The sequence below is a fragment of the Excalfactoria chinensis genome, chromosome 23 (assembly GCF_039878825.1).
Source record: "Excalfactoria chinensis isolate bCotChi1 chromosome 23, bCotChi1.hap2, whole genome shotgun sequence".
Lineage (NCBI taxonomy): Eukaryota > Metazoa > Chordata > Aves > Galliformes > Phasianidae > Excalfactoria > Excalfactoria chinensis.
Window position 1 is genome coordinate 3734626 of NC_092847.1, and position 137395 is coordinate 3872020.

Below are 137395 nucleotides of genomic sequence, written 5' to 3' on the forward strand. Positions count from 1 at the left end.
TCTTCCCCATTCCGACCCATTTGTTGCCCAAGACCCACGGTGTTGCACAACCCTCCCTTGCAGTGCTGCCTGGTCAGTGCCCTGCGTGGCACTTGTCACCTGTTTGTGGCTTCCATGCAAACTTCTGCATGGTCACACAACTGGTTTTTGCTGCACATCAGCTGACTTGTTGCCCACTCCAGTCATGCCCATGTGAGAGCAGCACCAGCAGCTCTGCAGGCTCATCCCCAAGGGCACACACCTGCTGACCTCTCCTCCCTGCTCCCCACGGCCTCATGTGGTTCCAGTGATGGATGCTTCTTCAAGAGCAACCCCAGGAATATCTGAAACCAGATCAGCATTGCTGGCACGATCTGGAAGCCTTTCTGCCTCTCCTTTCTCACACCAGTGTGTGCCATCCAATGGAGAAGCCTGGAGGGTTCTGCTGCAAACTGCTCCAGCCCAGCAGAGCCTGCAGCACAGCCTCCCCTTTCAATAGCTCTTTAGGAGATGGATTACCACGCCAAGCAGCATTTCCTCTGCCTCCAAGCAGGCCATGCAGGCCCTGTTGCCTGGCCCGTGCTCAGCACACAGCAATGAATGAACAACATCTTATCAGAGCAGGGAAATGCGCACTGCGGGCACAGTGCCACCCATGTGCAGCACCAGCAGCGGGACAGACTGCAGCTCCAACCCTGCTGGGACAGGGATGGGGATGCACTGCCCAGTTGGGGTGCTCTGCTGCACCCAGCCCTGCTGTGGGACACTGGGATGTCACGGGGGGGAGGGACACAACAAAGACCTGGCACAGCCCCGTCCTGCCCAGCCTCCATTTCCCCCTGTAAAGTTTCATGTAAAATGGCTGATCTGAGGTTCTTCCCTCCTGCTCGGCTCTTTGAGACAAGTCGGTGCCAAGCAGCCTAATTACAGTCTTTGTTGAGATACACACACTTCACTGCTGAAGGAGAGGCTGGGTTATAGCAGGCATGGGGCCAGGGCTGGCTGAACCTGGCCAGGCCACCACCTCCCTGTGCTCTGCTCCATCCCACCGAGGGATGGGGGACAGGCAGACCCTGCTCCCTTACAGCGGAGGCACACTGAGCAGTGGAGCATGCAGGCAGCCCTGCAGGGCTGGAAGGAAGTGTGCTGTGAGCATGATCACACAGCCACACTGGTGGCACAGCTCCAGGTGGAGGGCGATGCTCAGAGCTGTGCCTCTATCCCAGCACATGGGGACATGGGTGTTCAATGGGGTGATGTCCCATACGTGTCGCCCAAAAGTTCCATGCTCATCAGCACGGGAACAGCAGACATGAGCACTCATGAGGAGCAAGGATCTGCTGTGCCTCAAGTGCTGCATACAGCCAGAGCCAACCCATCCCTGGGCAGCAGAAACCCCGCAGCAATTGGTGTGCTGGGAGCAGAAGCATCCCCAGATTGTCCAGCACACCAGTTACCATCCCAGGCAGCAGAATGCGTTTTTGCCTTTGTTCCAGGGATACATCCCCAGGTACACCCAAGCTGGGATGCAAATCTGGGAGCAGAGAGCAGCTGTGTGGAGCGGTGCTGCACCCACGAGCACCTTGCACAGGCTGCAGCTCAGGGTCTGTTCTCAGACCACCTGCACAGAGGCAGGCCCCATTGCTGCATCCCCTGCAGCCCCATAGGAAATGCCCCCACCAGCTTTCAAGGCACCCCACCCACTGCTGCAGTCAGAGGGCTCGGGGTGGGTTCTGTCTCCCCACACCCAGAGGTTGCTGAACCAAAGAAGTTCTCAGCTTCCTCCTGCCCCGAGCTCGCTCAGCAAACAGGGAGGTTCAGGTGTGCTGTAATAGTGCCCTATTGGGCACATTTCCACTCTCACTCCCAAATCCATCTCGTCACACTGGGGTGGGTCCAAAAGAGTCCAGAAGCAGCTTCCACCAGCGCCGGGCAGTGCACTGAACAAAGACCCGCCACCCCTGTTTGCAGAAGGGAAGAGTTAGTCACGCTGTGCTGAGCGCTGCTGAGTCACTGCAGGCTGTGGGATATGGGATGGGAGAGGGTGGGAGCGGCTGTTTGCTGCCTCTCCATGTGAATCAACTGGGGCTGCAAAGCAAGACAGCGGCGAGCTGAGAGGGAAGAGGAATAGCTGGCAATGGTTTATAGCTGCTAACGAAAAGAAAAGGGAACCCATAGAGGTGTTTTATTTTGCAAGACCGGAGCTGGCTTTAAAAATTATAGGTAACATTATACTGGGTTTTATATAGCACCGAGAGTCCCAAAAGCTATTTCACATGCTGCAGCAATGCAGCTCCTGCCTGCCTGGCTCGGAGCAGCAGCTGGGCTGGGATTTGGGGGAGCATCGACCCCTCAGTGGGGCTCACAGTGGGCACAGAGCGCTTGGGGAGCTGCTGGCTCCAAACATGCTGCCCCAGGAGCAGGGCTGGCTCCGTGTGAATCACTGCAGGCCCATTCAGAGGGCAGGACACAATTGCCTCGTTGGACTTTCAGACTGGAACACACCGTGTGTTTGTGTTGGTAAAGCAGAGTGTTATTTATTGCGGATCAAGAGCACTTCCCGTCTGGCATTTCGTTTTAACACCAAATGTTTGGCTCGTCAGTGATGAACGTTTCCTCTGATCCACATCACGGCTCTCAGTGAGCAAAATGCTCCCATGTGCTGGGATGGAGGGCACCCAGCAGCACAGCCGTGCATTCCTCTGGTGGGGCCACTTCTTGTTCCTTATCCCAGCCAGGAGCATCTCCAGCTCAGCTTTCCATATTGGGACATCCCCAGTTCATGCATCCCATTGCACAAAGCCAATGTGTCCCTATGGGAGGGCTGTGAATGGGGCAAGCAGGGATAGATTCCCTGCCACCCCATGTTTGCAAAGGGATTCATTGCTGCGTGTAAAGCAGCAATTATATCTGCACATAACAGTGGGCATTGCTCCGTGCTGGAGGGGGGGGGGAGCACTCAGCCCATGAGAAATTCCTGCCCACGGGCGCTCAGCCCCAGGCCTTGAATCGCTTCTCTCATCTGACGCACAAGATGGACGATGTCCTTGGAAATGGGCTCTTTGTTTCTCCAGCATTTCTCCCATCTGGGCTGGGACTCTGAGCCCTCTTTGTTGGTTAAAGGACAATCGCTTTCACAGCCATTCCAGTGGCTGAGAGGGGACTTTTGAGGCTCATCTGAACGGGCTCAGCAGATGCCCCGTGCAGAGGAAGCGCTGTGCGCTCTGGAGCAGCTTTGTTGTTGAAAAATACCAGGCTACATCCTTAGTGGTTTCAGATTTGGGGCACAGATTGTCTACTTGCTCTGCAATTTTAGAGCACCTGAAATAATGGGATCTGAGGCTGGAGGCGATCTCTGGAACCTCTCAGCTGCCATCATCATACAAATGGGTCGTAATAAAAAATAAATTAGTGTGAGTCCACAGCAGCCAGCAGAGCTCCATTCCTTCCTCAGGCTGAGGATCCAGATGAATATTTCATTGAAAATACCCTATTATGTTGGCTCGTATCGTTGGAATATCTGCGCATCTCTCATCCGTAGTTCGACTTTACAACAGCTTTGTGAGACCTGGAAACCTCACACGGAAAGTTATTCCAGGCACAGGGCTGTCTAATGTTGGTGCAGCATCCCATGCAAAGCAGAGCAGGGCTGGGGAATAAGCAGTGAGAGCACACGGCAGGGATGCACCAACACATGGTTAGGAGCAGGAAATTGGATGGAGTGCCAGAGTGCTCCCATGGCACCTCCATGTCTGCAGCAACGATAGCACCGTGGCATTGCAGCAGCTCCCATCAGTGCATGGAAAGCAGCGAGGCTTGCAGAGGCTCCTCCACCCCGTGCAGGTTGCAGCACTTGCTCTATCACCGTGTTGGTGTTTGTAAGCAGCGCTCTTGAAACACACTGTGCAGGATGTGGGAACACCACGTGAGCGTGCAGCTGCTCACAGCGGCAGTGGGCCCAGCTCTGCCCTCATAGAGGAGAGCAGAACACACCCTGCCCTCTCTCACCACCCACCCCAATGCAGTGCCAAGAGTGGCTCTGTGCAGACCCCTTCAGTTCCCACCCTCACGGTGGGAATGGCGCAGGGATGAGGGCTGCGCTACCCAGGGATGCTTCAATGCTGTGGAAATGACTTGGTCAGCTCAGGCAGCCCTCGTTTAGCAGGTGACAGCAGCTGCTTCCCAGTGCAGTGAGTGCAACCCAAGTGACTCAGCTGAGGCAAACCCTTCCTCCTGGCATCTCCGCACCCGGTGCTGCTGTGTGACACACGACCTGGCTGAGGGGCACCGCTAAGAATACCCACATTTTATATAGTGCTTTTCTACAGGAAATCCCACAGGAGTTTATTTGGAGCTCAAGGTTTCTAAGGACACGTCAAGGACGTGGAGTTCTGCTACTCAGAGAGGTGATGTGGGTTGTGTCTATTGACGCAATAGCTCCGCTCAACCCATCTAGCATGAAAGCAACGATGGCCCTGGTTAATTTGCCATCATTAGTGTCCAGAGTGAACAAGACGAGCAGGGAGGGATCCCCCTCTCACCACTGTTGTTTCAGGTAGGCCAGGAGAGGTCAGACGGCACAGCACCATTTTGCAGATGGAGAGCACATGAGCCATGCTGGGAGCAACGCGCTCCAGCCCCGCAGCCAACGCAGGTGGACGTCTGGGGAGGGAACCCATGCTGGGATAACTGCAATAACCCCAAGGCATGCAGGGAACGCCTGGAGAGCCGGTGCGGACACAGCGGGCTTTGTCTGGGGCAGGTCAGCTGGGTGTGTGCTTCCTGGCATACAATTCCCAGATTAGCAGGAGCCGAGTTGCCAGCAGCTCCTCCAGCCCTGCTCGCTTGGTTTCTCCCATGCACTCAAACACAAGATGAGGAGCAGAGTGATGTTTCTCCTCTGCACAGGGTTGGGGTCCTCCAACCCGTCTCCAACACCACATACAAGATTGTCACCTTTAACCAGCAGGGGATCATTGTGGGCTGAAGGATCGCACCTCTCCTTTGCAGCAGAGGCAGATTTGCCTCTTCTAACCCTCAAATTAAGAAATTCATCCATAAACATCTTAGAAACCAAGAGAGTAATGGAGAAGACATGGAAAAAACTGGAAGGCAGAGGGAAAGAAAGAAAGGAGGAAAACGAATTCAGCAGAGAACTGTTTAATGAGGGAACTTGAGAGCACAGAGGGAGAAGCAAGAAGAGCTCATTCACACAGAATGTTCAATTGAAACCAACTCGAATCAAACCTGTCCGCCCCATCCAAGGAGCAGGAAAGGGAGAAAGCAGAAAGGAAACGTGGTGTGCACGTGAATGATGAACACGAGGGAAAGAAGAGGAGGAAGCTGAAGCACGGGGCTCCTGGGCAGGTTGGGCACAGCAGAGGGGAAGCACTGATGTCTCCTGCAGGACAGTGGCAGTGAGGCTCCATGGGGTCACTCCCACCTCTGCAGGTGCTGCATCTGGGGACAGAGGGAGGACACAGCTGAGCGGCTCTGGGCACCTCCAGCATCTCCCCCTGAGAGCCATGGGGTGCTGGAGCTGTGCTGCGATCATCAGCATGAGACCAAGCCTCTTGAAGCCTGCAGCCCTATTTGGGGACACCAGAAGCATCCCAACTGACCTCAGGTCTCCAGGTTTCCCCCCACCTCATCCGCCCATGGACCGTGTTTGTGAATGGGAACCTGTCTGCAGACACAGCTGCCGAGGCCTTTGGGATCAGCCTCACGCCCAGGAGCTCACAGGAGACAGGAGAGGGACAGATTGAACCCGGCACCCCATAAAACTCCAGTTGCCTTCCCACATGCTGGAAACGTGTGTCTGCCCACACACTGCAGCGAGGCGGCTGCAGGCAGAGCTGAGCAAGGAGAGGAAGAAAAAAACAGCACAGCAAACAACTCAATGAAACTCACGGCCCCGCTCGGCATGAGACAAAGAATCCGCCTCCGCACTCAGATCTCCAACAATATTCGGGATTTCCCATCCCCCCATTGTGGCTGATGAGGACAAGGACGGTGCTTTGAGGGGGAGAAGAGAGGGGAGGCTGCTCCCAGAGCTGCACCCAGTGCAGATGGAGTGGAGGAAGCTGTGTTTTCCTCTCTCTCTCCGCCCGTCCCATTGGCACTTGGGTGACAGAAGCAGAAGCAGCTCATGCATCTGAGGTTGGAGCTCTGGTAGTGCCCTGAGCCCTCGTCAGCCCATGTATCAGAGGTAGTTAGGAGCGTGGCATTGCTCCCTGCAGGGCTGCAGGGGGCGGGAGGTGGTATGCAACCCCTTGTGGAGAGGGGAAACTGAGGCAGGGAGTGCAGAGCCAGGCTGCTCAGAGGCACAGCCTTAAAACCAGGCCCATCTCATACAAAACCTCACTGACAGGTGCTGCTGTTTCTACAGGTGTTCTACCAGTGAGCACAGAGCAACACGGTGCTCCCAGCTCTAGGAGGGACGTCCCACCTCAGCGCACCCATCGTGTTTTTCCCTTCCAGACTGACCTCAGCCTTCTCCAGGCATTCCTGCTCCGTTTGCTCCCAGCTCTGCCTGGCTTCTCCCAAAGCCACCGGCGGCTGCTCTGCTTCTGGAGAACCTTGGCAGAAGAAAGGATTGTGTCAGAGGCGGCCGCTGTGCCTGCAAAGCCCTCCTGCTCGGGAGGTGACGGGTTGGCTTTCCTGGGAGATCAGGAAAAAGACAAGAGAGCGCAGTGCGGGATTGCGGGGAACCTCAGCGGGAGCGAGCTCCATTTGGGCTGAATGGTGGGAGGATGAACGGAGCGCCCATACGGCTCCCAGCCGGGCATGGGGACCCGGCGCGGTCCCGCACACTCCCACGCTGTTAGCCCGGCTCGGTTTGAAGTCCGAGAGTGCCACCTGGTGCTGCCACGGATCCCTCCGCACCGCCCTGCGGACCCACAGACCAGGCGGGACAGACCGACGCGACCCCTGGGGATGGGAAGCTCCACGGCAGGGGATGAGCCCACCTGTACACCGGCAGTGCCGCAGCGGGCTCTGCGGGCAGCACGGGGAGCTCAGGGCTCGTGGGTCTGTTCTCAGCTGCCCGCAGGAGCGGCTGCTCCTCGCTTTCCAGCTCCATCGAGCTCCTGGAGGCACGAGCCTGCAGCAAAAGGATCAAATAAAGAAGACATTGGAGTGGACAGAACGGCTCCGTACGGCTGGATTCTGACATAACGCTGTTTCCAGTGGCTGATCTCGACAAAGCGATGCTACATCTGCCCCTCTGCCACCAACCCCATTTGCTACCCATACATCTCAGACTGCTGGTAAAGCCCCGTCCCAGAGTCCAGCTCCGCCACCTGGAACAAAATACCCACCGTTGCACAAGGAGCTGTTTGAGTGCATTGCACCCACTAGCAGAGAGGGGGCCCGATTTGCCTGCTATCTGCGTGGTGTGCTGCTCACATCCCACACCCACGTGTTGCCCATCACAGCCCTGAGGTCTTTGCTTGCTCAGCCAAGGATACAGAGGTAGACAAGAACCTCAGCAACAGCCCTGGAAGCCCACAGCTCTGGTGCATTGGTGCCTTGGCACTGCCAGTGATCACTGTTAGCATCCCTTACACCAATCCATCCCGACAGCTTCTGTCAGGCCTGAGGGCAATGCACAACAGTCCCTCCCTCAGCCCCTCATTCTGCCCTCTCACCAACCTTACGCAAGGTCCACTGGTGCCTGTTCACGCTGATGAACCTGTTCCAAAGGGACAGCTCTGCTTTGGGGGATCCCGCACCCTTATTTGCTGTTTGAAACAAATCCGAAGAAAGCAGTGACTCCCCAGGGCTGCCACCTCCCTCCCTTCGTGCTCTCTGTGGCACAGCAAGCAAATGCCTGACAGAACACAGTGCCAGGTCCAGGTGCTCCAGTGACACCAGGAGGACAAGCACACCTGGCTCTGGGGTTGGTAGGAAACAGTCTGCATTGCCCCATCCCCCCCATTGCCAGATGATTTTCTGTGCTGTCTGCCTTTGGGTACCACCCCAGTGGGCTGTCTGTCTCCCAGGGCAATCCCCAGGTTGATGTTCTCTGACACACAGCCTCAGTGCCAGCATTCAGCCAGCAGCCCCAAGGCTCAGACCCCCAAAAGCAGTATATGGGCAGGAGAGGGGAACCATTGCCTGGGTAATCCCAGCAGCCAGCAGTGAGGGAGAAGGGAGTCCTCTCTCCCTCTGAGCCTCTCACCTTTTAAGAGATGCCCTTTCTCCCATTCAGTGTCGAGATCCATTGGGAACATTGGCTCAGGGCTTGCAGAGCAGGTGTCTTCATCAGCAGCACCCAGATCTTGAAGGAATTCATCCCTGGAGTCAAAGCAATTGGGCACGAATGAAGGTACGCAGGAGCAGAGCTGCTGTCTGTGACCCTGAATCCAACTGCACCCCTTGTAAGCAACATGGAGAGGCCAAGGGCTGCAAAGGGCTGCAGCACAGGTTCCTTGGTGGCAGGTTGCTGCCAGATGCCACAGTCTGCATGGAGTAACCTGGGGAGCTCCAGGTTAACCTGCCAGCTGGGGACAGCTGAAATGCTGCACTGGTTTTGGAAAGCCAGCCACATCCTTATTGGGAATGTTGGGCTCATTTCAATGCTCCCAGGTGAAACGTGCTGCTGGATGTAAGCAGTACCCGAATGGGCTGCCCTCTGCAGTGCACCACCTGTATGGGATCTGATGGAGCTGATGCAACTGAGATCTCACCCCTCAGAGCACCTGTGCCTGAGAGGACATGGCACTGAAATGAGTGTAACCCCATGCCATCCCCCCACTCTTACATCTCCAGAGCTCTGCCAACGACAGCTTCATCTGCAGCCACCTCCTCCTTGCCAGCTGCCCCGCTGCTCTGCAGGGCCACGGTGCCACCAGGAGCCTCCATCCCATCGCCCTCCACCACCGGTTCCATGTCGCTGGTGCTGGTGGTCAGGCAGCTCCTGCTGCTGCCCAGCGATCCCTGCAGGCTGACCTCCCGCAGCTCCCCCAGCAGCAGCTCCGTGCTGTCTCCCTCCTCATCCTCGCAGTGCTCCTGGCACAGGATCCCCCCACGGGTGGGCTCAACCCGCTCTGTTTGCCAGCTGTGGGGCCCTCCAGCAGCACCCTGCTCCTGCTGCTCTGCTTGGGGCTCCTGTGCCCCCATTGAGCTCCGTGGGTACCCAAGGAGGCTCCTGAGGAACCGGAGCAGGGAGGGATGGCTGGAGGGCCGGGCAGCCTGCGGGGCATCCATCAGTGCTGTGAGTGGGGCTGCAGGGCAGCCAGTGGCCCAACGGCTCAAAATGGGTTCAAACTCAACGGTCCCCAACGGCTCAGAGCACAGAGCTGAGCAGGGCCGGGGCTCTGCAGCAGGGGGATGGCAGCCGGCGGGGTGAAACCTGCACACCATGGGCAGGGAGGGGGCCCTCAAAGGGAGGGTTCCCTCAACCCACAGCCACTCATCTCCGCTCTCGTGGACGCAGCGCATCGCTTGGAGGCAAACTGGTAGCAGAGCCAGGTGTAGGGTCTCCCAAACACCACCTGGATGGTTGGAGTAGATGATCTTGTGGGCACTTTCCAACCTCGTGATTCTATGATATCACCACCATTTCTCCAAGTCCACATTTGCCATTGCTATCCAAGGGCTGGAGCTTTCAAGCCAGTTCCCCTCCTCTCCCCAGTATCTGCCCTCTCTTGAACACCCTCCAGCAGCCATTGGTGGACACTCCTCCACCTCTTGTTTCTCACTCAGCCGCCTCTTTGCTGCGGACACGAAGGATCTGTCCTGTCCCCTGCCCCTCCATCACTGCAGGCATCCACTGCTTTGCCCTCCACAGCCCTTCTCTGGTGTCCAGGGCACCCCTGGATCCGGGGCTGAGCCCTTTGCAGTCATTCTGCCAGCAGAGGCCTGGCCAGACACATCCGGGATTCGACAAACCTTCCAGCTCAGCTCCCTGAGCATCCCACAGGGCACGCTGTCCCAGGGCACGGGGCAGACAGCTGAACTGATCACAAGCAGCCAAGCGTTCATACCGGCCCCAGACTTATTCTCTGGCATTGTCATTCCTGGAGGAGGGCAGCCGGGGCAGCTTGGTGCCGAGCCAGTGCCAGCCCTGCTGCGCTGTATCTCATTCTCCAGCATGAATCACTCCCTCTCCTCCTGCAGCCACCCGGGTTTTTCCCCAATCCAGGTGGATTTCGGATCTCCTCAATCACTTGGTGTGAATCACCGCCGCCACCAGCCCTCCTTTACCTGGCTGCTCCACGGGGATGTTCCCCTACGGAAACGCTCGAACGACTCCACGGGGGCACTTTGCAGCCTGGCAGAGCGCAAACCAGCCCCACTCAAAAGCTGCAGCCTTCCCGGACCGAAGCAGCCCCGGACGCCCCACAGAGAGGCAGGGCGGCTCTCAGGGACAGGCGGAATTGGGGCGCAGAGGTTCGTTTCTCTCCCCTCGCCCATCCAGGCTGTGCAGCGCAGCGTGTTCCCGGCTGTCGCGCATCCCGGAGCACCTCGATCCGTCGGACACCCCCCGAGCATCCCACGCTCTCGAGCCGCGACGCGCAGCCCCGGAGCCCCTTTCCCACGCTCGGGTGGTGCAAGGCGCCTCTAGAGGGAGCTGAGCCCCGCCCGGCTCCCTTCGACATCTATGGTCCGGGGTTGGGTTTCTATTTTTTTTTTCCTCCCTTCTTTTCCCTCCTCCTCCCCGGCCCTGCTCGCTTCCTTCCCCCGCGCCGCGCCGGGAGGAGGCAGGAAGGGAGGCGGCGGGGATGGAGCAGCTCCCCGGGGGGATGCAGTAGCTCCCTGGGGCACCCCCCCGCCCCACCTGGTCCCCGCCGGGACGCGGTGAGTAGCGGGGAACCCCCCGGTGCCCCCCGCCCCGAGGTGATGCGCTTTTCCGCGCCGCAGGGCCGGGCCGGGCGGTGCCGGCGCTCCGTGAGCCGGGGGAAGGGGAGGTACGGAGGGGGTGCGGGGGTACAGCGGGATCGGGGGGGGCTGATCCTCATCCGTGCGGGAGGTTACAGCGCACAGAGCGCTGCTGCGAGAGCCGGGCCGAGGCTGGGGGCTGGGGGGTAACGCTCCGCGCTGTTTTGCCCCGAGGAGCAAATATTGCCCTTTTCCGTGATATTTCCTCCAGGTTTGTTGTTGGTCGTTGTTGTTGTTGTCTGTTTTTTCCCCTTCCCTCGTGAGGCCGCAGCGGTGACAGCCCCCGGCCCCCTCCCCCTCAGCCCCCCCCCCCCCGGCATCCCCGCACTGCGCGATTGGGGGCGGGCGGCCCGATGGGAGAAGGGCAGCGCTGGGCTGAGCACCGTGGTCCGTCCGTCCGTCCGTCCCCACGTCTGTCCCCGCTCCGGGCCGTGACCTCCGCGCGGGCATCGCACGTGGGGCTGAGCGCTTCCTGCCCGCAGTGCCGGGACGTCGGGGGGGCGGCGGCGGTGGGAGCTCGAGGGCCGAACCCTGAGGCGGGGGGGGCACAGAGCGGGGCAGACTCATTTGTGTCGCTCGTCTGGGTCAGTCTGGGAGGCTCAGGGCCAGCGCTGACATTTCAGGGCCGGTTGGTGGGGCACGGGGGTGGCGGTGGGGCACGGGGGTCCTGCGGTCCCCTGTTTGCACACTTTGCATCCCCTGCGTGGATCTGTGCGTGGGCTGGGGACCAGCACTGTGAAATGCTTCTCCCAAAGGATGCTCCATGCGTTTCCCAGCACAGGATCTTCCTAGAACATCGGGGCTGGGGGGAAAAGGGGGGGCTGCTGAGCCCCATAACCAGGCCTTGTCACAGGGCCCAGCCCATTAACGCACCCCCCCACCCCATCACCAGGCCCTTCACAACATCTTCCTGGCGCCCAGGAATTCTCCTTAGAAGAGCTGGAAGTGACGAGTATGTCATGGGGGCTCACAGGATGTGTGTCACAGACCTTTAAGCAGAGGGGACGAGGGTAAAATGAGAAACAGTTGAGGCAAAGGTCTTTTTTATGAGGGAAGCCTGCAGGAAGGCTGATTCTTTGCCTGCTACGTGCTTGTTAATAAAGATAAGATTCCCGTGCCACGGCAGAAGGGTTGCTAAATGCACAGCATAGGTGCAGGCTGTGTCTTTTAACCCTTCAAGGCCTCCTTTAAGAGTGAAAGGCCTGGGGTGGAGATTTGTCTTTGAGCAGCTGCTGAGTTACACACTGCTGGATGTGACCTGCAGCTCCCTGCCTCACACTGCTTTCATTTTGGGCAGCCTTGGGTTGTCTTTGAGTATGTGGGTGCCATATCCTCCTATGCACCCCTTCTGGCATGGCATTCCCGTAACAGAAAAGGGAATGGGGGGTCAGGATGCAGGCGGGATGAAGGCTGTGGTGCCTTTGGGCTGAGATGTGAACTTCCATAGGCATTCATAGGCTATGCAGGGGTGAGAGTTTTAGGGATGGGTTGCACTGTGTGCGGTGCCTGGGGGTGCAGCCAGCGGTCCTGGATACGTGCAAAAGGTCCACAGAGCCCCACGGTGCAAGAGAGGAAAGTGCTGCAAGGACCTGTCTTGAGAAGGAAACCGAAAATGAAAGTTCCTGTGAAGTGATGGCCCAGTTGCAGCTTGCCACATTTGCTTCCTAAGGGTTTGGCAGACAGCAAGTTGAGGAATCACATGAGTCAGCTGCTCACAGGCACTGCGTGCTGTGCTCACCAGACCTCCTGCAGGTCGAGCCATCGGAGCAGCCCCAGAAATTCCGTGTTGGGGAATTCCCCACATCGGGCTGGGAGCTGAAACAGCCGGCTGCATCCATAGGCTGTGCTGCAGTGCACTGAGCAGTTGGATGTGTCCGCAACCAGCACTGCGCTCCGTGCAGCCCCGGGCTGTGGCAGTGTGAGGCACAGAAGGAATTCATCCCACTTTGGTTATCCACAAGCTGACAGAACTGCTCCCAGGCTGTTCCTTGGGGCCTTCAGATGGAAGGTGAGCTGTGATTTTAGCCTTGCTGGGCATTGCATCTCCCAGACCTGCCCTGTGCTGCCCTTCCCTGAGCAGGGAGCAGCGGGGGGGGGTCACGGACCCCATTGCTGATCCTCTCAGCTTTGCCTTGGATGGGGATGTTTGAGGTTGGGGAGGAAAAGGGAAATCCTGTCCCTGTTGGCGTGGAGGAAAAAACAGCCCCTCCATCTGTGTGTCAGTCCCTGAATGCAGCACTGTGTGAGAGCTTGCTGGGCCAGTTTGCATTTCCAGGCCCCCATCCTCACCCTGGATGCGCTTCACACTCTGGTTTATGATCTCAATTTGTTGTTATTTTCCTTCCTTATAATCTATATGTGTCAGCTTGGACTGCGTGTTGCACCTCTGACCTTGTTGTAGGTGGTCTTTTTCCTGTAACCAGCACCTGAGTTTTGCCAGGGCTGCTTTGAAGCTGGGTGTCAATGGGTCTCTGGGAATTTCAAGCTGATGCAAAGCAGAAAACCCACCGGCTGGGCCCTGCCTGAGCTCTGCCCCCACAACATGTACTGGCATGCTGAACAAAAGGCGAGCAGCCGCAGGGATCCAGCCCTGACGGAGGCAGGTGGCCCCACTTCCTTCCCTGCAGAAAGCAGGGCTGACGTCAGAGCAGCAGCGGGCAGCAGAGCAGCAGAGCAGCGGTTTGCAGAGCCCTCAGTGCAGGTATAGGGCTGTGCAGGGTCTGCGGGCAGATGGAGCTGCACTCTGTTGGATTTTCTAATAGGAGAGCAGCCGGGAAGGCAGAATGAAATGGGGAGCCGGAGCCTCTGGATATGGGAAGGGAGAGAGCTGGTTTCTTGTAGGAGCTGTGGAAAGGCAGGCAGAGCTGCCTGCAAGGAGCGATGGTTGCAGGCACGGGTTGGTTTGCTGTGGAGGGGCAGAGCTCCACTGCTGAGCTGTGGGTGCCCTGCAGAGCTGCTGCCCTCTGTGCCGGGCTGTGCCTTCATCCCAGCACGATGCCGGCTGCTGCTGTGCCCTCCTCACGTCCTGCCTCTGCCCTTGCAGGTCCCGCTGAGTCCCACAGCATCTCTGCAATGGAAGGGAACGAGGGGGACCCACCCAGGGCCCACGGACGCCGGGGCAGCAATGGGCGCAGGTCATCACGGGAGATCAATTCAGGTACAAAGGGTGATGCGATGTTCAGGGGTGGGAGCACACTGAACTCTTTTTGGCACGTGTTTCTATGTGAAAGGCGGCACTCTGTACCTCCAGGGCTTTTTGTAAGGCTGGGGGTGACCAGTCAGCTTATAAAGCTCTGCAGAATGGAAGGAGATGCTGGATGTCATGGATGAGTGCAGTGAGCAGCCCGGGGGGATCGCAGAGCAAACAGCGTGGGGAGCTGCTGGGAACCAGGCTGTGCTGAACTGAACTGTGCTGAGCTGAGCTGGGAACTCAATGCAGCCACACGAGGTTGGCACGGGGCTCGCTGTGCCACAGGGGCCAGCTGCAATGTGCTTTCCCTTCCGTGAATGCAAGTGAGGGAAAGGTGTCTGAGGGTTTCAGCATGCAGGGGACGTGCTGTGCTGAGCAGTGCCTCCAGCAGCTGCTTTCAGTTGTGTTGCATTGGCTTCATGAGAAATGCTGTAGTGCTGCTGCCCACCAATGGGTGAAACTGGGAGCGGGGCCGAAAGGGACCGGGCACAAAGCTCAGCTCGTTTGGTCCCCTGGTGATAAAATGCCACTGCACAGAGCGCCTTCAGACATGGGTGACTTCTTAACCTGTTCTGCAGGTGGACCTGTAAATAAGTGTGAGTCACCGTGGCTCTGTCAATAGCAGAGATTAAAAGCCCTCCCTGTTTATGTACCCGAGCTCAGACCCGGCTCAGGGCTGCTTTATTGCCCAGTGGGGCTGTTTGTACCCTGGCGTGGCCCTCTCCATCCTTAGAGCTGGATCCCACATGAGCACAGTGCAGGACAGAAAGCCGTCCTTCCCTTACCAAAGTCTATCAGGCATAAAAACAAATACGGAGCTGTTTACGTATGCTGATTTCCTGTTGGAGGCCAATGAGATGCTGTTGTGAAAACCAGTGAGAGGATCGGGCCCTGAACTCTAACCACACTGCTCTGAGCTGTGCTTCCTGTACTGCCTGCTGCCCAACACGGGGCTGCTGGGACCTGCGGTGGGATCCTGCTCAGGCTGGAGCCGATGGGCTGCCATGCTCAGGGGGTGTTAGTCACACAGCTGTGAGTCTTTGTCTCCAAAACCACCTGCAAACAGAGTGGGGGAAGGAGGGTCCATAGAGCAGCTGAAGCCATCTGTGCTTGCCTACCTGCAGTGCCCATCTCCAGTGCCAGTAGATGAAGAGCTGCCCTCTCCCCTCGGGGCCAGCTGATGTTTCCAGGTTGGGGTACCAGTGGTTGTGCAAACAGCCGCACCTCTTGCTGCAGTCACGTATCCAAGGTGTCCTTGCACCACTAAAAATAGTGCCTGGGGTGGTTAGAGCAGGGATTTTTGGGTATGCTTATTTCCTCTTCTGCTCCTGCAGGCTGTTTGCTCTGCCTCTCATGAAACTCTGACTCAGTCGGTTTCGTTTTCTGCTCACTGCTCTGTGCTGCGCTGCTCTGTAAGGTGGGATTCGTTTATGGCCAAACAAAAAGAGCACACAAAGAGAGAGAGATTGAGGCACACCAGCACAAAGTTAGGCTGGAAAAGCCTACGTGGCCTCTTTCCAACCTTGGGAAGGCATCAGCCAAGCTGCCTCCCGACTTCTGTCCCTCTTGCATCTCTCAGAGGACCAGGTGGCCCAGCAGACCGAGGAGGTGTTCCGGAGCTACACCTTCTACCGCTACCAGCAGGAGAGAGAGGAGGGAGGGGAGGAGGTGCCCATGGACCCGGAGATCATGGAGATCCAGCAGGAGCTGGGCAGGTAAAATCTGCATCCCCAGCCCCGACCCGAGCCCGGCTGCTCTGCAGTCTGTGCCCATGACAGCCCGCCTTCCCTCGGCAGCACCGGGAGCCAGGTGGGCAGGCGCCTGGCCATCATCGGGGACGACATCAACAAGCGGTACGACGCGGAGTTCCGCCATATGCTGAAGTCCTTGCAGCCCACCAAGGAGAACGCCTACCAGTACTTCACCACCATAGCCTCCAGGTGAGGCAGTAGGCAGTGCCTCCAGGAGGGAAGGTCGCATTAAAACCTTAAAGCCAGCCTGGAGCAGCTGGCCCCACAACACGTGGGCTGCATCCACAGCTTCATCCTGAGCTCTGACTGAGCTCACCGTTATGGTTCCTGTGTTCTCTGCCTGTCTGCTCTTGTTCCTATTGCACTTTCTTCACACTGTCCCCTTGGCAGCCCTTGCTCGAGCAAGGCAGAAACTTTGGGTGGGGAAGTGTGGCCAAGTGGATGTCCCAGCGACAGTGAGAAGACTGAAGGCAAACACCCAGATGACGTCCTTATTGCACGAGGCAAAGCCTCGGTCTGTGCCCTGGGCTGGTTTGCTCTGCAGCCCTGATGGCATCACTCTGTCCCAGTCGAGGTGCCCACGGAAGCTCCAGTTGTGCTTTGAGGGGCTCAGCTCTCGCCCCTCTCCCTGTATTTTGCCCACAGGGCCACCTGGCTCCCTAAGGGTCCTGCAGAAGACCCCTGGAGGGGTCCCTGGGTCTGGTGCAGCCCCATCCCTGCACCCCTCCGCTCGGTGTGTGTTGTCTAACTGCCTCTCTTCTGTCCTTTTCCTGCTCCCCTCTCCCTGGGAAGCCATGCTGCGCTGTTTGCACCGCTTTGCCACCCTGAGGCGGTGAACGCACCGCAAGCAGGTAAATTAACCTCTGTCCCTTGGTGCTCCCTGTGTCCTCCTGCTCCATCCCAGGCTCCGAGCTCCCTTTCCCTCTGTGACCGGCACAGCCCTGCAGGGACAGCCATGACAGCACCAGGTTACAACGCAGGGCTGCAGCCTCCTCTTACTTTTCTTCTTTTTTCCCTTTTATTTTTCTTTTCTTTTCCTTCTTGCTAACCTTGCTGGAAAACAGGAACTCCCAAATCAGTGTCACACTTGCATGCAGTGATGCAGTTTGTGCGCAGCAGCTGACACTGGGAGCAGGAGCAATAGGCAGAGTGTACTGTGAAGCCCCCAGCCCTTGGGAGCATCGCTGAAGGCGATCAGTCGGTCTTGGAGGGATTAGTGCAGGAAAAGGGGAAGTCCTGCTCTAACACACCTCTGCCCTAGGTCTATATAAACATTCTTGCCTCTGGGTATGGCTGCACCAAGCAAGAGATGCTGTGTGCACGTGGGTTGCAATCCTGATCCTGGCTGCATGTGTAGCAGCATCACATAGCCACAAAACCACCGCCTCCCCTGTGCTGTTGGGATGCTCCTCGAGCAGCACAGCACTGCCAGCTCTGCCCTGCAGCCCATGTGAACTGAGAGCCCCGGGCAGCACAGGGATGGAGCCAAGCAGGGCGTCCTCTCCCAAGGAGTGTTTCTAACCCAACCGTTGGCTTCGTTTCAGCTTGTTTGAGAGCGGCATTAACTGGGGCCGGGTGATTGCACTGCTGGGCTTCGGTTACTGCATGGCCATCCACGTCTACCAGCACGGCATCACGGGCTTCCTGCGCCGCATCGCCCGCTACGTCACCGAGTTCATGCTGTGCAACCGCATCGCGCGGTGGATCGCCCAGCAGGGAGGATGGGTGAGCTGAGGGCACCGTGCCCGGGGGGACGGGAGCAGGAGGGGGTCGGTGGGATCCAGCAGGAGATGGGAGCAGAGCAGAGCGTGGTCCCGGCAGGGCGCAGGCACTTCTAACGCGCTCTGCTCCCTCTGTTTCCCGTCAGGTGGCCGCACTCGATCTGGACAATGTTTACATGAAGTACATGCTGGCGGTGGTGGCCCTGGTGATGGTGGGGCATTTAGTGGTACGACGCTTCTTCAGGCCCTGACCGCCGTGGGGTGGAGGCGGGGGGTCCCACCGAGCTCTCTCTCAAACCTCTGCTCCGCAGTGACACCTCCCAGCAGAGGGGCATCCAAGGGACCTCTGAGAGAGAGCAGCGTGGACCCGTGAGCCTCCCACTGCAGGACACGGGGCCTGTGCCGCCCAGGAGATGCCACCGGGAGCTACTGAGGGAGGCAGCGGGGAGGGGAGGGGTCTGCTCTGCTGTCTGCTCTGCTGTCTGCTTTGTGCCTGGCTGTGCTGCTGAGGGCAGAGCAGCGCTGTGACCTGGTGGCACACAGCAGTGGGGCAGCAGAACGGGATGCTCTGCAGGATCCAACACATCGCCATGGGAGCACACCTACGTGTGCGTGTTGTGTCTGCTCTGTGCTGTTCTTAAGGCACTCCTGGGGTGGGCGCGGAGCTCCCCGTGGCTGATGGCTCCATCCCACTCTGTGCCTGCATTTGAAGTGAAGTTCCAGCCTCAGTTGTGCTGTCTGTAAGTCACTGGAGGGGTGAGCCAGCATTAGAAAGTGTGGGGTTTGCTTTCGTCTTCCCCCTGCTCCTGAGCCCTAGTACTTGAGCCTTCTCTTTCTTCATAACAAGCATCCCTTACCTTTAAGAACCACTCTGACAGTCGGTGGGAACACACAGGCTGCCCGTGCCCAACCCACACTGCAGCTCCCCAGGGCTGGCACAGGTTGCCCACTCCCCAGCCCCACTGTGAGCCCCAGAGCTGTGTGCCAGCAGGCCTGGGGAGCACCAGTGGTTCTCCAAACACTAAGAAGCTGCAGTAGGTGCAGGCAGCCTGTCCTCCTCCCATTCTGCTGGCTGCTTCTGCCCAGCACACTTGCATGCTGCCCCAGTGGGAGCAGTGGGTGTCCTGCACTGCCAGTAGGAGGCACTGGGGTTGCACCTGTAGGAGCTGGGCTGGAGGTGCAGAGAGCCCAGGGGATGTGTGAGCTGGGCATGGCACGCAGCCCTGTGCATGCATGGCTGCTTTGGCGAGTGGCCTGACCTTGTTCCATTCGTGGCTGATGCTTGTAGATGAGCTTTAGGAGGGGGAGGGCAGCCGGCACCGCTCCCCTATCTCAGATCTCTCTGACTTCTGCAGAACAGGGCGAGCATCCCAGCACAAACTGCCTGCCTCAGCTCTGTTTCTTTTACACCAGGCAACTCTTTAAGGTTTGACACTGTGATGGCTTCTCTGAGCCAAACCCACCCCGTTCCAGCATCGCAGGCTCCCGGGGCAGCTCAGCAGTTGGGGCAGCCAGGAGCCTTCAGGGTAGGGGATGAGCAATGGGGCTGCGCTGGGGCTCCTCCTGCTGCTGGGGGATCCCTGTGGGGCAGCCCCCTTACAGACAGCAGCAGCACAGCCCTGAGCAGCCTTTGTGGGAGCCGAGGGGCGAATGGTGGGCCCTGGGCAGCCCTCCTGCTCCCCCAGCAGAGGCATTTCCTAATGGATGCCAGTCTGTCCTGTTTGTAAAACCTTCCACTACCAACTCCCCGCATCGATTCGTACCCTTGTCTCTAGATTTGTCCTCAATGTCTTGGGACTGCTCTGCCCCAGCACAGAGGACACCCGGCAGCCTTGCAGGGCTGGCCATAATTTGACACCCCTGATGTTCCTCAGGTTCCTGTGTTCTAATGAAGCTTTTCAGCCTCTTTCTGTATCAGGGTCTTCCCGTGCACATCGCTCCGACCCCTGCCCATGGCAGAGTGCCCTGAGCTGCACTCCCTGGAAGGACATTAAAATATCTGCTATATTCCTCTTTATCTTCCTGCCTTGGTTGCTTTCCCTGTAATGCTGAGGTGCTGTGTGTCTGCAGCGTGCTGTGCCCAGGCTTTGCAGACATGCAGATGCTCTGTGTCCATTTGTCCCCTTTGCAAGTGCACTTCTTTGCATTTAACCACGCAGCTTCATCTGCCATCGTCTCACAACCTGCACATCCTCATCCCCACCTTCATTTCTGGGTCAGAACACCACCAGATGGAGCTTCTCTGCCGCGCTGAGCAACTGATTGCTGTTTTCCTTTCCTCTTACCGGACCCCATTATCTGCATGCCCTGCTGCTCTCAGCTGGACTTGTTGCAGAGAAGAAAGCGGCACATCGGCTGCTCCTCACCTTGTTCACTACTTTCCAACACACTCTGGGAGCTGTAAGGGAGCACCGTGCTCATACAAACAGCCCGAAGTTGTTCTCATCTTCAAGAGGTGCTTCGCCTTCTGAACCCAATTCAGATGTAAGGCCAGGGGACGTTAAATAAAGGAGACTCCTCAGCTCTGTGGTAGATGACCGAGCCTTGACGCAGTCTGTGATACCAGAACTGAGAAGGGAGTTTTTAACCTCGGTGCTGAACAAAGGGAAACTTCCATTTGTAGCCATTTATTTCATTTCTCAGGGGATTCCAAGGCAGGGCTGCCTCAGGATGTCAGCACGGTGCATCCCTCCGCTCTCACCTCTCCTTCCTCACCCAGCAGAGAAAGGCTTGGACTGGGAGCACTGCTGGGTGCTGGGCTGCAGCAAAGGCACCGCATTTCAGGAAGGAGCAGCTCTGATGCTCAGCACTCAGCAGTGCCAATGCCTGGTTTGCCTGCCCTGCGCTGTGCAGGGGGGAACCCAAGTGCTGCTTCCCCTCCTCAAACAGCCCCTGATCTGTGGGGTGGAACAGCTGCAGTCACTGCAGGGGCTGTGCCCAATGGCTTGCAGTGAGGGGTGCTGAGTCCCTGCATGGGGGGAGTTTCAGGCAGAAAAGGGTCCCTCTGGTGAGGGGTTCTTTGTGCCTGGAAGAGGTGCCAAGGGAGAGCAGTCCTTGGTGCTCAGGGCCGGTTCAGCCTCCTGCAGAGCATGCCACATACTTGAAGCACACGGTGCTGCTCACAGCTCGCTCCCCAGCTCCTTTCCCCATCCCTGCAGACAGCCCTGCTCTCTCCCAGCACAGCAGGGCACAGCATGGAGCCACAAGCACACCTTGCACTGCAGGCATCCCCCCTAGCAGCAGGCGGGGTCCGCAGGGAGGTGGGGAAGGGGCTGCCTGCAGACACAGGGGCTGCGTGGGACACGGCGGGTTTGCTTTTACCACAAGTTCCTTTCCTTTCACAAATATTCTTTTTAAAGTGATGTAATATATATATATATATTTGAAAATAAAATGGTACACACAGTGCAGACTCCTTCCGGTGCCCTTCTTTGCTCCAGGTATTGCTGGGTGCATTACAGCAGTCTTCTCAAAGCCCCCTTTGGATGCACTTGGACGGTTCATAATGCTCAGACCGTTTTGATGGAGAAGCAGCAGTTGCTGAAGTTTTCTGGCTGGAAATGGCACTTCTGTTAACACAGGAGATACTCGGATGCAGCAGCTCCGCCAGTTGGATCCTGGCCTTCAGTGAAAAAAAACCACAAGAAATAAAGCCAATAAATGCAGATTTAGAGGCAGCTCTTCTTCCCAGGTCATGTGGAAGCCTCGGATTAATAAATCAGGATGGAAAATGGCTTCAGCTGAAAATTCCAGGCAGCTGTTGCCTTTCCTCTTCGTGCATAAACACTGACAATAAAGACCCCGCAGGCTGATTAATGCCCCCACGCAGCTCAGCAGACGCTGCCCCCAGGTCGGTGTTTCTGCTTTGTGCCATTCTGCAGCTTTATTCTTGAGGCTGAGCCCTGGGGGTCCTCACCCTGCCCCAGTCCCTCGCACTGCGGTGCTGTCAATGCTGTGCCAAGCAATGGCAGCTCACGGGAGGTGAAGGCGGAATGCTGTGTGTCGTATTGGTGCCGGGCTCGCTCGGTGCCACGTGGTTAATTAACGAGGCTCAGCTCGAGCGCGATAATTTGTTAAGCTGCGTAGCTTAATTGCCTGCAGTTCTGAGCCGATCCCCGCGTTAAGCTCCTCGTTAAAGGGACGGGGGGAGCCGAGCTGTGTTTGCTCTTTTGACTGCCAGGTGCACCTTCTGCAGGCAGATAAGGCAGAGCTGCTCCCCCGGGGTTATCACTGCGGAGCAGCCCCGTCCCGCAGCTCGCTGTTGCTGATGGGGGAGCAGTGCTGAGCCCCCCACCATGGAGAACCAGTGCATGAGCATCATTACCAGCACTGCCTTTAATAGGATATCATTTCAATGTGCAGACCAACACAGAATGGGTTGGGTTGGAAGGAAGGGACCTCGAGCATCACCACGTTCCAACCCCCACGTTTTATCCTGCAGTGCCAAAGCCAGCAGCTCTGAGCTGTTCGGAGCGTGGCAATTGTCACCAATGTCCCTCCCTGTCCCCACAGCAGCTCTCGGTCTCAGCACAACAGACACAGCAGCCCAGCTTTATTGCTGGTGTAAATCAGAGCAGCTCTGCCGACCTGCTGGAGCGCTGCGGATTTATGCCAGGAGCTGACCTGGCATCTCTATTTTCAAAACTAGGGCAGATTGAAATATGCTGTTTTTCGATAATATATTCAGGTTAACGGGGCTTTTATATTGGGGCAATTAATCTTGCATAGAATGGAAACCTCTTGGGACAACGTGCGAAGGTTGCTAAGAAGAGGAAAACAAACGTGGTTGTGTAACTCGGCTCTTTCTGTCCCCTCTCTCATGAAAACATATTGCAGTGATACAACAGTGATCTAAAATCCAATAATAGCATTACTTTGATACACGGGAGCATAGCGAGATGTAATACAGCAATGATCTCACTAAGAGGTAATTTTACAGTAAAACAGGACGAGGTAATGGGACTCAAAGTAGAATTACTGGGACGTAAATCTGGGTGAGAAAGGAGAAACACAGCTGTGCCCAAGGAAGGCTGCCCCGTTCGTGGCCAGGCTTGTTCCTCCTGCAGCACTGTGCACACCTGTGCTGGGCTCTGTGGGTGCCCAGGCTGCATCAGGTTGCCCAAGTGGATGCTCCTTCCCTGCAGGCATTTAAGGCCAGCTGGGCTGGATGTGGCTCTGGTCTGCTGGTTGGCCACCCTGCACACAGCAGGGGGTTGAGACGAGGTGATCCTTGTGGTCCTTTTCAACCCAGGCTGTTCTGTGATTCTATGATCTGAAAGCATCGACCATCAGCTGATTCACTCCACGGCAGGCGCTGTTTAGAAGCCCTTAGCACTGGGGCTGCTCAGTGCTGTGCTGTGGCACAGCTGCCTTGCAGCATGGCAGGAGCTCCCACATACAAGCAGCAGCAGCGTTAGGATGTGCAGCAGACCGCAGCTCGATGAACGCGTGTTGCATCCGTTATTTCGGAGTGGTAATGACTCTGGAATGCAAACACTGCCTCGGTAGCACCGTGTTGATTTATGCTGGATGAAAATCCACCCCCCACCATGTCGGTTGTTGTGGGTTTTTTTCCTTTCTCCTCCTTTAGAGCCCAATAGAAGAGCAGCTCTCAGTGGTTCCAGCAGCAATCCTGCATTCTGCCAGGAACCAGCAATCCTGCCCCTGGCCACGGGATTCAGGTAATGACCCATAACTGAAGTAAATTAGTGTTTAATTCCCCATCCCTCGCAGACAGCTTACTAATGGAAATTGATTTCCAGCTTTCTTCTTTTTCATTCAACACGCTCGTCTCACATCTTTATTTCAGATCCAAGTCCTTCCCGGTGACTTTCAGCCCGAGGGTGACCAGCAATGGCAAAGGCAGAGCTTCCCTGCAGGCACAGCAGCTCCTCCTGCCCGAGCTCTGAGATCCCCAGTTGGAATACATCGGTGCAGCTCATATCCCTGCAACACCCCCAAACTTCCTGCTGCCACAGCCCTGATCCACCCACACCTCTCGAGCAGCTCATTTGCACAACATGCTTTATGCTTCGGTACGGACACTCTGCTCTGCCCCACACACCACCCCGAGCATCACTGCAGTGTCAGCCCTGGGGCCAGGCCATGCATGCAGGGCCCCAGTGTGGGCTGTGTGTAATCAGACCCACCCAGCGATGCGCACACACCCCTTTTCTCAGCTATTTGGGCTAAACTCCACAGCCGTTCCCCTCCTTGCACTGGAGCAGCAGCACTGCAGGCAGAAGCTGGCCTCGGATGTCCGACCCTTCTTTGCACAGCGAAGACGGGCAGTGAGAGACGGTAAGGCTTTATGGTAAGGCTTTATGGTAAGGCTTTATGGCTCAGAGCCTATGGAAGCAAAGCGAGGAATCCTAACAACTCTGTGCTGCCCACAGCCCTCCTGCAGCGTATCGGGGCAGCCCAGCAGCTACCGAGGAGTTGGGAAGTGGTAAAAACCCACCTTTCCCTACACACTTTCTGCAGTACTACGGAGGAAGTGAAGCTCAGCCAGTGCTGGTTTACACTTTAAAAGCAGGAGCGACAGCTTGCTTCTGCCTGCTCGGCTCCCTCCTTCCAGGGACACGTTAATAGTGCTATAAATTGTCTGGTGAAGGAATCGTTTGTGACAGACGGCGTCGGGGGCATTCGTTCCTTATTGACGTACAGACTGGCTGCCGTGAGCTTCTAAAGAGGAAGGCTCTGTATCGTGATGATGACAGCAATAACCCTTAGCACAGGCAATAGCAAAGTGTTAATTGTGAGTTAGGATGCTGCACGGGTGAGATCAAAGCAAGAAAAACTGATGTCCAAACTGACGACCGATGTCTGTTTTTAAGCTGCTACAGGCAAAGCCAAACTTCACGGCACCAAGGGAGCATGTGGGCTTACACCGTGGGCTTCACCGTCCTGCCTCACGTCGGGGGGTTCCTCGGCTGGTTCATCAACAGGAAAGAAACTCCAGTTTGGTACGAGAAGCTGCAGAAGCCCTCATGGTGCCCCCCGCGCAGGATGTTTCCCGTGGCTTGGACCGTCCTGTACACTGGCATGGGGTGAGTTCTGCACAAACCCCCATCCCCGTCATGCTGTTTCTGGTGCAATTGTTCCAAACTCTGCACTCTTACGCACTGTGGGACAGCCAAGCACTAACAAGTTTCCCTCTTTGCAGCTACGCCTCCTACCTGATATGGAATGACCTGGGTGGCTGCAGCAGCAAAGCCGTCATCCCGCTTGGCCTCTATGGGGCTCAGCTGGCCTTGAACTGGGCTTGGCCTCCCTTCTTCTTTGGCGCACGTAACCTGAAGATGGTAATGCATCCTGGAGTCCCTGCTGTGTGTTTTGGGCTTGTTTGGAGGGTTTCTACCTAGAACAGTGCAATTGTAAAGGGAGCTTTTGCTCCCATATAATTCATGCTGCACCTGGCTCTAGACAATGGTATCAGCCCCTTCCACTCCTCACCCTGCTCCTCTGATAGCCAGTCCTACCACAGCAGGGCGGGAGATTCAAAAGTCAATAGCCCAGCTGTTGCATCTCCCCGTTAAGGACTCGGGGTGACAGATAAGCCCTTCTGAGAGACACACCCTGCCCAAGTGAGCAGCCAAGCAGCATCCCTGGGGGGGTTGAGTAGCTGCACTTATCAAGCAGCACAACACAACACAATGTGCACAGCACAACACAATGTGCACAGCAGAGCCTTTTAGGAGGATATGCATGAAGGTATGGCGGCGTGGCAGGGCCGGACACGTGCTACATATTCCAGAAGCACTTACCTGAAATTCTCTCTGCTCTGCAGGCGCTGATTGACATCCTGTGCTTAGACAGCCTGGCCATCGGCACCGTGTGCTCCTGGTACCGCATCAACAAGGTGGCAGCGCTGCTGATGGTGCCCTACCTGGGCTGGTTGGCCATGGCCACCTGCCTCACCATCCGCATCTGGAAGGACAACCCTGAGCAAAAAACAGGAAAGAGCGAATAAGGGCAGGACCGAAACGAAGGTATTTTGTGCAGCTCAACTACACCAAGATCTAATGATTTGGGGGATTCACTTTGGGATCGGCAGAACACACCTCCTCCCACCTTCATCACGGTTGGATGAAGGAGAGGTTTCCACCAGACACCCGTGTGCTCCTGTACAGCAATCCTGCATCTTCTGGAACTTTCTTTCCAGCATTGCTGAGGTTTGGGGGCCACAGCTGTGTGGTGACCCTACTGCTATCGGGTCAAACCGCAGCAGCCAAGTTAGGTCCATCCCTTATTCTGGCTCCTGCATTGAAAGATCTTCATAGATCTGAACCTTAAAAATATGTTCCACAGAAAAATACTATCATTTTTTTTAATCAATAGGAGTAATTTATGGGGGGAAAAGTGGCTGGGAATCTTCTTTCTGTCGGCTGTCTGTAGATTAAGGTGTGTGGGTTTATTTGCAAAGGTCTGGGAATGTAAAATAAATTGTATTTGCTTGCAATAAAATGGAGAATAAATAAATGCAAGTTATGCTTGTTACGCTGGTTTGGCATTAGGTTTGCAAACAGGATCTGAGAAACATAAAGGATCCCTTCTGGAGTCCATGGGCTGTGCATTAGAGCAGGGCATTGAGCAGATGTGATTGTAAGCAAAAGTAGGACTACAAAGCACTGAACACTGCAAGCAGCAGTAGAGAGATCATAAGCCAATTAAAGAAAGAAAGAGACACAAAGCCAACTGTGTATTTCAGGGCTTGATATAACCGCGTGATACCACTCATCTCATTTACAGCACTGCATCCTCCAGAAAGCCACATGCCAAAGGACAGGAGGGCATAAATTATTTCTCTCCAGAAAGAAAGTAATATCTGGGCTGGAGATTCAATTCAGTGGAGTTAGGGATGATTGAGGGCATCTGAACAGCAGTGCGCCTATCCTCTCCTTGTTAGCACAGCACAGCCACGAGGAGCAGAGCAGAGCAGAGCCACCTAGTGCAGCCAGGAGGAATAAGGCAAGTCCTCCCAGCGCTCTGTGCTTCTGAAAAGGGGAAGGATATTACTGAAATACACCTAAGTTGGTAAATGACTCTTCATTTGGTCCAGAACTGCAGTGTTTAATAACATTCCGAATGGGATACCCGGACACCTACCTGAACGTTCTTTACAATCACTCCCTTTTTTCCCTTCTTCCTATTTATTTGTTTGTCCTGTTAAGGAAAAGCAAAACCTTGCATTAAACATTGGAGACTTTTATGAACTTTTCATCCTTGCCTCCCCCATTTTCACAGCTGTGTGACCTGCTGACTTCTTCTCTTTATTTCAGTTCTCCCTTCCAGTCCACCTACACACGCACCAGCAGCTTCTCTGATGCTTTCAGGCTCTTGCAAAGCCAGCAAACGCTCCTATGTGTAACACATGTAATTGCTAGAAATCAACTGACAAACTTCAATTCAGCAAAGCACCCTCTTGTATTAATATTTAAAGCATCATTTAGTGCATCTACCATTTAAACAACTATGCTAAAACCCTTTGCATTAGAATAACGTTCATGGTGTTTCAAAGTCAGCCATCTAGAAAATCTCTGTTGTGCAGCGCAGAGCAAAACCAGCCTGTCCTCGTGGTCTGCTTTTCTATTAGTGCTACCCAATGGGTCTTGTGCTCCTGACCACGCGATGGCAGGAAGAAGCACATGGCAACACAGCATCCCCCTGCAGACCTTCCCCTGGTCACGGTCAAATCAAAGGGAAGAGGAAAGAGAACGCAGAAAGAAATCCAAGCCGTGACTTGGAAGCTGGATTAGCCAAAACTTGTGAAATTTGCCTCTCATTGGGGATTTCACTGGAGGTGGGTTTGCTCAGGGCCCTCCCTGCCATACACTGAGGGGCTTTTTTTCCCCAGGCCATCTGCAAGGAGCATGGAGGAATTCCACTGGAGCCAAAACAAACAAAGGCAGCTGGCAGGCTGGATCTGTATCACCTTAGTGGGTATGGAAGGTGCTCGTCCAGCCCCCTTAAATTAGCCTATGGAATGGATACCATATCCCATCCCAGCGTCAGGGAACGTTCACAACGCACAGCAGGACATGTCATGGTATATGTGGCTCAAGCAGTGACTCAGACAAAGGCCGTGCATTCGTGACAGTTTTCACAGGGTCGTGGCATTTAGAGGAGAGCCACCCCTCAGATCTCCATGTCCAGGGATGATCCCTCTCTCCAGGCTTCGGCCAGTCTGCCCAGAGCGACATATCCAACACGAAACCGACCGCACACTTGATCTAAGCCCGACGGGCACATCCTCTGCCTGCTGGATACACAATATTGGTCCATAAATAAAACCTTTCTGCGCCTTTCCATCCAGCCCCTTTCCCCAACCCTTGTCTCATTCAATAATTTACTAGCTGCTCCAGAAAACACTCAGGCTTCAGCAGTAAAGAACTTAAATTGGCTCGCTGGTGTCTGGAGCTACATTGAAATAGAGAGTGAAATGCTAGAGAGAATGTGCTGCTGTGTGTAAACTTCAGTGAGCCGATGACAGCCCAGCAGCCCTCCCACAGCCCCTCGTTAGCACTGGGTGGATCAGAGCATCGGCTCCAGGGCTCTGAGCACCCACAGCTGGGGCTGGTCCCAGGGAAACCGCACCCAGCAGCAAGGAGGTTGTGCTGCATGGGGTCGGCATTAATTACCAGCTGGGCTTTGCATTAATTGGACAGCCAGCAGCACCTGCCAAAAGAGCACTCCTTCCTGAGAGCAGTAATGGGGGGGTGTGCTGGGGATCGTGGGCCAGGGATGTCCATGGTTCAGCTGTGAAGGAAGGCAAGGAGGTGAGAGCATCTCTCTGCTTTCACCGTGGCTCATTTCAGCTGAGTTATTGCTCTTCTCGCAGCAAACTGATGTCCTGCCCGGAGGGGATGTGGGCACTGCTCACGTTGAGCCCTGTGGGATTCTGCAGCAGCTGATGCCTGAGTCTTCCTGCCCCTTCTCTTAAAACTTGGCAGTTCAGTCCTGCAGTGCAATGAAAGGGACAGGTGAGGGCCTCCAGGGGCTGAAGGAAGCAAAGCTGCCTCCACACATCACTGTCAGCGGGTGTTTATTTATTTATCACGTAACGGTAGTTACAGCCGGAAAAAGCAGGAGGGGGATGGCTGCCAGACAATGTATCTAGGGAGATGTTTTGTTACTGCCACCAGCTGTCCCTTTGGAATAGAGAGCACATCTCAGCCATGACTCACACAGCCAGGGTCTTATTTCACTCTCCCATCTATCCCAAAATGTTCCTCCAGCCCAAGAATGCAATAAAAGCCTCCTTTTCCTGGCAAGGACTTCCACTGCCAGGTCTCTTCCACTGCCCCTTTTGTGATCAGCACAGAGCAGCCATTTTAACTGCAGTAAAGCAGCTCGGGCTGCAATTAGAGCACAAGCAGATAACCTGCCAGGGAGCCAGGTCAAGGGATTACAACACCCTCTTTGTCAGATGCTCATTCAAGATAAGAAAGGAAAAGAAACAAAAACCCATCAGATTGTCTCCAAAATCAGTGGGAAAAGTGCATTTGGAGGGAGCCTCAATCAGATCTCAATACCTGAGACACGAGCAAAGCCAGAGTGCAGCCCCCCAAACAGACCTCAGCCTTCCCTTGCTGGCTGTCCCCTGCCGGCAGCTCAAGTCCCACTGCAGGGTCGGTGTCTTTGAGGTCCTCCTCACTGCTCATGGCTCTGATGGGGCGTTCTGGCCCCATGTCCCAACACAAAAGACAGGGGGACAGGCTGCCAGATGTTGCAGGACACACCTATACAGGAAACCACAGCTTAGGTTTGTGCTGCTGAGAGGAAAGCAGCTGAAGGGCCCATCTAGTTCTGCAGGGCTGAGTCCCTCCGTGCGAGGTTTCCCCACAGCTGTACTATCTGGTGGGGAAAGAACTCCATTACTGGCTCCAGTCATCAGCCCCACGCACGGATGGTCCCGTCCACTTCAGGGGAATCAGGGTCATATAAAAACAACCAAACACAACCGATCAAAGCTTTCATTCCTAAGGCTCTAATGCAAAATGTCAGCTCAACAGCAATGCGGTGGTGTCCCTTTATATTTTTGGCACAGGCAGGCGCTGCAGGGGGGTGGATCGTGACTATTTAGTGCACTGCCCTAGATGGAGCTGTGAAGCAGCTGGGGAAGGGCTGGAGAGAAGTAGAGTCTGGGTGCCACATTCCAGAGATTAGATAGGAGATCAGCCCTGAACTCTGCAGAGGGGCCAGTGAAAGCAAAGGCTGCAGGAAAGATGGGACCTTAACAGTCAAGAGCTTCCAAAAATAAAAGAAAAGTGGATCAGAGCGAAGAAGGGCGCATTTAACATACAGGAGGAAGGCAGAGACAAGCTGTCACTCATCAAGAGAGGATCCCCATCCCCAAAAACACTCCCAAAATGTCAGAGGTGAGAGTAGCTGGGCAGGGGAGTTGGAATTTGAGCGCAGTTACCAGGCAGGAGGAAAAACCCCACACCTGCCCCAAAGGAAAGTATCTTCAGCTTAAAGATAAATAAGGTTTTGCACCAGGAAAATGGCTGTTCCACAGATAGGATGTCTTGGAAGGTCTCAAACCCTTCACTGCGCTGTTGTCACAATACTCTCCATGCCAGCCGTCACATAAACAACCTTCTCATCACTAGCAAACAGAGGAGCGAAGGGGTGGGCAGTGTGCCTTGTCCCCAGAGCACATTTGGGTGATGCTATTAATGAAGAACTACAAAAGGTGCTGGGATTCTCACAGAGCAGAAAGCCAAGCTAGCGAGGGGCTGCAAAAAAGCAGCCAGAAGAGAAAGGCGTGCTTGAGTTTGCATCAGGTTTGGCTCACGTGGGACTGATACAAACTTGAAGTGATTAAATCCCCCCAAACCGAACATACAAACCCCTTTTTAGGGCTGACGTGAAGCCCAGACAAACCTCCAAGTATCCTTCCAAGCCACTGCAGCCCCTTGGAGGGATCTGCTTGATGTACTGCTGAGCAAAGCAAACACCCCGAGCTTGTGTCAATAAAATCTTTATAGTCCGTCTCATTCCTTTTATGAAGGACAGACTCCACACCCACGGCAGTTCAGTGCAATCACAACGAGCACTTTACCATGATGCTCCAAGCACTCTGCCCTTGGCACGCGGCTCACACCGGTCCCACTAAGTGCTGCCTCACCTCCAGGCCTGCACACACACCGTCTGTCATCACAGCTTGTCTGCCTGGCTGCTCCTGTGCAGCCACCCGTCCAACTGCATCCCCTGCAGAAGCAAAGGGGAAAGAAGCAAAGGAAGGATCTCTAAGCCAACTGGCTTTCAAAACCCGCACTCTTATCCAGCAACGTTATCACTGCTGGTGGGAGAAGTATTTTTTAAGTATTCAGTCAAAGAAGAGAAAAAACAGAGAACGATGTGCTCAGTGCATGTGATTGGAACCGTCCTGCACCTGAAATACCCGCTGTGAGTTATCGGCCTGACTTCAGAACATCTGGGATAAAGCTCTGGCTTGAATTCCCACCGACACCACCCGTAACACTCACTTCAACAAGCCCAAACTCGGGATTTCATTCTCCATGTCCCTTCCTGGAAAAGCAGGGGGAAGGAAAGGCAATTTCTTGCTCTGGGCGCTCCAGTGGCCCACGAGGCTGAACCCACCATGGGATTCTCCAGCAAACCAAGTGGGGCTGTTCCTCTCCCCTCGGAGCCAAAGCGGTGGTCCTTCAAGGTCAGCAAAATAATAAACTGGCAAATGGGAGGTAAATGGAGAACCTGCCAGCCCTGCACCTTGCCAGCGACCTGTCACAGCCACGGATAAATAGATACTTAGGCTTCCCGGATTTTCCACCCCTTGCTTAACCCGCCCACCACGAACCGTCACTTAATTTTCAATTGAAAAGGGAGCACTGGGAGCGTTAAAAAGACGTAGCGAGAGCTGGGAAGGAAAGCTGAGAGGCCGGGACACCCAACCCCATCCAGCCTCTATCACTGCTTTGTTCCATATTTAGCCCCCGACAACTGCCCGTGGCGCAGGAACTCCCAGCTCTGTTTTTTCCCTCCCCTGCTCTCCCCGAGCTTTTGAAATCGCCCTTTTTCCCGGTGGCTGTAACTGACCGTCCCTATAGCAGAGATGGCAGAAAAGCAGGAGGAGCCCAGCAACACCCAGAACGGTGAACCCGACAACGCGGAGGAGGGCGAGGGGAAGAAGAAGAAGAAGGTGAAGAGGGAAGACCTGCCGCCGTTTGAAATCGTGACAGGGTAAGGGGGCTCACCGTACAGCGGGTGCAGGAGAATGGCACGGGCATCTTCAGCTCTGATGTTGGGGAATTAAAGGCGGTATCTTGTCAGTGCAATTCTCGGTGTTCTTAAAGGCTTTAAGCATGGCTTTTGTGACCGCGGGACTTGGTTAAGTTTCAACGTGTTTTGGAGCAGACAGATTCACCCTGGGCAGGCAGGCAGCCAAATCCAGCTGCTTTTATGCAAGCAGGGCTGTTTCCATAGAATTCAGCAGTCCTTTTGCACTGCATGGAGCCCTGCTGAGTGCACCGGGATCACTGCCCAATGCAAGGCACGGGCCCTTGATGAACACCGAGCACGGATTTCTTGGTGTAATCAATGGCTCTTGTCTGAAAGTTTCTCTGCCCGTGTATCAGGAAGAACAGCCCTGCTATGGCTGATTTGCATTACGTACCTAACGGACAGAGCTTCCAAGGGCTCCACGCTCACATCTGGAATTGGGCACTCAGAGAAGCCCTGCTCACAGATGGGCACCAAAACAAGAGGAGGTTTTCATACCAGCACGCAGCTCCTTCTGTTGTAGGGAACACGGCCCTTGAAAGAGCAGATAGAACAGGTCTGCTAGGAAGCTGAACTCATCAGACATCACTGACAGCAGCAATAAAAAGTGTAGCCTGCTCTCTCTAAGCACTTAAAAACACTCGTTGCTCTAGCATAGGGATGCCCTACGTAGTTCTTCCCTCTGCTCTCCCCTGAAGTCACCAAGGCAGCGTCCCCAGTGCACAAACCAGACCCGTGATTTGTTCCAGCTGCTGCAATGCAAACCTCAGAGCGGGCTGCAGAACCACAGTAGGAAGGTTCCTGCCTGAGATGTGGCCAGCAGTAAGGGAGATGCTGCAAAGTGCATTTGGATGACACTTCTGAAAGCCAAGCATGAGGTTTCATCTCACACATGGGTTACATCCCTGCACAGGGGTGACAAAAACCTATTTTCTTCTTAAAACGCATATGCTCTGAAAATCACTGAGTGGATTACCTTGGGTAAAGCTTTTGTAGGAATGAGTTGAACTCTATGCTCTGCTGTCTGTGTACATGAAGCTGGTAGCAGCCCATTTTCTTTCTCTGTGCTGATACCAAGTAAGACAAGAGCTGAAATCCTTGAAGCGAAAGTCCTCAGCTATTTGGTGAGGAACACAGAGCTGTCAGGGTGGGTATTTATGCTGTGCTCATTACGACACTGCTTGGAAACTGGTTATTGCTATCTGGGAGAATTCCTGCATCGCTCATCTGGCATCCCCTGATTATTAGTTTAGGACAGATATACTGGGTATTAACGGTGAGAATGGGGAAGCGAAGCAGAAATCCCAGAGGACCCTTAAAGACATACAGAAAAACCCAGCAATCTTTACTCTCATTTTGGAAAGGACCCCATCACTGCAGGCTGTGCCTCAACCTGCTCTCATCACTGTTCTGAACTCCTGGTTACTTACAGTTTTTCAGCCAATAAAGCCAGCTATGCGAGTTATGAGAGAACAACCGCCACTGTGCAAGCACTTCAATTCAATTACACTGCCTACCATTCAAGGATTCCAGTTTTAGCCCTTGGATTAGGGGCATCTTATGACATGTAGCCAAGTGCTCAAGCTGAGGCTTATAGCAGAGCCTGGCATACCCAAAACATGTTGGGAAACTGGTCACTGTTTAAGAACATTAACTTCCCCTCACCTCATTTGTTGTCAGTCTTTGGCTCAGTGCAGCCCTGGAAGCTCCCGCTGTGTGTTTTTCATGACATTTAAGTGGATGTATTTATTTAGACATTACCTAGAGCGTAAATGAGGCTCCTTCCAGCAGGAGGTGATAAACCCTGGGTTTCTGTTACTGCTGATCATTACAGCACCAGCGTTTATTTGTGAACAGTGGGCAAAAAGCAGCAAAAACTTCAGACCTCAAAGGCCCCCCCAGCCCCATCCCCTCCATACACAGAGCTCACACACAGGTCCTAAAAGTTATGCCTGTACTGGAGAGGGAAATGGTGAGAAAACAGCTTCTCTATTTGCAAAACAAAAGCAAGAAGAAAAGCTGTCAGCCTAGTGATCAAAACAGCTGGTATTTGTGTATTTTAACAGAGTTACAGTTATATGCAAGACTACACAAGGTTTCATTTAGCACCTACAGCAAGACAGGGTCTGGGATAAGAAATACAGGAATGGAACTTAACTCCTTGGTGTATTTTGTTGGCATTTTGCTTTCCTAACGTTAGAAAAACAGAACTGGTAAAATAAGGATCATGTTGACATTTTTACATCACCTGCCATTCAATCACGGGAAAACAGGCTTTACAAGAACAGACACAAAGCCAGACCTCCATGTCCAAAGAAGCTGGCTTTGCTTTCATAGCAGATGACAAAGCTTTCTTAGGGACACGGTTTGATTAGCAGTCACTCGTGGAGTGTTTTAATCTACCCAAATAAATCATGACACCTTGCTTTATCTTGGGTCATCTGCCAAGCATGCTGAAACTCAAAGGGCACAGAAAGCAGCAGACAGCATCAAAGCACGCAAGCAGTCCTATGGCACATGTGGGTGCTCTCCCTTGCTGTGGGACTTCCCAGTCACTCAGGGGACCAGAGACACCTTGCCCAAGTCCCAGCAGCTGGGAAGTCACAGCAAGGACACAACTGAGCCTCCTCAGGACTGCTGTTTGCAATTCACACTTGTGCTGAAGTGCCCTCCCTCCTCTGGTTTACATGGGATTAAGGAGATTCTTGCTAACTAGCAAACACAGTCCACTGCTTGCCTCCGTATCCACGATCAGCAAGTTTTCCAAGCTCTCAGCCAATTACATAGACTCGGAAAAAGCCCTTAGCTTTGTTTACATTCTTTATTGGAAACCTATTCATTAAGCCAATGCACATTCCATGCTGCTAGAAGGACAGATTGAGGTGAACATCCCAGATAATCTCAGATGGATGCCAGGATGATGAGCACAGAGATCTGTGTAGAAGGTCTGATTAAACAGTGAGTCAATGCACCCTGGAACAGATCGCTGCTGTTTAAACTGCTCACCAATACATACATGCTTAATTTCATTCCTGATGTCACAACCTTGCGGGCAAGAGAGCTGAATCAGGAACTGATATACACATTTAAACACATGACATTACTTTAAAACAACTTCTTGTGCCCAAACTTGACTTTGACACAAGGCAACACGTGGCTCATTGCACTCAATACAGCTGGACTTTCAAAGAGATCCTGAATTAAAGCATCAATAAAGCATTATGTGAAGAGTCATTTGTAGCTTTTCTGGGTAGTTTAGAACTTGTGCACACCAGTGCAAGCTCTCAGTGCAAACCAGAGCAGCATAAACCAAATCATACCAAGCCAGCATGATTTGTTTGCTCAGTAACCAAAACAAAAGCCTGTATCCACACTCCTGCTGACCATCCCTCATGAACACAACTCCAGCTAAGACAACGCTAGCACAGAAAGTCCCAGACAGGCTTTGCTATTAAATCCCAGCTTGGGTAGACCTTGTCTAAGCAGGACTGAATAACGTGTTTAATAATATAGCTTAGAAAGCAGTAGAAAATCTACTTCTAGTAAAACTTCTGAAGCCAGGCTGGCACTCTAAACATGCATTGTTGTAAATCAATGGCATGCAAGAAGAATTAGGGTACTCTGTGACTGACAGCACCAACAGACATCCCCGGTCTAGCTGCTGTTCTATGCATGATGCTGCTTCAACTCATCCATCTTGCTGCATTTTGAAGAATAACCATCTCCTAACACAAGGCACAACTGTGCCAACCTAACTGTATCAGCTCTCACACCGTTTGGCTCACACAGCACACTGCTGTTCCAAGAGAAGTCACTCATCTGTAAAATCACACTGTTGGGAAACCCAGACCAGAATTGTGAGCTGGAACTCCAGGCCCCTCACTGCAAATGCGCCTTGCAGGACCAACCGAACCCTATGTCAGCACAGGCCAGTCCGAGATTCCCCACTAGCAACCTGACAGTGATTCACTCCCTACCAACTGAACACAGCATACTGAGTTTGAGTCCATTCACTCTTTTCCATGACATTCATTTCTACCATCTCCAGAGGTTTATCTTGTGCCACGTTGCATCACAAATCCTTTCCTCTCAGCAGAACAACATTCTGCCACCTGCTCCTGCAGCCTCCCTGCTCTCCCCAGTTAATACTTCTAGGAGCTTGAGAAGCTGTCCTGACCTTTGCTCATTGTACCCTGTGGAGAGGTCTGACATTATAAGTGTAGACAAGCGATAAGTGAGACACTCAGTGTTTTACAAGGATTCACTATAGCTTCAGTGGGAATAGCAAGGTTACAGGTCCACCTAAAGCTCAGGCGAGAGGAGTACAAAACTCCAGAAGATTTCTAGCATCTAAGAAACAAAATGTGGTGCTGCTTTGTGTTATTTCACTTTGGCTGCTCTGTGCAGCCATCGCTCCCACCCTGAGCAGTATTTAGCAGGTCACAGGGCTCGCTGTCAGCAGTATCCTTCATCTTTCCAACAGTCTTCAAGCACTAATTCTTGTACTACATACTTGTTAGGTGCTACAGGGAGCAACCAGGAAAACCCCGTACTGCCATATATCAAAGTGAAAAGGACCTGTCCACTATCACACAGGAAATAAACCAATGCTCTAACTCTCTATTATCTGCTTTCTGAGCCACTTCTCTCCTCTGCTTTCTACAGGGAACGCCTCCCAGCCATATTTTTCAAGTTCCAGTTCAGGAACGTGGAATACAGCTCAGGCAGGAACAAAACCTTCCTGTGTTATGTCCTAGAGACCCAAGGCAAAGAGTCAACGACTTTGCGGGGTTACCTGGAAGATGAACACGCGGCCTCCCATGCAGAAATCGCTTTCTTTAACACCATTTTGCCCAAGTGCGAGTCAAGCACCCGCTACAACATCACCTGGTACGTCTCCTCCAGCCCCTGCGTGGCCTGCGCCGATCGGATCAGCGAGACCCTAAGGAAGAACAAGAACCTGCGCCTGACCATCATGGTAGGACGCCTCTTCATGTGGGAAGAGCCCGAAATGCAGGCTGCCCTGAAGAAGATGAAGTCTGCTGGCTGCAAGCTGAGGATTATGAAGCCTCAAGACTTTGAGTACGTCTGGCAGAACTTTGTGGAACAGGAAGAAGGAGAGGAAGCAAAAGCTTTCGTGCCGTGGGAGGACATTCAAGAGAACTTCCAGTACTACGAGGAAAAGTTGGCTGAGATTCTGCAGTGAAGCTCACGTGAGTGATGGCTTCTATTTGCTCACCTGGCTCCCTGTATTAGTATCAAACATTTTCTTTGCCTATGTAAGTGGTAAAACATAAAAGCATTTGAAGCTTCTAACACGTTCCTCTCCCTTCCCTCCAGGCCCATCTCAGGAAAGATCTGCACAGAGACACAACAGACTCGGACATCTGGGACATGCCTGCTCCCCACAGCTTTGAATCCAGCAGATGCAGCGCCAACTTCTGGAACGTTAGGCCCCGATGGACTACAACTACATGTACAACAGCTCTTCAGTGTTTGGAATATTTCTTTGTTCCTCTCCACTTTCTCCCTCCCCCCCCCAAAAACAAACCTATGTTGCCACTGCAGACAGGAAAAGTGCTGTGGTTAAAGCCTTGAATGAAATGCATTGCAGTGGAGCCACAGGAAAGAGCGCAGACCTCACATACCAGGATTACTCTGAGATAAAAGACTGTAGAACAAAGCTTCTGATTTGATAAACTCCTTTACAAACGCATGCTTCATCAGTATTAAAAAGAAGATAAATAAAATTCTATTCCTCTGTCCTCCTCAATAACCGCAATTTAGGTTACAGTTGATTTCTTAATTCTACAATTATGGATAGGATAGTCAAAGAGGGGAGGAAGACAATATGCAGTTCTTAAAGACACAAATGGAATTTGCAGATCTCCATCAGCAAAGAAAACGTTCGATACAGATTCACCCATAAAACTCAGAACAGGAAAGTCTCCATACATTTAATAAGCAGCAAGGAGTAACTAGAAACCTTGTTTTACACCAACAACTTCTCAGCTGTCCCATCCATTTGGTTTATTCCATATTTCTGGCATTTCTGTGGGCATTCAGCTTGACACAATAGATTTGGTATTACAGAACAGGGGGGTAAAACCAAACATAAAGGAAATACTCTGTGTTATTCAGCACTGGAACCAAACCTCCCCAGAATCAAGTGTTCAGCAATGGCCTAACAAGCTGCCACTGGCTTTCACATTTGGTGACATCAAACAATGTATACCAGCTGAACTACAAACACAGTAACACAAAACAGTAAACACACAAATCAAAGCTTCCATAGTATTGCTTTTTAAACAGCATGTCAATCGTTCATATGTGAGGATTCTCAGAAAACTGAGAACTGCATATGATACCAATCACATCATACAGAATGCACCCACTAGGTGTCTTTATAAGCCTCCAGCATCACCTTCCCAAACTCTTGCTTTCCTATTGCCTGCAGCCACAACACGTGCAGACGTTGTTTGCAAGGACCATGCTCTGATCCGACAGCAGAGTACTGAAGAACCATTAACTGCACGTTGACAGCACAGTTCCTCTTGTGTACAATTTCATTTTAAAAAAGTGCTTGTGTCCAAAAGATACAAAAACTGATTTTCAATCCTGCAGAGAACAAATATGCTGTATATGAAAACTGCAGATCCTGAAAAGTAAGAACAGACAGGGCTCCACAGGTCATCATTATGAACCAGAACAACAAATATCTAAGCATTATACAGCTCCAATTTCACTGCACAGCAACTGCCAGCTGTAAGAAGCTCCAGTGCAGGTGGAGGACTAGTGACATCTGGTGGCTTGCTGGGACAGTCTGGGAACTCCCTGAGAGTTACAATATCCCTGCTTTCAGCACAGGTTCCCTAAATCCTACATCCCAAATTAGCTGCTCTAAGACTTTCATCTCTTTATTTTCTTTTAAAGCCACAGCCACCACCAACACACGAGTGAACTGTGCTCAGAAGAATGTGCTCAGCATGCAGTTTTCCCCCTCATTGGTTAAGAAGTTGCCACTGCTGAAAGCTAGGGAAACGAGACTCTTCTGCTCAGAGAGTATAAACAGTGATCTTTATATCTGTGTCTTCAAACACTTCCCCAAGTATTGCTGAAACTTTATCCCAATCCAGGCGGTCCAGTCCACACCCAATTCTGGAAAATAAAACATCAAAATAACTATAACAAACTCTTTTGGAGCACGTTATGAATAACAAACCCTTCAGGCACTAACTCAACTCACCATAAATCAATATAATACAGGTAAAATATGGACATAACCAAACCTGAATGTATTTTTATCACTTAAACCAACAAGGGAACACAAACTTCATTTACACAACGGATCAGAAGAGCTACAGCCAAGTAGATACTGAACTCTCAGAGTAGGAGATCATCTCTCAAAAACATCCTCCTACCCAAGAAACACTGAATTATTTACACAGCACTAATTTTCTTACTTGGGCATGGAAACGTCAGTAACTCCATTGTTTAGACAGTGAGTTTTCATAGCTTCTAAACTCTTCCTCATGTCCTCATACGTTGGTTTGTGAGAAACTTTCTTCTTTGTAATCTAAGCATGAAAGTAAAAAATCAGTGACACTTCTGTCATCATCACAGCAAAATCCCCCGCTCCTTCCTCAAACAAACCCCTCCACACCCTGGGTCACTACGCTCAGAGTCACTACCGTAAAGGGAAAAGAGACTTGGAAAAAGAACTGTGTTTCACAGCTTGAAATAGTATAATTTGGCAGCTTGTTCTGTGAATGTAGAAGTATAAATAAACACACAGAGAGCTTGGCTTCTCCTCAATAGGAAGACTTGAATAATACATCTCACTTACTTAGGAGAAAGTACTCAACATTATTAAAGCTGTCATCGTAATACCTAATACAGCCTTGTTACAGGGGAGCACTTGAGTCATTCTCTACTCTTACCAGGTAGTAAATATACCGGTCATCTCTTTGGAGAACTGCCACCTCTCCAGTCTTCTTTTCTAAAGGGAAAAAGGTGCTATTTTAGGAACAGTTACATCCTGCTGTGCAAGTGACCCTGAACCCCTGGTAGCAACCCTCAAAGCTGGAAATCTTAGTCCTTAAAACCCCACGATGGTACAGAATTACTCACGTTGATCTAACAGCTCTTGGACGCCTCCAAACTTTTTCTTAAACAGAACGGCTATGCCTGCGCCCATCCGACAGTCCTCACTGATGCAATGAGCCAACGCGTCCGTTGGGGGGCAGGAAAACAGGTCTCCCTTAACACACTTGATCTAGAAAGCAAGCACAAGTGTGAAAGCTAGGAGTGCTGGCCATGATAACATCCATGTTAAACCATTCTGTACAACGCTATCTATACGGTAGTGCGTTTACGATATAGATTATAAACTCGATATAGTGATAGCATCTTTCCTACAGGATCAGATGCGAGAAGCACATTCTGGCTCACCAGTTTTACACAATCATAACTGATAATGGAAACACACATAACACAGAGTGCCATTAGTGCACACCTACAGCACGCTGTATGCCAGCGCCCCACATTGGCAGACACTTAAACACCAAAGCTCCGCGCCGATGCCAAATAACCGCATTGCAGATATAAGCACTTTATTATCAGCCACTCCTGTCTCAAGAGCTACATGGTACAATCTGCTGCCAGCACCAGGCAGGGCTGTCCCAGCACACACAGCACAGCAATATAAGCCATGGATTACGCACTCGCTCCCCCAGCTCCTGGACGTGGGTGGCCATGGTGACGTGGGCTGTGAAGGCTCCTGTGGCTGGAAAGATGACAGAAAGAACAGAGTTAATGGCAACCACGGGCTGGGAACGAGGCCGCGTGGCTGCAAGGCCGGGCCTGAACCCAGCGGGCTCCTCCAGTCGACAACGCAGCCGATATGGGGGCAAGAACGATAAAGGGAAGCGGCGCCCCGATGCCCCACAGCGACCCGCGGCTCCAGCCCACGAGGTTGGCCCAGCCCGCAGGCCACGCGTTCTCGTCCAGGCCACCCCTGCCCGCTTTAGGACACCCCTCAGCACGGCCCACCCGCGGGCACGACGTGAAGGACGGGCCTCCCAGCCTGGGCCGGCACCGCTGCGAGCCTGGCGAGCCTGCCCAGCACGGCCCACATCGCTCGGCCCGCTCCGTCACCTCCACTACGGCACCGCCGGCGTCACGTCAAAATGGCCGCCAACACCACCCGCTCGCCAGCCAGCCCCTCTAGGCACGCTGGAGGAACGTCTCCTCTATGGTACCCTCTATGGAACATTCCAGAGGCCAACCTGCCGTCGCGAAGGCGCGTGCGCGAGACCCTCAGAGGCGGAACCTACAGAGCACGTGACAGGATGAGGGTGGAGCCGCAGCGGCGCGTGCGCAGTGCAGGCGTTGGCGGCCCCACGAGGTGCGCGCGCTCCCTCGTGCGCAGGCGCAGTGGCCGCAGGCGGGCAGGCCGCGGGTGGGCGGTGCCGGGAGCCGCGACGAGGTGGGCGGGGACATCCGGAGCGAGCGGCACAGTGCGCATGCGCCGCCTGCGCCCGCCCCCTCCCCTGTCTTTGTTCGGGGTTGGGCGCCATTTTGCGCGGCGGCTGAGTGGAGGCGCTGATTGGGTTTCGGGGGCCGGTAGCGGAGCCAATCAGCGCGGGACCCGAACCGGGGGAGCGAGGCACGGTGAGTGCGAGCAGCCAATATGGAGCCCCCGAGCGCCGGCCCCAGTGCCGGGATTGGCGGGGCCGAGTGACCAGTCAGGAGGCCGCTCGCAGGGCCGGGGCCGGCCGGGCGCTGGGGGAGCCGAGGGGACGCGGCCCGGCCTCGCCGCCGGACGGGGACGGTCGGTCCCGGGCCGAGAGAGAGAGAGAGAGAGAGAGAGAGCCCGGCGGGCCGAGGGAGGAGAGCGCTTCAGCGTTGGGGCGCGGCGGGAGGCGCGGGGCCGAGGGCGGCGGCGATGGAGGCGGAGGCGAAGCCGCTGAGGAGAAGCCGCTGGGCCCGGCCTCGGTGGGGACTCGACGCGGGGCTGCGGGGACGGCGGCCGGCAGCGCCCCGCCCTCGAGCGGGGGGAGCGGGGCGGGCGGGCGAACCTCCTGCCGCCTCCACGCCGCCCCGCTGACAGATGGGCCGATGGCTGCGCCGCCCCTCCCCCCGCCGCCGCCGCCCCCCCGCCGGGCCCGGGCAGCGGGGCCAGCACGCACCTGGAGGCCGGATGGCGCCGGCACCGCTACGACAGCGCAGCGCCCGGTGAGCTCCTCTAACGCGTGCCGCTGTCATCGCATCCCGCATGGAGCTCCCGGGGCTGCCCGTGCCCTGCCGGGATTGAACCTCAGGGTGCTTCGCTGCTAAGCGGTTCTCGGTGCAGGTAGCGGTTGCTGGAGGTTCAGTACCCCGAACGCATGCATATGTGAGTGCATGTTAACACCGAGCTCTTAAATCATTCTCGGTGCAGACAGTTGCTGAGCAGGAGCTGACAAGTGAGATGAGCTGTGGGAGGAGCACCCGCTGGAGGAGAAGGCTGCGGTTTAAAATTCAGCTTCGATAGAGTAATGCTGGCGCTGATTTGTTTCAATGAAGGAAATGAAGTCATCCCTTGGAGGGCTGTGATCCTGCACACACGAAGCATTCAGTTCCTAGCCACAACCTGCACACCTGGATTCAGACTGCAGTGCTACCTTATGTTGTAGAGACAGGCAAAATAAACCATTGCTAACTGAGCATGGATGGGGTTGATGCTGCATCAGAGTGCAGGGCCTTCCTTTGCTGCTACTGAGGCTATCACTGACCTCCAGGCTTAGTATCACTGCATCAAAGTTCTGACCCAGAGTCCCGATTCTTACATCATTATATTTTACATTCACACCTTGTTTTCTGTTCTGAAGTCAGGTGATGTTAACGAGGAGGAAGGTCCTCAATTAGACCATGGCCACTAATCTGAGCGTGCTCAAGGCACCACCTCCATGTTAGCAGGTGCTTTGCTTTTAGTTGCTGTAGGACACAACAACCTTCAGATGTTGGGACAATAATCACGTGGGTTTTTTCTCCTTTCTTGCCAGGTACACAGACTGCGCTGTGCCTTGGTCAGCCTTGGAACTGAAGCGGGATGGAGCAGTACACAGCCAACAGCAACAGCTCCACAGAGCAGATCGTTGTGCAGGCGGGGCAGATTCAGCAGCAGGTATGGGCAGTTGCAGTGGGTGAGCTGGTGTTGGTGGGTTACAGACCTTCACAGTCACACAGAGCCAGCAGGACGCTTTGTGATGCCCTCTGAGTTTAGCTGAGTTGTGTCACTACAGCTGCTCAGGGCGAGGAGTGTGTCTTAGTGTGTCGTGTACGTGACTGAGGTGCTGGATCATGTTTTCAATGAGACACACTGCTTTGCCATCAGCCTGCTGGATGGCTGGGAGCAGCTTCTCCCACTGAATTTATTGGAGCTCGATTTTTTTCAGTGAGAATAAGACTGTAATTGGAGTTAGAAGGTGACAAACCAAGAGTTATCAAAAATACCTGATTCCAGCAGGTAACCAAAGATGGATTTGATGTTATTGGTATCTTCAAAGTAATAGAGGTGAACACATTCACTGACCCGTTTCATTTTAGGTACATGCTCCCAAACACGGTGACTTGCTGTGTGTGAAATGTTTTTCTAAGTGATTTTTTGCACTTGAAGCCAGTTGTAAAGCTTTCAGGAGAGAGGCCGCCCTTCGTCTCTCAAAATGCTAACATGGTTAACATTGATTATTTTGGGACTCTTACTAAGGAGGCTAAAGATAGACGAGGCTTTTAGATTTAACTGCTCTTGCAGCATCTCAAGATCATCCTTCAAGGTCAGTGGTGGGAAGACATAGATGGAGGGATGACACAGATGAACTCGTAGTCTGCTGTGCTGCTCTTCCTCGCAGGAGAGAACGTGTGGCACTTGTTGTAGCTAACAAGTAGCTAACAAGAAGTCTGAGCAGTGCAAGGAAACATGATAGGCAGCAGCAGAGAATTTAGTCCCTGCAAAATGACCTCTCCTGTGTTTTGTAACCAACTTGTGTTTGGAATGTTGAAGCTCACCAGCGTGATGTGCAGATTTGCCAGCATTCCGTCCTTAGATTCGTTAACTCACGTTCTGTATGTTCCAAGAGCAGCGTATGTGAATTGTAAAATCCATCCTCTTCAGCAAAGCGTGGTTGTCTCTGGTGTGAGCTGTGCATTTCCGTGTTTCAAGCTCTTCCTGTTCCTGTTCCCAGCAGCAGGGTGGTGTCACTGCTGTCCAGCTGCAGACTGAGGCCCAGGTGGCATCCGCCTCAGGCCAGCAAGTCCAGACCCTCCAGGTAGTGGTGACCTCTCTAATTGTGTTTGTGAGCACTGCATGACTCTCCATCACCACATATCTAATGCTGTGTTTTCTACAGGGTTTGAAATAGGGATGGGAAAATGGTTGGCCGATACCGTGTGCTTGATGTGAGGCTTCCCATGAGGTTATAGCTTTTCATTGGATCACAGGTGCATTCATGAATTCCAGCTGTTGTAATTCAGAAAGCAAATAGTGGATGAAATGGGAGTCAAAAGGGAAGAAACTCACCGAGATAATGAAGTCAAGAGACACAACTTAAAAAGAGATACAGCTTAAAGACTGTCTGAACTTCCAAGATTACATTTCTGATACTAATAGTGAGTTGTTCTGAAGGTTTCTTTCCTACATGAAAGGAGATAGAGAGGTAGGGGGTGACCCACCAGCATGAAGAGAGAAACTTTTTTATCTGCAATTGGGAAAGCTACCTGGGAACAGTATTAGCTCCTGCAGGACTGAGAGAGCTCGTTTCTTGCCTGTATTACATTGCAGGGAAACTAACAGGGAAGAAATGCATGGTCATTTCAAGCCCCGATTTTCTTCAGTGTGAGACACTCTGGGCTGTGCAAACACATTTGTCATCTCATTAGGAAGTTTGTAAAGGAATTGATGAGCCCTGGACAGCCGTAGTTTAGCAGTGCGTTGCTCACTGTTGGTTTGACTTGAGGTTTGATTGGTCTTGCCAGGTGTCAAGTTGAACACAGCATTTTTTATGTTTGGAGTTCAAGTATGAAAAGCTGGCTGACTCGAATGGCTTGGATCACTGTGACCTCCTACTTCTCCCCGCTTCTTCTTTTTTTCCCCCTTTGCTTGCCTTAATGCATTAACAAGAATCCTGGAATGCACATTTTACTTTCTGCCTATTGGATGCAGTACTGCTGCCTGTGCTTCTCTGGCTGACATGAGCATGCTTTTATCTCTTGTAACTCAGAACACACATTGCCCCTTTTGTCAGTGACTTACTGATACCTACAAGGATGAATGGATCGATGTGGCGAGGGGATCAGGTGACCTGTAAGACTACCGTGTTCTATTTAAGGTGTTGATCCCTGGGATACAACTGTGGTTGAGCTCACTGGGGTATTTGAACTATGCAGAGGGAAATTGTTGGGTTTTATAAGTGAAATGTGATGAAAGTCTGTGCTGATACTTAGTGTGGTGTTCTACAGCGAAAGTGCTCGAGGAGTGAATGTTTGGTACTGCCTGCTCTTGAATTTTACTGCTGGAAAGCCCAAGAACTGTGACTTTTTTGTCACGTTGTTCTGGTTTGTAAATGAGTCATTACCTGGTTCAAAAGACTGATATTCCAGCTGTGGAGGTATGGCTTTCTATAGTCCTCTCAAAGATGCGTTTGGGAGAGTTGGGGGACTTAGAAGTTAATTAAGTTTAAATGGAGAGTTTCTCTCCTTGCCTTTTTTCATCAAGCTTTTTCCTAGTGCCCAACTGCAGCGACCTTTATGTGCATGTGGGAATCCGCTAGAAGTTTTTGTCCAATAAATGTCTGCAGCTCATTTTCTGTCACTCTTCCTCACTGAGCTGCATTTTGTGCTATTACTTTAATGATTTCACTTAATAGCCGTGAAAAAGTTCTCTGAGAATATCACATGCTGTGTATTGGTTAGGAAATGGAAATGTTGTAAGCATGGAATTGGAGAGAGCGAAGCTGCTGCAGAATCTCTCTGCCAGAATGGCTTTCTTTGAGCTTTTTCTCATTAGGAGCCTCGGTAGAAGATTAGTAGTGATGTAGTTAATGAAGTTTCTTTTATTACACTTTGCTCTTGGGCTGTGCACGAACATAGTTATTGTGTCTGGAAAACTTGGCCAGCTTTTATGCTGTATTGGTCAGAGTGCAGCAGGAAGAGATAATTTACAAAATCCAGCAGTGCAGCATGGAGAGAGATGTAGAAATTAAAGGTATTAAAGCCCAGCACAGTGACTGGCAGGTCGTTACATTAGGACAGGTGAGCGGTTCGCTGTGTGTCATATCCAGTTCCTGGTTTCATCCCAACAGACTTTTTCATTGTTGTGTTTGTTTTCTCTCCTGTTCCCCAGGTCCAGGGGCAGCCGTTAATGGTGCAGGTGAGCGGAGGACAGCTGATCACATCGACTGGCCAGCCCATCATGGTGCAGGCTGTGCCTGGGGGCCAGGGCCAGACAATCATGCAAGTCCCCGTTTCTGGAACTCAAGGACTGCAGCAGGTGAGATAGCCCTGATTTCATTAGAGATACATTGCAGATAATGAACCGCTGTGTTCTTGCCTTGTCGATTAGAGTGAGTTCGCCTCAGAGCTGTTAGAGCGGCCTGGGCAGTGATGGCTGTGGACCTGCCACAGTGAACTGCATTAAAGAGTGGATCTGAAAAACTCTTTGTATTGGGCTTTTGTATTTTAAGGGATGGTGGAAGCCTTCCAAGTCCGTTAGAATACACTTGAATTCTTTGAAAAAAGAAAACTTGAAAATAATTCTTGTGCTTGAGTTCATCTTCCACGTGATGGCAGGAGGTGGATTTAAACATTTCCGTTGCAAATGAAGTAATATTGTGGAAGGATTTGTGATGGTTTGATTGGAAGCAATTGCTTCGGATTATTTAAAAGCCAGTTCACAAATGTCAGCAGGTGCTCAAAGCTCGTTCCTCAAAACTAAGGGAAGAACTGCTAACAGCAGCACGTTGGAAGTGTTGTAGTGATTAGAGAATGAGATTTGGGAGTGACGTTCTGCACGGTGCAGGGAGGCACGTGGTGGTGGTGGTGTCCTGACAGGCTTATTTAGTTACTGAATTGAAACTCCTTGGCTGAAAGACAATATTTTCTGTGTTAGGTTCTTTATGCTGTGGTTGTTGGGGAAGGTCTGTAGCTGGGCTCTAAAGCAGGAGCTGCAGACCACATCCCAGTTTCTTTTATCTCAAAATAAATAAATAAATAAAATGCTCGTGGAAGGATTTCACAAAGCTGACAACATTTTATTTGTGTCCCGAGTTCCTCATGTGCTGGATGATCGACGCTCTGCAGATACCTTCAATCTCACTCCTTCTTTGACCTGAGCAGTATTTCTAGTTTTGTGTGAATTTATTTCTTCTGACTGTTTCACTGTGTGAGCAGCTGAGAGCTGCTGGAACGTGACGGCACTGGCACGTTCCGTGTTGAGTTTCCTCTATTCTGTACGTTCTGCTGTTCTGTCAGTGACTGCTGTGTCACGGGGAAGAGCAATTTAAAACTCTTCATTTTAAACTAGAAAAAGAGAAGTATCGGTGCTTTTTTGTTGTTGTTTTCTTTGCAGCTATAAATCATCCTCAGATGATCTGGTAATGCTGAGGCCAAGGAGGGAGAAATAAGAGGCATAGTTAATGTTCCTTTCTGACTCTTTCTTCCACAGATTCAGTTGGTCCAGCCAGGTCAGATTCAGATTCAAGGTGGGCAGGCTGTACAGGTACAGGGGCAGCAGGGCCAGACCCAGCAGATCATTATACAGCAGCCACAGACTGCAGTTACTGCTGGCCAGACACAGGTAACTGCACCAGCATGAAAGGGTTTTCTTGAGAGGAACAGGAAGAGAAACTTGGCAAATGACTTTCGATGCGGTTAAGTAAAAAGGGAAAAAAAAAATTAATGTGGAGGAGAACTTGAGAATAAAATTAATATCTTTGTAGTGTTTCATACGTAACCCTGGGACAGAATGAATAGACTGCATGTTCTTACCCATCGTGTTTCTGTATATTGGTTCATGGCTGTTTTTGTCTCTTTGTTGCAATTTCAAAACATAAGTATTGCTAATGTCATACTTGCGCCATTTTGTGCAGTAGTCCAGTCATACCTGGGTTTTCTGCTGTTTCTTTTGGTTAGGACCAGAATTTAATGTACTGATAATGAGACAGGAAACCCGGAACTTGTTTCTCTGAATGTTAAATACGAAAAGTTTATTATACGTGCTTCAGGTACTTTACCTTCAACTCAGTTGGTTTGTACTCCATCCTATTTCTTTATGCTAGTAATAAAGCAAAAGAAATAACGTGCCTGAAGCGCCATAAGCACTGTGTATTAATTGAGGAACTGTGGGATTTGAGAAAGAAGCAATGTTTGAAGTTCCTGTGTTCTTTGTTTTGTTTAGACTCAGCAACAAATAGCAGTTCAAGGACAACAAGTAGCACAAACGGCTGAAGGGCAGACCATAGTCTATCAGCCCGTTAACGCTGATGGAACCATTCTCCAACAAGGTATGAGCTCTGGTGCAAAAAGTCAGGACTTCACAAAGTCCACTTTGTAGGCTTTCATTGCCTTGTAGTGGCTGTCAGTGCACACAGTGAGGTGCAGTGGTGGTTGGCAGTGCTGTGACTGTTGTGAGGTGGTGGCACAGCGAATGGAAGAAGAGAGGTTTGTATTGTTGGACAGGAGTTCGGCAGGTGGATCTTTCTGCAGAAAACTGAACAATCCTTTGTTTCTTTGGCAAGAGCTGTTAGAATGGGAATGCTCATTTGCTTCTGCGCTTCCAAATACCTGCTGTCTTACCTGAGGCTGGGATCACAGTGCAGATACAAATAATACCAAGTATGCTTTGCTTGATACCTTGTAATGCATTTCTAGGTCTTATGGAAGGGTGAATGAGTGGAAAACAGAAGCGGGACTAATGGTGTTCCCTTCTTTCTGTGTGCGTGTTTTCCTTTGTTTTCTTTTCTTTTGTGTTTTATTTTCTTAAAGTTACAGTCCCTGTTACAGGCATGATCACCATTCCAGCAGCCAGTTTGGCTGGAGCACAGATTGTACAAGCAGGAGCCAACACCAATACCACCAGCAGCGGACAAGGGACTGTCACAGTGACACTGCCAGTTGCTGGGAACGTTGTCAATTCAGGTGGAATGGTCATGGTATGTATTTAACTCTCCATTTAACTTGAAGGTACAGCTATACAGTGTCCTGTTGTGCTCTGTGTATTCTGTGCTGCTTTCAGCTACAGCAGGTTGAGTTAAAAAGAAATCAGGGAGCTGGATTTCGAAATGAGCTGTTAGCTGATAAAGCAGACATTTGGAAAGATGGAATCGACTGTTGCATTTCTTGAGGATTCCTTAGTAGTTGTTTTTCTGATTCTTAGGATTTTTTCTGCCTGTTCTTACATCTCTGCACTTCGATGCCTTTCAACTTGAACTTTAGTGTTCATCCCCGCTAGATGTCAGCAGCTCTATGAGTAATAATTGCTTAAGAAATGCTCTGAAATTATCATATAAATTAAATAAGTCATAGCCTAAAAGAAGGGGAAGCGATGTGCGTGTCCTGCATGCAAATTAGACAAGAGGCAGTAGAGTAGTCATAGGATTGTGTATTGTGTTGAAATTTTACCGTTATCGGGAGGAGAAGGAAGTACAAATGGTGTGTCATTGAGTTATTTAAATTTGTCCTGCAGTTTGAGAGTGACTTTATTACTCCTTTTAGTTTAAACTGGTGCATTAACTGGAGAAAAAACAAGCCCATTCCATCATAAAGACTTCTCAAAGTGTATTTCTGCATCCCCTTTTAATTCTGAGCTGAAAGTTCTGAAACCATTCTTCTCTGTGCAGATGGTACCTGGAGCTGGATCAGTACCAGCCATCCAGCGGATACCTTTGCCTGGAGCAGAGATGCTTGAAGAAGAGCCCCTCTATGTAAACGCCAAGCAGTATCATCGAATCCTGAAGAGGAGGCAGGCACGAGCAAAGCTTGAAGCAGAGGGGAAGATTCCCAAAGAAAGAAGGGTGAGAATATAACACAGAGCTAATGCAGGGCTGCTGTATGAGGAAGGCACGGAAAAGCCAGAAAAATGAGGACTGGAATCTGAGTATTTTTTCCATTTGTTTTCTTGTTCATAAACTACATCGGAGTAATCGCTGAGTCCCTTGGTGGCAGTAAGTGCTTCCTTTCCATATGTTTAATAGCTCATCTAATGTCACTGTATTGCAAACAGGCCTTTACTGTAAGCATTTTATTTCAGGGGCGGGTGGGAATAACAGAATCTGCATTGGCTTTTTCTGCTGTGTTCTCAATTACTGTAAGTGCTGAACTGAGGAGGAGTGGGCTGCTCTCATTGCTCTTCTCCTCCATGTTGTGACAGAAATACTTGCATGAATCTCGGCATCGTCACGCCATGGCCAGAAAGCGAGGAGAAGGAGGACGTTTCTTCTCACCAAAGGAAAAAGACAGTCCCCATATGCAGGTAAGGAGAATTTTGCCTATTCTTTGGGCAGCTCACGCTTTGAGTCATTCAGGTTACATTTTAGAGGAGCATTTCTCCTGTTCTTTGTTCTTCTGGGTTAGACTGCTGACCTTTGTTTCTCTCTGCCTTTAGATTTCTGGTTCAAGCTTTGTAAAGAAATCCTCCCTTTTGCTTTGTTTAGGGTGCAAGCACCTACTTATTTTGAGTAATTAATTCATAGTAATGTTGATAGGAATGCATTCACTTTGTTTTACAAATAGAGAGTGCATGCATTTATTGTTCTAAGGAACATGATCTGTGCAGCTGTTGTGACTGCATACCAGGAGTTTCCTTACCAGGACATGTCTTAAGGGACGTGCCTTTATCTCACACGTGTTGGAAAATTCAGAACTGTTAGCCTGATTCTTAATTGCCTACTTAGATACACAAATAAAATGCAAGTGAGATTTTCAGAGGAGGGAATGTCATAGGGTGGGAGTAGCAAATTCTGTTGTTGACCAGAGCTTTAAAGTAATCCTGTGACTTTAGTGGAAGAACATTTACCACTCTAAAATGGAATGCTTTCCAAACACTAGACCCAGACCTTCCATCAGTAGGTCTTCCCAGATACCAGGAACAATACGTTGTTAGGAATTACTAATATATATGTATCATAGTGATCTTACAGTGGCTCATATAATCCAGTAGAAATGCAACATGTTTGAAGACAGAGGGGTGTGCAGGAGTACCTTGATACAGGCAGTTGTATGTGACTCTCTGATGTTATGGAAAATGTTGGGAATTACAACATGACGTTTATTTTCTATCTTTAGGATCCATCTCAGGCCAATGAAGAAGCAATGACACAGATGATCAGAGTCTCCTAATCACTGCTAACATAAAAATGTAACTGAATTCCTGTTCCTTCTGCAAGTCTGTCCTACCTTACCAGTGTATCAAGCAAGTCTTTCAATGGGACAATCACCACATCGCAGCCTCTCCTTTTCTACAGAACAAACGCCACTTTTTCAGTGTGTGGTAAAGATTTTAACTGCAGTTGACTCAACTAATAGAAACTTAATGACTTTCTTGGTATACTCTTCTGATTCAGCGCAGGGATTTCAGTCTGACAGCACATGCCTTTATTTTTTTTTCCTTTATAACATCTCTTGCATTAAGATTGGCCATGGTGAGTGTACTGCTGACTGACCAGCAATAACTGGCGTGCTGAAGGAGGGCCAGCAAAGACGTCATGGAGTTATGACCCTTCTGCACAGCGACATAACCCAGTTCATAGCAACCAGCACTGATGTGGCTGTACCACGGTACTTTGTTTTCCCAGTAGAGAATTGTTACTTACATCCACTACTTACATCTTTGGATTTGCTGTCTACTGAACTGTTCTCTACTGTTGCATCTGCACTTGCAAAACTGACAGAAACTGAAGGGGGTTCTCTTAAGCTCCACTCTGTAAAATATGTATTAAACAGCAAGCTTTTCTCTGGGAGAAGTTCAGCCATCCAGTCAAAGTGATTAGAACAGTTCAAGGTTATTACAGGACTTGATTTATTGTGTATCTGTTCCAGGAAGTAAGAGTGGAGAGGGTTAGCGATACAGGGATTTAGTTAGTAAATAGGATTTATTGGTGTTTTTTGGTATGTTTATTGCCAGCAGGTCATGCTTTGGAAGAAGAGTGGATGCCAGTATTAAAGTATTGGAACTTCCAAGTGAGTCTCTTCCAAAGGATTATTTTTTACATCTTTATTTCTAACCTAACCAGTCTGATGCATGGTTCTCCAAAAGAAATACAGTCTGCAGTGTCAGAGTGAAAACACTTGGCCACCTTTTTGGCAGTATTTCTTGCTGTGTGTTGTAAATCAGTTCTACAGTTCTCATTCTGCATAGAGAGAGGAACTGTTGAATGATGGTGGAAGCACAGGGCCGCTCAACCTGGTGCATACTGATGCTTTGGAAGGACTGTTTAATGAAGGCACGTAGTTCAGGCTTCTTACAGACTGTCTGCTTAAAAAAAGAAAGAGTTTTTAAAACGTGGCACTCAAGAAGTAGTTGCATTTAAAAACCAATAACAATATTGTGGGTTTTTTTTCCATTACCTGCAGCTGGTTTCTGTCTGCATACCTGAACAACGCAACGTTTTGTTGTTTGTTACAGATTTTTAAGCTTCCCCCATTCTTACCATGTGAAACGTGATCTGTAATTCATAAACAAGCAACCTGTGAAGCAGAGTGCCTGTCTAGGTAGTAACACGAGCGTTCAGGTCAGCCACGTGAGCCACACAGCCAGCACAAGTACGAAGACGAGGAGCAGGTTTGTCACTGACAGTAAGGCAGCTGGATTTTCTAAGTGAAGTTCAGTGGATTCTTTTCTGAGCTTCCAGCTCTATTCGTGCCCTTATGCAGCTGATGTGGTGAGCTGAAGCAAAGCAAACAGTTCTGCTAGGCAGGCCTGCAGCCACAGGAAGGGGCAAAACCCAGATTCCAAACAGATCTTTGGATTTCATTTGCAAAAGTTATATTAATAATCCAGTATTCTGCTCACCACTTTTACGTGAGGGTTTTTTCTAGCTACTCAAAAGGCATTAATGGCATTTTTGGTGCCTTTGGTTGCTTCTGCCTTAAGATTCTTGGCCAGTTAGAGCGCGGTGCTTCTTTCTTTTTCAGTCAGTAACTGTAAAGTCCTCACCTGGCATCTCTCGTGAGGTCACTCATTTCAGGAAACCCATCGCTCTCATTTAGTGAAGGAACAACAAAACCTTTTCCTTAGTTGGATTTGCCGCACTGTTTGTAAATACTTTTTGAAGCATCTGTACATTTTGTCGATAGGAGATTCACGTGCTGGAGGAACATTTCTGTGCTGGAGTACGACGGCCTCCATAACGTTTCTGCTCTTCAACTGACAGCTAATCTGTGTCCCAGAGAACCCCCTCAGGTAGTTGGGAGTTATGGAAGCAGAGATTGTTGCTCTGACGTGGGTTTTGTTTATTTCTCTTAAACTAGTAATTCTTGTTTTTCTTAAGGAAGTCGTAAACGTCTCCAACACAACTAGAACTCTTTTTTTTTGCCTCCCCCCCCCCCCCCAATGAGCCCTTCATATATAGGTTCTCTGATCTGTTGTTGTAGAACGTGTACTAAGGCCTATGGATTCGTGTTACTTAGGAAGCTTTACTGTTAATACTTCAGATAAGGACGTGGAAGCCGGAGTGCAGCTGTTGGGTTTCTTACCTGCAGCAGGTCAGTTGTGAGGACGGTCCTTGAGTGATGCTGGAGCACTTCAAGGCTTTGCATGTTAAAAACGGGAGAGAGGGAAAGAAACTCTTTGTGACTGGATGTGTGTGTGTGGATGGGGGGGGGAGGGAAGGTACTTGCATCATGTAAGGCAAAGTTTGTATATAGTTTAAAAAGTTTATAATTTTTTTTATATAATGCATTTTTTCAAGTGTATTTTGGTCTTTAATAGATGCAATTGTAAGTACTGTGTACACTATCCAGCTAATAAAAGTTTATAAAGCAAGCAGCGGCTTTGGTTCTGCTTTTAACACTCCTCCTGGAGTTGGAAATGGCCTCTCGGCTGCAGGAGGAAGGAAGGCTGCTCTCACTGGGTCATTTACTCCTTTGTATTGCTGGTTATCTTCCAGAAGGGTGGTTTATTCCTGTCCCTGAACTCCCTCATATCGTGCCATTATCTTTATTTGCTCAAATATGACAGAATGGAGACTGTTAGAGCTTATTTTTTTTGCATTTTGGTACAAAAGGGAAGTTTTCCTCTTAAGAGGATTGGGCAGGCTTTGAAAGGTTTAAGAAATGCTCAGCTTCCATGTCTGCCTGCTAATCCCTCTCAGACATGCTGTTCCTTCCACGCATGCTGCTCAGGATCTCTCAGCAGTGTTGTAACTTCAGCAATGATAACAGCAATACTTTTATCAGGGCTGAGGTCCTGCGCTGGCCTATTGTACCCTGTCGAGTAGTTGCGTGCTGCTGCATTGCTGAAGCAGTTCTTGTGTATGTTCATTGTTTGCAAAGCTCTTTGGGTTAATAGCTGCCGTGTATATATTTATATATAAAGCAAAATACTGTGCTAAGCCTGTTCCTTTGTTCCTCATGCAAGGTGTTGAAAGAACCAGAATCACTGCTAGTTCTTGGGGCTTGGTTCTGCCCTCCATGGTGCAAAAGCAGCTCTTTGCTACCAGAGATGTTCAGCTTACATGAGTGTCACCTGCTGCCGACAAGCAGAACAAAAAGGGCAGCTTTACTGCAAGTCGTGTTTCTGCTGCACAGGATGCCTTAACAGTGCTGTCCACATGAACCCACCTGTGGGCGACGTTTTTATGCTCTCTGTAGAACAGCCTGGACCAGCCGTGAGCTCCAAGTGAAAACTGGTGAGTTCTTCCAGTACCTTCCTGTTAGAGCACAGCTGTATGTACTGCCTGCGTTCAGTACCCACATTAGGGGTGAGGTGGGTTAGGAGTGCCTCCAGCAGGCAGTTCTGATACGAGCTGTAGTCACTGTGTGTCCCTATGGATGCTGGTGGTGCTGCTGTAGTCACTGTGTGTCCCTATGGATGCTGGTGGTGCTGCTGGTCGTGATAAAATGCAGAAAGGCCACAAGTGCGACTGTGGGCAAATAGAGCAGAATAAATCCTCAAGGACATCGCAGCTGAAGATTCATGAATGCAGAAGAGCATGAAGGACAGCGGCCCATGGGAATAAGCAGGCATCATAGACCTGGAGGGAATGCCCACAGCACATAATAGGTTATCTGATTACAAAGCCACTCAGATATCGATTTTCACAGCTTCTGGCTTTATTCTTAATTTGAAATTCTTTTCAGTTCCCTAACAAGAGCAGGACCAGACTAATTGAAAGCAACCCCTCGCTTTGGAGAGAAGTTCCTGTATCTGCTAATCTTGGGCCAGTCACGGTTGCTGGGATCTTGTCCTTTGTTGCTTAGCTTTCTGTTCTGGTAATCAATATTGTGAGTTGCTGGGGACAGGAGAGGAGTAAGGCAGGAAGTTGAGGACAATTGAACAGAACGGGGTAGAATTTTGTACTGCTAATGTGCTAATGTAAGTGTTGAGTTTTCCCTGTTCCTCGTGCAGTAACACCTGATTCCCTGTATTTCAAGGAGCTGGAGACAAACATTTGTTCCCAAAATGCTCTCATGCCCCATTGATTTCCAGAGGAAAAGGGAAGGTGTGGATGAGCCAACTGTATGTCATCCAGCAGGACGCTCCTGGGCTCTGTAATGTTGCTCCCCAGCAATATCATCCAAAATTCAGTGTTCTGTTCTTATAGTCCACTTTAGGCCAGAGTGCTTGTCAGCCATCAGTCATTTGGATATACTTTACTGCCTGCTACAGATGCAAACAGTCCTCTGAGTGCCTTTGCTTTAAGGCTGGCAGTTACTTATCTGTATGTTGTGGCAGAGAACTGATGCAATCAAAGTGCTAAACTGGCAAACAAACCCCGTCAGCTTCATCATGTGATAGTGGCTCATCTTCAGCTTTGCTCAGAAAAGGAAGCGCGTACCAGGAAGCCTCTCTATCATGAATTAGTTGTTTCCAGTGTGTTACTTTTAAGGTCTTCTACTCCGAGAGCCACTGCAGCTAGATGAGAAAGCTGGACAAAGCTTAGCTGCTTTCAGAGAATTCAGACCGGTTAAATAAGAGGTAGGGTTTGTGTGTTGGTGCCTGTTGTGTTAATTAACCCTTCCTGGTGTGCGTAATTGCAGACCTTCATGGCAGGGCTGCACACAAACAAACATGTTTATTGTCTGAAAAGTGATGTTAATCTCAGTCAGTAATCCTTTCCAGTGTGAGCCAGTGCAGCTCTTAAGGAATCACCCCCCCCACACACACATATATATAGTTAGCAGTGATTTTAATGTGCTTTTTTGTTACGTGATTAATTGATGACTGTGCCTGTTCACGTTCCTTTCACGAGAGCCATTTCTGTATCACATTCAGCAGCCGTGGGCCCAACTTCACAATGAAGGTATTTTACATGGGCAAATGCTATGCAGCAAAGCCCTGGATTGGTGAAACACGTTGGGAGCATTGCGTGGAACAACAGCTGTGCTGAAATTCAGCGTGTTCCTCATCACTTTGCTGTTCTGGTCCTCATCAGTGGGCAGTAATTAACATTTCACATACAGATACATAAGTGAGCTGGGAGTCCAAACGGAAGTGCTGTGCTCCCATATCTCACAGCCCAGTGCTGGATCTGCTGCTATCACAGCCAGCCTGTTTCCTGGAGTTGGGCTTATAGTTGCTCACTGCTTAAAAATAGAGCCCTGTGCAGAAAGCGAATGTGCCACAGCCTTCCACAGTGTTTGTTCAGCTGAGTTGTGCTGCTGTGCCATTAGAGGTTGTTTTTCAGGGGAGGTTTGTGCATCCATGTGTCTCATCCTTTCAGCAATCCCGGGTGTGCACAGCTCCAGCAATTGGTTACAAGCGGGTTGTTCCTAAGCTCAGTTCAGCAGCGTTCCGTCAATAAGCTGCAGGCTTTGTGCTGCTTGCTTTCAGTGCACCTGCTTTTCCCTCTTCAGTTTCTGCTTGTGGAGTCGCATCCTTGAAGATTAGCGTAGCATATTCCACAGGCCCCGTGGGATGTGAGCTCCCTGGTGCGTCCTGAAGGAAGAAGACTTTTGGTGAAGGCTGTGTGTTGATGTATAGAACATCTTCAGGTTTGGGTTGAGATTGGTGCCTTATTGCAGCATATATCGTGCTCTCATTTTGCTCCTTGTCTGGCATTCTACTTGCTTTGTCTCTTCCTTCCTTTAAAAACAGAGAGAAGTTAAGAAAGAAACGCAGCACGTTTTTGGTTCTGAATGTTGGTCTCGGTTCAGTCACACTTTGTTCACAAGAATAAGGGCTTTCAGGTGATCTCTTACCTGCAGCACTCCCTTTCTGAACGCAGCATGTCTGTCAAAGTCCATCTCTTTTCCTGCCACAAAAAACAGAATCTCTCCTGAGCGTTAAACTCACACCCCATTTTTTTCCTGTAAGAAATGGCTGCTTCCACTCTCCCTTCCCAAGGTTTAGTGCAGATGTTGTGTATCACTTTCAATTCAGCCGCATTTCCTTCCCAGACGATGATACCTCTGAATAAACCATCTTTACTTTCAGGGTGCTGGGAAACCAGGCTGCAGGGGCAGGGAAAAGACAAGAGGATTGGAGAGCTTTACCTGCCCTCTTCTTCCCAACGTAGCTGGTGATGAGTGTAATGGTAGCAACCAGGGCAGCTGTAGCCAGTAAGGAAATGAGCACCATGACGGCATAGGAAGTCCTGCAAAGGAAAGCATGGTGTCTCCATTCCCATTTCCAGCACCAGAGGTGAGGGGGTTAGTTTGGGAGGAGGTTAGTTTGGGAGGAGGTTTTGTGCACTGCAATTAAATTCAGCATACAACTGTCAGCCCTGTTGTCTCTCAATAGGTGTGATTCTGTGAGGTCGGTGCTGATGTAAAGCCACAGAGGATCCATCCCAGCTGGATTTTCTTTGGTTCTTTACAAGCCTGGGGCATTTTCAGGAGCTTGAAATCTCTTCCTGCACTCAATTACAGTGCTGCTTAGAGTTCAAAGGCATCCCTTATCGGGATGCAGGAGCCCTTCTCATGCTCTGTCTTTGATCGGGATCATTATGGGTTGCTCTTAGGCTGGCGTGCTTGTACAAGAGCAGAATCACTGTAACATTGCATGGGTTGTATACTTGTCCCTTCTTAAGCAGGTAGGAAGGGATAACACAGTGAGACTGAGCATCTTCAGTAGAGTCCTCACCTAGAGCTCCTGAAACTAGTAGGAAACTTGTATGGCTTTAATAGGGCTTGAGCAGGTTGACCCAAACTCTGCAGGGAGAAGCCTGTGTGTGTGTGTGTGTGTGTTTATGTGTGTGCACATTGCAGCTGTTCATCACTGCTCAAATCCTGCAGTGCATCCAGAACGCATTGATTGGAGTCTGGGTGTCTTTGTTTTGTTACCTCTGGTCCTTCTTGCTGTCATCTGTGGGGCCGGCATCTATTTTCCATTTTTCCCCTTGGAACAAAATAAAAAAAGGAGAAGTGAATGGCCGTGGTTGGGGTCGGGTGTTTTTTCATTGTCACTAAATAGCTGAGCCACAAAACGTGGTGTCATTTCAGAGAGCAGCAATGAGGGCTGAGCTGCGTCTGAATGCTGCTAGGAAGGAAGTTTCTTAGAAGACAAATCTTGACATCTTTTCCTTCCCAAAAGGGATCTCGTTATTTACCTCCCCTCCTGCGTTCTTCACTCAGGTCAGGAAGATGGGATGGTTTCTCAGTGCGTTTTGGTTTGCTGCTCTCTGCGCTGGCTGAAAGCAGAAGGGAAATATCACATTCAGAAGTTTACTAACAGTGACAGAGAGGTGAAATTGATGGCAGCGTTCAGATCTCTCCGACTCTGTTCCATCTGCTGATGCGGATGTGAAACGTTGTCAGTCAGTGAAGCCAAGTCAGCCTGCCCCCTCCCAAGAACTGGCAGCAATTTATACCATTAGTACGTATCAGAAAATCGGTTTTAAAAAGGAAATTCGGGAGTTTTCTGCATCTCAGGAGATTTCGAGGCTCAGAAGGGAGCACTTCAACACCGACCTGCAGCCTTTCTTGTCGAGCATTAAGAAACTGCTGACTTTTAGAAGATCATCATTAATTCTTTGATTAACTCACCCCAAACTTTCAGCACGACCCTCTTCAGCAGTTTGTTTCTCCCCTGGAAGTGGCTCTCCAGATGATACTCTCCCGAGTCATTAAGTTGGAGCTTTTTCAGCCACACTCTAATCATTTTCCATCCGAAGTCGTTCATCATTTCAGCCCTCCCTGCTTTAACTGTCCTTTGATCAGCGTTACCTCTGACAACAGGTTGACATCTAATTTGGGACACCATTTTGCACCAAATGAAACGCTGCAGCTCTCCCATGCTGACTGTCACGGAATAGGAGCAGTGGAGGAACAGAGATCTCCCTTTTTCAGCAAACACTGTTACAGGTTCTAAAGAAAATAGAGTGGGTGAATCGTGAGGATGAAAGACAAGAAAGACCAACCCCTGTGGTAGCGTCTGTATCACCCTGCAAAGGAGCAGAGGCCAACAGCAGCACCATCCCAGGGCGATTATGATGTTGAGATGTGCCACGTTTAGCTATGAAACAAAAACATGGAGATGCTGCATCATTCCTGATTCATTTTGGCTGCCTCCCACCCGCTGTGCAGTTGACCACATAGCTCACCCTTTGGTGAAACCGCCACCTGTATTCTTTGCAGCAAAACCTGCTTCATTCCAACCCAAACTCCGCACTGATACGTGCCAGAGTCCTCTTGTCGAAGCGCTGTCATGAGGACAGAAAACCAGCCGCCTCCGGAGTCTTTCAGCTCAGCTGGATGGTTCAGAGCTCGGGTCGGACCGGTCCTTCCTTCTGAAGGGAAGCCCGAGGTTAAGTCTGGACAGTATTTTCCTGCTTGTTCCTTGCACCAGTATTTCTTCTCACGCGAATACTTGTGCACGTCGTATGAGCAGTTGGCTCTGAAGGACTCTCCCTGGACTTGCAGAAACACTTGTGTGTCCTCTCCTGCCACGTGTGATCCTTTGAAAGGAAGAAGAAAATTGATGCCAGAAGTACTCGCAGCTCCCTGTGCCACTTCTTGCATTACCCTGCTGATACCTCTGGGACTGTGAGAAGAGTTATCTGCCTCTGCAGGTTTGCATAGAAAAGCATTCATGCCCAGAGCTGGTGCCACTACCTTTTGTCCATTGTTATTCATATTGTTCCTCTCTGTGCACTCATATTGCTGGCTGTAAGAAAGCAAACAGCAGCTAGCCCGTCTCTCGTTTCTCACTGTACCTCGTCCATCATTGTTTCAGGAGGAAATAACAAACACAGATTTCCCTCCCCATATGCTGGGTGATTTCAGACTGAGAAACTTAAGCTTATGTAAATAAAACAAACAAATTTCAGGCTGAACATCTCCTCTTGCTGACATCTGGCAATGCTATCCTGTGCCTGGCCACAGATGGCCTGAATAAAGAGTGTTCAAGCAAATAACAGCGTGCAGTGCATACAGCAGCACTGAGGGCTCCTCAGAGTGATACGAAGCCTTACCTGGCAGCAGCAGCAGGAGCAGCAGGGCTGGAAAACGGCCCATCCTGCAGTAGAAAGTGGGATATGGCACAGGAAAGAGAATGTACCGCAGGGCTTCGCTACCACTGAGGGATTCTCTGGTTCAGAGGAAGCTAAACTTGCTTTGTCATTTACACTTGTCTGCTGCCTGGAGCGATGGTGGCAGTTTGGAGTTGCTAAGGACATCTTTGAACCACAAGCTGCCTTCTTGGGTGGGAAGACTGCTTCGTGTTGACTGGCTGCTTATTTGCTTTAAACACACTGTTGTGTAGATAGCTATATTTGGCAGATGGGCTGTGGGGCTGCAAAAGAAATAAGAGTTTTCAGACTCTGTATCCCTGTTCAGAAGTGCCCAAGGTGACGGAGGCAGTGAGTGGCCCGACATGAAGTGTCAGGGCTGGAGCCAGGACACAAACCTGGTCTGTGCTACAGATCACAGAACCACAGCAGCATGTTCTGAGTGTCACCTCTTATATCTGGGTGATTTATTGTGAGCCAGTGTGCTCCAACCCTTTATCACGAATCCACACTATGTAAGATAACCAGATTGATTTTATTTAGCTTTGTAGGCAATGCAGGAAGAAGTGTGAATGGCCCTGGGTTGGGTTCTTCTTTGGACAGGTAATTGCAGCTTCCTTTAGGGGAATGATGAACAGCGATCCCCTTGGGAAGGTAGAATCCAGCTCAGAGCTGTGTGCAGATTCCACATCCCTTTCTTATGTTCTGCAGCTCCGTATTCCTTTCCACTCTGACTGTCTGCTAAGGATCTACTCTGTGCAAGGAGATCTTTGGGATCTTAGAAAGAGAATCTGTCCCCTAACAGCACTCTGAGCACACAGCACTGCTAGATCTCACCCGAGGAGGGGATATAAGCACCTGAAATAAGTGCCTGGTAACATGGTGCAGTTACTGACTGTGACTGGAGGTGACAGCAGAGCACTGCACTGCCATTAGTATGGCAGAAACATCAGTATGGACAGGAGCAATGAGAAAAGGTGGTAGATGGTGACATTCCCTCTCCACAGCGATAGGTTTGTCAGTACCTATATTTGGTAGGCAGTGCTTTTCTTACAGCAGGTGGCAAAGCTTTGCTGGATAAAGCTTGATGTTCATCTCCCTGTTGATTCTCTTTTGGCTCTAAGCAGAGCTCTCCCAGGAGGGGCTGATCCCACCATGTGCATGTTCCACGAGGTCACCAGGGAAACGGAGGACCTGCTGTTCATTCAAGCTTGGCTTGTTCTGCTCTGCCTCTCTGTTTTTCCTGCTGTTGCTAATGATAAAGATCAGCACAGCCACCACAAACTTAGTAGCCAGTAATCCAGCAATGGTGTAGAGGACCGTGAAATCAGCTTCGGGAGGGATGCTATGGGGAAACAGAAACACAACAGAATGAGGCTTAGCAAGGGAGAGCGTGGTTCAAACTTTAAATAAACCCTTGTATTTTGACAGGATAAAAGTGCAAAGGTGGGAACAACTCCTGTGTGTGGTACTCCCTGCCTGGGCACAACCTGCGAGGTTAGAACAACTGTAATAGGTTTTAACTGCCAGATCTCACGTATGGATAGATTATGATCTGCAGATTTGGTTTGCCTGGCCCTGAAGCTCTGCTTTCCGTTCAGAAACCGTGCAGCAGCTACAAGAGTTGTCATGCATTAGGAAGGGGCAGAGGATGTGCCTGTGCTGGTATTCTCAGCTTCAAACGGGATTACAGGTGCTAATCTAGTTCAGTCTTAGACGAAGGAATGCTGAGGTTTACCTGGAGATGCTCTGCACAGCACTGGGCTCCTCTGGGATTTGGGTCTCCAGGACAGCTGGTGACAGAAACAGAACAGTTCAGTCTGCAGATGTTCCCATGTGATATTCAGTGGTGTCACAAAACCAGCGCCCCAGGTGGGCACAGACAGACAAAACGAGGCTGGGCACTGGGAGATGTTCTGGGTGGAGGCAGATGGCCTGTGTTGCATGTCCTGCAGCACTCAGTTTGTGTTGCTGTAAATTGGGAAATCAAAACGGACTCGGGACTTCCTTAGAGACAGACACAAGTAAATGTTTACCCACGTGCAGCTTTGCTGCCTGCAGGGATGTGGAACTAAAGTAGGAGCTCGTGAAGCTCGGAGCCGCAGCACCTACCTGTCAGCACATCCACCTGCACCTTCCGCAGGGTGTTTGCTTCCCCCAGGTACTCAGTTCTGCACTGGTACAGCCCGGCGTCCTGCTTCCTCAGTCTCCTCATGGTCACTGTCAGGATCCCGTCCTGGATGTTGTCGCTGATGGACGTGGTGCCATTCCTGTTCTTCAGGAAGGGCAGCCAGAAGCGCCGGGCGCTCACCACGCGTTGGCACTCGCTGCCATCCATCTGCTTGCACCAGCTCTTCTCTCTCCACCGCTGCTGCCGGGGGTTGTAGGTGCAGTTCACAGATATGGTTCCCCCCTCCATTCCATACACCGTAGTGATGTTCTCCGCAGCGCAGGATGCTATAGGAGAGGAGGAGAAGGTGGTGAGCCACAGCTTTCCATCTATCCATCCCTTATTGCTACACCTGTGCTGAACAAATGTTGCTTTCCTCTGCTGCTGCCAGCTGTGGGGCCGGCTCACCTGCTGCCCTGGTGAGAAGAATGCAGTGCACTCAGGTTCAGACTTCCTTGGGATAAAGCCGCAGTGAAGCCATTGGCTGCCATCATTTGGCTCTTGCCAAGCAGCTTTTCCTGTGGGAGTTTGCAGATCTGAAGCTCAGCAAATTGTGCTCCTCATCTTCCCCTTCTGGCCCTGCAGCGGCTGCTTTGCAGTGCAGTCTGGAGCTCGGTGTTGTCACTCTTGCTGTGGTCACTGAGCTCCCGCCCAGCAAAGGGAGCCAGTTTGTCAGCATGATTAGGGGATATAAAGAGGAACTCGCATTTTCCTGCAGTCTGGAGGGGCACAAAGCTGGGTGTTTGCTGTGGTTGGAACGGACCTCTAGAGGTCATTGAGTCCAACCTCCTGCAAAGCAGGCTCCCTACAGCAGGCTGTGCAGGTGGGTGTCCAGGCAGGTCATCCTGACCCAGCAGTCACTCATTGTTTCTCAGCAGCCTCTCATTAGTTTCTCCTTGCTGTAACACCCCTCCTTTGAAGCATGCAGCCTGCCTACTTGCAAACAGCTGCAGCAAGGCAGCTTGCTTCGGGCTTTAGCCTCGAGCTCAACCCTTCCACATACATGTTCAGAGGTGCAGGCTTGGCTCCGATGCGCGCTCTGCTGTGCAGTAAAACCCGTGAAGTTCATTGCAATTTTAGGGCCCTTTATGGAGCCAAAGGAAAGCAAAACAGCCTTGGCAGGTGCCGAAATCAAAGTGAGATACAAACAAGTGTGCAGCTGTTTAGCAGGTTGCTTCTTATTCGCATTCCTGCCTTCTGATTCCGGAGTCTTTGCAGATGGTTTCATCCTGTCCTTTTAATAGCCTATTAATTTTAATCCTGTTGATAACTGGTCTGCACTGCTTGGCTTTTTTTTTTTTGTTCTAGTTCCTTATTTCTGATTTCCATTTCCTCCTTATAGTGGGCAAAGGCAGAAGGGAAAGTCTATTAATACTTAGAAAGAGAAGTGCAGCGTGTTATTTCTGGAAATCTATGTAGATTCTGTGGCAAGATAAATAAGGCTAAAACAGAAGCAGATTAAAACATGGGTTGTTGTGAGGCCTTTGTGTTGGCAGAGCCTTATCATAAAACATCTTACAATAATTGCAGACCTTCTGAGTGCTTTGTGAGCTGGGGAAATAAAAGAGCTGAAGGTCTTTCAGGCTGTGCTGGGGGAAGGCATAAATATGGATCTATGCTCTCTGGTCCTCCAACACCTGCAAACCTCCATCACAGAAGGTTTTACCTCCCTGCTGGGGGCCAAGTGAACATTGTAACTGCCCCTCTTCCTGCAGACCCTTCTCCTCCCTGGTTCAGCTGAGCTTTCAGTTCCGGGAGCAGCCCCAGGTTTTGCTGTTGTGCAGCAGAAATACTGCTGCAAAGCATTGCCTCGATGGTCACGGCATTGGAAGATCTGCTGATGCCCAGCGGAAAACTTTGTGTCATCATCAGTGCAGCCGCTTCTGCTGAAAGGTCAGACCCTGCTTGTGTTCCTCCTGCCTGCTTCGCGACCAAAAAAAGCACAGCGGACTTTTTTCCACATTCAGACTTCAGTCAGAACGGAGGTTCTGTGCTCCCATAGCCTGGATATGGATATGGATATATATATATATGTGCTCTGTTCCAGGAATCTGGCATCTCCAGAATTTGCCTAGGAAGAGCAGCCTGTCAGCTGAGAACACCGGCTGGATCCTGTGCTGTGTTTCCCATTGCTCTCCAAGCTGAAAATGAGCAAAGACTGGGAGTGTTATTCTCTACAGAGATGCTCTCCCTAGTTCACGTATTCCTTTGTGATGCCCAAAGGATGCCTCTCCTCCACTGAGTTTTATTTCCCTCCTGTTGAACCGCAGCTGCTGCAGTTTACGTTCAACCTCCTACGAATGCAAATAGAATTGTGCAGTTTCACTCTGAGAAAGCACACAAGACTTTCGTAAGCAACGTTTCATCTTCTGACTCAAAAGGATCCCAGTGAGGAAAGCCGAGTGTTTGGGTCAGAGAATGGGAGAATCATTTCAGTATCATTATAAGCCGTCTGTTCCAACTCCCCTGCAGTGCACAGGGACACACACGGCTCCATCAGTGCTCACAGCCCCATCCCTGCCCTTGGGGGTCTCCAGGGATGGGGCACCACCGGCCCCTCTGGGCAGCCTGTGCAGCTCCTTGCTGCCCTCATCACAGTGTTTTTCTTGCATCCAATCCTAAATCTTTGCTCTTTTAATTTGAAACCATTTCCCCTTGTCCCGTCACACAGACCCTGCTACAGAGTCTGTCCTCTGCCTCCTTACAGCCCCTTTGTTAAATTAAGGGTACAGAGCAAACTTGGAAGGAAGGGTCTGACATCCCTGCAGTATAACAAGGGAGGAAGAGCAGGGTGCAGAACACTCTGTAAAGCTCCAGGTTCTGCCTGCTTGCACTGCGCTGCACCTTGCAGTGTACAGACAGGTAGTAAATGCTTGTAGTGCTTTATCCAAAGAGCTGCATGCTACAATGAAGGTAACTTTGCTTCCAGAAAAAGCCGCTGCATCTCAAGGCCTGTGCAGTCTTGTTTGTTGTGATCATTATCTCATAGAGGTGATAACGCTTCAGATAGAGACTAAGTTCTTGCATCAGCCCTTCACCCTACCTGTTACCATAACCCAAGGCCACGTATGCTTCCTTACCTGAGAAGAAGACCAAGATGAGGTGCACGAGTTTCTCCATGTCTGTCCAGCAGGGAAGGGGGCAGGAGAGGAGTCCAGACAGAAGTGAAGAGGACTGTTGCCCAAGAGCCGTTTGCTTTTCTCCCCTCCTACCTCTGCCGGAAGGAATGAGCAGAGGAACTTGGCATCTTTTTTGTCCTGCATGTTGAGCAATTTGCCAGGGATGGGCATTGCTCTCACTGGCTGAAAACTGAGGCATCAGCCACAATTTAGTCTAAGCAGCCTGAAGGAGAGCGTCATGTGATGGCCTCCAGGATCGTTAGCGAACTGATGGGCTGCCCTCTTTAATTTGTTGGATTGGTTTACAGGGAGATCTTCCATGCAAATGCTGATAAAACCTCGCTTATCTCATAGAAACAGGCAGATAAACCTGCAGATCTTCCTGTTAATAAATGTGCCTTGTTTGCTTTAATTACTGTTTAAGAAAATGGTACCTAAAAATTCTCTGTGGGGATTCCTAACTTCCGTCTTTGTCATTTCTTGCACCAAGAAGCTCAACTCTGGATTCTCTGTCATGAGAAGCAGCTGTGATCCTGAAAATGCATTTCTTGCACTTTATTATCTCCTACCATTACTCTTCCACTGTTTGACCCAGAGTAACTGACTGTACAAGTAGCAAACAGTGGAGTTACAGGCGGAGTGATCCCTGTCCAGATGCATTTACTTTGTCTTCCTTTCTTTAAGTTAAATGTGTCAACTCTGACAGTCTCAAAGAACAGATCAGCATCTCTACTGCAGCCATAGCAAGAGAGGCCTAACAGAAAGCCCGCATCAGAGCTGCACCAGTGGTTTCTAAATGCATTACGTATCCAACTCACTTGGACATTTATATCTGCAAATAATCCACTCTTGAATTACCAGCATTTCCTTTCTCTTGTATCACCTGATGTTGAAAACAGCTGTCCTGTGCTCGTACTTCTTCCTCTGTTGTCTTTGCAATACTTCCTGAAGCTTTGCTAAGCTTGTCATAGAATCACAGGACAGCTCGGGTTGGAGGGGACCTGTGGGATCATCTACTTCCACCCCACCACCATGGGCAGGATTGCCAGTTTCTTGCTGTCAGATCTTTGCTCTGTGCTGCTGTCTGTATGGACTGTCCTCAGGTGGGCACTGAGCTTTAGCCTGAAAGCCTCTTTCCATCTTATTTCTTACCTAAGCAGACTGATAAACGTAGGGGAAAACTGTATGTGTTGTGGAAGTGCCTCACGGCTGTTTTGTTCTTAGACCTTCTGTGCTCAGATTCTTACAGCAGAACCCTCAGCTTGCACAGCTTGCAGTGCAGCATTCCAGCTTGCTGCAGTACTTCAGGCAGGTGCTGGATCTGCTTTACTCCTTAGAACCCAGTGCTTGCACCCCCCACCCACTACGTGGCAAACGAACCCAATGGCAGCAAGGTGAGAGTTCTCCACACCAGCCTGGATGGGAATCACAGCCTGAAGCTCTGATTAATCAGCTGAGGCGAGTGTTGGGTCAGCAATGGGAGCACAGGTGGGAGTAATTTAGCTGTGCTCCCAGAAGGGATGGAGCTCAACTCCACCTCCTCTAAGACCTCATTTAAGGGCTGACCCCCACTGAGGCAGCATCTCTTGGAGATTGCTCCCAGCTTGAGTTTGTTCCAGCTTGAGTTTGTTCCAGCTTTTCCAGCCAAGGCATTGACATTGGTGAGTTCTCCTTTGCAAATAACCTTTGAATATTTACCATCATCTTTGTTACCATCTTTACATTAGCCACCCTTACGCTGCCTCTCCCAGAGAGGCTGCATTTTAATAGAATCAAAAAAGCAAACATGCAGTTGATCCTGAGTTCCCAAGCACCTCCCTGACCCAAAAGGATCCACACACTTGTGACAAGTTCCTACTAGGAGGGAGGTGTTAAAACACACAGGCAACGTACACGTGGCAGCAAAGCCTTAATTCTTTCCCCAGTGTCCATGTACAGTTCTCCATTCCCACTCGTTATTGTAGTTCTCCCATGTCTGGATTGTTTATGGTTCTGTGCTTCATCCTTTGTCATTCTTCTGTAACTGCTTGAGTGCAATGTTGGCATATTCCACATTTTCATCTCTGGGTTTCCTGGGGTCCTGACTCGGTTCAACGTTACAGTAGAGAGGTTCGTCAGAGCTGGGTTGGGGTTTAAAGTCCAGGGTAATGTAGTTCAGGTCTCTGCTGTCATCTGAGGCTCTTCCCATTCTCTCTGTGCTCTCAAGCTACAAAAAGGAAGGGCAAACAGTAGTTAGGATCCTCCAGTACCAAGGCACAGCTGCTATCAAAGGAAAGAGATTCTTCCAGGAGAAGTGGTGTGAAAAGTCACCTCTGGTCACAGCAGAGGAAGAAATAACAGAAAACCTTTCCTTCCATCTTCTCCCTCCTCACAGCTTCATCTCATTTTTCTTTCTAATCTTTCGGTCATTTCTCAGAGATTAACAGAATTTTCTGCACCTTGAGCTGCTTTTTAGGTGTTTTTTTTTCCAGTGGAATTTTCCTTCTGCTGCCCCCACCTTCCTGTCCGTGGTGATATCAAATACTACTTCCCCTCACACTCAAAACCAAACATGGGTCTTCATCATGTGGCTCAGCCAGCTCCTCACAGCCTATTAGTAATGGATTCAGGTACCAAACGGAAACCAGTCATACTCCTTACCTGTGCTGGGCTCTCTGGTCTGTCATAGATGTCCTCTGCTTGTCTGTTACCTTTGGAAAGAGCTAGAGGTTTTAGAAGCAGAAAAGGCTGTAACAGTGCCTGGGCACTGGCTGCTTTGGGGAGGGCTGTGTGCCAATGGGACCCATCTATCCTCAGTCTGGTAAACGCGTTCCTCCCAGTTTACCTCTCTAAAGTGTTAAGAAGTGTTTTGTGCAGTCTTGGGGAACTTGGGTTTGATTTACTGGGAGGTCACAGCAAGGAGCCTGCCTTGGAGGCTTCCCAGTCTGCGCCTGTGTTATCCTCCCCAGAGAACTGTGAGTTGGGAATAATCTTGTTTGAAGTGGAAAACCGATGGCTAGAAAAGGCCCTAGAACCACAGAACAGGAGTCACCCATTCCCACATACCTCCTGACTTCAGCTTCTTGCGCTGCCTGATGCACAGTGCTGCTGTGACGGCCAGTGCCAGGATGAGCAGGATACACAGAACCACAGAGATTATGATGGTGTTCCTTTGCAGCAAGAGCAAAGAAGTTACCATTGCTAATTGCCAATAGTTATCAGAGCCCGTTACAAAACAGTGACCAAAAGAAGGGGCAGGAATAGCTTTCATACTCTGGGAAGGAGGGGGTTGGAGTTAGCTGACCTTTAAGGCCCTGCATACCCCAGGGAGACGGGCATGAACAGGACATCAGTAACTTGTCTGTGCGCAAACTCAGCAGGTTTCTTAGGCCTTACCGTGGTTGTGAGCTGCTGCCAGAAGAGTTTTTGTGACTCGAGCTTGTAGTAACTGAGAAAGTTGTGGCAGCTGGTACTGCAATCACAAACATGAACAGGAGACCAATTACTGTGCTGTAATGCCATTAGCATCTAACCCTCCCTGCCATTGCTACCACAGATATAAGTCCACACGTGTGCACCAGAATCTGCCAGCAGGTACTCACTCTTGTGCACAAAGAGCCTGACTTCCATCATCCTGGTGATTAGAGGGCGCTGATAGGGGGTGTACCGTGCACACCAGTACACACCAGAGTCCTGTGCCTGCAGCTTGTCCATGGTGATGGTAACAGTCCCTCTCTGGTTATCATCTTGGATTACGATGCTTTTGTTCTGGGCTTTACTGCTGTCCCAGTAATCTATGCTCACTATTAGTGAACATTCAGTCTGACTTCGCAGTCGGCACCAGGCTTTTCTTCCCCAGCTGTAGCCCAGGGCTCCGTACGGGCACTGCACGGAGAGACTGTCCATCTCCCACATGTATAACTCTGCAAAGAGCATATTGGTGGCTGAGCACAAGTGGTGGGCATGAGGGCATCCTGCTCTTGGCCCGAGCTGGCACTGGGGCTGGGACCAGCCATCAACAGGGCAGGGGGCTTTGGGCAGGGCAGGGGGGAGCTGGGTGCCCCCAGGGCAGTGGGCTCAGTGGGGCTCCTTCACAGCATGCACTGTGAGCAGGGCAGGCGGTGGGTGAGGGTGGGAGGCTGAGGGGGTCGATGGAAGGCAGGAGGATGGAGCGGGGCAGCAGCAGAGTTGTCCTCTGACAGGATGAGAGTCTGTGTGGGGCAAAAAGTAGTACTCACCCTTGTAAACATTCAGCAAGATGGTCTTTAGTGGAACGTAGTTGCCGCCATACGCACAGAAATATGTGCCTGAGTCCTCTACCTGGAGGTCAAACATGGTAATGGACACAGTCCTGTTGTGATCCTGTATTGAAACGTAGCCCTGCACGGCTCTGTCTGAGTATCTGTACTCTCTTGAGTCAAGCATCAGCACTATGAGCTCACAGTGTGAGTTTCTCATACGGCACCAGGCTTTCTGTGGCTTGTCAAGATGCCTTGTGTAAGGACACTGGATAGAGAACGTGCTTCCTTCCCGTTGGCTGATCTCATCTTCACGTGTTTGGGCTGGGAGACCTGCAAGTACGGGGTCTGGTGAGGATACAGCTCTGCACCCACAGAACGACTTCAGCTGGGAGCACTGAGGAGCCCAGTGTGGGATGGGGAGAGCTGGGGCTGCTGCCCCTGCCCTGCACTGCCCTCCCCTGCCCTTCCTCAGCACTGCAGGACCGGGAGGGGTGTCCCATGGGAAGCCCCTGGAGCGCCCAGCCCTCGTCTTACCTGGGCAGCAGAGCAGCAACAGGAGGAGGACTCTCAGCTCCATGCCGTCCTCAGGCACAGGGCAGGGGCATTGCTGGGGGCTGCTGGACCTGCTTGTTCCAAAGCGTCTGCCTTGTGAGCCTTCCTTCCTCCCACTGGTGCTGCTGGAGGAAGTGCCTGAGGTCTTGCCTTCCTTCAGAAATCTTTCACCATATTTTGCAACGAAACTGATACCACGATTATTTCAGGGCTCATTTGGGGAAGTGGCTGTGGGCAGAGCTCAGCCCATCCTGAAAGGAGAGGCTCTTTGCTGCACTCGCTCAGCTGTTGTCCCCCCTCTGCTCCCACACTGGTGGCAATGGAGCAGTCTTCTGAGCGTTCCGAGGTGTAGGAGATGAAGCATGGCCTTGGCCCTTGGAATTAAGATGAGTACACCAGTACTCTCATGCATTGCACAGGACCTCAGACAAATGCAGAAGGAACACTGTGCCCGAGACCCCCTCTTCTCTTGCACTGCTGCACTCCTTACCTGAAAAACAGAAGAGCCGAAGCAGGAGGAATCATGAGTGTGCCTGTGCTGGAGCCAAGGGCAGTGCTGAAGGAAGATCAGAGGAACAGCAGGTATCTTCTCTCTGCACCCTTCTGTCCCACACTGGCACTGCTGGAGAAAGTGGCTGAGCTCTGTGGCTACCAACCTGGCTTAGCATCGAAATCCTTCTCTACAGTTTGACACCAGAATTCACACATGAGTGATTAAACTGTCCGTGTCAACAGACTTTGGCCGGTTCAGGAGCCGTGGAGGCATTAGGCAGAATCCAGGGAGCTCCCCTTGAAATTGCTGTGCCTTTCTCTGCCCTTCAGACAGTGACAATAAAGCGGCAGTAAATTCCTCTGCCTTCCCGCTGCCAGCAGATGTACTCACAGCGGTGTCCCCTGGGCCAGTGCCTACCTGCTTTGCTCCACCAGAGCAGAGAAAGTCTGTTCTGACACCCTGGCTGCAAATAATTTCCAATTATATGAATAAGCAGCTTATTAACAATACATCCCAGCTAATCATTCTGTGCTAAGATATCTTCACGTTGTCTTTTCCCCAAATCCCTCTCTCATCAGGCACTTGATGCTGAATAACAAGAAGGGGGAACGCGGTGGTTCTCTTATGAACAAATCCCACGGGTCTGCAATTAGTTCAGTTTCTGCAACTGGTTGCCAACAAACTGAGCGGAGAACTGTGCTGCGGGAAGGGAGGAGGCATCACATCTGTGTTTGCTGTGCCTGTTGGAGGCTGAGTCCTGCAGCCCAGGAGCTCTATGGAGCAGGACGGGTCAGGAAGAGGCATCGTGTAAGGCTCAGTGTGTTGGAGCAGCTGGGAAGTAATGAAGTTGGTCCCCTTGCTGCATCTCTGTCAGAGGATCAATGTGGATTTTAATTATAGCATTGCAGTAAATGAGATGGACGCGATCTCTGGAGATCACTTAGCCCACCCCAGTGACACGCGCAGTAGGATCGACTCCTCCTGTGTCACTTCTGGAGATCAGTGCAACTAGTCGAGGCTGCAGCATCCTGATGGTGACTTATTGCTGTGCTGCACCGTCCTGATTTGAAAGCTCTTCCTGAAGCTCGCTGCTCTTTGAGTGCCTCTCTCCCTTTTGTATCTGCCGAGGACACGGAGAACAGATGATTCCCTTTCTCTTGCTCTGTGTGCGAGGACTCCTGCCTTGCCTCCCCTCCGTCTGTCACTCAGCACTAACCATTTTATTTGCACTCCTGAGCTGTTCCCAACCGGTTGGATCATTTTTGTTCTCTGTACTCTCCCATCGATCCTCCTGGCATCCCTGGGGGTCCTTAACTTCCTCCAGAGCTTTTGCATCCAATCGAGGACTCAGCCTTGTTGTACTTGTTGCCTTCAGCGCAAACTGCCTTCCTGCTCACTCGCTCCCGTTGCGGTGAAACCCACGATGGCCCCGAAGATGCAGCGATGCCGGTGGGGCCGCTAGAGGGCAGAGGGCGATCAGGAATGGGGCACGGGATCCGGGCACTGCCCCGAGCGGAGCTGCCGGCCCGCGGAATGGAAATGAACTGCTCAGCGAGATCCGTGCCGGGCTGGTACAGCGGGCAGGTGCACAAAGAGAGTCTGGGGAGTCACCGAGTTACGGCCTCACAGCTGGAAGAGGCTCGAGGGATCAAAGGGAGCAGAAGAGGGCAGCCAAGGAGTCTCCTTTCCTAACACTGTAAGCAGGCTGCCGTCCCAGGGCTGCTTCTGTGAGACTTGCCAGGCTCTTCCAGGGATGCATCGCCAGCAGGGAAACACAAACGCATCCTTGATCCTCGTCCGAGCCTGACGCTCTGCAGGGATGCAAGGCAGCGGGGATTGATGCTGAATGAAAAGGGATGCTGGGTTAAGGGAGAAGAGAGGCTGCAGGGGGTGACCCAGGGAAACAGGCTGCAGCAACAGCCAGAGCCTGGCTGGGGAGGAGCCGGGCAGAGCCGGGATGGCTGTGTGTGCGGGGCTGCAGGGTGCGGGACGGGCGCTCTGTGTGCAGGACGTTGCAGCTCTGAAGGAGAAGAGGCCCCACAGCAGCAGCTTAGCGAGAGGCTGTTTGGTCTGTTCCACATCAATGGGGCGTCCAGCTGTGGCTGAGGATGAAAGCAAGCGAGAGAGAGAGGATTAAAGGCTCCCAGGGTCTCCTCTAACCCGCCTAAGACTCACTGAGAGGGCAGTGTGCGGCTTCAGGAAGGCTTCTTCATATGGAAAATATTATGTGAGGGAGAGAAAGCGAGGGGGAAGGGAAGAGGGAGAGAGTTCTGTCCAGAGCTCTGGGGGGGAACAGAGCACAAAACTCTTTGGAGCCTCTCTGACCCGGCCTAAGAAAGCAAAGCTCCGCTGCGAGCTCAGAGTGCAGCAGGGTGTGAGTGGTGGGTTTAGGAGACCTGTGGGCAGGAGAGAAGTTTGAATGTGCAGGAAGAGAGAAAAAGGAAAGGATGAAAGAAGAGCGGAAGGGGAGAACAGATAGAGAGAAACTGAGGAGGAAGGAGAGATATGGGGGGGGAGGTGGTGAAAAGTGGGATGAGGGACATGGAGAAGGGAGGCGGTGAAAGGCCGGCGTCTGTTCCTTCGTGTTGTTAAGCAGGTCTCCAGGTGGAAGCCCCGCACTCCTGGTCCTTTTCCTTCCCCCACCGACCTTCTCCCAGGAATGCCTGCGATGGGGAACAAATTGCTAACAGAAGTGAGACGCTTTGCACCAAACGCAAGCGAGTTTCCAGTGCAAGGTTTCCTGTCAGCGGGTTGGGAGTGGAGGGTGTGGAGCGTTTCTGCCTGCTCTGGCACAGGAATCCTGCAAGTTAACACGGAGCGCTGGTTACAGTGCGGGATGAAGGACCTGAGGCTGCGCTTTCCTGCCTTCTGTTTTGGCTGCTGCCATTTGGCTGCTTTCAGCCTCCCTTATTTTCTGCTTCTCCCCTGTGTGGCATTTGCGGCCTCATTAGCTGCTCCTCTACTCCCACCGGCCGCCCCCCCACCGCTGTGATCTCCCAAGAATTCACAGGCTTCCACTCCACTTTCCTCCTTGATTTATACTGTTGAACCCAATGACCTTCGCTGACCTCATTTTCATGACAGTGTGAGCACACACATCAGCGCCCGCGAATGGCAGCAATCCTCCCTCCCTTGCAGTCCTGCCCTCTGAGCTGCAAGGACGCTGGTGCTCCATGTCGCACATGGGGTAGGGTTGCTGTGTGCCTGTGTGCTGCTCAGGTACCTGTTATCTGAATCCGCAGTGCTGTCTTGCATGCTGAAGCCCAGAAACACAGGAGGTGCGAGCTGCAAAACACTGCTCTATGTATCTTTGCTCATATGGGCGATGTTTAGCTGAACTGGTGTGCATGCAAAAGCAGCGTGCAGAAAATTACACCTGTGTATTTTCACTCTCTGTACAGACAACCAGAAGTTTTCCCCCTTCCATTATCTACATGTCAAGGGAGCCCTCCGATATATATGGCATCTCCCTGTGAGAAATGCACACCAATCACGGCTCTCCTTTTTATCTAGGTTGCTGTGTTCTTGGTCATCGCTGCAGTAGCTGAAAAATTGCTAGATGGGCCAGACAACCCAAAACACGGAGCTGAGAGACGAGCATTAACAGCCTGTTCTGGACAAGCTCGCAAGGTGAGGGAACTTCTATTAGTACCAATATTGTGGTGCCTCGTGACTTCTGCTTGAAGAAGTGGATTTGAACTGGAGGGAGATGACTTGTCCTTAGGAGGTAGAGCTGAGTCTCTGCTCCTGGTCCTCACAAAGTTTGCCTACAGTTCCTGAAGGTAAAAAGAGCAGCCAGCTGAGAAGTGCTGCTGGGTGTTGGAGCAGCACTTCAGCTTCAAGCCACTTTGCCATACCCGAGCTGTACAGCACCCAGCTTTCCCTCCACCATCCCAAAGCTGACTGTCTTCCACCCTCTTTCTACATAGCTGGCAAATCAGCCTTACCCCCTTCCCCAGCCCAGCGGTACATAAATCCCTTTGTCCCTTAGCCTGGAAATCTGCCTTCCTGTCCCTCCCTTCCCTGCCTTCCTGGGAAGTCAGCGTGGATATGGTGCTGCTGGCTTGCCTGTCTGAGCTGCTTAGTTAAGAATAATAAACAAACTCCTAAATGGAAGGATATTCTTTAAACCTGCCTTGTGCTGCCTGCCAGGGAATGCAGGCAGCAGAGCCCACCTCCTGTCCCCCTCCAGCCCGAGCTCCAGGCTCTCCTGAAACCTGATCTCCTTTGCTTTGGAGCTGCACCATGGCCTCTGTGTGCACCTTCCCCCCTGACCCTGTCTGGATTCTCCTGTCCTTTTCCTGACACACACCCAACAAGCACACGCTCCTTGCTCAGACACACACATCACTGAAGGGCACACAGTGACGCCACAGCAAAGGTGCACCGTGCCCACAGCACAGATGGGCACGGGCTGGATTTACACACTATTCCGCACGTCCGCTCAATTAGGTTTGCAAAACCACTCTTAAAAGTGAAGCAGACACTTGCTGTCCTACAGCTAGAGGCTGTTCATTGCCTTGGGAAACCCACCTCGGCAATGTACGCTGATCAGAGGCAGGAGGACTCTGGAAAGTGCACAGACGTGCAAGCAGTGCCCCCACATCTCCACGTATGAAAAGCAACGTGACACCAGATGTGCAATGACATGGCAGCCTCAGATCACAACCAGAAACGCAGCAAAGCGTGTCCTACAGCATGTCCTACAGCAGGCATGCTGAGAAAACTGGCCAGCATATGCCCTGATCTCTTCACACTCTCTGTCCTTTATGGAGGTGTTTATTTCCCTATTTTTCCTGCCTATCTTTATGTGCACTCTGCCTTCACTCTTACGCACCCCAGCTTTCCTATAGGCTGCATTCTCCCATTCCCTGGATGTTTTGCTCTTACACGGACGTGGCACCACTACCACACCCTTCCCATATACCTTTCTATATGCCTTGTCCAGTGGGTTTATACACCTCTGTCTCTGCACACCTTTGAAATGCAAACCTGTGCACATCTGTTTCGCTTTGATACCCTCCCTTCTCCAACACAGGTGTGTCTTTCCCCATCTCATGTTGCTCATGTGCCTTGTTTAGGCAGACAGGCATCTTCTGCTGCTTGCTCTCCCACTTGCAGCCCACACAGCTTTCCAGCTTTCCTTCACTGTGGCCCATTTTCCTCATGCCAGCATTCACAGCCAGCAGGAAAAGGACGTCAGTTAGAGGCTAAGCAGTCCCTGGGACCCTCTGGCCCTGCCACACTTTTCAATCCACTTCTAATTTTTCTCCTTCTCATTTATTGTCTCCAGCTCTGCTCCTCCTCAGTGCCCGCTAAAGGAAACTCGACTCCTCTTCTTGTTGTTTTCATCTGGAGAGAAAGGGAAAAAACCTATTTTGCTCCTTCCCCGGCTCCAATTCCCCTTCCACCCCCCACCCCCTCCCACCCCCCTTCCCAGCCCTGAAACCTTTTCCTGATAGTGTTGCTGTAACTGTTCAATTAAACGAGCAATTACAAAATCAATCAAACCAAAACGTGCGCCGTGCGCTGAGGGGGACCCACTGCAGAGCGGGGACGTCGCCTGAGCCCGTCCCAGCCTGAAGGCAGCTCAGCTCACAGCTCGGCTGAAATTGGCTTGTTGGATGGTGAGACGTTGCTCTGAGGACGTGCACTGTGCCTCCATGGAGCCGTGCTCTGCCGGGGGAAGCCAGCACCACCGGCTTCACTACACCGTGTTAGGAAAAATTCCAGCAAAGCTCTTGCTGCTCACCGTGGCCTTTGGTTTCTGTTGGCCTGTAAGGGATGTGCCAGCTGGAAAGTGGGCTTTAGGGCTGTGCAGGTGGGAATGGCTTCTGCAGCAATAGGAAGGAGGGAATTCATGGCAGGAATTCCCTCTGGACACCTGTGTCGCTCTGGGTGCCGTTATCTGCATCAGCCTGACTTTGCCAGGCACAAAGTCACAGATCCTTCCCGAAGGAGCACAAACAAGAAAAGACGAGTTGGAAAACAGGTTGGGTCCAGGGGAAAATGTGCAAAGCAGATGAGTTTGGGTTCATATGTGGACAGAATCGTGGCAGCTTTCCAGTGGCATGAGGAAGCCAGCTTTAGCATACGGGCCTAGAAGGAGATCCTGCTCATGGGTGCACCAGGGACACTCCATCACTCCATCACCATCTCACCCTTTATCAGCTGAGGCAAATTTTCAGAGAATTTGGGAGCAGAGCTCGGTGCAAAGGACTGGGAAGGCTTTATTTTCTTGTGGGCATGAAGGAACACCCTCTGCAAAAGCCCGTTGCCTTCAGTTAGTCCATATGAGCTGTCAGGAGGGCATCTCCATCTTGCTGGTGGCTCCTGGTCCTGCTCTTGGAGGAAGGCCTCCCTCCAGATTTAAGGGAGGTAGGACTGGAGCTCTTTAATGAGGCACTCTTATCCCAGACTCGATTTTGCACAGTCAGAAGAGCAGCATCACAAAGGCTTATCATTCCTTTAAGAGCAGCAATTTGGCGAGTTTCCTAGGGCAGGAGTCCAGTTTGGCTTAATTTTCAGTGAGTAATGCTTAAAGCTTGGTCACCCTGCAGGTCCTATGGAAACACAGGCCTGTATTGACACATTTCCTAATGCAGTCCGCTCCATCAGGTGATACATAAGTCTTAACATTTGCAGTGATGCTTCAGTAAGGTTCCCCGCTCTCATTTCTTTCAGTTGGATCACACCGTGATATTCTGGGATTGAATAGATATTAAAATAAGGAAGATAAGTGCCGGTACGTGTCCCACTCTGCCATCTCTCCCCCTGTGCAGGTGCTCCCGAGCAGGAGCTGCTGCAGCACAAGGCTGCAAGGTGACACACGGTGCTCATGCCAGGCGGTGGCACCGTGCAGAAGCCTTTGGTCCCATCCAGCTGTCTGTTTGCCATCTATATTTGGTCAAAAAATGCTTGCGAGTTGTTTGTTTGTGGCTCCTTGGAAACCCCCCTTAAGAAACGGCTCCTTTTGTTTGGTTACTTGGGGGAAAAAAAATGTTTTCCCCTCCTCCTTTCACTATTTTGAAACACTGGAAAAGCAAAGCAAAGCTTTAAAGAGCCCCGATAGCAGGGCAGGCTGTCGGCTGGCTCACAGCTCCCTTGGCCCTCCTCTCTTGCAGGCACTGCTCCACCTTCGAGTCGATTCTGACAATGAAAACACACCTCGGCGTCCTCAAAGTTTCTCTCCCCATTGAAAAAAGGGGGTTTATTCTCCCTCTTTTTCTTTGTCATCGGAATTAATGTGATTCTAACGTGTTCCTTTTGATCTTCGGGGGATTTTTTTTTTATACTGATGATCCCTAATTTTGAAACGATTTTTTTTTTTCTATATTATTCTTATTTTAATTGTTTTAAAAAGCTGCACTGAAGGGGAATTAAAAAAAACACACACAAAAAAACCCCCCATCCTACATCTTTGGCACATCTTTAACCTTTGAGTTCCTCCAGAAAAAGAAAACCCTCCTTTAAAAGATCTGATACATTTTTAAACAGGCTGCCTTTGACAGGTCAGTTTCAAACCTCTCTCTCTCTTCCCTTGCTCTGTGTTGGAAGAAGACAATTCTGCGGCTTGGATTTTTTTGACAGTTAAATTGCAATGTAGGCAGAGGGAGGAATAGGGATCCTGTCTCTTTAACTCTCTAACTAGACAAAGACTTTTCCCCTTTGAGAGCTGAGCCCGGGATCAGAACTGTCAGATGATCTCGTAGCACTTGGGAGAGTTTGCAAAGTCATAATTATATCTTTTAACCTGTCTTGCTCTTTGCAAAAGAAAGGTCCTATTATATTGAAATGAGATTATTAGCCATCAAATACTTTCTTTCTTGGGATTCTTCTTCCTTAAAAAAAATAAAATAAAAATTCAAATACCTGAACTACTTTGCAATTGAATTTTTATAAGATTTACTTTTCACCAAATCAATGTTCTGTAGCAGCTTTTTTTTTATTATTATTTTAATGTATTTTTAAAGGGTGTTTTCAATATGCAGATGCAAGAGAAAAACCTCCGACTCGGTGTCTGAAATGTCACCTGGGTAATTAAAGGAGGGTAAAGTTTCGGAGCTCGGCGCAGTTTCATCCCCCGGCTGTTGGTGAAGCCGTGCTGCTCCAAAACCCTTCTGATCATTGTCAACCTTCCATTCTCTCTGCTCTGTTTTATTTGCCTGGGTGTCTCCTGTTCCTCAGAATAGGGGCAAAAAAAAAAGATCCTAAATAACTGGAGAGGTTAACAAAAAAAGGCATTAAAATCACGGCAATGCATTAAAACCACGCCAAGGGTGGTGAGTGCATCAAAGCAATGGGCAGCAGCAGGACGGTCCGTAATGTGGTACCATGTTGAAGAAAGAGCTCCCTCATTTGAGAAGCAATTGGCACCACAATTCCTTACGCCCCACTTTGAAAGGGGGGATTGGCTCCAGGTTGCACAAACCATAAACAGCACGTGTTCAGGTATCTGGCTGAGCAAGGGTCCAAATGAATATAAAGGAGCTACATGAGCCTGATCCGCAGAGCTCTGAAGTCAGGGGAGGATCCTTCCAACTGCTACAGCACCTTTGGATGGCACGGCCTTTATTGGGCTCACCCACTGTGAGCAGGGTGATGAGATCGTGTCAGCCTCTCCATTACCAGCCCTTCCAGAGCTGTGTTACCTCTTGGCCACAGCAGTTCATTCTGAGATTAAATTCAGCGTGTTGGGATCTAACAAAGGGTTTGCTGTGTGCACGGGCAGGACTCCACATTAAGCTCAGGATGCCAAGAGGTCGCAACTGGTTTACATTATTAAGGGTTTCAATGCATTGGAATTTATGACAGTGCCCGGTGGGGTGCACAGGACCGGTCCTGCAGCACTCTCACCCATGCCACACTCACTTCACCGTGTGGCTCATTGAAGGCAGTGGGGACTGTTGCAACACATAGAGTTATTCATAGGTGGTTGTGTTTGCCAGCACCACGGTCTGCTATTGGTTCAGTGCAGACCTTCAGGAGCATCCTCAGTTTTGTGCTGTCAGGATGCATGTGCCTTCTCTGTTGACTCTACGCCTCGGTTTCTTATTCCAGAAACTAAGAAGAAAGGCCAGGCCATTATTTAATACACATTTCCTCAACCTTCCAGAAAAGATGGCTGGGTCATAATGAAAACCAGAAGACTGACAGATCAAAAGAACCTCCCTGATGTTAAATAAGGCCCCGATTCGGAGTAAGACCCATCTGGGGAAACTTTCTTGGTGAAGAACCCCAGGACAGGAAGATAAGGAAATTCACTGAGCTGCTCTTTATAGAAACCTAAGCACCTGCTGAATGCTAAGCACGTGTTTTCTGTATCTCCAGGACTCCCCCACGCTCCTGTTGCTTTGGTATTGAAACACCTCCGTCTCCTGCATGTTTTTACTTCTTGCAACACTGTTACAAACTCAAGATGTTTTTTCCTTCCATTTACAGGACAGACCCGGTGCCTTCAAGGGAACCACCTCAGTCCGTACCTGCAAGATCCCCTGTCCATCCAGCTTTCAGCTCCCATATTCACACTAAAGCTCACTGGGAGTGACATCTGAGTTCAAGGTAGGAGCAAATGTTTGGTTTCTACTTCTGTGTTTGCTTCTCTGTGTTCCATCAGGTCGGAGGATGGCCTGCTGGAGGGGAGCTCCTTTAATTGTCCATGGGAGCTGGGGAGCCAGGCAGGTATCCCCAGAGCCAGTTCAACCTGTATGAATTGGCAGTGTCCCCCAGACCCACTGGACCAGCTCCAGTTTACACCACCGAGGATCTGACTTGGAATTTCATAAATATCTCCTCTTTTTCTTGGCAGCGAAATAATCTATAGAGCAGTTCCAAAAAATGAGAAGAAGTTGTTGGCAGATGTGTCTATTAGTTTGAGCTCGAGACTTTTTGGCTTTTCTGAGATCTCAGCTCCAGTCACTGGGTAGCGTGGAGGCTTCCTTACTGTCCACAGTAGCTTTGCCTTTGTTTCCCTTGGTTGATTGCAGAGAGGGGGAGGCTCATAGGAGACACCCTGGAAATACATAATAAGAGCAGTTCTGTTCAGAACTGCCCACTGTCTCACTGACAAACAACCCCGGTGAGGCCAGAAGCAGCTTTCTGAAGTCACGTACTTTGGCTCCAGCTTTTGACAGAGGTGTGTGGCCCGTGGAACACGAGCAGCAGGCGATGTCTCACCGCGTGTTTTGCAACGTGGAAAACAGCGCCTTTCTCAATGGCAGGTTCCGATGGAAAACGTTCCCAGCCTTCTGGGAGCAAAATTCCTCCGCAGGGCAGGAGGTGTTCTGCCTTTGGAAGGCCTGCAAAGTCAGACCTGTCACTGCAATGGAAGGAGATTGGGGTTGGCGCCTCCGTGGGTGTGAGTGTAAACATCCAGCTGGGTGTGCCAACTCGAACGTGCCCTGGCTTTGTTATTCCTCGCGCCCAGCTCCACTTCAGCTTTCTCCTGAGTGATTATTGACGTGCCTGCAGTTCCGGGGGACGTGGAAATGGGTTTGTTTACACAGATTTGGCAGCGGCGAGCTGTCAGCCCTGCGAGGCACCGCAGCACTTCCTTGAAATCAAGAGCTGCAGCTCAGCAGCTTTGCAGAGCCTGTATGCGGGGCAGAAAAACGAGATCTCCATTGGTGGAACTCAGCCGTACTCCGTGCGCTTCTTCCTGCCCATCCTCACATCGCTGCCACCAACCTGTGCCCAAACTCACCATCGGCAGCACCGACCAAAGGGCTGCATTATTCCTGCTGGGAGCTGGAAGTGCCTTGATTTTTTAACTGGGTCCTGGGATTTGTTCAGGAAAAACGTCAAAGCTTCTGCTCCGTTATTTGTGCCGTGCTAAAAATAACGCCGGGGGCCCCACCTTCGGTGAATGCACTCCTTGCAAACAGTCCCAAAGTCCCACGTGCTCCTTCTGTCTGGGTCGCTGGCAGTCAGAAAGAGAAGCCGTCAGAGCCCAGAGAAACCATCAGCCTTTCTGGTGTCCCCGTCTGTGCAGAAAGCGGTGGGAGTCCAAGAAGTGCATTTGCAGCATGTTCTCCCCATCAGGTCTCTATGTTGACCTGGAAGAGGTTTTTGCAGGCAGTCCAGATAACAGCAGAGACAACTGCAGGCAGGATTTCTGCCAGTACCAACTTCCCGGGTTCTGTTAAGTGAATAATTGCTCCTAAAGCAGCTCCAGCTCCCCGTTCTGCTGGGATGGTCCTGTCATCCTCAGACTCTCAGCGGTTTTCACGTTGGATAAATGGCCATTTTTCCAGAAACACGCTGAACTCCCGTAGTCTGCTTTATTATTATTATTCTTTTTAAGCATTTAACCAAACCCCCGGAGATTGAGCAAAAAATAGAATTAAGAAAACAAAAGTTCTCTCGTACTTTCAGTTAAGGGCAGAGAAATGATTTCCCAGCTTGCTCCACTCCCTCACTAGACCCAGGAAGGTTTTATGGGCTGAAAGAGTCTCTCAGGAGGAAAAAGGAGACCACAGCACCATGGCCACGTTTCCATCGGGGTTAAGCCAACAGTGGCACAGCTGGGGATGGCTGAGTGCTGCCCCACGGGCGTGCTGGCTGACCCAGCCTGGGCCAGAGCTCTTACATCAGCATCAGTGAACTGACACCTGGCTCCTCTCCGTGGTGACCGTTCCTGGCGACCGACTACATCTTGATTTCATATTTTGATTTTACAGGCCCTGCACAATAATCACCTCTTAATTCACCCCCCCCCCCCCCCCCCCCTCCCTCCTCTCTTCTCTTTCTGCTGAAGAACAGCAGACGGGAGATTTCATGTGCCATAAATATTTAGATTGTGCCTGTGTGTTTATAACACTTGCCGAGAGTGTAACTGGAGCAGCTCACACTCAGCAGCAACACCTGATGCAAGGAAAGTTTTCCATCACCTCATATGGACCAGGCGGAGCAGAACACGCACAGGGGACCAGTAGCTGCGTTGTCCCCCAGCCACGATGGTGAACAATAAGGACGATAACAATAGGAACGTGCTTTTGTGTCCCTGAGCAGCTGCTGTTCTAAAGGATGCTGGAACAAAAGCTGTGAATTGAGCATTCTTGCAGCACTGCCCTGGCTGTAGAGCTCCAATAGGACCTATAGGTTCTGGGCCACACGTGTTACAGGAGAGCCGTAGTGCCAGTGATGGATCTCAGCCTCTCCTGTATAGCTTGAGTGTCTCGGTTAAGCATGGCACAATGAGTGCAGTCCAGCTGAGCTCCGGGCCCATTTCCACAGCACCTGAGGCAGGCAGTGCTGGCAGCTCTCCTGTGTCAGCCTGCAGAGCAGAGCACTGCTGGGCACACGGCTTTGCTGGCTCACACACAGCGGTCAGCCCTGAGCCTTCCAGCCCTGAGCCTTCCAGCCCTGAGCCTTCCAGCCCTGAGCCTTCCAGAGCAGCGGCTCTCTGAAGCGTTATGGAATTTTCTTGTGCTTTCATAAATGTGTTTTTGCTAATGTTTCTTTAGGAGAAACTATTTTTCTTTTGTTTCTCTGCGTAACCTCTTTAGGACTTTTGGGATAAGTGAAGCCAGCACCACTAGATTTGGCTCCTTTTCTTGCCTGTCCTCTGCTTTTTTTTTTTTTTGCTCTCTCTTTTTTTGGAGAGGAAATAAATCTCTGTTTTTAGTCCCTTCCCTTGTTCCTATTCCACTTACCTGCTGGGTTTTCTCTTCTGTGGCTTTGGAAACAGCAGTAATGACTCACTCACCAACTTAGGAGGGATTTTCCTCTCCAGGCAGGCCATTTGTTGCTTGTCTTCTGTGTGCATTACTCAGAGCTTTTTCCTGCAGGCTTTGATGCTTGCCGTGGCCGCAGGTAACACACTGCAGCCGATGGGTCATCGGTTCTGCCCGGTCCGGTTGGGTTCTTTAGAGACAAAGCTTTACTGGCAGTAGCTAATCTTGAATTTGGTGCTGCAAGGATTGGAATCATGAAGGGAAAACTAGAAAGAGAGAGAGAACCCGTCCTCATCTTGTTTTAGAATCAGCGGATGGAAAGGAAACATAAAGTCAATTTTATGTGGATTATAAGGCACCTATAAAGAGAGTCATATGAACTGAGACTCTTGGCTCTGTTACTCTAATGATACCTATGGAACAATATGTGAAACCTATTACACTATTCTGGATGTATGTGTATATATATATATATTTATATATATGTACGGAGAAAGAGAGAGAGAGAGAGACGAAATATGGGGCCTTTATTTTTATTGGCTTCTGCAAAGAATAAATTACACAGCGAGGGCAAGGTTAAATTATTGTAAATGTCTGTATGAAAGGCATCACTTAATTATTAACAGTCTGCTACAAATAAAAGGTACATATGCTAAAATGGCCTGACCTGCTGGATTGTGGGTTTTTGTTTAAAACTGTTGGTGAGGCCCACAGCTGACTTGTTCTGTGTCAGGCAGGCTGGAAAAAGAGGCAGGGTAAGATTTCATTGCAGAGTGGCTTATATCCCTCTATACCAGATGTCAAGTGAATGGCTAGAAAATGGGCAAGGGGAAGGTGGGGGCTTTGTGAAAGCAGGGAGAAAACACTGAGGATGTGTAAAAACACCTGGATGGATGTGGAAAGAGGGAAAGTCCAAGCACTGAGTGGCATTGCTCTCTCTCTCTGGACTTATCCTTTGGGATATGTCCACAAAGGATACGAGTTCCTTACAGCTCCCATCCGCAGCCCACCTTGATTCAGGTCCAGGAGAACCCTGTCAGATCCAGTCCAAATGCACGAGCAAGGCAGCTTCCTATTTGCAGCCACCAAATTTGCAGAGCTTTTCAATCCCGGCCCCTGGAGGCAACAGACAAAGAGAAAACCATCTCAGGATGGGATTTCCAGAGGGAAACTTGGAGGCTTCAACAGGTTGGGAAAAAAACAACCCAAAGAAAAAACAGAAGTAGAAACCCACCAGCCTATATGAATGAAAAGGACCAAGTGGAAATTTCTCCCTTTCAACTCCCTTGCAAAATTAAAACTGCTTTTGGCAAATAGGAGACGTCTCAGTGATTTCACATTCAGCTTCAAGGCCAGACGGGATCCCTCGGCGCTGGGCTGACCTCCTGCCTGCGGCTGGTCAGGGATTCCCACCCTCTGCTCAGCTCCTGGCTGTCCCTGGTGCAGTTGGGACATCACCTCTCAGCAAGAACCATCCAGTCTGGCCTTAAGGATCCCAACAAGTGGGAATTTGCTGCCTCTTCCCACCTTGGGTAGCAATTCCAAGGGCTAGATGTGCCAACTCCGTTTGCTCATATGGAAAAGCAGGATGACTAAGAAAGCAGCGTGAGCTGAGCCCTGATGGCTTTTAATGCTATTTGGCACCTGAGGAGAAGGGAAGAAAAGGAGGAGCCTAAACCATCACTATCCAATGGTCCCCATCTGTAAGTGCACTGCAAAGCTTCCCTACCCTCGTCTTTAGTTAGCATTTAGATTCACTAAAGCCACGTCTCTAGTTGCTATACTGTGCTGTTTCATCTTCCGTGCCTGTAAGCCATGCTCCCAAAACGCCCATCTCTTCTTCCATATGATTTCCCATCAGCGGCTGCATCTCTGCTGGAGCACACTTGAAGGCTGCCCAGCATCTGCTCTTCTTCTTTCCAGTCTGCTGAGAAGATGTTGGAGAAACTGCTCCAGAAAAGCTGAATTTCTGGTGCACTTTCTCCGCTTCTGCAAGGTTTGCAAACAGAAGCTTTGAGCGCCTTGGGAAAATGCAGCTGTAGATGAGCCTGGCTGGGTGGGATCGGTGACAGGTGAAGTCTGTGTGCTTCGTTAGGTTCTGTCTCTCTGTTTTACCTCGGTGGGAGTCTGATATTGTCCCTGAAAGCCTTTGATGGCAGTGTGAGCATGGAAACACTTAACCCAGTTCTCCTTCTTTTTTTCTTGGTCAAATATGAAAGAGGAGCAGAGCATTTCACTCCAGCTCCAGGCAGGAACAGAAATCCTCACTGAGAAAACCTGGCTCTGCAGGAGGCTTGTCTCAGAACAAGGGGAAAAGCGTGTCGTGGCCATGCAAGCCAACAGTAGCACAGCCTGCTGCAGACCCCATGGGCTGCTGAGAATCTCTATCATTCACATCTTATGAACTGGTTTGGCGCATCTCCAGAGGACATTGGCAGCTGTTCAAGGCCTTGCAAGGTGCTGAACATGCTCAAGTTCCCATTGTCTCCAACACGTGTGTGTGCAGGGATTACCCGATCCGCCTGCAGAGTGGGATTGGGATTTGCTTGGGCTCGTGTCTATGGATGGCAAAGGGTTGGGGAGATGGCTTTTGCACAGCTGCATCTCCAAGTGCAGGGGTCCATGTGGACTCCAGCTGCACCCTGTCACTGTGCGGGGATGGCTGCAGGTAGGGTTAGATAGGACAGGGCAGCAGAACTGGGGTGAGGGGGGGAAGAGGGAGCACAGAGCGGGGTGGGTGCTGCTCCAAACACGTGTATTCGCACACACTGATCTCACAGTCGGTCCTGAAAGGAGCTGCGAGGGGGGATAAAATGTCAGAGCAGCAGCCAGTGGCTGTAAAATCCGGGGTCTAAACGAAAGGGAAAAAGTGACAAGGGGAAAAGCAAGGTCGGCCCCACCTTGCAGGGTCTGCTCTGGAATGTGTTTGCACTCCAGGGTGTGCAGTGCCTGAGAGTGCGTTAGCAGCAGTGTTGAGTTAGTAATATGAACCCTATACAAATACCTCCGGGGCAGACAGGTCCATTTCAGGCTGTGTTTATTTAATAAAGAGCCAGTGAAGTAACTGCAATTTCATTGTCAATTTACTAATGCGTTACAGTTATGTTTCTTAACCTCATTGTTTGGGCTCAGGAGCTTGCAGTGCCTGGCCAAAACTTTCCTTTTTTCTCTCCCTTATCCCCCCCCCCCCAAGTGTAAAACACGTTTTATTATGACTAGAATGTCTTCTATTTATCAAAAGCTGGGATTAAAACCCTCGACTCCCCCCTTCCGTGCTCATATCCAGCTTGGCAGCAGGTTGGTTTATTAACCTCCTAAAAGCCTCGCTCACTCACTCGCCTTTTTTTTTTCCTATTCTGCTTTAAAAGAAGAGAAACAGCCGCTCACACTCACACCTATTCACACACAGATACGTTTAAAGTCCATCTGGGAAGAGCACAATGGAAACTGGCTGGAATGGGGTCGAGCCGTGAGTCTCTGTGGTCTGGGAAGTCTGACTTCGGCCTCCTACTCTTTTGGATGGAAATCTGGGTTTCGAACACGCTCGCACGTTCTCAATAAAATAACACAAATAAAGCAGGCGAGCAGCCCCTCCCCAGGGCTGAACTGGGAAGAGAAATGAGCTTTTGGAGGGAGGTGGGGGAGTGGTTGCTCTTTGGGCTCAAGCTTCAGCAGCTCCTTCTGTAGAAGGGAGATGGGCTGCAGCGGGGGAGGCTCGTGCTCAGCTGGGTTTGGTGGATGCCCCCATCCCATCCAGGCTTATTTCCCCACAGGGGAGGACTTTCCATCTCTCAGAGCTGTTAGGAGAACCTCGGTCTGTCAGGGCTGACTTCAGGGATAAAGAAACTAAACGCTGTTTGTTTTCTTTCCACGGCAGCTCCAATTGCAGCAGGTTTCATGGTGGGGCTGCAGGTGGAAAGGACTGAGGTCGTCAGCTGGAGCTCCATCGCACCTCCAGGTGACTCAGACACGAGATGGCCACCGGTTTGTTGGAGACAGGTGGTTTGTCACCCAGAGATTTAGGCAGTGTCACGCTGGAAAGAAACAGAGGGTTGGACCCCGTGGATGTGGTTGGAGAGCTGGGATGAGCTACAAGAAGCCCCCTTGGTTCTGTCCCAAAGGGACTGCTGCACCTCTGGGCACTTCTCCATCTGCCTGGGGCTTTCAGCTCAGCCCAGAGCTCTGACATTGAGCTCACTGAAGTGAAAGGCTCCCAATGCAGACAGCTCCGTGTCAGCTCCTTGGCTGCCGCCCTTAACCAGGTTTATCTCCTGCTCTCAGGGCAGCATTTTAGAGCGGGGCTTTCCCTCTTTGAACCCCTCGGAAGGCCAAACGCTCTGCAGGCAGCTGGAGCGCCCTGCCCTGCCCTGACCTCTGCCGTGACCTCGCAGAACCGCTCCGTGAAAGGATTTGATTCAGCCCTTCATGCCCGATCAGCAGCCAGGCCCCCACACAACACAGGCTACTGGTCGTGACAAATTACATGGGCTGGCTTCAGGGTGGGGGGGGGGGGCTGAGTGCTGACCCCGCTCCCTGCAGCCCTGAGCTGCGCCCCGGCCCGAGGGGCTCCGCGCCCACCGCCCGCATCCCGCACATCCCGAGCGCGGCGATCGCCGGCCTTGTTCTGCAATTAGAAGGAAGATTTCCGCTAATCTCCCTCTAAATGAGGGTCTAATTCCTCGAGCAGAAACTTGTCAGCTGCTTGTTAACAGCCTCTCGGACCGGCGCTCACGTGGCCTTCATTATTTTTTAAGGAGGGTTTTTCAGTTGTGCCTTTTTACTTTGGAACAGAAGCGTCAACTGCGCCTGGCTGCAGGCTGGGGTCTGTCGGCGCTGGCCGCGCTAATAACACACGGCTTAAATCAGGGCTGGGGGGAGAAACGCGGCTCTGAGGAGGGGGGACATTGAATATTGGATCGGCTTGGGGTTGTTTTTTTTCTTTCTTATTAATGTGGAAACTTTTAGGCACAATCCCGGCCCTGTGTTTAAGTCATTAAAACATCTTTAAGCATTTTCTGGTTTGAGTTTTCTTAGCAGCAGCCCTTTTCCTGGAATGTGTTTTATTTTTCTTTTTAAGTTGGTGAAAAAGGAAAGAAAAAAAAACACAACCCAAACCTTTGCATTTCCAGGCGATTTTTAAAGGGGAGAAGGGAGGGCTCAGGGAGGTGGGGAGATGAGGGAAGTGAGAGAACAGGGCCCTTTCTGTGTTTTATTCCTAATCCGCAGGAATCCATTTTAGCCTTTTATGGCTGTTGCACTTGCTGACAGGATTTACATTCTCCGTATGTTATCTGAAACATCACAATCTGTGGCTGTGGGATTGTTTCATGCCTGGGTTAAAAACACGCCGGCGCTTCTGGGAGGCTGCGGGGAGGCAGACAGGGAGCAGGGCAAGGAGAGAGCACTGCAAAGAGGGAGAGGAGGGGAAAGAAGGGGAAAGAAGGAGCTGCTGCTGGCAGAGATCTCAGCTCTCCTGACCCTGCAGAGCCCCTCTGGGACTGTCTGTGGAGCCAAAGAACAGGGGACACCACCGTGCACCCATCGCAGCCCAGTGGGACGTGGGGCTGTGCCCAGGTGCTGCCTGGATCCAGAAGTTTCCTTCTTCGATTGCTCCTTGAGAATGTCTTCATTATTAAGGGCCCCTTTGGAAGAAACCAAAGATGCTGCCATTAAAATGCTGACCATGTCAGGCTTTGGTTGAGGGAAGAGTGAGCGGTGGGAATACTGGGAGGGGCTGATGGTTGGACTTCATCATCTCGGTGGTCCTTTCCAACTCTATGATTCAATAACATAACGCTGTTTCCCAATGGCTGCGAGTACCCTGGTGCCTATCAGGTGGAACCATGAGAGGACACTGGTTTTGTGTTGCCATCATCCCATATGATGAGCAGAGCCCAAGCTCCCAGAAATCACAGGTCACGCAGTTTTAGTGTCTGGGCTGCTCTCCTTTGGCCATTCTGGGTCTGCAGTTCTCTCTGATATCCCTGCTCAGGCTGTAGACGTGTCTCTGAATGCACAACAAGGTGCCATCCCACATAGTTGGTTTTCTGATCATGACCAGACTTTAAGCTCTTAAGGTAGAGACTTCAGTTTTTTAATAACTCGTGGGAGAACCCAGGGAAAATGTAAGTTTTATGGAGTCTAGAGAATATTTTTAAAGGATTTAGATGTCTGGAAAAAGTGTCTTAGGAGGTTTAACTGCTTTGCAGTGGAAAAAAAAATACATTAACAAATATTCTTGTTTCTTTGTTAGTCCCTTCCGGGGCAGAACAGCAGCCACGTGCTCTGAGGTCTGGGATCAGGAGGCCGTGGGCCATCTCCAAACTGGTGCCAGGCAGCGCAGCACTGCGTGCCTTGCAGGGTGAGTGTTCTGCAGTCACTTGAGATTTGAGGGATTATTATTTTTGGGGTGGCCTCAAACTCCCTGGGCTGTAAAAAGCTCCATGGATAAGAATCAGCGACATTATCTCAGATCCCAACCCAAACAAAGGGGGATTTAGGCTCGCTCGTCTCCCGCTTCCAGCCCCACTGTGCTCCGTGCCATTTCATCCCGTTAGCTGCAGTCAGGTCCTGCAGCCCAGGAGACATCAGTGGCGTTTCATTGCTGTGCATTGACCAGCACACCCTGCAGAAGCACGAGGGGATGCCAGGTTGGTGGTGGTGCACACATTGCAGAGCACGCCTGCTGCATGCTCCATCCACATTGCATGTGCCTGCAGGGCCATGTGCTCGCTGCCCCACACCAGAATAGTGCTTGGGCCATGCTTGCATGCACGTGTGCTGCCGGCATCGTGCAGATCCCTTCCTCAGTGCTTGTTCTGGAGCTCCGCTTCAGTCTCGCTGCCAGCTTGCACCGCTGCATGGAGGGGTGACTGCATCCCCCAGCAGAGCCCCACAGCCCTGCCACACACAGCCCTGCCCCACAGCCCTGCCCCACAGCGGACCCCCACGGCACAGCCTCTGCCCCATCAGCCTCCGTCTCCCTTTGGCCAGAGGGAGTCAGGTTACGCTCCCCATCCCTGCGAGTGAAAGAACCCACCTGTGTCTGCGGGGCCTGTTTGGGATTCCTGGGAAACTTTAACCTCTATTAATACCACTAAATTATTTCTTCATATGGCAAAGTACTTATGTAAACCGATCCCCTCCTGCCTTCCCCTCCTGGCTCGGAGGAGGCAGCGCTGGCTCAGATGGATCTACCTGCTCTCGGGGGGCTTTCAAACCCTCCGCATTCCTCTGCGGAGCTGCTTTTTGTTGCAGGACTGAAGCGAGCACGTGATGGGAAAGGGGGGAGAGAGAGAAGAAGGAAGGGAGGATTGAGATCACCAAAGTAATTGGCTCGGAGGCCGCTGGAGCAGCAGCAGGTTGGGCTGTCCATTTGTCTGTCTCTCCGTCAAGTTGTACCGAGCCCACGTCTGCTTTGGACTTCCCCAGAGCTGGAGTAAATTAGGAGTGGGCTCAGCAGGGTCAAGTGGGCTTAGTTGTCATTGACACCAACACCTCTTTATACATCACACCAGCTTCCAGCGCTGCCAGACTGGTGCGAAGGGACCTTTGTGGCAATGAGAACCAGGCCCTGGAGGCTGTTTGAAGGGCAGCACCCGCTATCCTATGAGCATTCAGACCTTGGAAATAATGCAGATTTAAACCTTCTGTTTGTTTGTTTGTTTGTTGTTTTTGGGGTTTGGGTTTTTTTTTTTTGCTCTCATGGCTTCTGTCCTTGGCTGCAAAGCCTAAAAATGAAGAAATGAATGATAACACGTGTCATGAAATCGTGGGACTCCAGCAGATGGGGCTCAAAGAAAGGAATGCCAAAAAGGCAGCAAACCGACGGTGCTGCTGGGTGCCACTGCGGGCAGGATCACACCTCCCCATGGGCAGGACGTCTCCCTGCATTCTGCCTTTCTCCTGGCTGCCACCTGGGTGACACTTCTTGGTTTCCAGGCATCTACAGCCCGACTGAAGCTGTGCAAAAATGGTCCCTGGCTCCACTGCAGGGCAGCCAGAGTTGGCCTTCAAGCTGGTGGAAGCCCACAGCCACAAGTAGCGCAGTACCCTCACGAAGGGCACGGGCTCCTCAAACCCAAGAGCAGAAAAAGATGGAAAAAAGAGTGAAAACTTTGGCGAGGTTTTAACCCTGTGCTCTCCCCACAGGTGTTTTCTTTGGCTGGGTTTGACGGCCAGACCTAAGATTTGAAATTCCACTCGAACTTGGAAATTCAAACCCCATTTTCCACTTCTGCAGCCGCTCGTTCTGCAGAGCAGAGGAGAAGGGACTTGCAAAACCTTTTGCCTTGAGGTTTGCAGCCTTTGGGCAGCTCACAGTTGGTCCGAGGTGCCCCCATAGTTCAGAGTTCAGAGCTTCTCACTGAATTACCCTTGTGTAAAACATCTGATGCGGTTCGTGTTCGAGTCGTGCCAGAAAGGCTCCTCTTAGCCTCCACAATGTGTGGTCACATGTGGTAATGCAAAATTAGTGCGAGAATATGGGACTGCAGGAAAGCCAGCTGTGTTGGTGGGGCTTGGACTGCTGCTGGTTGGCTTCAGCCCCAAGAAAGAGCTCATTGCCAGCATCTGCAGGCTTGAGGGCGACAGGGAAAGTCTGATCTCCGTGCTGTATTTCAGCCATGCAAAAAGCTGGATGGATGCTTTTGTTTCAGTTTACGTGCCTTATTTCAAGTGGATGGAAAAGGCCGCTCGAAGCAGAGCCTCTCTGCCTCCTGCATGGCTTTTTCCTTAAGTCTAACTGAGCCCGTGTTCCCTTGTAGCTCCACCTCCTACCAACAGCAGCGCGGTCAGCGGAGAGGAAGGATGCTGAAATGATCCCTGCGTTCTCTGGGTGCCAAATCAGTGCATCTCATCACTGAGAGCGGGATGGGGAAAAGGGAGGGATGTCCTACAGGTGGGAAGGAGCACCAGCAGGTCTGAGGGACCGCAGTGCCCCTGCAGCTCCACACGTCTCCATCTGCAGCTGCCCCATGCAATTGGTGAGTGTGGGCTGCAGTGGCCAACCTGGGCACCGTGAGCTGCTTTGGGGCTGCAGGTTTGAGATCAGGGCTTTCTAAAATGGGTATTTACCCAACGCGGGGCATCGGGTAAAGTCTGGACAAATGGAGACACTGGAATTACCGAGTAAAATGTCCCGGCCTGTCTTCTGCAGGAGGTCATCGAGATGATCTGTTTGTCCCTCCTGGCCTTTAAATCTACTGATCTATTTTCCCTTCCAGGAAATATAACTACATTCTGAGAACAACAGCCCCTTAGGAAGAAGAAGAAAAAAATAAGGCAGGAAAGCAGGTCTTTGAAAAACAACAGCAAAGAGAAAAACCCTTCAACTATAAAATAAACTAAGGTACAAGATGCAATTAACAATGCACAAACAGCAGAGCCCGGAATGTAAATTGTATTTAAATAGGGCTGTGAAGAATGTTTCAGTCCCCTAAATGGCTTCTCTCTCCTGCTGCCTTGAACCTCCAATCAAGCCCTGCCTGGGAGTAATTTGGTGCTGGAAATTGTTGCCACACGAACAGCTGAAGGCTGGCAGGGTCACCGGCCCCCCGTGTCACACCCTGTCATTTTAGATTAAGATATGCAAAGGCGACACGGCTGCGAACTTTCCCTTTGCTGCCGTGGCTGCGTCCATCCCCTCGACTGTAATGAGAGGAAGGCGTAATTGGAGTCAACTGCTTGATTATGATAATTGCTACTGTCTGGGGGAAGAAACATTCGAGTCCCGGAGCTTGATCCATGCTGCACCTTTGGGGTGATTGCTGTCTGTTTGCCGGCAGATGGGCTCTGCACAGAGCATCCCTCGGCCCCATGCCGGCCCCTGACCCCAACCCCACCACTTGTTGGCTCCCGATCCCGCGGGGTCATGGGCTGCTCTCTGCCTCCCAGCAGGGCATCCCTCCTGAAGGATTTATCCCCTCGGAGGGAAAGGGCCGGCTGGACATTTATCCCAGCTCTTCACAGCAGCACAAGTGGGAGATGAGGCGCAGTGTGTTTGCCGCTGGGATATTTATTGCTGTCATTGTACATCCCAGCAATGGGGATGTGGGAAACGCCTCCTGGGAGCTGAGTGGTCCGTCCTTTGGCAGGGATGGTCCTGGGCTCGGGGCAGAGGGGTGGCAGCGAGGGGACGAGAGCCCAGCACAGCTCAGTGCCACCTCCCAGAGCCCTGTCCGTGTACATAACCTGCCCTGCAATGGTGTACAATAACCTGCCCTGCAGTGCTGTGAGCACAGAGGCACGTAAAGCCCACGTATGTAATTAAGGTGGCAAAAGGCGTTTCGTTAATTAACGGCTGTTATTTGTTAATATCGAGCCTTAAGTGCAAAGCTCAACTCTAGCTGTGAAGCAATAAGCGCAGCCTGAGCAACAACAGTAACTGGCCAGCAAACTAATTGGGTCGTTATTTCCACGATATCTTAAAAGTTTAACGAGATTTTCTTGTTTCAAACATTCACATTCCGGAGCGTGGAGGGGAAAGCAGTGCCTGCACCGAGGGGACGCTGTGAAAATCACTGACAGCACAGCAGGGCTGCAGGTGAAAGGCTGGGATTTCTGCTGAGCCAGGTGTGCAGGTCGGGGCTGCAGCGTGCAGTGCTGGTTGTGCACAGGGGTGGTGAGTGGGGGAGGTGTGGGCAGCCAGCTCTTGCTCTGCTACCTTTAGAAAGCGAGCTGGTTTGAATGAGGGTGATTGTCCTTTTGTTACTAACGAGGTGCCTTTCTGCAGGGTCCAGGTGGGCTCCGTGTTAGCAGAGGGATCCTGCTGAGCACCAGGAGGGTGTCCCGGCACCAGTGTCAGGCAGGGATGGATCCCCATGTGGTTTGATAAGAGAGGAAGATGTTCAATCTGCTTCCCAGGGTAGATTAAGAGCCCCCGTAGACCGTAGCTATGCAACAGCGTGCATCTGACAGTGCAGAGCTGGGAGCAAAGGTGTAGCTGTTGTGATAAAACAACTGCCTGCATTTCATTAACAAAACAGTGTGCCAAAGTGTCATTAAGCGACCGAGGGCTGCAAATAACCCTGTGACTGCTTGCTGTGAGTCAGGAGGAGATCACTGCAGCTGTGTACCCACATACCACAGGGCAGAGAGAATCCAGAGGGGTCTCACACCCACCTGAAGGGCCGGACCTGCAGCTCAGGCCACTTATTGTCATGAGAAGTAATCAGGCCACTTTGCAAGCAGGTGTGTTAGCTTAAATCTGCAGGAGAGGAGCATTTGCTGTGAACACAGCTCGTATCTGTGCAGATAGCGCTGGCAGGAGCTCTGCATGGCTGCCCGCCTGGCTGGAGGCTTGTGTGTACCTAGGAAATGGCTTGCCAGCTCGAACCTATTCATTCAAAGTCAGCCTTCAGTTAGAGCTCACACCCTTTCCTCCAGAAAAGATTCATGTGCTGTTACTCATTTACTACTATGGCCTGGTTTTGGCATCGCCCTGGAAGCCGGGACAGCCGGCTGGGGGGGCAGGCAGCCCCAGCTGCTGAGGGAGGTGCCCCCGTGGCACTCAGTGCAATGAGTTGGGACCCTGCAGCTCGGGTCCGTGACACTATTGACTCTATTAATTTATGGGATAACTCGTCCTTTGGGAGAGTTCCTTCCTAATCTCCATGAGTTGGAGATCGCTTTATCCTTTGCAGCAAGGAATCTCCATCCGTTTACTCTGTAAGCTTCCTTCAGGTTTATCCCTGTGATTCTGGATATCGTTTATTTCAATCTCTGTTCCCAACCCGTTGCACCTCAGCCTCAGGAATGTCCTGGGGACTAAGCAGAGCCGGGGCTGCAGGTGAATTCTCCCTGCACCTATAAATACAGATTCTTTTGACAGTTTTGTTTTATTCCACTGCAAATTGCCAAAGTACACTCCGAGCTGTTCTCTCACTGTTTTCTTTTGACATAGGAAATGCCGAAGGCGGCTGACAAAAAAACTTCTCGTATAATTGCAGCTTTATTTTGCCAAATTCGGAGCCGTCGTTTGCTGCCAGCAGACCCACCTCTTTCATCCAGGAGCTGGTGACAGTGATGGAGCTGCAGGTGTGGGGCTGGGGTTGGGGTTACGGCGTTATGAATGGGTTTGGGCTTAGGAGTAGGGTTATGGTCGGGGCTGGGGTTGGGTTTGGGATAGGGGTCAGGGTGGGGGTTGAGGTTAGGGTGTTATGGTTGGGGTTGGGGTTGGAGTTCGGGTTATCTTTAGGGTTAGGGTCGGGTCAGGGTTGGGGTTAGAATTGGGGATGGATGCAGAAATCCATCATTTCTCCCAGAGAATGGGAGGCTGAAAAATGTCACCTGAGACATAGGAAAGGTTTTACTTTTCCTGAACCTGCCAAAGGAAACCTTGGGTTTCGGTGCTTCCTTTTCTTCCCATTTGAGAAGAGCTCAGCTCCCCTGGGGCTCTGCAGCCCTACCACGTCCCGTGAGCCCCCAGAGCAGCACAGCCTCCATCTCCCTGGTGCCCAGCAGAAGGGGACGGTGCTGGGGGTCATTTGTCTTCTGAGAATCAGATAAAAAAAAAGACTTGGGAGGAGGATGCGTTTGGAAAGGGGGGAAAAAAAAGGGAGAGGAAAAAAAGCCAACAAAAACCAACAGTAAACGCATCAAATAATAATAAAAACCCACCCTTTTCTTTGAGCCTGAATGTATGCTGGTGCAGTGCTTAGGGGATTAATCTCTTAAAAAATAAGTGCCATGTGAGTAGACAGGCAGTGATTAAGGTTTTAACTGATCAGTCTGCGTCTGACAGTGAACCAGCTATTATCTTAACGGAATCAAACGAACATTCAGAGCCTCCGCTCAGCCCCAAACATGAAAGGAGATGTCATCTGCTGGCAGTTGGCAAGCCGCAGGGGAAGGGAGAGGGAAAGAAGGAGGGAAGGAAAGTGAAATGGGTGAGAAAAGGAGGAGAGGGAAAGGCAGAGCGCGGAGCGGAGGGGACGGAGGAGAGGGGAAGGGTGGGGGTCAATAAAGGGAAGCGATGGGGAGAAGAAGTAGAAGGGAGAAGAGCGGAGGCCCGGAGCAATGCTAATCCCACTCTGCTCTCCCATTTCTCCCCTCCCCACTCCTGCACACATCGGAAGCTGCTCCCTGGATGAGGTGGGCTGCCTGCAGCCCTCGCCACGCTCTTCCCACCCCGCTGCTGCCCGCCCTGAGGTCTGCTCCAGCACAGGGAGGTCTGGCACTCTTGAACCTGAGGTCAAAAACAAGAGGGAGGAAAAGAATGGCCTTCAGGCCAGAGGAAGAAACCAGGGCAACCAGGCTCTTAACGTGATAAAAGGGCTTTATCTCAAAGCACTTAAACAAAACACACAAGCCTGAGAGAAGAGGCTCTGTCAAGTATCCGCCGGGGATAGGGGGAAATTGCAAATCCCCACAGGACAGAGGGGCTCTTTCTTCACAGTGTGCAGGGCTGGGGCTGGGCAGGTGATGGGTGCTGGGGAAGGGGTGGGTGGGCACGGATCAGACTGTGAGCAGCTGTTAGAGAACAGACCAAGGGCACGGCGAGCAGCAGTGCTGGAGAGGAGCAGGAGAGAATGGGAGATGGGAGATGCAGCAGCAGGTGGGCACGGTCCCATCCCCTGTATTGGGGAGTCAGTGTAAATCAGTGCCACCTCCGCGCTTGGGGGTGGATGGGTGCAGTTTGCAGGAGCTGGAGGGAAGGTTTGGTGCGTGCTGGCATCTTACAGAGTGATACAGGGAGGATTGTGCCGTGGAGAGGAGAGGTCTCTGGGTTGTTCCCAGGTACATGGGCAGGGAGCTGCACAACCCACCCCGGGGTCTCTTCAGCCTTTGTTTGGGGCACGTCCTCATCCTGTGGGTGCCCATGGTGTCCTTTCCCCCCCGTGGCTCAGTGAGGGCCGTGCAGAGCTCCCAGCCATGAATTTCCCCACGCTGCTGCCAGGCTGTTATTGCTGTGCGCTCCCTCCTGACTCCATCTGTCTGCATGGTGCTACCGCTCTGTGCCAGGAGGGCTCCGGGACCGCTGGGGTCACGGCTGCCCCATTACGGGGCGAGATTTATCATTGGCAGGTGTGCTGCGGGATGGTATATTATCCAGGATTATGAACTGTAACAGGATAATCTCTCTAATGTAATTCAAGCTCTCGACATGGCTTATGGCTCCTTAATGTACCTCAGACTGAAGAATTACAAGAACATTTTCCCCCCTCCCTACCTTGTCAGCTCCTAAATGATTTAGGCAATCGCCTGAAGCCAGATCTTGGCCTCCAGTCATAACTCAGAGCAGTTCAGTAAATATGATGGGGAAGGAGTTTTCCTGCCTTGGCTCTCTCTTCCTTCCGCCCCGCTCAGCCCTTATGGTGCTGCTGCTCTGCTCCCTGCGGAGCATTCGGGATGGACCCAAAGCTGGGCTGGTGGGCATAGGGATGCTCTGCGGGGGGATCTGCCTTGGCTGCAGCCCATGGGGTTGTGCCCATTTCAGCATCACCTCCTTTTCTGAGTAACACAGCAATTAGTGGTTTGGCCCCCGTGAGCCCAGTGACAAATAAACCTGTGGGAGAAGGAAAAGAGGGAGAAAAGCAGAGATTAAGAACAGGAACTGCAGGGATGCTGCTTCCACCCAGTGACTGACTTAAAATAAACATCAGATATGCAGAGCAGGGCTGGGAGCCTGCCACGGCATGGGGGAAAATGAATGCAGGGAAATGCGTGTGTCCTTTAGCATGGCCGGTTATGGGCCTGGTTACCTGGTGCTAATGTGAGCGTGGCAGGTGTGACGTGCAGAGTGGTGTCTGCAGGAGGAAAAGGGGAATGTGCAGGAATGAGGAAGGGTGATGGGGACTGTGGAGCAGCCGGGAGAGCTCATCCTTGCCCCAACCCCAGCTCTGCAGGGATGGAAAGCAGAGGGATGGAAAAGAGAAGGGCTCAGGGGGCACCCGGCTGTGGTGGGCACGGAGACCCCGGAGCTGCAGGTGCTCCAGCAGAGCCCACAGCAGAGGCAGCAGCAGAGCATCCCCATCGCCTGGAAGCGCAGCACAGAGCGGAGCTGGAGCGTGACGGCTGCCCATGGCAGGGCTCCGGCCGGCCCCAGGCAGCTGTATTTACTGTTGCTATTTGTTGTCGCCCTGGCAGCCTCCGCAATGTGAATTTTCTGTGTCACTGGCTGAGAGGATTCCAGGCAGGTTTTTGATAATGTGGGGTTGGTTTTGTAAAGCAGAGGGAGAGGGGAAAGGAGCCACGGGCTACAAACTGCTCGGCCCCAAGCTTTTAACTCTTTCACCACTGAGTGTTCCTGGCTGCTGCGGTCTGAGCAGCAGAGCTGTGCCGGATGTCCCTTCCCCACCACTGCTCAGGACCCCTCACTGACCCCGCCGTGCCTCAGTTTCCCTTCCTGCAAAAAGAGAGGAACGTGTGTGCGTGGTGCGGTGCCCGCAGTGCCACATCCATGGGGCAGCTGAAGTGCCCACCTGGCAGTGCCCCACGCTCAGCTTCCTGCACCTGGGAGCTGCAGGGTTTGATCTCTCCATAAGCAAACCCCGGATCCACACGCAGTCGAGGTCTCTCCTTTTGTTTTCGGAGCAGCAGTGTTGTCTGTCCCCTCCCTGCACTGCTGGGAGCACCAACACCACGATCTGCTGTTTCTTCCTTCCTCTCTTTCTTCTTTCCTTTCTGTCTGGCTGTGCGCTTTGGGTAATTATTGTATCATGGAGAGATGGTGTGGTGGGACAGGAAGGAAAAGCTGTTTGCACAGTGCAGTGACTGGCAGAGCATCTTCAGACCTGTCTGTGCTTCCCAGGTGGCACCTCCGGCTTAACCGCTTCCTTGCTGTGACATGATGGTGGGGGGGGATCTGCCAACCTCATCTCCTCCTCACATTAACCCTTCCCTCACCCCCCAGAGGAGGAACAGGGATTTCCCTCCTGATAGCTGATAGCTGAACGCACATTGCCCGAGGAACAAAGAATTAAGCCTTAAATCCATGTTGCTGGGCACACACAGGGCTCTGCAGCCTGGTGGGATTGGTGCTGCAGCCGGCAGTGCTCCTCGGGTCAGCCGTGCTGGTGGGGACACCGAGGCACACAGCACCCATCCCCGCCGGCCCTGAGCACCACACAGCGCCGCTCACCCACCGCAGCCCCCGCAGTGAAGCTTCTGGCACCCGGGCAGCAGCCGACCTGATTGACACATGATTGACAGAGCCAATTAGCCAAACGGAGCCAGCTGCACTCAGCCCGGTCCTACAGAGGGCTGTGGGAGGAGGGGGGGCAGCGAGGGGAGCCCAGGATCCCATGCTCTCCCATCAGACGTGATTGCTGGTTTTGTTTCATTCTCAGCCTTTGTACAGATACCCTCCTGGCGCTCACCATCCCCCGTGGGGCTGTCAGTGAGGGGCTGCCAGCAGCCGGGCTGCTCTTCCCCAGCTCTGGGGTTTCCTGTGTGCACGGGGAGCTCCATGCGCTGTGACATGGCAGGGTCACTGCCGGAGGACGCAGGGATGGCAGTGGGGTGGGCAGGGTGGGAGCGCAGCCGCACAGGGACGGGTGCTGAGCGGCGTCGGTCCCTCCGGAGATCTGTGTTTCTTCTTTCTCAATGTTTTTTGACTCATTTCCTCAGCCTGCAGTCAGATATTTACTTAACCTCGCGACTGCGCTGCGCTGGGAGCGCCAAGTTTGGGGGCTGCAGTAGTTCTGCTGCTGCCGTGTTGACATGTGGGACTGCACACTGTTGCACACCCACTTGCACACTTGGCACACATGTTTGTGCACAGCGACCTGGAGGGGACGGCTCCTGCTTCCACCTCTCGGGGTTGTCTGTGCCAAGGAGGTGCATTTTGTGTGTGCTTCTGCTCCTGTGCCCCAATCCTTGTACAGCCACCAGGTGCTCTGTGCATGCAGTGACTGCCCGCAGTTCTGCCCAACACGGAGTACCCCGTGCATGGATTCATCTCAACTCCTCAGTGCCCTGCAGGGTCCCTCTCCTGCCAGCAGCCATACTGGGGTGGGCTGGGCAGCCTGTGGCCTCATTCCCCAACCCTCTTCCTCCCCAGATGTTTTTCCCAGCCCTCTCAGATGCTGCCCTGCTCCCTGAAAGGCTGCCTTGTGCCGAGCATGCAGACCCAAAGCCTCTTTTATGGGTGGGGAGTCCGCCCTGGGTGACCACCGCCAGGGTCTGGATGTGTCCCAAAGCCTTTACCAATTGTGACCACCGCTGAAAGGGTTCATTTCTTCCCCCTAACGAGATGCATCCCTTGCTGGGGGCATGCAGCATCTCTCTGACAGCTCATAGCAGGCAGGCACAGCAATGGGGCTCTCCCTGCAGCAGTGCTCTGCCCAATAGCAGCACCCAGAGACCCATGAGAGCAGCCTGGCGCCTGCTGTGGGTCTGCCAGGAGCGGTCTGGGCTGAGTGGGATGGGTGGAAAGAATCTGTCTGACTTGGTGCACTCAGAATCCATCCCGGAGCTGTTAGGAAGTGACTATCAAACCCTGAAGAGAGGCGAAACCCTACCCAGGTGTTAAAGATCCCAGCAGAGGGAAGGAATTTTTCTTCCCCTTGGCCCTGGAACAACAACAACAGTGCTTTTTTTTTCCCTCCAGCCTATTCCTGCACAAGGCAGGCGGCCCGTTGCTGTCACCATCCCGTTATCTGCAGCGGTCACTTTGCCCAGGGATGGCACCTTCAGGGCTGCACAGCACCGGGACCTCGGGGATGTGGGGGGGATGAAGCTGGCAGAGGGTCTGGAAACGGACATTTCTTTGTGCCCCATGCTTGAAAATCAAACATCTCTATGACCAGTGAATGAAATAATGTTGTCCTGCCCCCTGAAGGGGTAGGATCCATGGCAGCGCCGCGGTGACGCACGCAGCGCCCGGCCCTGCTGGCAGTGCCCCTTGGGCCAGCACAGCTTCCCCAGCTCCGGTCCCGTAACGATGCTGCGGCTCTGGGAGGGCTCCGGCACCGCGCTGCTGTGTGCGGGTCCTTCCCGGAACCCGCCTTCCTGCTCGGGCGTTTCTGGGAACGAGGTCCCGGGGCTGTTGGTTTGGGGCGGCTGCCAGCCGGGGGGGTTTGGGGGAGCGCGTGGGGCCCCGCGTAGGTTAACCCTTTCCACGCTGGTGGCAGGTTCTGAAGGCGACGGCACCGAGCGCTCATTGCGCTCCGTTTCTCGGCTCTGTGTCTGCCCGGGGTCCGGCGGAAAGAGGGAGGGGAGAAGTTTCCAGCAGGCTGAGCCAAGCGGAGCCTCGCGCGCCTCCGGCCCATTGCGCACGGGTTAAGCGAGCCGAGGGCTGCGCGCTAAGGTCAACACGGGCTGCACCTGCCCACGGGCTCCTGTGCGCGGCAGCACAATTGATGGCTTGTTCCTTTCATAAGTGCCGTTGGAGCGCGGTGCCCAGGCTGCGAGCCAGCCCACTGATCACATAAAATATTATTTGTGTTTAAAAATTCCAGTAATTGACTATGCGCCGTTTTTTTCCGAACCTTTTGCCAAGGGCAGTAAAAAATCAAGATCCGTCCCGGGTTATTTTCATCATGCAAATTCCCATTTCTGTAAACAGGAGCGCAGCGGCAGAACCGCTCTGCCTGCAGCCGCCAGCACGGGGCCGGTGAGCGCGGGGAGGGGACGGGGCTGTGGCTGCAACGACCCTGCGAGGTGCTGCCCCGAATGGAGCTGGCTGGGGGTGCTGCTCACTGCTGCACGCAGGGATACAGACCCAACCCCGGCCGCCAGCCCGAAACCCTTGGAGGGTGGGTTGAGGTTGGGGCGATCAGCACAAGGATTTGTTCCATTCACACTCATTGTGGCAACCAGTGGTAGTGGTGCCTCATCCCTGGAGACCCCCAAGGGTGGGGGATGGGGCTGTGAGCACTGATGGAGCTGTGGGTGTCCCTGTGCACTGCAGGGAGCGGGACCTGATTGCCTTTTGAGGTCCCTTCCAACTCCAGCTCAATGATTATGTGTCCACTTTGTGCCCATTTTGGAGATGTGGGGACATCTGGGGCTGGGTGGGACGTCGTGCCGCAGCCCCTGACCTGTGAGGATGCGACAGCTTTGGGCTCAGTGGGGTCTGGTTTTGCATCATCAGCAAAGATGACATTGTGTCCTCAGCAAGGAGAGGGGCAAAGGGCTCACATCTGTTTTGGAAACCATTCAGCACAGGAAAACGACCCACATGCAGATGTAATGTGGTTTTGATTGTACTGCACTCTATAGAAAGTAGTGCACACATATTAAACTATATTAGACAGTATAATAATAGCTTGCAGTTTGTCTGCCTTTCATCTGGACGTGCCTTACGGACGTCACGTGGATGCAGAGCCCTCTTTCACTGCTGCTGAGATGCAGCAGCCCCGTGCATCCCTGCCGTGGTGCAGCACAGCGCATCCCAGAGGTGCTGACCAGGATGCAGGATGCTCTGGGACCCAAAGATCCCCATCCTGCTGTGCCCCAGATCTGAAGTGTAAGGAGCAGGAAAACCTAAATAAAAGTGGCGCAATGAGGAGTGCAGGAGGCACCGGCACAATGCGTGATTTTAAGGTGATCCCTGCAGCCTGACTCTTGGCTAATTACTTCGGCTCCATCTTAAATGTTGCATGATTAATAGATATGGGTGTGTGTTTAACTAAAACCTGCTGCGTTTGAAGGGAATCATAACAATAATACGTTTTTCCATCCATTGAGATCCAGACCGCTTATGATAATTAAAACTGCACGACGCTACCGGGGAGGGTCCTGAGCTCCTTTCCAGTTACCCACTAATCCTGCTCTGCCTCCTGCTATGGCTCCGGGGATCTGCAGTGGATGCTGGCTCTGCTTTTACTCTCTGCTTTCCTCCCGAGCTGCCGTAGTGCTGCATTCAGAGCGGTTGCGATGCATTGGGTGCAATGGGCACCGGCAAAGCAGGGAGTGCTGCTCCAGGAGCATATCGAGCACGGGCAGCTTTGTACAAACAAGGAGATGAGAGGCAGAGGGAGGGCGCAGGGCTGGAACACGGCTGTAAACACAGCGTGCTTCGGCTCGGAGTCAGCTGAGCCCCATCGACGGCAGCGGAGCTGCAGGGAGGTGTGCGCCCGCGTGCCGGTGCCGAGCGGAGCTTTCACAATAAATGATTAAAGCATGGTTCAGATCCCGTCAAATGGAACGGTGCTAATCTAATCACAATCCATCTGGCACTGCCACATCTGTCCCAACACCTCCACCTCTTCATTTTCAATCAGCCTTAAATAGTACATAATTATTAATGTCTACCCGGCTGTCAGGCGGCGCGGGGGATTCACTTATCTCTCCCATCGGCTTGGGAAGGGATCGGGGATCGGGGATGGAGGGCTGGGAGCCCTCAGCTCACGTGCTGGGGACGGGAGAGGACGGAGCACAGAGCTCAGGGCACAGCCATGGCATGGCACCTCCGGCTGAGCCCGGAGCTTTGGGAGTGAATCAGCATCGAATGCTGCCTGCAGACGTCCCATTCCATGCCCAACACGTGGCAGCAGCCCTGCTGGGGTCCTCCAGGAGAGCAGCACCCATCCCATCCCACGCCATGGGCAGAACGTGGGCTCTGCCCTCTGTGCTCTGTGCGGCCCAATGGGTCAGCCCCACTTTCAGCAGTTCTCCCAAAATTGGGAGGTTTTTAAAGCCTGGACAGTCATGTGGCAAAGTGAAACTCTCGGCTCTTTCCTTTTTAACGTAAAAAGGAGTTTTCTGTGTCCTCACGGCTGAGATAACGCAGAACCCAGCAAGCCAGCTGTGTTTTTTCCTTGCTGGCATTAAGCTGGCTGCCTTTGGGTCAGAGGCAGAGCTGTGGATCCGTGATGGCTGGGATTAAAGCCCCGTCACACAGACACGGCCACAGCGCCGAGCTCAGAGCAGAGTGAAGAAAGGAGCCGAGAGCAAATATCTTGTGAAAGTTGAGCGATCCTCCCCGGGCTGCTCCCAGAACACGTTACCCAATAACCAATGCCTGGGGGACAGCTGGGAGCTCTGGCAACAAACATTCGGGGTTTTGATCAGTGGCATCGATCCGCTCTGGCTCGTGGTGCTTAGGTGGATTTGGAGGTTGAAAGGCACTTGGGCGCAATTCAGTGTTTGTTCCCAGGCAGATCCCTCTGGTTGGTGCTTTGCTGCCTTTCTTCTTGGAAAGAGCCCTCCCAGCACAGCCAGGTGAGAGTGGATGAAACAGAACTGATGGGGGAGAGCTGAGTGGGGCACGAGGCGTCCTCCTCTCCTCTCCTCTCCTCTCCTCTCCTCTCCTCTCCTCTCCTCTCCTCTCCTCTCCTCTCCTCTCCTCTCCTCTCCTCTCCTCTCCTCTCCTCTCCTCTCCTCTCCTCTCCTCTCCTCTCCTCTCCTCTCCTCTCCTCTCCTCTCCTCTCCTCTCCTCTCCTCTCCTCTCCTCTCCTCTCCTCTCCCATTTTATTGTCTCCATCATCTCTGGACACTGCTTTCACTTTGATCTCCGGAAACTTTGGCATTGCTCCTAAAAAATATGTGTATATATTAAGGAAAAAGAGGGGGGTGGAGGGTGGGGAAGAAGAAGAGCAAAGCAGAGCCTTTGTTCCCCACAGCTGTTGTCATGCTGTGGCAGATCTCTGTGCAGGTATAAATGTTCTTATTGATCAAGCAGTGGTGGTCTGGTGCTATGGGCACAGCCCTGCTGCAGTCGGGTTATTGACACAGGGAGAGATCTGCTTCCCAATGTCCTGTCTGAGGTAAAGAGAAACACATAAATGAATGCCCAGAGTGGAAGGGAGCAGAAGTGGGAGAGCTGATGTACCCCAGCAACACTGAGAGTGGTGTGTGGGCATGGGGCTGTGCCATGGGGCCTGGGTTGGGGCTGTGCTTAGACCACGCAGCCCCATTGACACAGGGCATCACTGCTGTGCCATGGGGTATCACTGCTGTGCCATGGCACCTGCTGTGCAGCAGCATCCTGCAGTGCACTGAGGGACTCGGTGGTGGCTGAAGAGGTGAAAGCTTTCTTCCTCCTTCTCTTCCTTCCAGGTGATGGGCAAGGAGTGCACATCTTTCCTCCTCCTCCTCTTCCTCCCCTTCTCTTCCTCCCAGCACTGGGCAAGGAGCAGATGCTGGAGGGCAGGGCCAGCAGGAGGAGCAGGGTGCAGCGCGGGGTCGCGGTGATGAGTCGGAGCGCAGTGGGTACAGGAGCGGAGCTGGGGCATCGTCTGGCTCCCACATGTGCTGAAGTTGTTAGGAAGATTTATAGGGCAGAATGCGAGGCTTTTTCTTCTGGGCTTTATAATCATACATTAGGCTTTTAACCTCTGACCGGGAGCGCTGGGAAGGGCTGATCCAGGCGGCACCGTGTGGCTCCCGGCCCTGCAGGGAAGGGGAGCTTTGGGGAAGGGACCCCCAGCAGGACCCCAGCACAGCCCCGTGGGGCCGGAGGGGTTAAAGCAGCACGGAGGAATGCAGAGTTGAGCCCAGGCGTCGGCTGTCTTGAGGTCACCTGTGAGGGATTAGGCGCGGGCAGACAGTTGTTGTTTGAGGACTGTCTGAGGCCGGGGAAGGGGCCGGGAAAGGGGGGGCTCGGGGCGGGGAGGGGATCTGCGCCGCTATGGGGGCGTTTGGGAAAGATGGCTGCAGCCACGTTGTCCTTTCCCTAAGGGAGCAGATGGGACAGGAGGAGCTGGGGGAAGGACAGGTGCCCCCAGAGCCTGAATGGGGACACCGAAGTCAGGTGGGCACGGGGGCACTGGGGAGAGGTTGGAGAAGTGCAGGACCACCAGAGCTGCCCCTCCATGGGGACCACGAGTTCCACTCATCTGTGAGCTCCAAGCCAAAGCCCTTCTGTACTGCACTGAGCTGAGCCTTTCCCATCCCATTCTGGTGTATGGGACTGGTTGGGCACCCACAGATGGACCCACTGGGGACACAACACGAGGTCAATGGGCAGAGCAAGGTGCGAGCCCACCTCCAAGCTGACTCTTAGTGCTCCTTCTTGAAAGATGGACCCAGTGATGCAGCTGCCCCACCTGCCCCATTCTGCCCCTCCTCACTGCCGGGCTGTGAGCACCATGCGGTTGCTATGGGCTGGGTCATTGGAATCAACACTGAGGTTCTTCCCATCCCTACGGCTGTAATATCTGGTGCACCTCTGCAGATGAAGGGTATTATATGAGGATAAATTCTTAATCATCACAATAATCAATCATTCTTTCCCCATAATTTAGTTGAAATTAATCCAGCAGATGATCAGAGGGCCAAATGGCAATCTGTGTCCTGGATATCTTTATTGACTCAAAGGGAGAGAATCTTCCATTAAAGCAGAGGAAAGCTTGAGAAAGCGCACCCGAAAGTTTCCCCTTTTTAAAAGGACACTTTAAAAAGAAGGAAAAGCTGGCAAAGCAAACACTGCCTGCTCACAGGGAGTCCCTCCCCTCCTGCAGAGCGCCCTGCATCTATTTCTGCTGCTGAACCCAGAGTCTGCACCTTGCCCAAAGGACCGAGATACTGCCCAGCACAAAGAGGTGCTCCCCGCGGCCGATGGGTGCTTTTATTGGACGCCCCATTGAGTGCCACCTCCCTGAGCGCCGCCCCACCGAATGCCACCCCACTGCGAGCCACCACGGCGGCGATGCCCGGCAGTCCGTGCCCGGAGGTGTCCCGGCTGCAGGAAGCGTTCCCAGAGCCGGCGCGGGGTTTCTGGTAGCGGGAGAGGGATGGGATAATAAAACAGGAACAAATTAACATGTAGGAAAACAGAGCTGCACCTGAAGCAACAGAGGCGAGCAGCGCCGACGCGGTCCCCCCGCCGCCAGCGAGGAGCTGTGAGTCAGTGCTCGGTGCCTCCCGCTCCTCCTATTTCAAAGGAGGACAAACAACGCGCTGCGCTGTGCGCCATCCCCGCTCCTAAATCTTCCTGTCCTCGCGCTCCGTAAGGCGAGCTGCGGGGCAGGACCCGGCCCTGCTGCTGGGGGCACAGCCCGGTCAGGAGCCCCCGCTGCACCCCGAGCCCCAAAGGCAGCACCTACCGGCCTGGGGCTGAGCGGGGACCCCACACGCATCGGTCACCGCCATCTCCGGGCTTATGGCACCCGCAGAGAGTGGGGGTGGGGTGGGGAGAAGCCTGGGAGCACAGCCTGGATCTGGGCACCCTGATAGCTCAGAGCAGCCCCTCCTGGCCCTCCGTCACCATTGTTCCAAGGGCTGTTCTCTGCGCTGCCAATGGATGGAGCGAGGTCGGGGCTGCAGTGGGCACATTGGGGCTGCTGGCACTGATTGCTTGCTTGATTTCTCTCTTCCTTTCTCATTCTTCCTTTCTTTCAGGAAAAGAAAGCATCTCTCCCACTCTTGCTCGCTCCGTAAGAGCTGATGCAGTTAATTGGAGCTTCTTGTGAGCGCACATTAACAGAGGCAGAGCCAAGAAGATGTCTTGGCAGCGAAATATCATTATCAGCTCTTGAGCTCCAGCCAAAATCCCCTTGCGGTCAAAACACAATTCTTTAAACTAAACAATTAGAGATTTGTGCAAGTGTTGCTGCCATGAGTTATCGGGGCCGGGGGGGCAGCAGGGCTGCAGGTGATGGCTGAGCCCCAGCGTGGGGCACGGGGAAGGGTCCTGTGAGCGATCCTTAGTGTCCCCATGGGGCTCAGCCCAGTGGCACTGGGAAGAAAGGGAGCGGTGTGGGGACCCACAGGGGGACCCAAACCATGGGGCATCCACCCTACGGGTACATCACAGCTATGGGGTCACTCAAGCCATGAGGGCATCCATCCTATGGGGACATCAATGTCATGGGGTCACCCACTCCAAATCCAATCACATTTCCAGCCCCCACACTCAGCCAGGAGCTGCAGCAGAGGCCCCTCCAGGCCTGCTGTCACCTGTTCCTATGGAGAAGGGTTTTTATCACAGACACGTTGGCAAACAGCTGTGCCTGAGCCCCTTTCTGCTGCCCAACGTTTATTTGGAGAATGTCAATAAGGAAAAACAAACATTCCCAGCCCTGGTGCACACACCTCCCCGGGTGCAGTGCTGGTAGAGGGGATCCCAGATGGTGCCCGGAGCTGGAGCCCCAGGTCCTCCATTAGGGCCACCAGGAGGCTACAGGCGTGTCCCCTCTACAAACGGGTTTTCCCTTTTCCCTTCTCCAGCTACTTCCCGGTAGTGAGTCATAGGGTCGTAAAACCATTAAGGTTTAAAAAGACCTCAATGATCACTGTGTCCAACCAACAATTGACCCATCACCGGCATGATTAGGATTGAAAAAGACCTCTTAAGAGCACTGAGTTGAACCATCAACCCACCACCATCATGCCCACTAAGCCATGCCCCCAAACTGAACCACAGAGTCATTAAGGTTGGAAAAGGCCTCTCCAAGACCATCCAGTTCAACTGCTGAACCATCACCACCATGTCCACTGAGCCATGTCCCTAAAGCCATATCCATAGGGTCAGACCTGATGATCACAGAGCCATGGAACGGCACTTGGGTTGGAAGGGATCTCAAAGTCTGTCCAGTCCCAACCCCAAACCGGAGCAGCTCACTCCATCAGGGACCCTTCCCATCAGGATGTGATGTTCCAGAGCACAGCCCTGAGCCCACACGGCCATCCCCACGCGGGGGGAGGCAGGGGGCAGGCAGGATCCCGCTCCGACAGGCGCTTGCGGAACCGCTGGGCGAATTAACATGCTCAGGCTGTAATTAGGGCTTCAGCGCCGTGACACCTTTCCAAGTGTCTTTATTTAAAAGCAGGTAAATTGGAGGCTTCCAGGCTGGGTACAGTGCGGGGGAGGCAGCGGGGAAGGGAGCAAACTGCTCTCGGTGGCATCATTGCGCTGCAGTGGGATGACCGCAGCATGGGAGATGGGTGGGACGTGGGATGTGGGGCAGTTTGTTGGGCTCAGTGGGAAGAAGGGCTGACTGGGAGGGCCTGTCTGTCTGTCTGTCTGTCTGTGGGGGCAGGAACAGCACGATGCCACGTGGCTCCCACCCCTCTCCGTGCACCCAAAGCCGTGCTCTTCCTATTGCCTTCCCCACGCCGTGCACTCAGCCCATCCCTCCTCCCGACCCCGGACCGAGGTGACATCACCTCAAAGTTTGGGGCTTTCAGATCTGGAGCAATCTAGGCTTTTTTTTTCCCCCTTTTTTTCTTTTTTTGACAGCTGCTGCCTCCACTTTAGGCAAGGACATGAGCGCCGGCAGGAAAAAATTTGATTTTAATGCAAGCCCCAGTAATCAGCTATTTGTGATGGAATTTTATCTGTCCTGGTCTCTAAGGGATGAGAAGCAAGCAGAGAGGAAAGAAGGGTCAGAAATTAGTATGCAGAAATATCTGATCAGCCAAAGTAATTTTCTTTAATAATCGTATTCATACTGGCTGCTCTCCGCTCACTAGAAGAATTAAGTATTTAATAGTAATATATTTCATCTGGCAGCAGTTCCGTTTCGTTAGGAGCTGTGATGCTGCGCCGGGGTGGGGGTGGGCGCACGGCGGTGGGAGGGCCGTGGGGAGGGGGGGCAGCACTGCGGCTCCGGCCTGGGGGGCACAACTTGGCAGCCCCCTATGGGGCGTGGGGAGAGCTCAGTGGGCTGGGGTTAAAGGGAGATGGGGTTTAATGGGAGACGGGGTTAACTGGGAGCTGAGAATAACTGAGAGCTGTGGGTTAAGGGGAGCTGGGGTTACTGAGGGCAGGATTAACTGGGAGGTGGGGTTAGCTGGGAAATGGGGTTACTGGGAGCTGGGAATGACTTGGAGTTACTGGGAACTGGGTTTAATAAGAGCTGGGGATGCTGGGAGATGGGTTAAGTGGGAGATGGGTTAGCTGGGAGATGGGGCTTCTGGGTGCTGAGAATAAATGGGATGTTGGGGGTGGGAATTCTGCAGCACAGTGAGTGGCATCGTGTAAGGGGGGTCCTGTTTCCCAGGGCTGGGGGGGAGGTCAGAGGGCACAGGGGTTACTGGGAGCTGGGATCATGGGGGCTGTCCGTAACTGAGAGTTGAGGTTACTGAGAACTGGGCTTGCTGGGAGCTAGGTTTGCTGGGAGCTGAGGGTAACTGGGAGCTGAGGTTAGGAGGAAAAGCAGCACGGCCACATGCCCACCCCTCAGTCCCTGCACCCTGCTGGGCTCTGCTCCCTGCAGCCACAACCCCAGCACTCACCGGGTTCTGCTCTTGCAGCAGTGAAGTACTGCAGAGAAACCAACCCCTTTTTACCCAGAAAAGAGAAACTGAGAGCTGAGTTCAGGGCTCTTCTGCTCTCTTACAAACATTCGGTACAAACAGGTGGACGTGGCTTCCTATTCAGGCTGCGCGGCCGGCTCTGGGTGTGGGGAAGGGGCAGGGGGGTCGGGGCACCGAGTGCTGTGGGGTGAGCTGCATTAGGGGTGAGCTGCATTAGGGCTGAGCTGCATTAGGGGTAAGCTGCATTAAGGGCGAGGGCTGCGCACAGGAGCCGAACTCTTACGGGAGGAGCTGCGGCAATGCGGCGTCCCAACTCCTGGCAGCGGCGCTGAAACCCCAAAGCACCGCCGGGGTAACTGGGCTCCTCCGCACGGCGCCGCGCCGGGTGATGCGCAGGGATGGAGCCGTTTTCTCTTCCTTCTTTCCGAAAGTTTTGTGCTCTGTTTTCCCTCACCCGCCAGGCTGAGGGCAGCCCCACGGCCAACACTAACACGGTGCTGGTGCCGAGAGTCCATCCACATCCCCTCCCCGCCGTCCCATCCCGTCCCCGTCCCATTGACCCCGCTCCATCCCCGTCCCTCTGCCCCCCCACCCCCCCGCTGTGTTTGTGAGCTCACGGGGAACGGCGGGACACGGGGCCTTTCTCCCGGCTCTAATGAAACCCTTTAATCATATTCAAATAGGTTACTGTTCAGGGGGAAAATAGAAATATGGATTTGATAGCAATAAATTTCCCTGGCTGGCTAAGCCCAGTTCTTAATTGTCCTGTCCCAGGGCTCGCACATTTCATTGTTCGTTAGGTGCTTAAGTCCCTGCTCTCATTTTGTGGCGGTGACATTACCGCTGATGGCTCTAATACTCTCATAATTTGAAAGGGGATTTGCATGATAGAACGCAGAGTATTAAAAGAAAGAGAAAAAAGGAGAGTTAAAAAAAAAGGGGAAAAAAAAAAAAAGGAGGGAGGGGGCGAGGAAGGAGCTGATGGGGGGGGGGGGGGGGGGGGCAGATCCAGCTTTCACTTAAAAAAAGTCACTTTCCTCAAAGTCAAATCATTGTTTTCATTAAAGTGGAGGGGAGAGGAAAAAAAAAGTGTCTCTTCTGCGCAGTCAGTCCGGCCTGGTGCTGGTATTATCCTTATTGTTGCTAATGGTTATTAATTATTATTATCCTGCTACACAGAGCAGTGCGGACGTGATGTCCCCAACGTCCTTGGGACAAAGGGATAAAAAGCAGCGGGTGCCCGGGGCGGGCAGTGAGGTGCTGTGGGGTTCTGCCCCCTCTGGCACAATGGGGTCCGGGCAGGAGTGGGACCCCCACCCTGGGCAGTGCTGTGTGTGCTGCGCTGCTGCCCACACTGTTCTAAGTCGCTGCTCCTAAATGCTCATGGGGACACGGAACCACATGTGGGTCCTGCTGTGCCTTTGGAGTGGCAATGCCACCTTGGCAGGAGGATGTCAGTCCCCAGGCACACAGGCTGGTGGAGCAGCGCCCTGTGCCCACGAGGCAGCACTGCTGGTGCCACTGCCTGGATCCCAGCTCCCAGCAGCAGCGCAGTGGTTGCTGTTCTGGATGAAATCCGCTGTCTCGGCTCTCACTGGAGGGATTTACCTTTCCCTGTGCTGTCTGTGTTAGGGGAAAAGGAGCGTCCCTGGCTCTGAGAGCAGAAGCTCTTCCCCTGAGCAGGCCGTCAGCCATCCAAGCTGCCTGCCCAGAGGTCTATGGGCAGCACGGCCCCCACCACAATCACAGCACAGACTCAGCCTTAGGACATCACCACCCACAGCCCCCTCCTCCTCGCTGGGACTTTGCTGCCAGCACATCTCCCATCCCACCTGAGGATCCGCAACCAGAATGAGCCCAGGGCTACCATCCCTTTCCTCACACCCTTGTACGGGGATCACACTGTGGAGATTTAGCACAGCCCCAGCAGAGCCTGTCTGTGCCCTCAGCACCAGCACGTGGCTCTCCTGGCTTCCCCACCACCACAGAGCCCCAAACATCTCCCACTGCTGGGTGGGCACTGAGCACCCCCTGCTCACCCACCCCCTCAGTGCTGGACCACTCCGATATTTACCCAGCGAGGTGACTCCATCTGTCTCCTCTTTATTAAAGCACTCCAGGATTCCCCCCCACGAGTCCTCGTCCTTGGGAACAGCCAGAAGGATGTCAGCGAGCGGCAGGGAAGTGGGTCAGACCCTCCAGGAGCACTCGGCCCCTCAAAGTGGGGCACACAGCTGATGCTCAGACCTCCCCACCGCCACATCCCACGGCTCTTTTTTTTCCCTCTTGCTCAAACTGGCCGTTTCCAACAGTTTGCTGCCAGCACCCCCAGCCCCGGGGAGCAGCTCGTTCCTCACTTACATCACCCTGCAGAAAAGGGAATTATTCGGGGCCTTCATTTCAGCTGAAACAATACTGGAAATGAGCAGAACGTGCACTGCACTCCAGCTCGCACGGTGCAGGCAGGGAGAAACAGGACCTGCGCCCAGGGCTGGGGGATGAAATCACTGAAGGAATGTTGTGGAGCTTAGGAAAAATGCCCATCTCCTCTGGAAAGGGGGGGAAAAAGGAGCCTTGCTGCAAGGCCTCCACCAGGGCTGGTTGCTCATCTCTGTTAGCAGGGTGTTGGCTTTGCTATGCTGCACTCAAGGGGATCCCCAGCAGCCCAAAATTGTACCCGCCCTCGAGTTGCTCTTGGGGTGGTGCTGGTGGGATGCAGGAGATGGGATGTAGGATGTGGGATGTGGGATGTGGGATGTGGGACATGGAACACGGGATGCAGGACATGAAGTGTTGGAGGTGCGATGTGGGACGTCTCCTCTCCACCGTCCCCAGCCCTGCTCACCTGAAGGAGCACCAGAGCCAAAGTGGAGCTTAAATATTTTTGTTCTCTTGTTCACTTAGGGATGGGGGGGAGGAAAGAAGGGGAGAGAAGGGAGAAGAAGGGGAGGGGGACAAAGGGGGTTTAATAGGCTCCAGTGACAGCACAATGTCCACATTGGGAAAAGATTAATGACGAAAATTAATCGCATGACCTTTCTTTCGAGGAGCTGGAGGTGAGGCGAGCCATTAAAGCCTCTTATGTTGTAATTAACGTTTGAGGGGAGAAAAGACTGGCTTTAGAATGGATGTGATCATTTAATTAGGGTTATGCGTCAGTGCCACAACAGGTTCAGAGAAGTCATAATTTAACTATAGCTTTAAATTACGCAGTCAGAACGCGGCTGGCAGGGTTTAATGGCAGGGAATGGCTGCCACCGAGGAGTGGGGAAAACAATTAAATAAACACCTCGGATGGGAGAAGGAGCCGAGATGGGCGTGAGGGTGAGGAGGGCACATGGGTTGGGTGGCTTTGTGTGGGGAATCCCATCAGAGCGGGGCAGGGTGGGACTCCTGCACCCCTCACCCCCCTATTGAGCCCCCCCCAGCAGCAGGACTCAGCTCAGCCCCAGCACAGGACTTTGGATTTCGGTGTGAGGGAGGGGAGGTGAAGGTGTCCGTGTAGAGCCTTGGAAAATTATACGTGAGAAATGAGTGTCATGATCAAGTGCTGCATATTGGATGGATTATTAAGGTTCAAAATTAAAACATATACAATATTGCCGATGCCAAGAGCTCTCTAATCATAAATCAGTTCCCCTGACCCCTTCGTAATCATGAGATTGCCCTAAAGAGCGTCGGATTTTACATAATAAGAAATGCAAAAGGGTTTTTTTTTTAATTGGCCTTCTGTTTTTGGAGCCTGGGGTGGTCGTGTGCTCAACCCCCCCATCAGCAGGATGCTCTGTTTGTTTCTTGGAGGGGTTTTTCTATGAGGCTCAATCTTGGTCACATTTTGCTGTAGGAGAAAAGGGACACTTTTCACCAGACCTTTCCGTGGCATCACAGCAAAGAGGCAGAGGAGCTGCAGTGCCAGGAGTTGCTGTGACAGCCTTGTGCTGCGTGGGTTGGGGTTGGGGTTGGCTGGGGAGCAGCTGTTATATGCTGCTGTTATATGGGAGCTGTTGGACGTGGGGTAAATCAAATTCTATAGGGGCAGAAAGCCGGTGCTTTAAGTCTACCCAGCTGCTCAAAATCACCCTTGTGAGCAGCACTAGCAGCAATACTTTTGCTTAAGAAGGAAGAAATTTTCACCTTCTCCGTTCCTTTCATTGTTGGCTTTGGTTTTCCTCTCTCTTTTGCTCACCGAGGAGATGTTCTTACTGACGTGTCAGAGTCACTCTGCAGCTTCTCTGCTTCACCCTCTGGTGAAGATCTCCCCGCTGCAGGCTGAGGGCTGCCTTCACTTCTCTGACAGCACAGAAGGGAACACCCAGATCCTGCCACTGAGAACCAAAAGCTCTTCAGAGCTCAGACACCCTCCCAGCCCCACCTGCCTCTGCAGTCTTCCCACACGCACCAGGGATGCACGTGAGGATGGCTGGCCTGCTTCAGATCCTCACAACACTGAAGGTCAAAGCATCGCCTCATTTTCTCCTGGACGTCGCATCTGCAAGGAAACACGGGGCTTGGGAAGAGCCAGGCACAAGGAAAGGTTCAGCCACTCCATGTCCTGCCGGGTCCCCATCACTGCGGTGCCCCTCGTGCTGCCTCGTCAGTCCCCACCACTGACTGCCCCGTAAAGCCCAGCACCCTCAGAAGAGAGAAAATGGAAATGACTTCTCTCCTTCATGGAGGTCTCGTGGCCTTAAAACTTAATAGTCTCTCAAATGCCGTAATGCAAGAGGGGACTTTTATGGACTCGACAAGGGATAATATTATTAAGATGTGTTATGATATTAATTCCAATATTTCACGAGACGGGGAGGGGAGGGAGAGGGTGAAGAATAAAACTTCCCACTGGGGAGTTCTGGGTTGTGTAATCCCTGCCCGGGAGGCACGGAGGGGTCGGTGCCGACTGCCGTGGCTCCTTGATGGCACTGCCACCGTCACCAAATGTGTTTGAGCAGATGGCAAGGGTCCTGGTGGGAGCCATCCATTAGGTGCCATCCAGACAAACCTCCCAGGGCCTTCCTTCCTAATCCCATCTCCTCCTGTCCATCTTTCCCTCTTCCCTTCCCCTATTTCTCCTTACCTTGCCAAGCCAAGGCGCCTGCTGGGATGTTGGAGCCTGGCCACTGCCCAGCTGTCACCGTGTGTGGGCAGCACCAAACAAACAGGCTGTAAATAAAATACCCTCTCTCACACACACACATATTTTCTCCATTACCTCCACTAATACTGTCTTTCTTCCACCGTGAGTTCAATGTTGTTTTTTGTCTCTCCCGAACCCCTCCTCCTCCTCCTCCTCGCAATTTATTCCAGCTGTGAAAACCTTCCTGCCATCCCCTCTGCCACACGGGCGGATAGGTGAGTGGCAGCAAGAGAAGCCCCTCTAAGCCACTGTGCCTAATCTATCCCACATGTGCGGCTTGGCGTGCAGCCCATGGCCAGGCAGTGCAGCTCCTGCAAAGTCAGCCCGGCATTATGGGACCAGCATGGATGCTTCCTGCCCCACGCTGATGGGGAGAGTGAATGGGGTGGGATGGGGTGGGATGGGATGGGATGAGGTGGGATGGGATGGGATGGGAAGGGATGGGATGGGATAGGGTGGGGTGGGATGGGGTGAAGCAGGATGGGATAAGCCAGAGAGGTCTGGTGAAGTGTGGGCATGCATAAACAGATCAGATCCTCAAATCCTTTCACATCTCTATGATATTTTAGAAGACATATTATTGTATTATTATTAGTAGTATTAATAAATTCCTGTTGAGTTTGTTGCAAACCAGGAATGAGAGCACTGTGCCGTGCAGAGCTTCTGCTCCAGAGCTCACCGTGGGGATGGTCACAGCGAGCTCTGGGGATGCAGGAAGAGCCCCACTAAACCTTTAAAGACCACTTCATTTAATGGGCAGCTTTAACTGAGCTCTGACTGTTTTCCTGGCTTCCCCGTGGTCTCAGCACCAAGCAAATAGATGGGAATTTCCCGTCGCAGCCCAGGGGTGCAGCCAGAGGTATAATCCTCTCTGTAGGGAAGGCTTCAGGACGTGCCCATCAGTGCAAACTCAGTGCTCAGTGTGGCCTTGAGGAAGCTGTGCCTGGCTGACCAGGTAGTGTGGCCTGAATCGGCCAGGAAGGGCTTTTACATCCCGCTGTTCTCCATCCCAGGAAGGTCTCTTGCCCAAAATAAATGGGTGCTCTCCTGTTTGCTCCATGAAGTGCAGGCAGGGCTGTGTGCACACAGACACACCAGTGAGGTCCCCATCTGCTCTGAAAATGGCATCTCCCATCTGATGGGAGCAGCTGAGCAGAGGTGTGGATTTGCTCCAGATGGGAGCATGAGTGACTGAATTCAAACCAAGAAACCACGGTGGAGCCCTTCTGCATGGCCGAGGGGTGCTGAGCTCCCTGCCCTGCTGTGACGGGACCTCCCTGTCTCACAGAGCAACAAATTTGGCTGCAAAGAAGGAAATCCCATTGGCCAGAGGAAAACAACTTGTGCCACATGCAATGGCCTCGTAGCGCTGGGCACGGCGTTGGCCTCAGCGGTGGGGAGCTGAGAGGAGCCCGGGGTTGGAGCACAGTAACCTGGGAGGGCAGTGCTGCACAGCACCCGGGATAGCAGCTGCTGGGCCACGAAGGTGCGGAGAAGAAAGGAAAGTCGTGGCCCTGGATTTCCCCCAGATGTGTGGCGGGCCCACATGATTGATGGCATCTGTCTTTTGCTTTATTAAACTTGTGCAGCCATGTTCAGCTGGGGATTTGCAAGCGGCTTAATGAGCATTAGGGAGGAATCTCCTGGCAGGACGGGGAGATTTCAGGGGTTTGCTGAGCCACCGGCAGGAAATGTCCCATGTGGGCTGTGCGTCCTGCGGGGCCGAGGGGCAGCGCTGGGCTCAGACCTGCCCAGACCTGGTGCCCTTGTGTATTGGTTTTTAATGTACAGATGGTAACAAAATGTACAGAAGGTATAAATGAATAAGTAAAGGAAAAACTCACCAGTAGTGGTGCCTTGGCTGAAGAAGCTGGGGCAGTCCTCCCTGGTGAGCGATCTCCAAGAGATACTGCTCCAGTGGGAGTCAGCCCTTAAATGAGGTCTCAGAGGGGATGGAGTCAAGCTCCACCCCTCCCGGGAGCACAGCTACATCACTCTCACCTGTGCTCCCACAGCTGACCCCATACTTGCCTCAGCTGATTAATCAGAGGTTCAGGCTGTGATTACCAATCTCCCATACACCTTGGAAATGGCGTGCACCCATGGGTGGGATGATGGCTGCTTTGGTTTGCTGCCCAGGTCCCGGTCAGCAACAGGGAACAGCTCAGGAGAGAATTCACTGGTGTGTTTGGGGATGGGAGCCTGTTCTGAGGGGCTCAAAAGGCGTTTGGAGAGCTGGGTTAAGCCAGAAGCTGCGGTCAGGGCTCAGCCCTGGTCCCTGCTCAACGCTGAGTGCTGAGGGTGCCCCTCTGCTCCCCAAGCTGCCCAGTTCCATGTGGTACACGTCTCCTGCTACACGTGTGCCTGCTTATAGATCTCTCTGTGAGTGATACCCGTGTGTGTCTGTGTGGGATGGGGAAGCCCCGCAGTGCACTGCGCTTCTTCAAGCACTTGCCTCCTAAAATCCTGAATCACTCTGACAGTTTCATGGCTTATGGTTGCCACCCCAAGCCACCCCCCACTCTGGGCTGTTCCAAGCTGGTTCTCCACCTGCACTATGCCCCATGCAGAGCCCTGGGCTGGCACCAGGTCCTGTTGGGGGCATGTCAGCAGCTACCCCATCCCCATGTGCTCGAAGCATGCAGTGCCATGGGTGCCTTCATCCCTTCTGAGCACTGAAGATCCCTTCTCCCCCTTCCAGTCCTGCATCACCCCAAAGGCTCACTGGGCAGAAAGCAGCATGAAGCCACGTGCTTTCTCCCTGCCACCTCCCTGTGTTAATCCCTCACTTATGTCACGTCGGCTCCATCCCCACCCAGGCACATCACACCACGTGCTATGTACAGGCTCAGGCCTCCGATGCACAGAGAGCGTTTGAAAGCAGGATCAGTTTGGGTTCTTTCTCTTTGGGATCTGTTTTTTGTTTCCATTCCAAACAACCACCTCGGCCACAGCAGCTCAGCGTCTCATTTTGCCATTTAAAACATCTTTTGCAAAAGGACTTTGGGGAACGCAGCGCAGAGCAGAGCCCATACACCCCATCCACCCCATCCACTGCCCAGCTGAGCTCAGTGCCCCCCCCCCCCCCCCCAACCCGCTTGTTTTTCTTATTTTAATTCTTTTTTCATTTCGGTGCCTCTTTTTGTCAGCATTAGTCAGGGCTGAACTGCCTCCACTCCCTGAGGAGACCCCATTTCACCCCGCCTAAAGTTCACCGCCTTGTCAAACCGAGCTAATCTCCTGCCGCGGAGGAAAAAGGCTCATTTCAAACTGCGGCGCATTCGGGGGAGCGGCTGGGGGAGGAGGAGGTCTTCCTGGCTCCAGCCTGAAAAGACCCCGGACAATAATACCCTTTTTGTTCTAGGGCGGTGGGAGGGGGCTCGGCGGTAGGAATGAAAGATGGGGGATATTAAAGGAGCAGGTGAAAGACATGCGTCTTCAGCGGGCGCAGATAAGAGCCGACCCCCTTCTAATCTGACCGAAGCTTATTATCTTACTGCCACAGTCATTACTATTAATATTAAAGACGGAAGAAAAGAAAACACTGTGACACAACAACCTGCCTTCGAAGCCCCCATGCTCGGAGGTGCGGTGCTGGCCAGAGGGATGCTCAGCCCAACACTGTCCCCTTGGTCCAACACACCAGAGCTGCCTGGGCCGTGGGCTCTCATTGCTCCTCGCAGCAGAAAGCAGCACAGTGGGTCTCCAGGGTGTGTGGGACAGCAGTGTGATGCCATGTGCTCACAGCACCTGGCAGTGCACACACTGTGGCACACACCTCTCCGTCCCTGTCATGGGTGGTGGCCCCAAGATGTGGCAGCTCTTCTTCCCCTCTGCCCCAAGGTTCCATCTGTTCTGGGGGGATCCCAGCAGCTGTTTGTGCAGCACTGAGTGCTCCCACATCCCTGCACAGCTGATCCTGGGGCGCGTTATCCAAAGGCTCCCATCTCTGAGCTCCCCCAGAGGGGCTTTGGGGATGTCCCCACCAGCAGCACCTGCAGCTGTGCAGCATGGCTCCCAGCACCAGCCTGTGTTTCCCAGGGAGGTGGGAGCGCTCCCGGGTGAGGCACCGGGGAGGAATGTTTGCTGCCTCCTCCTTCCCCTACAGTAAACATGCACGGGTGACCCCGCAGCGACATGCGAGGGTTGGGAGAGTCTGTCTGTGCAGCAGAGCCGTGGGAATGCGGCCGCAGTGGCACTCTGTGCTCACAGTGCTGCAGGGCTGGGGGATCCGGTGGGCTGCGTGGCCCCAAATGCGTGCAAACAGTCGGGTCTTGGAGACGAGGGTGCACGGTGTGGTTATTGATGATCAGCGTTTGGCCAAGGGATGGAGCTGGTGGTGGCCGTGCTCACAGCAGGGTGCTGACACTTGCTGGTGGAGCTGGGTGGGTAGAACTCTTGCAAGTATCTGAAGGGGCTGTAAGAAAAGGGGGCAGAATCTGTAGCTGGGGTTGTGTGACAGGACAAGGGGAAACGGCCCCAAACTGAAAGCGGGGAGATTCAGGTCAGATCTAAGAACCAAGTGCTTTGCAGTCAGGGCGGTGAGGTGCTGCACAGGCTGCCCAGAGGTGGTACCCCATCCCTTGAGACCCCATGGGCAGGGACGGGGCTGTGAGCACTGATGGAGCCGTGGGTGTCCATGTGCACTGCAGGGAGTGGAATCAAGGCCATCTGACCCCACTCCCTGCAGCTCACAGGGAACCAGACAACCCCAAAATAAACCTGGAGTGAGGCAGAAGACACGGAGCACCCCCCTCCCCCAGCGCCTCTCTGTGCGGACACATGGCTGGATGCTGTCCCTGCGCTGTGCTGCGGTCGCTGCTATCATCGCCGAGCCCAGAACACGGTGTTGGGGCCGGGTCGGCTGCTGGGAAGGAAGAGGTTCGACCCCGCTTACAACACGACGGCCGCGAATCGCTGCCGGGAGCGGAGCGGGGTGTGAGGCAGATGTGTGCGCCGGGCAGGAAGAGGGGCTTTTCCTCCCTTGGAAACGCGGAGCGTCGGGCTTTTGTGTTGGGAAAAGGAACAAACAGAGCTCAGAGCCGCCCTGAAATGCAGCGATGAGGGCAGCAGGGAGGGGGCGATGGGACCGCGCCGCTGCTCGTCCCATGGAAACGGGCGCACGGCACGCGTGGAGGTGCGCGGTGACGCGGCGCAAACCCGCTCCGTGGGTCCGTCCGGCGCAGGGGGAGCTGTGGGGCGCATCGCCCAGAGCGAGGCCGCACTTCTACCCCAGTTTGGGGTCCGGAGGGGCTGCGGGCTCCCCTGCTATGGCTCCGGGCACAGAGCGTGCCCCACATCTCCTCCCGATCCCAGCAACCACAGGCGGGGAGCTGCGAGCCGACAGAGCGCCGGGCTGGAACAAAAAGGACAGGGAAGGAAGTTTGGTGAAAAAACATAAAATAAAAGGGGGGAAAAAAAAAACAACAGAAAAAGGAGAAGCGGCCCCACAGAGTGACGCTGAAATCAGGGCTCCGGCTTTTCCACCTCGGAAGCATGAAAGCGGCTAAATTAGCAAAACAGAAGTAAACTGTTGACTGCTTCATTGCAGGATCAAGTGTGATAAATGGAGGTTTTGTTCAGCCTCTGCCCAGATGTTGTGTCTGCGCTGGGTGGGTTTTTTTTCCTTCTTTTCCCCCTTTTCCAGTTTTTTTTTTACATTCTTGGCCCGAGGCCCGTATATATTTTGGATACTGCAGGGAGTATATAATATCATTGGAAAATGATGTGGTCTGGTAACCTTTTAAATAACATTTCCTCCCTCCTCTCTTTTCTAATAGTTTGTTTTTCTTTCCATGTTTTCCTTTTATTGGGGGGGAAATTTATTTTTTTTCCCCTTGTTTTTATTTTTCAGGCAATCAATGAGGCCGAAGTTTTAAAGCAAACCACACAAACGACCCCAACCCCCCCCACACCCCAATAAAACAACGTGAGAAAACACCCCAAGACTGGGAGAAAGAAGAGTTAAGGGACTCATAAGGGCGCGGGCTGAGGATGTGTTTGGGACTCTTTTTTTTCCTGTCTAGAAAACCTTCCTGGTTATGTTTTAGCATTCCCGGCGTGTTGGCTCGGCAGCCAGCCTGGCTGTGGGGCAGCGCCTTCAGCTCTTTGCTCTGTGGGCATTGCTGCAGCCCCGGCCCCAAAGCAAGCGGTGGCCCCATAGGTTGGCAGCACCTGCAGTGCTGCTTTGAGGAGCACAGAGTTAAGGTGCAGTGCTTGCAGTGGGCGCCAACCCCTCCTCACGGTCTTGATTTCAGCATCCCCCCCATAAAGTCAATCCCTACCGCTGCCTCTTGGCAGTGCCGTGCATCCTGCAAGCAGACGGGTGCTGCAAGAGCTGCTCTGCCCCTCAGCACTGCTCCAGCTCCGTGCATCCCTCCAGCACCCTGCAATGCCAGGCTCCCATTTAGATGTCTCCTTAAAATCCCACCCGAGATGGCTGTGCCTCAGTTGGCAGAGCTCAGTCTGGCTGCAGAGAGAAGCGGGGCCTGGGCTGAACCTGTGGGATCAGCTCAGCCACTGTGAACCCACATGCTCTGACGGCACTTTGGGGTTCCATCACCACAGGGAATACAGAGCCCAGGTCTTGGCCACGCTGCAGGTGAAGGATGATGAGCAGGAGGGTGCTGAGCAGCACCAAAGCGTGTTGGTTTCGCCCACTGTGCCAGCCGGGTGGGCTGGGAGCTGTGGGGCTCGGGGCAGGTTGAGGTGAAGCACTCCCATGGGGCTGGTCTGCATGCCCAGCAGTCTGGATGCCCACAGCCGGGGTCCAGTGGTGCCCTCAGCCCGGGTACCCCATCCCATAGCTGCAGGACGCTGTGCTTTGGGCAGTCCCCATTTCCCAGCACAGTGCTTTGTGCATTTGTTTCCCTGTTCCAAGGTGATGCTGAGCAACTCCTCCCACCCCCCCACCCCCTCCTTAACAACCCCCCCATAAACAACAAAAAAAATGAAAAAGGTGAGAATTTCAGCAGATAAATGTCGGCCACTCGGAGCGATAAACACCTCCCGGAGCCGCTCCCAATTCTGCTGCACACCAGCACCTCCCCCCTTAAGGTAGCAGCGTGGGAGCTCTGCCAAAACGCTGCGGTCCCGGGGGGAAGCTTTCCTCTCACTGAAAGAGCCCTCGCGCCTGCCAGCCCAATTAAAACAACGTGAAAGGAAAGCAGCATCTGGAATTGCGCTGCCTCTCACAGCCAAGTCACAATTGTTTAGTCTGAAAGTCGGCTCAGGCAGAGCAGGGCTGGCTGCCCCCACATCTGGATCTGCGGCGAGACGGCCTCCTTGGCTGCGGGCCTGTGTGCATGTGCATTTTTAACTTTAGGATATGCTGACAAGTTAAGAAGTCAGAAAGTCACTCACAGCAACAGCCTCCGCGGCCCCTTCCTCCCTCCGCCCCTTTCTAACACACACACGCAGTTGACTAAATACAATTTTCTGACATCCTTTCATCTGGAGAGAGTTTCTTCCCCTTCCAGCCTGCAGCCCGGGTCCCCGAAGAGTTATTTGAGCTGAGCCAACACATGTGAACAAAAAGGCTTCTCTTTGCCTAATGCTCAAGGGCTGCCTGTGCTACCCACATTGCGCCGGCAGCGGGGCCGCCCCGCCTGGGGACTGTCCCTGCCACCTGGCAGGGGGTGGGTGCCACTGCCATGGGGTGCCACTGCCATGGGGTACCATTGCCATGGGGTGCCACTGCCATGGGGTGCCACAGGGGTGGTTGCCAGTGAAACAGAGTGCCACCAGAACACGGCCACTGTGATGGGTGGCTCAAGAATGGGGCACCAGCAGGATGAGTGCCACCATCGTGGGGACTCTGGGCTGGGAACCACCAGGATGGGCTGTCACAAGGATGGGCTGCCATTGGGACAGAGCAGCCGTGGGGACAGTGCTGCCAGTGGGACAGGGTGCCATCAGGATGGGCTGCCATGGGTACAGGGCTGCCACTGTCACTGTGGCAGATACCAAAATGGGGCTGGGGTGTGATACAGCTTCCCTTGTGCCAACTCAGTGGCATGGTGAGAGAGCGAACACCACCTCGTGCGCCCCTCTCCTGTCATTGAGATGGGGTCAACCAGCCCCAACGGGCAGAGGGCCCTGCAGCACAGATGGGTTCCATGGGCAGACAGCCCTATGGCCCCACGCATGCATTGGGGTGAGCTGTGGGACTTCTTTGCAGGTTCCCACCCCCCTGGCGCTGCGTCCTGAGTGCTGCAGGAGCGTCGCCACCAAACTGGTTGAGCAGCTCTGCGGGTGAGTTCTGTTGTTTCGAAAGGCTCCCAAACACATGTTGTTCACAAAGCTCTCCTGGATAAATAAATACCAGCATTTCTCTCCTGACCTTTACTCTTTGCCGGGTTTCTCCTAAGTGCGGAGCACACGGAATAGCTGCTGTGCAGCCCGCAGCACCCTGCTCCAGGTGCTTGGGTGCGTGGTGCTGCGGGGCACATCTGGAGCTGCCTGCACATCTGGAGCTGCATCCTCCTCCCTCCTGCAGCCCCAAGAGCTGGGAGCATCGATGCTCACCCTGCCCTGGGTTGAGTGGAGATGGGAGAGCAGCGCTGCCGTGCCAGCACTCACACGTCCCATGGGAGGCCTCCAGCTGGTGCCACACCACAGTACTGATAACAGCCAGCCACGATAAGTCAGTTGGGTTCCCTTTATTTGCTTTCTGGTTTCCAGGCCCACCAGGCAGAGGGCTGTGCCTCGCAGGGGCCGGGTGCTCAGGGCTGTGCAGTCTATCCAAGCCTCATGGTAGGCAATGTTTGCTCTGAAACCTGTTGTGTGGCTTTGTTCTGCCCGGCACGGTGAGATGCTGCAAGAGCAGGGGGGACATGCTGTCCTGCAGCAATAAAAGAAATAAACCCTTTATGAGCACGGCCTTATTGCAGCCCTACCCCTGCAGAGCCCTGAGCTGTGTCAGAGCAGCCCCTGCCCTCTGCACAGCCCCAAGGGTACGGGCGGCCGTGAGCTCCCACCCCGCAGTTGTGTTGGCAGAGCTGTGCCTGCATTGATAGCGGCCTGATGGATGGCTGGGTAAACTCGCCTTGTGTACCGACGTGGGTGTCATGCTGACAACAAACAGGGCTTTACCTGAGTGTGTCATACGCGCGGGAGGACGGTAAATAAGCAGTGACACGTAATGCTGCTGGAAACAAAGGAGCGGGTTCCTCCTCTGCAGGGCACGTTGCAGCAGAAGCAATCAAATGCCCGGTCATCTCCTTGGAAAGCACCGGGGAAAACAAGATCAGCTGCTTGGGGAAGGAGAAAGGGACGCTCTGCCTCACCCCAAGGTCTGTGGGGCAGGGACTGTCTGTACCTCGCTGTGCTCAGTGCAGCTCCATGGGATGGGGCACCTTGTGCAGAGCCCACAGCTGTCCCCGTGCCACAGCCCACAGTGGTGACCCGGGACACACACACTGCACTCCCCCAGCCCCAGGTGCAGCCAGGAGGTGAAGGGACCATCACACCGTGAGGACCACACTTCTGCTCGGCCCCCCCAACCCGTGCCACACGCACACGTGTGCACACACAGCGTCTCTGGGTTTATTTTATATTTTCCCTCGTAAAGATTTGTGTCCGTGCTGCTCTCCTATCAAAGCCGACAGCGGCCCCTCGGATAAACATGCGGTCAGGAGACAGAAAACTCCAGGCTGAAACACCATTCGTTTCGTCCATAGCAGCATAAACTGAGAGGCTTTTAAGAAGGGCGAATGGTTTTCAGTAAATCTCTCATATCAGCAGAAACCTTTGAAAGAGTTTGTTTAAAGGCTGTGGAGATAAACAGCCCGGCCAAGTGTTTGTTTAAGATGTATGTACTCTGTGTCGACTGGCAGGCTGGTATTTGTGTGTGTGTGTTGGGGGGGGGGGGGGGTGACCCTTTGCATGCTGGGGCTGTGCAGAGGCTCTGGGGGTTGTGGAGATGGGGGCTGGCAATGAGCTGGCACTGGGACAAGGAGCTTCCCCCAGCAAATAGAGCAGAATGGGGGTGATCAGAGCATCCCACATGAATGGGGAGCACCTGGATATCGGGGCTCCATCCTGGAGCTGTGGTGTCCCAGAGCCTGGGCCGTGATGTGGGTGCTGTTGTCTGCGGCTCCTCAGGCCATGAAAACAGAAACGCTCAGAAGTATGAAATGGAATTTGGAAGAAACAAAACTCCGGAGCAGAGCGTTTTGTTTACAGAAAATCAGATGAGCCCTTTTGGAGCTTTTGGAACTGCTGCCATATTTCTGACCGTTGGAGGCTCTGCGTGTTCTCCAAACAAACCCTTTCAGAACCCATTCCTGAGCTGCTCATCCAGGTGCTGCCCACCTGCTCCCACTCCCCCTGCTGCACCCCGATGCTCTGCTGCAGTTCTCTTTGAAAACTTCTGCTTTGTCCCGATCTGGGGGTTTCTGCAGTGCCATCTCTCTGCATTAACATTGCAGTGCTTTGCACACAGCCCCAGACATCCGCTCCCCCTTTCAGCAGGGACACAGCACGCCCATCCCCATCCCTTTGCAGTGACCCCTCATCCCACGGGGCCGTTATCGGGCCCTCCACAGCCTTCCCCAGCACAGACTAAACAACGCAGCTCCTCCGACCCTCCTGCGGGTTCTGTTTCCCAAACCCTTATCAGAACCCTCTGCTCGCCTTTGAACTCCCCCCTGTGCTGCTCTCCCCTCTCAGCCCTGCGTCCCCGTGAACCCTCTGCAGCCCCTCCTGCAGTGTTGGTCAAATGCAGCTCGTGGCTTCCTGCTCCGATATCTGCCCATCACTTCACCTGTTCTCAAAGCTGTTGCCCAGCTTTTCACTCAATGGAAAGCTCCTGGAGCTGCACAGCAGTGCCTCCATTGGGTTCCAGCCCTTGAAGTGGGAGATGGGGTCCTCCCAGTCCATCCCCGTGCAATGCACTAAAACTCCCATTTTCCTCACTCTATGGGATCTGGGTCTCCCCGTTTTTTTCCCAGCCCATGAATGCTCCTTCCCCCCCAAACCCCATCCCCACTCCCAGTCCCTGTGCAGAGGAAAGCCCCGCGCAGACGCCGATGCGGAGCCCCCAAGCCCACACTTTTCTCTTCAAACCTCAGCACTTCATCCTCCCTCCCAGAAGGAAGGAAGGAAGCCCCTTTGTTGAGCACACAGCCTGTAATTTCCCTGTCAGCTCCTAGCAGCGGGTCAGTGTTGTGACTGACTGAGCGAGGATCGCTCCCTTCAGGGTAATTACACTGAATTTCCCCCTGACGGACAGACAGCTTTCCCAGGATACGATACGAGGAACCCACACCTTCCCACTGGCTCACGTTGCCCAGCTTGGTGGCTGCGGCAGCAGGAAGGGCCGCGTGTCCCCACATGGGGACGGAGCTCACAGATCCGGGATCAGTTCCACCTCCCGTCCCTTCCCTCCTGATGGGTGGCACAACGCAGCCCATCCATCAGCGCCGGCCCCGCGCTCACCCACCGCGCGTCCAGGAGTCACTCATCAACAACAAACAGTTAAAAGGAAGAAAATAGGCTGGAAATATCAATGCACTTTGGTAACAATAAACCCTGCTTTTAATTTATGCTAATATGTAGGGTTGTGGTGACAGTAAGAACAAAATTACAGAGTGGCTTTCTAGCTGGTAATTATCCCTCCATTTTCGTTGCTCGGGAAGATGGACACACAATTATGCTCTCTTGCTGTATATTAATACGGATTCTTGACATCTTCAGCAGACCTGGAGCTGTCATCGGGCTTTTTGTCTACTTTAATTGAAAATTAATGGTTACTGTGTTACCACGGAAACCGTGGCAATGGACGCCAATAGCGCTCACATATCAAACAGGCACTGGTGGCATTGTCTGTCCGTGTTGACCTTGAAAGTTAAAAGAAAAACTTAAATTAAAATAATAATAATAATAATAGAAAGGGAGAGGGGTGGGAAGGAAGGAGAAACCTCAGGAACGGAGTTGGGTGCTGGGAATCAAAGGGAGGGGAGAAGGGGAAAAAAGAGGGTGCAGAGGGAAAAACTTGGTGTCCTGTTTGCCTTTAAGGGGAAGGGGAAAAGGGCTGAAAGTGAGAGAGGTGGAGCAGGGAAGCAGCTGCAGCTCTGGGATCCTTGTGGGCACATGGGGACATCGGTGCCTGTCCCTGGGAGGGGAGGGCAGCCGGGTGATGGAGAGAAAGTGGTCTGGGTCGGGAGCTGGGACCCCCCCCTGCTGGGTGCGTGGCTCCAGGCGCTTTGCTTCCCTGCTGTCTTCCTGTCTGCTCTGTTCCGTGCACCCTCAGCAGCGCTGTCACCAACCGGGCAGTCAGACCCCAAAGCAGCTTTGTGAAGCAGAGCCCTAGATCCATAAATGTCACCTCGCCGCAGACGGCTTTGCAGGGACGTTGCCAGCTCCCAGGAGGAAAGCAGGGACACCCTCCGGTGGGAGGCATTGGATGGGCTTCCAACAGGAACATTTCCATCGGTGTAACCCCGCAGCTCTGCTCCTCGCACATCCCATAGTCCGGCAATGGCGTGGTTGCAGTGGAGCTGCCACCTGGCACCCACACACCCTCCTCATCCTCACTGCTCCCACATCCCTGAACACAGTGTGCCAATGGGAGGGAGGCCCAGGTCCTCCGAGTCCCCAGTGCCCTGCGAGCCCGTCTTCTTCCTGAGCAAACAAGAAGGCAAACGTGGCGGAGGCACGCCTGGAAGCGGAGTCTTTTTTCATTTTCCCTGCATCCCTGATCCCAACCTTAATCCCTGCTCTGAATCCTGTCAGCCCGGCTGTTCTCGTGCTGACATTGCTGCAGGCACCTTCTCCGCTGCCTTCCCTCAGATCTGCCTCCTCCTGGGACGCCTAAAGAGGACTCCGAGCTCTCTGTGCCTCTGTGCCATTCGCTCCGTGCCCTGCAGCAAAGCGATGGGGGTCCCGGGGGGACGGAGCGGGCGGAGGGGAACGGGGTGTGGGGACAGGCAGTGCCCTGGAGGGGAGATGGGACTGGGGGCAACAGCAAGAGTGAGGGGGTGGGCAGGGATGGATGCTGCTGCCTCTTCCCAGAGGGGATCTGCATGACCGGACCATGCAGAGCCCAGGTGGGAATGATGGCTGTGTGAGTGGGTGGGTGCTGCAGGGGGCTGCTCAGGGCACGGGAACGGGAATGGAGAGATGTTTCCAATGGCCCTTTAAAGAAACAACAAAGCACGTGGATTTAAATGTTGCGTGCAGTAAGAAATGCCTATTTGCTTGAACACAGAACTTCCCTATGAACTTAAAATCCATCATTAACCCCAAAACTTGGCGGTACCCACAGCCTAAAGGAGGTACTCCTGTTTGAGGGGCTGTGGATGGAGGATGCGGGGGACTCTGAGGACCTGGGGGGCTCCATCTGCGTAGTGGCCGCCTCTCTCCTCCCCAGTGCCGACCCAGCTTCTCCTGTCTGTTCACTTATTCTCCTCTGAGTGTGCACACGGACGTGGAGGGGCTCAGGCCCGGCCGAGGGCTGCAGTAACCCGAGGCGGGGGCAGAGGGGGAGGGCTGAATTCCTTCAAGAGCCTGAAAATATCTTTCTTTTTTGAAATGTTTGTATAGCATGACTTGGCCGATTTACCTCATAATATCTCACGTTGGCCTAAAGCCGAGGGCATTAGCGAAGCTGTGAGCCAGATAAATGATTCTAGCGCTTTTTCTTCTCCGTATCTGCTCCTACAATAAAAAGGGCCCTTTCCATCCAGCCACTCCCGTTAACCCAGGCGGTGCTGGGCGCAGTGGTGGTACTCGGGAGCACTCCTTGCACACAGACCAGCACTGAGAGGGGGCTCAGGTGGGCCATGTCAGGGTGCACAGCCACGCTGCCCAAGGAGGGGAAGGAAGGGATAAGAAGGAAGGAAGGAAGGGAAAGAATAGGAGCTCCCACATCCCCACAGAGCACTGAGCGGTGCAGTGTGGCACATGGAATCCGCTGGTGCTGCGCTGCATAGTTTGGTTTGCAGAGGCAAAGGGGCTTGAGTGTGAAATAACCTCAATTAACCTGCAGAGAATCCCCAGCCCTTACTTTGTGGTGCTTGCGGGGAGTGGAGAGACCTGGGGGGCCTCAGTAGCACATGGGGATGCTGGAGGATGGCTGCAGGAACGATGAGGGGGTCAGCACGGCTCCTCTCCACCATCAGCTCACATCCCACAACGGAGCTCACTGTGACCTGAAGCAAGAAGGTACTGATTTCACTGAGCTCAGTTTCTTTCAAACAAGGACAATTACACCAGTGCTGGAAGTGCTCAGTGTGTCGCTCCAGGCTGGATCTGTGCTGGTTTGGCAGTGGCCTCAGTGTCGGTCACAGCAGCCTCATGCCATTGGGTGCACAAGAATGGGAGAGTATTACTGAGGGTGGTGTTTTCCCAGCTGCTTCCCACTGTGAGACTTCACTTCTGCACACCAGACAATGAGGTGCAGCTGGAGGGATACCGGCCTTGCTGAGACCCGGGTGGTGCAGTGCCAGAATTGCTGCTGGGCACCACTGGAGCAAAGACAAGCACTGAGCAGCGGGTCTGGCCAAGCAGAATGCTGGGCAATGCGACACATGCGTGTGTAGGGCATGGTGGGTACTGCTCCTTTCCAGGCTCCCTGGGATTATTGCACACCAAACCTCCATGCATTTAAAGAAGTGATCAGCCACATGAGGAGGGATGCATGCTGGGCTGACCTGCAGTAAGGCAAACACAGCAGAGGCCTTGGGACACTGCTTGGAGAGATCAGGGATCAGAAATGATGCCATGTTCAAGCTGTGATTCTACATGAACAACTGGGACCCGAAGCCCACTGAAGGCACAGAGGGGGTTTGGGTCTCACTGCAGACAAAGATGCACTTTCAGCCCCAGCTCAGCTTTCCCAAATGCCACCGCTGTGCATCAGGGATATTGGGCACGTGCTCTGCCCAGGCTCCTGCACCCACCCCATCGCTGTCAGGTATCTCGTTTGGCCCGGGGGGAATTATGCCACAGATAATTGCCTGTTTCCTGGGTGCTGGGATTGGGCTTCGGGGTGAGCGTTTGGGACGAGCCAAGCCGGGTGCGTACCTCCCTGCACGGCTGAGCTCATGCTGCAGACATGGATGAGGTCACCGGGATAATTGCTCTCCCGAAGCGCCGTATCTTGCTGGAAGAGGCTGTTATGAAGGCGGAGAACTTGCTAAGGCAGAAAGTACGTTGCATGCCCCTGGCCGAGGGGAAACTCAGCAGCAGAGTGTGCCAGGACCTCCAAAACTCAGCCCTGGGGCTGCAGGGCAAGGCAGTGGAGGAGATGCCGGCAGCCGAGCTTGAGCTCCTGGGGAAGGCATGGGGCCGTGCCTCAGTTTCCCTGCACGCACAGCGCCTTGCACAGCACTCAGAGAGCATTGCAAAAACAACCCAGGATCGGTGGCATCACCCACCTGACCCTCCTTCCTCCTACCAGGGAAAGTGCCGTGTTTCATCCCCCTGTGCAGCACTGCTGCGGCTTCAGGGTGACCCCAGCGCTGCCCTTGCCGCAGCCCTCGGCGGTTCCCTTTGCTCTGCTCTCAGCTGGTTCTCCTCCCCGCGGCCCCATGGCAGGTATTTGAAAAGCTGGGAGCAGCCCTATCGCATCCCGCAGCCACTGGGACAGCCAGACGGCGAGGAGATGGAATCAGAGTGAGTTTCGTGGGGAAACAAACAGAAATACTCCTGTCAGCACACCAGAAAAAAAAGTGAGAAGGGGGGGGGAAGAGAATAGCCACTCCATGGAAAAAATCAGCTCTTTCCTGAATAAAGCAGAAAAAAATGCTGCCGTATTGAGCTGTGACATATGGTTACACAAATAGAAACCACAGAGGGGAAAATCATGTTTTCTCTTTCATTATTTATCACTCTCTAACTGTCTCCAGCTGGGTGAGTAAACAGCCTCATTGGGCTGTAATGAGAACAGCCTGCTGCCACTGTGCTCCGGGCTGCTGGATCCGTGCGTGTGTGTGAGGGGCTGCGAGTGCTGAGTTCCTATCTCCAGCCCCATCCCCACTTCATCCCCATCTCCATCCCATTCCCACCCCCATTCCATCCTCATCCCATCCCCATCCCCACTGCATCCCCATCTCATCCCCATCCCACAGGGACAGGAGCACGCAGTCCCAGCACTGTGACGTCCTCTGTTCAGTGAGCACTAACTGTGCAGGCACAGTGGCTGCTCCCAGTGATTATTCGGGGAGTGATGCGATGTGCCCCATTTCCTCCCCATGAGCCACACTGCAGATTGACTCCTAAGTGTCCCGTGAAACAGCCGTGTAAATGGCACATTGAGAAAGCAGCGGTGCAGATGTGGGAGGCGGCGGTGGACAGACTCAGTGCTGCCTTCTGGCTCTGATTTCAGCTGCTGGCATCTCCAGCTCTGCACACTGCAGGGTCCCATCGCTGTGCCCATGGTCCTGCTGCTCCCTGAAGGCACTGCCTGTCCCATCCCATCACTTCCCAAGGAGCAGTTCTGTGGCTCTCAAGGTGCTGAGGACCAGACCACGGCCACACTCCCTTCCCACTGGGACTGCAGCAATGTCCCCTTTGGAAGAGGTGTCCGTCCCCATCAGCCCTGCTGGGGTCCCTGCAGGTGGGTGGCAGCAGCTGGCCTGAGTCCCCCAGCCCTGTTTCCTTTCTGGGGAGAGACCAGCCTTTCAGATTCAGATCCCCCCGATTAGGCTGTGGATTAGGCTCTGAATTAGGTCAGTGTCGGAGGGTCCCTCCTCGCTGCCTCCTTCTTTCCCCGCACATCTTTCTTGGCCCCAACCCACGTGCACAGACCGAGGGCACGAGGCTCCACCAGCTCTTCCCTCCCATCCCAGCACCCAGTGCCCACCACAGGCACCTTGGGGCCATTGCATCTACCTGAGTGCTTTGGGGGTAGAAAGTTCTGGCTACAAGGCGGCAGGTCCCTAAAAGCGAGCAATGGGGACGAGCGGTTTCCCATGGAGACTGACCCACTTCTCTATCAGAGAGCAGCAGCCGTCCCTGTGCCACGAGCATCACTCTGAGCAGGACCCCGTCCCTCCAGCAAACGAAGAGCTATCAGCAGTCGGCGGCGTTCCCGATGCAAACTGACCCAGTTTTGAATGCTCTCCTCCCACCTGAGGAATTGTATATGGCACATTCGGAGTGAAACTGGGTCACCGTTGAACAAAGGTCACGAAAGAACACGAAAAGACTTTTCAGTCGGAAACCCCATTTTCCACGGTCCCGAATAAAGTTATAAATAGAGTGGCACAAATGCACACGGAGCGAAAGAGCCGCGTGTTTACCCAGCACGGCCGGCTGAGAAATACAGCTTGAACCAAATGCTGGTTTCACCACAACTGTGCTTCCTGCGGGCTCACGGGCTGGGGGGGGTTAGAAGAACGTGGTAAAAGCTGACCTCCTCCTGCTAAACCTTTGCCTGCTCCCAGCGTGGCCAATGCTGCGGGATGGGGGCATTGCTGAGCACCCCCAGGGGACACCCCGGCCCAGCATGAGCTCCGTCCCATTGCTGGAGCGCTGAATCAAAGCCCTCTTACAGTAAGTGCTCGCTCAGCTTTCACAGCCGCCAGCTGATGATCTAATCCTGCCCGCTGCCCCAGACGGGATTGCACTCAGGGCTCCTTCTCGCAGAATCCCAGAGATGAGCACCAGGTTTGGAGCCATTGAGAAACACTGACAAACAAGCAAATGAAGGGGAAAGCGTGGGGCTGAACTCGCCGGCAGGCAGCTGCGCAAGGGATGCTTTCCAAAGGGCAGGCAGGGGTGAGCAGGGGCTCGGGGGGATCGCAGCCTTCTCAAGCTCCTTACGGCTGATCCCGAAGCGTGAGCAGTGGGCTGGGAAACGTCTGCCTTCATGGAGCCCTGCTCCTGAGGTGGGAGGCTCTGACCCCTTGCTGGGCTTGGTTTGGAAAGGTTCTGGTTTGCTGGCAGCTTTGCACACACACGCACACTCTATATCTGGTTCATATACAGCCAAACTCTGTGCGTATTTCCTGCTCACATCCTCCTCGTGTGGATTTTAATGAATCGGTGTTGGGCGAGCGAGATCGCTAATCAGCAAACGTTCATTTTACAGAGGGACAAAAAGAGGCTTTGCTCTAATTGATGGGAAATCGGTCATTTCGTGTCTGGTTGTTGCTCCGAGCCCCGGCAGCTCTTCATCCCCAGCTCTGTGCCATGATCCTGGGCTGGATGGGAACACCCTGTGCCGTACCCACTGCTGTTGGTTATGGGTTGGGCTTTGGGATCCCCGCTCCCAGCGGGGCTGTGTGCCCATGCTCCACACACTGGGGCTGCTCAGGCTTTTATGGCAAGGAGATAAGGCAGCTCTCCGTGATAGGAATCTTCGCCTTCGTCAAAGGAAGGAGGGGAAAAAAAGCACCCTACCACACCACAGTGCATTTGGAAGGCTCACAGGGACAGTTCATTAAGCAATCAGCTCCTTTAATGAAATATTTCTTTGTTAAAATATTCATTGATCTGCTGCAGTTTTGCAGGCAGAAAGGGAAGGACCGTGGCCCAAACGCTGCTCTATGGAGCGTTCCCAAGCAGATCGTGCCCCTGTCATGGGTGGAACAGAGATGTGGGGCTTTCCCCTTGCTTTTTTCCCCTGCCCAGTGATGGCAGGCAGCAGGATGAGGAGGAAATTGGGGTGAGAACATGTGGAAATGGGCAACTGTAGTGCAGGCAGAGGTAGTGCAGGGGGGGGCCGTGGGGAGGGCTCGGATCTGTTGGGGGTGCACTGAGGACCTGCTCCAGTGGGGCTATGCGCTGATGCCATGGGGTGAGGGAGGAGGAGGGAGCCCAGGGAGCCAGGCCGAGAGCATTGGCAGAGGAAGAAAGAGAGGAGGGGAAAAATGTATCCTGAAATGAACAACTGCAGACAAAGGGCCAAGTCTGGCTCCCCCCCCTTCCTTAAACCTTACACCATGAGTAATCCCGGCTCCACGGCGCAGTCACCGCGTGCGGGTGAGCATCTCCCCAGGGAAGCAGCACAGACAAACACAGGAGCGCAGCCGTCCCGCTCCGGATGAGTAACGTTATGTGAAAAGCAGAGACATGACAGAGAGGGGAAAGAAGTAAAAACAGCACACATGCAAGGAGAGAGAAGCTGGGGGTGCTGCGGCTCGGGGTGCCAGCATAACATGGCATGGCATGGCATAATACGGCACAGCATGGCGTGGTGTGGCATGGTGCAGCATGGCATGGTGTGATACAGCAAAGCAAGGCACGGCATGGCACAGCATGGCACAGCATGGCCTGGCACAACATGTCAAGGCAAGGGACAACACAGCATGGTACGGCTCCACTGCAGCGCTGCGGTGCCGGCTCGCTGTTGGCGTGCTGCAATGCACTGATCCACGGCCCTGGGCTGCAGCCTCCTCCCTCTCTCACTCTGAGGCTTTGCAGGCACAGAGGAAAATTGGTCCCTGACTGGAGCCCTCCCCCCCACATCCTTTTCTCTGTGTGTGGGAGCAGCACACCCACGGCACACACAGCGCACTGACAGCTCTGTGCAAGGAGGGGAAACTGAGGCACGGCACCGCGAACTGCAGGCTGTGCTTCGGATGCTGCACCCTCTGCAATACCTGAAGGCTGAGTTCCCCTCCCTGGGGGGGTTTTGGGTGTGGGGGGGCTATGCAGGACGCGGCGCAGCCTGTCGCTTTAACAGGGAGCCAGGAGCCTCTCATCACTTACAGTAACTCGGTGCATCATTGCCTTGCCTTGCGCAACACGTGCGCTGCTCCAGGAGCAGTGAGTTGCCAGCACGTCCCATCCACCTCCTCCCACCCCCAGCACCCGCTCAGCCCATGGGGTCCATACGAGTGGTGGAGCCCCGCTGTGCTGCCAGGCACCGCTGTGCCAAGGGGTGCACAGAAACACAGGCTGTGCTTGAGTGGAAAAGAGGATTTTCTGCTTTGCACCTCGGAAGGGATGGGAATTCAGGGCTAAGCTGTGTAAACGCACCGTGCCCTCCCCCCTAAACACTAATCCAGGAAGGAAAAAATGGCACCCTCCCCGTTTTCTGTATTTTCCCTCTCCCAGTTTTGTTTTCCCTTCTTTTATCTTTTACTGTCGTTATTTTACTTTTTGCCTTGTAAGGAGTCAGGGCAGAGGCAGAACCCAGGGCTGTCCTCATCCTCATCCTCATCCTCATCCTCATCCTCATCCTCATCCTCATCTCATCCTCATCCTCATCCTCATCCTCATCCTCGTCCTCTCACTGCTTTTCAAACAAGAATAAACTCAGCTTTCCTTTTTCAAGCTGTTCTGCAGAAAAGCTTTCAGCTTTCTGTCAACCTGACGGCAAAACGGAGTCGTTCCCTTCCAGGTAACTGCATCTGATTGAGAACTTCCACTCACTAAAGCTTTTCAGTGCTCAGGTGGGGGAAGCAGAAGAGGAGAAAAAACCCCAAACGGGTCCATACACGGTGCCCCTGCAGCTGCCCCACATACCGTGAGCCCATAGCTGTGGGGTTCAGGTACTGCCGGTGTGTCTGGCAGAGGTGTGCCTGCATCCCACTGCATCCCACTGCATCCCACTGCATCCCACTGCATCCCACTGCATCCCGCATCCCTCTGCCAGGCTCTGCAGCTCCTTCTGAACAAAGAGGGATCTCTGGGCCGCCCTCCATCCACCACCTCCCCTCGGTGGAAGCCTGCCCACGTCTTTTTGTGCAAATCCTTCCCTCTCTCGGATGCTATTTGATGTCTTCAAAGGGGCTATTCTTGTGTGGAGAAAAGAGGGTGAGCTCAGGTCTGACAAGGCTCTTCGCTCGCAGCGCAGCTATTTTTGCACTCCAAAGAGGGTCAGTTTGGGATTTCAAGACCAAAAAAAAATCCCTCCCCCCCAAAAAAAATCCCCACCCCACAAATATTCTCTTTTTCACAGGCCGATATTTGGGTGAAGAACTCTCGACGTTGGGACACTGCGTCACTGTGGGGATGGGGAGGGAGGAAGGGGAGCGAGCACATGGCTCTGTGTGCAGGAGGGAAACAAAGCTCTGCACCGTGTGGACACCTCGGGACGGTCTGAGCCACCATGCAGGCCGTGGCTCATGGTGCCTGACCCCAAACCAGGGCAGCCCTAAAGCAAGGAGATCCCTAAACAAGCAGACTCCACACCAAGGGGACCCCAAAAAAGGGGACCCCACACCCAGAGGATCCCAAACCCCTAAACAAGGAGACCCCAAACTCAGAGAGACCCCTGAACAAAGGGACCCCTAAACAAGTGGGCACCAAACCCAGGAGATCCCACGTCAAAGAGACCCCAAACCCAGCGGGACCCCACACCAAGGGGACCCTTAACCCAGTGGGCCCCAAACTGGGGCCGGGGTTTGGGGGGGAGGCACAACGGAGGGCCCACATGCTGGGCCTGCTGTGCTGCCCCACGGATGTTCCAGGTGTGCAGCTTTTTGGCTGAGGAAGACTTGGATTTATTGTTTTGTTCTCCTGTTTTCCCGTTAAATGACCAAGAAATAAAAAGTAGTGAAAAAAAACAACCAAAAACCCAACTCCTCCTCGTTCCAATTTCAAACTGTTTCATTCCTCCGAAGCCCGTCGGTGTCCAAA

General features: G+C 52.6%; 8 protein-coding genes and 1 long non-coding RNA gene across 29 annotated transcripts; 5 read left to right on the forward strand and 4 right to left on the reverse strand.

Moving 5' to 3' along the window:
- Positions 1-10187: 10187 nt before the first annotated feature.
- BAK1 (BCL2 antagonist/killer 1) lies at positions 10188-20929 on the forward strand. Of its 2 annotated transcripts, none has more exons than XM_072356215.1 (6): positions 10188-10374; positions 13907-14020; positions 15633-15768; positions 15850-15993; positions 17349-17529; positions 17672-20929. In XM_072356215.1, the coding sequence occupies exons 1-6, from the start codon at positions 10206-10208 to the stop codon at positions 17774-17776; spliced, it is 849 nt and encodes a 282-aa protein (XP_072212316.1). In that variant the 5' UTR covers positions 10188-10205; the 3' UTR covers positions 17777-20929. The 2 variants fall into 2 exon arrangements, with proteins under 2 accessions (XP_072212316.1, XP_072212315.1); XM_072356214.1 differs by lacking the exon at positions 10188-10374 and adding an exon at positions 10652-10782.
- A 2790-nt stretch (positions 20930-23719) lies between these two features.
- Positions 23720-25996, forward strand: TSPO2 (translocator protein 2). The gene is made up of 4 exons (XM_072356221.1): positions 23720-23825; positions 24362-24574; positions 24691-24829; positions 25315-25996. The coding sequence occupies exons 2-4, from the start codon at positions 24402-24404 to the stop codon at positions 25495-25497; spliced, it is 495 nt and encodes a 164-aa protein (XP_072212322.1). The 5' UTR covers positions 23720-23825; positions 24362-24401; the 3' UTR covers positions 25498-25996.
- Positions 25997-31392: 5396 nt separating this feature from the next.
- APOBEC2 (apolipoprotein B mRNA editing enzyme catalytic subunit 2) lies at positions 31393-37552 on the forward strand. Its single transcript, XM_072356213.1, has 3 exons — positions 31393-31733; positions 36438-36985; positions 37113-37552. Exons 1-2 carry the CDS (start codon positions 31606-31608, stop codon positions 36976-36978), a joined length of 669 nt encoding a protein of 222 aa, XP_072212314.1. The 5' UTR covers positions 31393-31605; the 3' UTR covers positions 36979-36985; positions 37113-37552.
- Positions 37553-38789: 1237 nt separating this feature from the next.
- On the reverse strand, positions 38790-42242 carry OARD1 (O-acyl-ADP-ribose deacylase 1). Of its 4 annotated transcripts, none has more exons than XM_072356216.1 (6): positions 41963-42242; positions 40496-40557; positions 39903-40047; positions 39713-39771; positions 39236-39348; positions 38790-38930 (listed from the first exon to the last, which is right to left on the reverse strand). In XM_072356216.1, the coding sequence occupies exons 1-6, from the start codon at positions 42048-42050 to the stop codon at positions 38828-38830; spliced, it is 570 nt and encodes a 189-aa protein (XP_072212317.1). In that variant the 5' UTR covers positions 42051-42242; the 3' UTR covers positions 38790-38827. The 4 variants fall into 4 exon arrangements, with proteins under 4 accessions (XP_072212317.1, XP_072212321.1, XP_072212320.1 ...); XM_072356220.1 differs by lacking the exon at positions 41963-42242 and adding an exon at positions 41060-41137; XM_072356219.1 differs by lacking the exon at positions 41963-42242 and adding an exon at positions 40929-41092.
- NFYA (nuclear transcription factor Y subunit alpha) lies at positions 41314-53817 on the forward strand. Of its 16 annotated transcripts, none has more exons than XM_072356196.1 (10): positions 41314-41444; positions 42818-42939; positions 43997-44083; positions 46153-46299; positions 47473-47604; positions 48205-48310; positions 48792-48958; positions 49646-49819; positions 50176-50277; positions 51090-53785. In XM_072356196.1, the coding sequence occupies exons 2-10, from the start codon at positions 42865-42867 to the stop codon at positions 51141-51143; spliced, it is 1044 nt and encodes a 347-aa protein (XP_072212297.1). In that variant the 5' UTR covers positions 41314-41444; positions 42818-42864; the 3' UTR covers positions 51144-53785. The 16 variants fall into 16 exon arrangements, with proteins under 16 accessions (XP_072212297.1, XP_072212303.1, XP_072212301.1 ...); XM_072356202.1 differs by having other exon boundaries at positions 48810-48958; XM_072356200.1 differs by having other exon boundaries at positions 43997-44080.
- Positions 53818-56136: 2319 nt separating this feature from the next.
- LOC140262079 (uncharacterized) lies at positions 56137-60505 on the reverse strand. Its single transcript, XM_072356224.1, has 8 exons — positions 60377-60505; positions 59507-59860; positions 58950-59270; positions 58514-58594; positions 58248-58302; positions 57459-57559; positions 57165-57217; positions 56137-57048 (listed from the first exon to the last, which is right to left on the reverse strand). The coding sequence occupies exons 1-8, from the start codon at positions 60417-60419 to the stop codon at positions 56761-56763; spliced, it is 1296 nt and encodes a 431-aa protein (XP_072212325.1). The 5' UTR covers positions 60420-60505; the 3' UTR covers positions 56137-56760.
- Positions 60506-60929: 424 nt separating this feature from the next.
- Positions 60930-65845, reverse strand: LOC140262032 (triggering receptor expressed on myeloid cells 2-like). Its single transcript, XM_072356118.1, is given in 5 exon segments — positions 60930-61757; positions 62151-62205; positions 62525-62869; positions 65663-65755; positions 65758-65845. Coding segments are annotated over 5 exon segments (807 nt in total). The 3' UTR covers positions 60930-61531.
- Positions 65846-67414: 1569 nt separating this feature from the next.
- LOC140262051 (uncharacterized) lies at positions 67415-70907 on the reverse strand. Of its 2 annotated transcripts, none has more exons than XM_072356149.1 (7): positions 70456-70907; positions 69919-70251; positions 69283-69603; positions 69077-69152; positions 68747-68850; positions 68342-68391; positions 67415-67907 (listed from the first exon to the last, which is right to left on the reverse strand). In XM_072356149.1, the coding sequence occupies exons 1-7, from the start codon at positions 70496-70498 to the stop codon at positions 67701-67703; spliced, it is 1134 nt and encodes a 377-aa protein (XP_072212250.1). In that variant the 5' UTR covers positions 70499-70907; the 3' UTR covers positions 67415-67700. The 2 variants fall into 2 exon arrangements, with proteins under 2 accessions (XP_072212250.1, XP_072212249.1); XM_072356148.1 differs by having other exon boundaries at positions 67628-67907; positions 68342-68403.
- A 1545-nt stretch (positions 70908-72452) lies between these two features.
- LOC140261892 (uncharacterized) lies at positions 72453-80544 on the forward strand. Its single transcript, XR_011905792.1, has 3 exons — positions 72453-72662; positions 74480-74596; positions 80408-80544. It is a non-coding gene; the product is annotated as an uncharacterized lncRNA (long non-coding RNA).
- The last annotated feature ends 56851 nt before the right edge of the window (positions 80545-137395 follow it).

Excerpts from the sequence above, each read along its gene's own strand:
- APOBEC2 (XM_072356213.1), top strand. The coding sequence starts at position 31,606 with ATGGCAGAAAAGCAGGAGGAGCCCAGCAACACCCAGAACGGTGAACCC. Across the intron at positions 31,734-36,437 it reads CCGTTTGAAATCGTGACAGG|GGAACGCCTCCCAGCCATAT; the intron begins GTAAGGGGGCTC and ends TGCTTTCTACAG.
- NFYA (XM_072356196.1), top strand. The coding sequence starts at position 42,865 with ATGGAGCAGTACACAGCCAACAGCAACAGCTCCACAGAGCAGATCGTT. Across the intron at positions 46,300-47,472 it reads GAACTCAAGGACTGCAGCAG|ATTCAGTTGGTCCAGCCAGG; the intron begins GTGAGATAGCCC and ends TTTCTTCCACAG. Across the intron at positions 50,278-51,089 it reads AAGACAGTCCCCATATGCAG|GATCCATCTCAGGCCAATGA; the intron begins GTAAGGAGAATT and ends TTCTATCTTTAG.
- OARD1 (XM_072356216.1), bottom strand. The coding sequence starts at position 42,050 with ATGCGGGATGCGATGACAGCGGCACGCGTTAGAGGAGCTCACCGGGCG. Across the intron at positions 40,558-41,962 it reads CGGCGCCATCCGGCCTCCAG|CCACAGGAGCCTTCACAGCC; the intron begins GTGCGTGCTGGC and ends TCATCTTTCCAG. Across the intron at positions 40,048-40,495 it reads TCCAGGAGCTGGGGGAGCGA|ATCAAGTGTGTTAAGGGAGA; the intron begins GTGCGTAATCCA and ends CTTGCTTTCTAG.
- LOC140262051 (XM_072356148.1), bottom strand. The coding sequence starts at position 70,498 with ATGGAGCTGAGAGTCCTCCTCCTGTTGCTGCTCTGCTGCCCAG. Across the intron at positions 69,153-69,282 it reads CAGGCTCTTTGTGCACAAGA|TACCAGCTGCCACAACTTTC; the intron begins GTGAGTACCTGC and ends TTGTGATTGCAG. Across the intron at positions 67,908-68,341 it reads GACCAGAGAGCCCAGCACAG|CTTGAGAGCACAGAGAGAAT; the intron begins GTAAGGAGTATG and ends TCCTTTTTGTAG.
- TSPO2 (XM_072356221.1), top strand. The coding sequence starts at position 24,402 with ATGTGGGCTTACACCGTGGGCTTCACCGTCCTGCCTCACGTCGGGGGG. Across the intron at positions 24,575-24,690 it reads GTCCTGTACACTGGCATGGG|CTACGCCTCCTACCTGATAT; the intron begins GTGAGTTCTGCA and ends CCCTCTTTGCAG. Across the intron at positions 24,830-25,314 it reads GCGCACGTAACCTGAAGATG|GCGCTGATTGACATCCTGTG; the intron begins GTAATGCATCCT and ends TCTGCTCTGCAG.
- BAK1 (XM_072356215.1), top strand. The coding sequence starts at position 10,206 with ATGTTCCCCTACGGAAACGCTCGAACGACTCCACGGGGGCACTTTGCA. Across the intron at positions 10,375-13,906 it reads GGCGGAATTGGGGCGCAGAG|GTCCCGCTGAGTCCCACAGC; the intron begins GTTCGTTTCTCT and ends CTGCCCTTGCAG. Across the intron at positions 14,021-15,632 it reads ATCACGGGAGATCAATTCAG|AGGACCAGGTGGCCCAGCAG; the intron begins GTACAAAGGGTG and ends TGCATCTCTCAG.
- LOC140262079 (XM_072356224.1), bottom strand. The coding sequence starts at position 60,419 with ATGGGCCGTTTTCCAGCCCTGCTGCTCCTGCTGCTGCTGCCAG. Across the intron at positions 57,560-58,247 it reads GACAGCAAGAAGGACCAGAG|GACTTCCTATGCCGTCATGG; the intron begins GTAACAAAACAA and ends TTTCCTTTGCAG. Across the intron at positions 57,049-57,164 it reads TCAGAAAGGGAGTGCTGCAG|GAAGGAAGAGACAAAGCAAG; the intron begins GTAAGAGATCAC and ends CTGTTTTTAAAG.